Source organism: Loxodonta africana, chromosome X (genome assembly GCF_030014295.1).
Source record: "Loxodonta africana isolate mLoxAfr1 chromosome X, mLoxAfr1.hap2, whole genome shotgun sequence".
Taxonomy (NCBI): Eukaryota; Metazoa; Chordata; class Mammalia; order Proboscidea; family Elephantidae; genus Loxodonta; species Loxodonta africana.
Genome location: NC_087369.1, coordinates 55257215 through 55358895, shown reverse-complemented (window position 1 = coordinate 55358895; position 101681 = coordinate 55257215). Strand labels below are relative to the sequence as shown.

General features: G+C 38.6%; 1 protein-coding gene across 2 annotated transcripts; it reads right to left on the bottom strand.

Annotated features, from left to right (window-relative positions):
- Positions 1-6995: 6995 nt before the first annotated feature.
- Positions 6996-71865, bottom strand: RP2 (RP2 activator of ARL3 GTPase). Of its 2 annotated transcripts, XM_064278191.1 has the most exons (6): positions 71550-71606; positions 61985-62048; positions 40616-41281; positions 29011-29125; positions 21501-21586; positions 6996-19449 (listed from the first exon to the last, which is right to left on the bottom strand). In XM_064278191.1, exons 3-6 carry the CDS (start codon positions 41261-41263, stop codon positions 19366-19368), a joined length of 933 nt encoding a protein of 310 aa, XP_064134261.1. In that variant the 5' UTR covers positions 41264-41281; positions 61985-62048; positions 71550-71606; the 3' UTR covers positions 6996-19365. The 2 variants fall into 2 exon arrangements, with proteins under 2 accessions (XP_064134261.1, XP_003418016.1); XM_003417968.4 differs by lacking the exon at positions 61985-62048 and having other exon boundaries at positions 71550-71865.
- Between the last annotated feature and the right edge of the window lie 29816 nt (positions 71866-101681).

Here is a 101681-nt window from a genome sequence, read left to right as displayed (position 1 = left end):
AGTGGGTAGGAGAGAGATGCTGATGAAGAGTGAGCTAATTATATCAGGTGGACACTTGAGACTGTGTTGGCATCTCCTGTCTGGAGGGGGGATGGGAGGGTAGAGAGAGTTGGAAGCTGGCATAATTGTCACGAAAGGAGAGACTGGAAGGGCTGACTCATTAGGGGGAGAGCAAGTGGGAGTACGGAGTAAGGTGTATATAAACTTATATGTGACAGTCTGACTTGATTTGTAAACGTTCACTTGAACGTCAATAAATGTTAAAAAAATGTTTCACAGATTCATCACTGTTCTTTACTGATGCATAGTATTCCACTGTGTGACTATACCATAATTTATTTATCTATTCATCCGTTGATGGGCACCTTGGTTGCTTCCATCTTTTTGCTATTGTAAACACTGCTGCAGTGAACATAGGTGTGTATATATCTCTTCGTGTAAAGGCTCTTATTTCTCTAGGATATATTCCAAGGCGTAGGATTGCTGGATCTTATGGTAGTTCTCTTTCTAGCTTTTTTAAGGAAGAGCCAAATTGATTTCCAAAATGGTTGTACCATTTCAGATAACCACCTGCAAAGTGGGAATCTCCACTCTCCACAACCTCTCCAACATTTACTATTTTGTGTTTTTTGGATTAGTGCCAGCCTTGCTGGAGTCAGATGGAATCTCATTGCCGGTTTTTTTTTTTTAATATATAATTGAGATTTAAGAGAAAGGTTAAAAATCAAGTCAGTCTCTCACACGAAAACATATATACACCTTGCTACACACTCCCTATTACTCTGCCCCTAAGGAGACAGCCTGCTCTCTCCCTCCACTCTCTCTTTTTTTGTCCATTTCACCAGCTTCTAACCCCCTCCACCCTCTCATCTCCCCTCCAGGCAGGAGATGCCAACATAGTCTCAAGTGTCCACCTGATCCAAGAAGCTCACTCCTCACCAGCATAACTCTCCAACCAGTTGTCCAGTCCAATCCATGTCTGAAGAGTTGTCTTCGGGAATGGTCCCTGTGCTGGGGCAACAGAAGGTCTGGGGGCCATGACCACCGGGGTCCTTCTAGTCTCAGTCAGACCATTAAGTCTGGTCTTTTTATGAGAATTTGGGGTCTGCATCCCACTGATCTCCTGCTCCCTCAGGGGTTCTCTGCTGTGTTCCCTGCCAGGGCAGTCATCGGTTATAGCCGGGCACCATCTAGTTCTTCTGGTCTCAGGATGATGTAGTCTCTGGTTCATGTGGCCCTTTCTGTCTCTTGGGCTCCTAATTGCCTTGTGTCCTTGGTGTTCTTCATTCTCCATTGATCCAGGTGGGCTGAGACCAATTGATGCATCTTAGATGCCTGCTTGCTAGCGTTTAAGACCCCGGATGCCACTCTTCAAAGTGGGATGCAGAATGTTTTCATAATAGATTTTATTATGCCAATTGACTTAGATGTGCCCTAAAACCATGGTCCCCAAACCCCTGCCCCTGCTACACTGGCCTTCAAAGCATTCAGTTTATTCAGGAAAGTGCTTTGCTTTTGCTTTAGTCCAGTCGTACTGACCTCCCCCGTATAGTGTGTTGTCTTTCCCTTCACCTGAAGTAGTTCTTATCTACTATCTAATTAGTGAATAACACCTCTCCCATCCTCCCTCTTCCCCCCTCTCGTAACCATCAAAGAATGCTTTCTTCTCAGTTTAAACTATTTCTCAAGTTCTTATAATAGTGGTCTTATACAATATTTGTCCTTTTGCAACTGACTAATTTCACTCAGCATAATGCCTTCCAGGTTCCTCCATGTTATGAAATGTCTCACAGATTCCTCACTGTTCTTTATTCATGCATAGTATTCCATTGTGTGAATATACCATAATTTATTTATCCATTCATCCATTGATGGGCACCTTGGTTGCTTGATCTTTTTGCTATTGTAAGCAGTGGTGCAATAAACATGGGTGTGCATATTCGTGTAAAGGCTCTTATTTCTCTAGGATATATTCCGAGGAGTGGGATTGCTGCATCCTATGTTAGTTCTATTTCTAGCTTTTCAGGAAGCGCCAAATCGATATCCAAAGTGGCTGTACCATTTTACATTCCCACTAGCAGTGTATAAGTTTTCCAGTCTCTCCACAGCCTCTCCAACATTTATTATTTTGTATTTTTTGGATTAATGCCTTGTTGAAGCGAGATGAAATCTCATTGAAGTTTTGATCAGCATTTCTCTAATGGCTAATGATCGTGAACATTTCCTCATCTATCTGTTAGCTACCTGAATGTCTTCTTTAGTGAAGTGTCTATTCATATCTTTTGCCCGTTTTTTAATTGGGTTATTTGTCTTTTTGAGGTTGAGTTTTTGCAGGGTCATGTAGATTTTAGAGATCAGGTGCTGATTGGAAATGTCATAGCTAAAAACTTTTTCCTAGTCTGTAGGTAATCTTTTTACTCTTTTGGTGAAGTCTTTGGATGAGCATAGGTGTTTGATTTTAGGAGCTCCCAGTTACCTAGTTTTTCTTCTGCACTCATAATAATGTTTTGTATAGTGTTTATGCCATGTATCAGGGCTCCTAACATTGTCCCTATTTTTTCTTCCACGATCTTTGTCATTTTAGATTTTATATTCAGGTCTTTGATCCATTTTGAGCTCATTTTTGTGCATGGAGTGAGGAATGAGTCTTGTTTCATTTTTTTGCAGATGGATATCCAATTATGCCAACACCATTTGTTAAAAAGACTGTCTTTTCCCCATCTAACGGATTTGGGCCATTGTCAAATACCAACTGCTCATATGTGGATGGATTTATGCCTGGATTCTCAATTCTGTTCCATTCGTCTATGTATCTGTTGTTGTACCAGTACCAGGCTGTTTTGACTACTGTGGCGGTATAATAGGTTCTAAAATCAGGTAAAGTAAGGCCTCCCACTTTGTTCTTCTTTTTCAGTAATGCTTTGCTTATCCAGGGCCTCTTTCCCTTCCGTATGAAGTTGGTGATTTGTTTCTCCATCTCATTAAGGAATGTGATTGGGATTTGGATCGGAATTGCATTAAATGTATAGATCGCTTTTGGTAGAATAGATATTTTTATAATGTTAAGTCTTCCTATCCACGAGCAAGGTATGTTTTTCCACTTATGTAAGTCTCTTGGTTTCTTGCAGAAGTGTACTGTAGTTTTCTTTGTATCAGTCTTTTACATCTCAGGTAAGATTTATTCCTAAGTATTTTATGTTCTTGGGGGCTACTGTAAACGGCATTGATTTGGTGATTTCCTCTTTAATGTTCTTTTTGTTGGTGTAGAGGAATCTAACTGATTTTGTATGTTTATCTTGTATTCCGATAGTCTGCTGAACTCTTCTATTAGTTTCAGTAGTTTTCTGGAGAATTCTTTAGGGTTTTCTGTGTATGAGATCATGTCATCTGCAAATAGAGATAATTTTACTTCTTCCTTGCCAATCTGGATGCTCTTTATTTCTTTATCTAGCCTAATTGCTCTGGCTAGGACCTCCAAGTCAATGTTGACTAAGAGCAGTGATAAAGGGCATCCTTACTTGGTCCCCGATCTCAATGGGAATGCTCTCAGGCTCTATTTAGGGTGATGTTCACTGTTGGCTTTTTATAAATGTCCTTTATTATGTTGAGTAATTTTCCTTCTATTCCTATTTTGTTGAGAGTTTTTATCATGAATGGGTGTTGGACTTTGTCAAATGCCTTTTCTGCATCAATTGATAAAATCATGTGATTCTTGCCTTTTGTTTTATTTATGTGGTGGATTAAATTAATTGTTTTTCTAATGTTGAGCCATCCCTGCATAACTGGTATGAATCCCACTTGGTCATGGTGAATTATTTTTTTGATATGTCATTGAATCCCTTTGGCTAGAACTTCGTGGAGGATTTTTGCCTCTATGTTCATGAGGGATATAGGTCTATAATTTTCTTTTCTTGTGGTGTCTTTACCTGGGTTTGGTATCAGGGATATGGTGGCTTCATAGCGTGAGTTTGGTAGTATTCCGTCCTTCTCTATGCTCTGAAATACCTTTAGTAGTAGCGGTGTTAACTCTCCTCTGAAAGTTTCATAGAACTCTGCAGGGAAGCCGTCCGGACCAGGGCTTTTTTTTGTTGGGAGTTTTTTGATTACATTTTCAATCTCTTCTTTTGTTATGGGTCTATTTAGTTCTTCTGCCTCTGTTTGTGTTTGTTTAGATAGGTAGTATGTTTCTAGGAATTCATCCATTTCTTCTAGGTTTTCAAATTTGTTAGAGTACAATTTTTCATAGTAATCTGATATGATTCTTTTAATTTCAATTGGGTCTGTTCTAATATCGCCCATCTCATTTCTTATTTGCGTATATTTGCTTCCTCTCCTGTTTTTCTTTTGTCACTTTGGCCGATGGTTTATCAATTTTGTTGAGTTTTTCAAAAAAACAGCTTTTGGTCTTGTTAATTCTTTCAATTGTTTTTCTATTTCATTTAGTTCTGCTGTAATTTTTATTATTTGTTTTCTTCTGATGCCTGTGGGTTTCTTTTGTTGCTCTCTTTCTATTGGTTCAAGTTGTAGGGATAATTCTTTGATTTTGGCCCTTCTTTTCATATGTGTGCATTTATTGATATAAATTGGCCTCTGAGCACCGCTTTTTCTGTGTCCCAAAGGTTCTGATAGGAAGTGTTTTCATTCTCATTGGATTCTCTGAATTTCTTTATTCCATCCTTAATGTCTTCTATAATCCAGTCTTTTTTGAGCAGGGTATTGTTCTGTTTCCAAGTGTTTGATTTCTTTTTCCTGCTTTTCCTGTTATTGATTTCCACTTTTATGGCCCCTTGGTCAGAGAAGATGCTTTGTAATATTTCAGTACTTTTCATTCTGCTAAGGCTTGCTTTATGACCTAATATGTGGTCTATTCTAGAGAATGTTCCATGTAAAGTATACTTGGTTTCTGTTGGGTGGTGTGTTCTGTATATGTCTGTGAGGTCAAGCTGGTTGATTGTGGCATTTAGATCTTCCGTGTCTTTATTGAGCTTCTTTCTGGATGTCCTGTTCTTCACCGAAAGTGGTGTATTGAAGTCTCCTACTATTATTGTGGCGCTGGTCTATCTCACTTTTCAGTGCTGATAGAGTTTGTTTTATGTATCCTGCAGCCCTGTCATTGGGTGCATAAATTTTTAATATGCTTATGTTTTTTTTTGTGTATTCTCCCTTTAATCATTATATAGTGTCCTTCCTTATTCTTTCTCATGGATTTAACTTTAAAGTCTATTTTGTCAGGAATTAATATTGCCACTCCTGCTCTTTTTCGATTGTTGTTTGCTTGATATATTTTTTCCATTCTTTGAGTTTTTGTTTGTTTGTGTCTCCAAGTCTAAGGTGTGTCTCTTGTAGGCAGCATAGAGACGGATCTTGTTTTTTAATCCATTCTGCCACTCTCTGTCTCTTTATTGGTGCATTTAGTCCATTTACATTCAGGGTAATTATGGATAGGTATGAATTTTTTTATGAATTTAGTGCTATCATTTTGATGTCTTTTTTTGTGTGTTGGTGACAGTTTCTTTTTCCCACTTAATTATATGTGCTGAGTAAATTTTCTTTATATGTTGTCCTTTCCTCATATTTGTTGTTGTTGATTTTGTTTCTGCTGAGTCTGTATTTGTTTCTTGTATTTTATTTTGATAAGTAGGATAGTTTGTCTCCTTTGTGGTTACCTTATTATTTACCCCTGTTTTTCTATATTTAAACCTAACTTTTTATTTCTTTTTTTCGCCGTATCTTCCTCTCTATATTGAAGGTCTATGAGTATATTTCTTAGTCCCTCTTTATTATTTTAATGTTGTCTTCTTTTATATAATAACATCACTCTTACCCTGTTTTGAGTTTTTTTTTTTATAATCTTGCTTTGTTTTTTCGGATTTCCCTATCTGGGTTGACTTCTGGTTGCTGTGTCCAGTGTTCTAGTCTTGGGTGGATACCTGATATTATTTATTTTCTAGCCAACAAACTCTCTTTAGTATTTCTTGTAGTTTTGGTTTGGTTTTTACGAATTCCCTCAACTTGTGTTTATCTGGAAATGTCTTAATTTCACCTTTATATTCAAGAGACAGTTTTGCTGGATATATGATTCTTGGCAGGCAACTTTTTTCCTTCAATTTTTAAAATATGTCATCCCATTGCCTTCTTGCCTGCATGGTTTCTGCCGAGTAGTCTGAGCTTATTCTTATTGGCTCTCCCTTGCAGGTGACTTTTCGTTTATCCCTCGCTGCTCTTATAATTTTCTCTTTATCTCTGGTTTTGGGAAGTTTTGATTATAATATGTCTTGGTGACTTTCTTTTAAGATCTATCTTATGTGGAGTTCAGTGAGCGTCTTGGATAGATATCTTCTCATCTTTCACAATATCAGGGAAGTTTTCTGCCAACAAATCTTCAACAATTCTCTCTGTATTTTCTGTTATCCCTCCCTGTTCTGGTACTCCCATCACTCGTAGGTTATTTCTCTTGATAGAGTCCCACATGATTGTTAAGGTTTCTTCCTTTTTTTAAACATTTTTATCTGATTTTCCCTCAGGTATATTAGTGCCAAGTGATTTATCTTTGAGTTCAGAAATTCTAGCTTCTACTTGTTCAATTCTGCTACTCTTACTTTGTATTGAGTTTTCTACTTCTGTCATTTTATTGTTAATCTTCTGAATTTCTGATTGCTGTCTATGGATTTTTCCAGCTTATTAAACTTTTCATTATGTTCTTGAATAATCTTTCTGATTTCTTCAATTGCTTTATCTTTGTGTTCCTTGGCTTGTTCTGTGTATTGTCTCATTTCCTTCCTGATGTCTTGAAGGGTTCCGTGTATTAAACTTTTGTATTCTGGCTCTGGTAATTCCAGGAATGCACTTTCATCTAGAAGATCCCTGGATTCTTTGTTTTGAGAGCCTGTTGAGGTGATCATGGTCTGTTGCTTTACGTGACTTGATATTGACTGTTGTCTCCAAGCCATCTATAAGTTATTGTATTAGTTTATGCTCACTTACTGTGTCATAGATTCTTGCCTTTTTTTTTTTTGGTATACCCCTATGGTTTGCTTGAGTGAGCTAGCTTATTTTCGCCTTTGGAGCTCCGACATCCCATCCCCTGCTGGCTAGAGCTGTTATCAGGTGTATCAGTCTAGGAGTCCATTCAGTTTTCATGTATGAATTCAGCTCAGGTTTCCAGGTTGATGATCACCAAGTGTGTGGTATAAGCTCTGTCCTACAGTCTTAGAGGGGCAGGGGTGATTGGCGTATATACCGGTATCTGATTGCAGCAGGGGGTCACGCTCTGAACAAGGCAGGGGGCTAAGAACTGACCCCCGAGTGTCTCTGAGGAAAACACGTCCCTGTTCCCTAGAGTGGGCAGGTGGGTGGGTTCTGCAGATTGACCATGGGCACCCAGTGTTTTTGGTTGTAAGGACTGGGCGGAACCAGTTATCCTTGGACCCCTGTCGTGGGTGGCTGGGTGACCTGAGTGGAGCTACCAGTCTTTAGGTCCCTGATGTGGGTAGGTAAGGACCTTGTTTAATAGGCAATGCAATGTCAGATATCAAACACCCACGTCTCCACTGCACCACTGAAATGGCTGGAGTTTGTCAACAAGGGCCTGTTCTCCTGAAATAGGCCCACACAGGTCCATGCAGAAGGGAAAGGTGCTCAAAGACCATGGACAGTTTATGAGTGGACAGGAGCCGCTTCTGTCCTGAGCTCCCCTGGTTAGTGGAGCTAGCAAATTATTTTTTCCCCCAATTGCAAATTTTTTCCTTCCCCAAGGCTGGGAGGATGGCTCTAGATGCTCAACAGGGCCTATTTCAGGCCCAGGGAATTCAGCCGCTGAAGCCACGTTGGCGGTGGGGGCACGCAGTAAAATATACACAAGTACTTAGCTTTTGTCCAGAGTGCCGTTCTTCTCAGATTCCGGAGGTGCGAATAGGCTGTGTGGCTGGCTGCTTCTCCCTGAGGAAATTGTGGCCTAACGCTAGGACCAGCCCGCTGCTGCTGCCGCTCTGGGAATGGTACCTGAGGGCTCCCGGCGATTCAGGTCTGGTAACTCCTCTCCACTTCTGAATGGTCTCTTCCTCCCCCTGCCTTTCAGTTCATTTTCTAAGCTTGCCTTTGAAGCTCAGGGCTCCCAGCTTGTCATAAATATACTCGTTTCACTTGTTTTTTCGTGTCTTTGTTGTAAGGAGGACTCGCCAGAAGCATCTGTCTATTCCGCCATCTTTGCTCCACCTCTCTCATTGTAGTTTTGATTTGCATTTCTCTAATGGCTAATGATCTTGAGCATTTCCTCATGTATCTGTTAGCTACCTGGATATCTTCTTTAGTGAAGTGTCTGTTCATATCCTTTGCTCTTAATTACTTTGTGTCCTTGGTGTTCTTCATTCTGCTTTGCTTCAGGTGGGTTGAGACCAATTGATACATCTTAGAAGGCTGCTTTCTAGCATTTAAGACCCCAGACGCCACTCACCAAAGTGGGATGCAGAATATTTTCTTAATAGATTTTATTATGCTAATTGACCTAGATGTCCCCTGAAACCACGGTCCCCAAACCCCTGCCCCTGTTGTGGTGGTCTTCGAACCATTGAGTTTATTTCGGAAACTTCTTTGCTTTCGGTTTAGTGCAGTTGTTCTGTCCTCGCCTGTATTGTGTGTTGCCTTTCCCATCACCTAAAGTAGTTCTTATCTACTATCTAATTAGTGAATACTCCTCTCCCAGCCTCCCTCCCTTCCCTCTTTCATAACCATCAAAGAATATTTTCTTCTCTGTTTAAACTATTTCTAGATTTCTTATAATAGTGGTCTCATACAATATTTGTTCTTGAGGGACTGACTAATTTCACTCAGCATAATGCCTTCCAGATTCTTCCGTGTTTCAGGGATTCATTGTTGTTCTTAATTGTTGTGTATTATTCTATCATGTGACTATACCATAATTTATTTATCCATTCAGGCACCTTGGTTGTGTCCATCTTTTTGCTATTGGAAACAGTGCTGCAATGAACATGGGTGTGCATATATCTGTTCCTGTAAAGCCTCTTATTTCTCTAGGACACATTCCAAGGAGTGGGCTGCTGGATCATATGGTAGTTGTATGTCTAGCTTTTTAAGGAAGTGCCAAATCGATTTCCAAAGTGGTTGTACATTTTCCATTCCCAGATGGATATCCAGTTATGCCAGCACCATTTGTTAAAGAGACTGTTTTTCCCCCATTTAACTGACTTTGGGCCTTTGTCAAATATCAGCTGCTCATATGGGGATGGATTTATGTCTGGATTTTCAATTCTGTTCCATTGGTCTACATATTTGTTGTTGTACCAGTACCAGGCTGTTTTGACTACGATTGGTTGTTATAATAGGTTCTAAAGTCAGGTAATGTGAGGCCTCTCACTTTGTTGTTTTTCAGTAATGCTTTACTTATCCAGGGTCTCTTCCCCTTACATATGAAGGTGGTGATTTGTTTCTCCATGTCGTTAAAAAAATGTCACTGGAATTTGGATTGGAATTGTGTTGTATCTATAGATCACTTTGGGTAGAACAGACATTTTTACAATGTTCAGTCTTCCTGTCCATGAGTAAAGTATGGTTTTCCACTTATGTAGGTCTCTTTTCGTTTCTTGTAGTAGCGTCTTATAGTTTTCTGTGTATAGGTCTTTTACATCTCTGGTTAGATTTGTTCCCAAGTATTTTATCTTCTTAGGTGCTATTGTAAATGGTATTGATTTGGTGATTTCCTCTTCCATGTTCTTTTTGTTGTGTAGAGGAATCCAACTGATTTTTGTATGTTTATCTTGTATCCTGATACTCTCCTGAATTCTTCCAAAGGTTTCGGTAGTTTTCTTGAGGATTCTTTAGGTTTTTCTGTGTATAAGAGCATGTCATCTGCAAACAGAGATACTTTGACTTCTTCCTTACCAATATAGATGCATTTTATTTTTTTAACTAGCCTAATTGCTCAGGCTAGGTCCTCCAGCACAATGTCGAATAAGAGTGGTGATAAAGGGCATCCTTGTCTGGTTCCTTTCTCAACGGGCATGCTTTTAGACTTGCTGCATTTAGGATGATGTTGGCCGTTGGATTTGTGTAAATGCCCTTTATTATGTTGAGGAATTTCCCTTCTATTCCTATTTTGCTGAGAGTTTTTATCATGAATGCGTGCTGGACTTTGTCAAATGCCTTTTCTACATCAATTCATAAGATCATGTGTTTCTTGTCTTTTGTTTATTTATATGATGGATTACATTGATTGCTTTTCTAATGTTAAACCATTCCTGCGTACCTGATATGAATCCCACTAGGTCATGGTGAATTATTTTTTTGATGTGTTGTTGAATTCTATTGGCTATAATTTGTTGAGATTTTTTGCATCTACGTTCATGAGGGATATAGGTCTGTAATTTTTTTTGTGTGTGGTGTTTTTACCAGATTTTGGTATCAGGGATATGCTGGCTTCATAGAACGAGTTTGGAAGTATACCATCCTTTTCTATGCTCTGAAATACCTTTAGTAGTGATGTTAACTCTCCTCTGCAAGTTTGGTAGAATTCTCCAGTGAAGCTGTCAGGGCCAGGGCTTTTTTTTTTTGTTGGGAGTTTTTAAATTTCCTTTTCAATCTCTTTTGTTATGGGTTTATTTAGTTGTTCTACCTTTGTGTTAGTTTAGGTACCTACTGTGTCTATAGAAATATGTCCAGTTCCTCTAGGTTTTCAAATTTTTTAGAGTACAATTTTTCATGGTACTGTGATATGATTCTTTCAATTTCAGTTGGGTCCGTTGTGATATCGCCAATCTCATTTCTTATTTGGGTTATTTGCTTCCTCTCCTGTTTTTATTTCATCAGTTTTGCCAGCGGTTTATGGATCTTGTTGATCTTTTCAAGGAACCAGCTTTTGGTCTTGTTAACTCTTTCTATTGTTTTTCTGTCTGTATTTCATTCAATTCTGCTCTAATTTTTATTTCCTTTCTTCTGGTGCCCGAGGCTTTCTTTTGCTGCTCTCTATTTGTTCAAGTTATAGGGATAATTCTTTGATTTTGGCTCTTTCTTCTCTGAACATGTGTGCCATTATTGCTATAAATTTACCTCTGAGCGCTGCTTTACCTGTGTTCCAAAGGTTCTAGTCGGAAGTGTTTCTCATTGGATTCTATGAATTTCTTTTTTCCATCCTTAATTTCTTCTATAACCCAGTAGTTTTTGAGCAAGGTGTTGTTCTGTTTGTTTGCATGTGTTTGATTTCTTTTCCCTGCTTTTCGTTATTGATTTCTACATTTATGGCTTTATGGTCAAAGATGCTTTGTAATATTTCTATGTTTTGGATTCTGTTAACGCTTACTTTATGACCTAACATGTTGTCTATTCTGGAGAATGTACCATGCGCATTGGAAAAGAAAGTATACTTGGTTTCTATTGGGTGGAATGTTCTGTATATGTCTTTGAGGTCAAGTTGGTTGACTTTGGCATTTAGATCTCCCCTGTCTTTATTGAGCTTCTTTCTGGATGTTCCGTCCTTCACCAAAAGTGGTGTGTTGAAGTCTCCTACTATTATTGTGGAGCTATCTCGCGTTTTGATGCTGTTGGCATTTGTGTTATGTATCTTGAAGCCCTGTCGTTGGGTGCATATTTATTAGGGTTATATCCTCCTGGTATATTGACCCTGTATTCATTATATAGTGTACTTCCTTATCCTTTGTGATGGATTTAACTTTAAAGTCTATTTTGTCAGAAGTTAATATTGTCACTACCTGCTCTTTGTTGATTGTTGTTTGCTTATTTTTTTCCATCCTTTGAGTTTCAGTTTGTGTCTCTAAGGCTAAGGCGTGTCTCTTGTAGGCAGCATATAGACAGATCATTTTTTTTTATCCATTCTGCAACTCGTCTCTATTGGTGCATTTAGTCCATTTACATTCAGCATAATTATGGATAGGTATGAGTTTAGTGCTGTCATTTTGATGTCTTTTTTTATGTGTTGTTGACAGTTTCTTTCTTCCACATAATTTTTTGTGCTGGGTAGTTTTTCTTCATATGTTGTCTTTTTCTCTTTTTCATTGCTGTTGATTTTGTTTTTGCTGAGTTTTTATGTTTTTCTTGTATTTTATTCTGATGTGTAGGATTGTTAAGTCTCCTTTGTGGTTACCTTAATATTTACCCTTATTTTTCTAAGTTTAAACCAAACTTTTATGTCTTTATATCGCCTTGACTTCCTCTCCATATGAAAGATCTGTATTTTTAGTGCCTTTTTATTGATTTAATGTTATAATCTTTTATATAATGACATGTCTGTTTCTCTGATTTGAGCGTTTTTTATCTTGATTTAGTTTTGTGATTTCATTATCTGGGTTGATATCTGGTTGCTCTGCCCTGTGTTCTAGTCTTGGGTTGATATCTGATATTATTGATTTTCTAACAAAAAAAAAAAAAAAAAAGGACTCCCTTTATTCTTTTTTGTAGTTTTGGTTTGGTTTTTGCAAATTATGTTAAGTTCACATTTGAGAGACAGTTTTGCTGGATATATGATTATTGAGAGGCAATTTTTTTTCCTTCAAGGCTTTATATATGTCATCCCATTGCCTTCTTGCCTACATGGTTTCTGCTGAGTAGTCCAGGCTTATTCTTATTGACTCTCCTTTGTAGGTGACTTTTCATTTATCCCTAGCCGCTCTTAAAATTCTCTTTATCTTTGGGTTTGGGAAGTTTGATTATAATATGTCTTGGTGACTTTCTTTTGGGATCTATCCGGTGTGGGGTTCGATAAGCATCCTGGATAGGTATCTTCTCGTCTTTCATGTTATCAGGGAAGCTTTCTGCCAACAAATCTTCAACAATTCTCTCTGTATTTTCTGTTGTCCCTCCCTGTTCTGGTACTCCAATCACTTGTAGGTTATTTCTCTTGATAGAGTCCGTCACGATTCTTAGGATTTCTTCATTTTTTACAATTCGTTTGACTATATTGGTGTTCAAGTGTTTTATCCTCAATCTCAATAATTCTGACTTCCATGTTCTCAATTCTGATTTTCTGACTTTCTTTTGAGTTGTCTAATTCTGTAATTTTATTGTTAATCTTCTGAATTTCTCATGGCTGTCTGTCTATGGATTCTTGCAGCCTATTAAATTTGTCATTTTGCTCTTGAATAATCTTAATTTCCTGCACTGCTTTATTGTGTGTTCCTCAGCTTGTTCTGCAGTTTGCTTGATCTCCTTCCTGATCTCTTGAAGAGTTCTATATATTAATTTTTTGTATTCTACCTCTGGTAATTCCAGGAAGATCTTTGTGTCTGGAAGCGTCCTCGATTCTGTGTTTTGGGAGCTTGTTGAAGCGATCATGGTCTGCTTCTTTATGTGATTTAATATTGACTGTTGTCTTTGAGGCATCTATAAGTTACTGTATTATTTTATGTTTTCTTACTGTGTCCTCGCTTCTTGCTTTGTTTTGATATGCCCAGATAGGCTGCTCGAGTGAGCTAATTTGATTATTGGCGCCTTTGAAGCTCTAACTTCCTCTCATCAGATGGCTAGAGCTGTTACCAGGTATATGAGCCCAGGAGTCCACTCACTTTTCTTGTATGGATTCAGCTCAGGTGTCCAGGTAGTTGGTCACCAAATGTGTGGTTCAGGCTCTCAGCTACAGTCTTAGAGGAGCAGGGGTGATTAGTGTAGGCACCGATATCTAGCTTCAGGAGAGAGTCATGCTCTGAGCAAGCTGACAACCACCCCCGAACGTTTGTGATGAAAGCACATCCCTGTTCCCTAGAATGCACATGTGGGTGGGTTCTGCAGCTGGACCATGGTCACCCAATTCTTTTGGCTGTAAGGACTGGGAGGCACCACTTATCTTTGGACCCCTGTCGTGAGTGGCTAGGTGGCGTGGGTGGAGCCACCAGTTCTCAGGCCCCTGATTTGAGTAGGTGAGGACCTGCTTAATAGGCAGTGTCAAATGTCAAAACACGCCTTTCCAGCACACAGCTGAAACAGTTGAAGTCAGACCTGAGGCACATATGCCATCATACTATGCCAACAAGGGCCTAAGCTGCTGAAATGGGCCCACAGAGGTCCATGCCGGGTGAAAGGCATTCAAAGTCTATGGACTGCTTTTGCCTGACCCCAGGTAACAGAACCGCTTTTGCCCTGAGTTCCCAGCTTAGGGGAGCCGGCAGATCATTTTTTGCCCATTTGTTAATCTGTTCCTTCTACAAGACCGGGATGTTTACAAGGCCGGGAGTATGGCTCAGGATGTGCAGCAGGAACTATCTCAGGCCCAGGGAAAGCAACTGCCACTGAAGCTGGCTTGGAGGCTGGAGCAGAGGGAGGAAGGATCAGATAAATGGGAAGAGGGTTCTTTTGAAAGGGTTGCTTTTTGGTCCATGCGGTAAATTAGATGCAAGTACTTATCTTTTGCTGAGAGCGCTGTTCTTTGCTGATTCCGGAGACTTGAGTAGACTCTGTGCCCTTCGCTCTCACCTGCTGTGGAAAATGCATCCCAAATGCTACCGCCAGCCCCGCTGAGTCGTACCAGGGGATCAGGCCTGCAGGGTGCCGGTTCCCGCTGAGTCTGGTCTGGCAACTGCTCACTATTTCTGAACCGTTTCTCCCTTCCCCCTCTGCCCAGTCCGATTTCTTAACTTTAGCTTTGATGTTCAGGGCTCTTAGCTTGTCATATATATTATCGATTCACTTGTTGTTTTGGGTCTGTTGTAAGAGGGACCATTAGAAACATCTGACTATTCTGCCATCTTGACCCCAACTGTGTACACATTTTTTAAAGAGAAATAAACTTGTGTTGTAAACCTTCACCTAAAGCACAATAAAAATTATTTTTAAAAAGTGATTGACTCTAGACAACCCTACATTACTCCTGCCTCATTAACATAACAAAGACAACCCATTCCCAAATGGAATTATAACCACAGTCATAGAAGTTAGGATTTACAACACATATTTTTTGGGGGGCACAATTCCATCCATAACACCAATAAAGAGAATACATGAGGGAGGAATTACAGAAAAGGTTAAAATGTGAAGAGTAGAATGAAGCACTGGATTGCAAATCATTCAATTAAAAATATTCATTAAACATAGATCACATGCTTGACCCTATGCTACTGTCTAGGAATACAAAGATTTCTAAGTTTTGATTCAAGCCCTTGAGGAGCTAATTGCCTAGCATAGAGCTTCTCAAATTTTAATATGCATATGAATTCCCTGAGGATCTTGTTAAAATGCAGATGCTTATTCCACAGATCTAGAGTGGGCCTGAGATTCTAACAAGCTCCTAGATTATGCTGATGCTGCTAGCTCACAGACCACACTGCGTACTAACAGTCTAGTAAAAAAAAAAAAAACTCAATTCACTGCTGTTGATTCCAACTCATAGCGACCCTACAGGATGGAGCAGAACTGCTCCATAGGGTTTCCAAGGAGTGGCCGGTGGATTCAAAGTGCCAACATTTTGGCTTAGCAGTGGAACTCTTAACCACTGCACTACCAGGGCTCTAGTAGGCCTGCATAAATTAATAGAATAAAGTGTTACAAGTACTTGGAAATCTGTAGAGTACTGTGTGTGCACCAGGAAGGGAATGGGCCTTCTACCGGAAAAGGCTTCATGTCAGAGGAGCCAATGAGTGGAGTCTTGTTCTCCCAGTAACTGCAGGGGGAAAGTCAAGAGGCCTACATTCTAGTTCAGTGACTGATGGTGCAGGTTGAACCTCACACCATCAGCCAGTGAACTAGAACTTTCTGACCTTCAGTTTTCTCTGTACAATGAAGGACTGAAAATGTCCAGACCCCTCACAGTCCTGTAACTAATGAGATAAAAAATTTTCAATTACTTAATATAAGGTCTGTTTAGAAGTTAGGGTGAAAGAGTATTAAAGGTTCTATTAATGAGCCTAGAAACTGACCTATGCTTGGCAAATGAAAGTACATCAATCAATTAAAAAACAGCACTGAAGTTTCAACAGCCTTTTACACTTGTTTTTTCCTATTCAGCTATTTGTAACCCAGTGTACGGGCTACAAATAGAAAGCTGAATAAGAGAACACCATACTCACTTTGCTCAGAATAGTAATACTTAACATTTAAAAAGTACCTTCCATTTTTGAGGCACTTTACCAACATCGGTTAACTACCTGTCACACAATTTGAAAGTTAATTTGCATTAGTCCAATTACAAGTGGACCAGATTAAACTGAAATGGTAAAGGCAGGCCACAGAGGGAGTATCAGATCCAAGGTGAGAATGCTGGGCTCTCTGGTACCTGCGCTCTTGCTCCCTTACCATTCACTTATCGGTGAGAACTAGCTTTCACCAAGAAAGCACTGTAACACTAGAAAAGGGACAAACAGCCATTTCTGAACCTGTTGCTGAAACTTGCCACTAAGAATGTGTTTTGAAGGAGTATTCATATTCTAATTATAATCCCTTCTCTTCCTATAGAGAACAGTGTTGAATATATACCTTTTAAATGAGAAAAACAAAATTTAAGATCAGAACATCAAGAATTATCCGATAAATAAGAGGTAATTTTTGTTATTCTGTGCATTTTTTTTTCAAATTCTCTAAAATAATAAATGTTACTTAAAAAAGTAACTGAACTGCAGTTTTAGTACTTCTGAATTATGGGCTAGGAGAGGGAGAAGTTGGGTAAAAAGTGCTGATAAATTTGGTAGTAAATTTAAAATAAGGTCCATTTGTGTAAACCTGAAAGTATATCACAAATCATTATTTTCTTAAATATGAAATTCTTAAATATTTCTTAAATATGCCTAATTTAATAAGTATACAATCATATTAAAATGTATCTTTTGGCCAAGAAAGTGTTATATTGGAAATTCCTTAAGATTAAAATTGGTTTTCTACTTCCTTTGCATATTTCCAACATGCTCTGAGTGCACGCATGCACACACATGTACACACACACACAGAGCATACAGGTCACTTTTCATTAACCTAGGACACAGATTTTATTTTACTTTAAACATTAAAAAATTTGTGTCATATTGGTACATGTATGAGTAAATATATGTTATAGACATGTTCTACAAATATAAGTGTTAAGCCATTTTCATTTTAATAACGTTTATTACAAATCACATTTTATAAACACTAGATAAATTACATACAAAAGCTAGACATAAATATACAGAAGCAAAAACAGTAGCACTATTAACATAAAAGAAATAAGCTAATATAAAGGTTATATATATATAACTTAAGAAAATTACTAATTTTTCATGAAATCAAAAGGTAATCAGGAATGAAATATAGTATATTCTGATTACTATCAAATTTTAGAATTACAGAACAACTACCATAGCATTATTTTATTTTTAAAAATCCTCTTAAACATTCAGAAGCCAATTTACTGTTCTTAAAGACAAATTAAACTCATGTAAAAGCTCCTATCTAACTGAAGTATATAAAATTTTAGGCTTTGGTTAATAGATGCTAAATTTAATGGAAAAATCTTAATTAACATCTCCCTTGTGTTATATTCCTGAGTTTTTCCTAAGATGCCATAGACATAATAAAGAACTCAAGTTTCAGATTTGCATAATGTATATTTTTGCAAAACAAAAAAGTACTGTAGTTATTTTTTATGTGAATAATGGTGTTTCATAATGTAATCATAATGAGAAGGAGTATGTTTAATGGGGTCACCATGAGTCAGAATGAACTCAGCAGCAACAAACAACAACAGCTTATCTAAGGGAAAATTAATGTACTCTGACCATCATTTGCAAAGCTTATTTGTAAATTATGATCAAAATTATATTAAACCTTTCACCAATTTTTATTTGCATCTTATGATACAATTTAATCTAAAGGAGAGACTGATTTTGTAGTACAAAATGGTTTATAAAAGAATTGAAATGATGCAATGCTAATGGTTAGCACAAGGCCAGGCACAGGGTGGGTGCTCAATATTAGTAATTTAAAATGAAAAGTCTTTTAATGTATTATTTCTGAACATCAACATACAGTTCAATGTAGGAGTTATAAATTAATCTGAAAATATCCAAAAACATTTTAATTTAAACATGAAAATACATTTTTAGTAACAAACAGAAGAATTTTTACAAGTGGTTATTTTCAGTCTTTGTATTATCAAAATAGAATTAAATTTAAGGTTCCTTTTAAAAACAGGCTTGTGAAAGCTGATTTCCTATTAGCTGCTATATGTAATGTGGATGACAGGTTCAGTTCCTTCTCACAAGATCACCTATCAACATTCTCCGGACCGATTACGTTAGATTACAACATATTCCTTAAAACAGTGTGTCCCCTGGAGACTGACTTCATGCATCTGGAGATTGGGCCCAAGAATGTGTATTTTTAATAAGTAGCTCTCCCCTGCCCCCATTAAATTATTAAGATCAGGTAGAGTTGGGAAATAATGCTTCAAAGCAACCAGAATAATTTTATTGTACTTCAATATTACTTGATGTGTGTGGCATATCTAATGAAAATCAAATTTATTTAGCTTTTTAATAATCTGCATAGCTTATCACCATGCCTAAGCATTTCTTACCTGAATGTCACCAAGTTTTGTTTTAATTTTCCTGAAAGCCCACAAGAGCTGATAAAACAAAAATCATCTTTTTAAGAACTGCCAGTGATAGGGCTTCTATAGTTTTAGTCTTGCATATGTACCTTTTCTTACTAGGAAGCAGAAGAATCATCCAAAAGTTGTTAAAAAACTAAATTCAGTGTGGGATTTATTGAAATACTACTACTGACAAGGTAGTTTTTAAACAGCTATACCAACATTAGTTAGTAGAGTTACTTGCAAAGCTGGTTATCAAATGCCTATCTTTTAAAAAAATCAATTTACAAAGCATTATGTCAACTTTATGTACAAAATCTTATTTGCCATTATCATCCAACTAGGAAGCAATTATTTAACTGAATATGCATACATGAAAACAATGTGTATAGGTTTATTCTAATTGATCAACTAGTAATAAATCCCTCTAAATTAAAAAAGGTAACAAAAAAGTAATGGAATATATTCACAAACGAATAGCATGGAACACTGATGAAAGTTTAAATTATGAGAGATTTGAAAGAACATTTAATTAGAATGAAAACCACGAATAAAAAAATTAGCCACTTCTATTTCCTAATAGTAGTATCATATGTAGAGAAATAAAACTGCAAGCTTATTGGAGAAGTGTGTTAAATATTTTTAAGCTGATCGAAACTACTTAATTTAAAATGAACTATTTTTGAACCTCAAGTAAATAATGCAGTACTCAGCAATTTATTAAAAAATAATCTTTAAAAATTTTAGCACAGTAAAAACCACTGCCAATACAAAAAAGTATACTACCAAATTCTACATACACAAGTTGGAAAGGGCTTAATACCAAGTCCTTGGTTCCAAATTACACTTCACACTCCCATCTGTATATCAGCAAAGTTGTAGAAGCTGTCTACATCTCCAGCTGCTGTCTCTTTGCTTTCTGATACAAACATCTATTTTAAATATAAAAGAAACAAAAAATAAATACTAGCAATCCTAAAATGCCAAAGCCTATGTTTTCCGTAGGACAAAGTAACATCCTCATTTATAATATTTAATCTGTAGATTTCCTGTAGAATTCACGCAATATAGTTTCAATAGCTCTTTTGAGCTCTTTCAATTAAACTCTTTTAAAAGCACTTATGATATAATTAAGGTGTTTGTGCTCATAATACTTTAGCTGTATTTTATTACACTGGGAATTTTAATATTTTTTTCATATACAACAGTCAATATTATGAAAAAGCAAAAAAAAAAAAAAACCAAACCCGTTGCCGTCGAGTCGATTCTGACTCATAGCAACCCTATAAAGCTATTGAATAATTGTGAGGATGGTGCAGGGCTGGGTGATGTTTTGTTCTGTTGTACACGGGGTTGCTATGAGTAGGATGCGACTTGACAACACCTAATAACAACATTGAATAATAAGGTTATTTAAAGAGCTCATAGTTTCTTCTCTATTCTTTTATTTTACAGCTCAAGTTAGTTTCTCATACAAAAATGTACACACACATTATTACATGACCCTAGTTGCTATTCCTATAATGTGACTGTATATTCCTCCTTTCCATCCCAGATTTCCTCTGTCCTTTCAACAAGCTCCTGTCTCTTTCTGCCTTCTCATCTCGCCTCTGGACAGGAGCTGCCCATTTAGTCTCATCTATCTACTTGAACTAAGAAGCACACTTCACGAGTATCATTTTATATCTTATAGTCTATTCTTTGTCTGAAGAGTGGGCTTTGGGAATGGTTTTAGTTCTGGGTTAACAGAGAGTCCGGGGCCCATGTCTTCTGGGGTTCCTCCAGTCTTAGTCTGGTCTTTTTACTAGAATTTGAGTTCTGCACCCCACTTTTCTCCTGCACCGTCAGGGACTCTCTGTTGTGTTCCCTGTCAGGGTGGGCATTCTTCTCTATTCTAATAATAGTTTCAATGGGTTGAGAAGCAAAACTTGTGACATAATCTTTTTTAAAGCTGCTAATGATATATTACTGATTTTAAATGAACTATTTTCTAAACATCAAGTAAATAAAACAGTGCTCAGAAGAACCTTTCAAAAATAGCTTTTACAAATGTCAGCCAGGAATTAGATGAGACCTGGGTTCTAGGTAAACTAGCTCTATGATGATGTTGACAATTTAATATACCTCTTTGGGCTTACCTTTCACACCTGTAAAATGTGGAAGTTGGATTAGATAATCTCTAATCATTCAGCTCTAAAAACTCCAAATCATGTAACCATTTTATCTCTCAGTTTCCTCTTCTATTCAAGCTGATTATATTTTCCCTCTCCCTCAGTTTTGTTGTGAGGATAATATGAGACAGAAGACAAAGTCCTTCAAATTATATAAATTTGAAGAATCGGTAAACCAAACCACAGGACAAAACCAGAAATTTCCCTGAAGATATTTATCAAAGAATAATCAATTCTATATTTACTCATTTAATCCTCTTTGATATGTTTGGTTTTTAAGTTATATTAAGTTATTTAAGTTGAAATTCTTAGATACAGCAACCTCATCAACATATCTAGAAAATATCCACATGTAATGATTTCTAGACATGCCTCAAGCTCAATTTTTGGTAAAGCATTACTGAAGCAAATAAAAATGAACATTGGGCAACAGGAATGTTGGTCTAAAGCATTTGATCTTAGAAATATAGTATTTTTTTCCAGATATCACTATTCTAAAAGTGCAAGGGCTTGAATAGATATTTGCTCAGACTTTACTTTTAACTTTAGAAACTTATGTAGTATTGAAGGTTTTTAATAAATAGATCCTTATTTTGTAATTATTTTAAACAATTAAAGTTTTGGCTTTACAATGAAAGACCAAAGCTTAGTTCCCAATTATTTACCATAGATTCTAAAAATTGTGATCTGCGTTTTTTTCTTTTTTTAATTCCAAACAACATTAGAGATAAAAGTACTATTTGATTTTAAGAAAAAAGGAAATGAGATGAAAATGGTTGACTAAAATATAATTAGTCAATAAAATCTTGTACCTTTGTCCCATTGAATATCTCGTTTACAATGAGATGACATCCTTCTACGGCACCATCTCCATTAAACTCCAAGGCAATAACTGGACCTATAAACAAACCCAAGAAATATTTTTTTAAAACAGGAATACAAATATATTTTAAAATCAGTATTTTTATTCTTTCCTGTAGAATCTCCAGGATCTTCTTTGGAGATAAAAGAAAGAAGGAGGTTGTAGACAAATGGGACACATCACCTCAGCTGCTTCTTTCTATGCTAATCATAATAAAAGGAAATTAACATAGAGTCCCATCACATGAATAGTAGCTTCAGTAATATTATAGGACTAGTGTCATATTTTTAAAGTGTTATAAATAGTCTGGATTTTCTGGTTTCACTCTCCTGTAAAAAACATTAAAAAAAACTCCACCCATTAGCTGATAAGATGGCAAAATAAGATCAAAAGAAATCCAGGTTCACAAGAGTACATTTTGCCAGGCAGCCAGCCTTGCTTCCAAGTTTCCTACTTACCAGCCAATAATGGAGCCAAGTCAAATAGGAATTGAGGTCAGGCACCAAAAGTAATAACTCTGAAAAAAAATTTTTTTTGAGGGTGACTTAAAACTACATTCTAGCTCCAAAGACCAAGTTTTTATTTTTCAGTCCTCTGAATAGAGTATCTATGCCTCCGTTCCCAGATTAATCTGAATACTTTTAAATCACCTGTACTTTAAATTCTGGTGGGAAGACTTAAGATTTAATTGTATGGATTAGATGTAGCACTGGCACTATGGTGTCAAATTCTTGGTAAACATGGCCATAAGTCAGCCAAACAAAAGATGACCTTCAATTAATAATTATTCACCTATCCCTATATTCCTGATAGATTTACTTTTTATGTCTTAGAGTTACGGAGAAGTCCTGACCTCTTAGAAATGACAAATTTCTCAAAAAAAAAGAGATATAACCATTTAACAAGGAACAACATATAATAATGAAGTACTAAGTAATGAAATACTAAGTTAAATGACTAAGAAATACTAGGTTGAATGTGGAATGTGCCACAGGATAAGGCACAAGAATGACAGGAAAGATCACACTATACTGGGCATGGAAATAACTGAGGGTTTGTGATTTAACACAGACAAAAGCAGAAAAGGCAGGATATACAACAGTCAACTGTACATTTAGATACACTGAATGAATTAAAGTATGAGTTTTTCAGCATCACAGTGTATAGATCAAGGGAAGTGCTCAACAAAGAAGTTAACTGGGGAAATTTTTCTTGCTCTTATTAAGGCTTTATGGAGGAGGCAGGGGCTAAGAAAACATTAAATGAAACAAGATACAGATGAGTTGCAACAGGACATGAAAAGGTTCTTATATCAGGGTGCCTACCTCAACCCATGGACCCATTTAGAAGGTTTGATTCTGATATAAAAATATATATTGAGGAAGAATTGAAAAGAAAAATGTTTACCTGTAGGAGGAGGGAGAGGACATGGTTGAAGGGAAAGGGATGGAAATGAAACTCCTCTGAATGCACCTTGTTACATAATTTAAAAAGATTTTATTGTGGTGAAAACATATATAATGACACTGAAAAAAAATGGTGTGCTGGAGGCATCTGACCTCCTCATCTAACTTCATGGGGACGGGGGAAAGGGGGATAGAATCGTTATCAGCATAAATAGCCCAAAGCTGATTCCTATGAAGCAGAGGTCAGACATACCTCATCTTCTCCAACCTTTTTACCAATTCCTACAACACCCGTCCTTCCCACAACACTCTCTTCTACTCTGCTGGGTTAGATAATTCATTGCAATGGCCACGCACAATACTCGAAATTATGGGGTTTATTAGGGAAGTAACAGGTTATGATTCAGGATATAGTTCTTCGATCAGGACAGCCTCTTATCAGCGGTGCTCACAGGCCAGCCTCTCTCTGGCCCTTGGCCTGGCCTCTGCCCTCCTCGGGCAGGTGTTACAAAGCTCTTAAGCTCCACCAGTAAGTGCCTGGGGGCAACCTACTCTGCCTTTGAGCCTTGGAAGCTCAGCTCTCACACTCTGGGTCTGAGCCTAGCTCTGCCAAGTACAGGGAGGTACCCCACTCTGCGAGCAGCCTCCTGCCCAAAGGCTCAGCTCTCTTGCTCCATGGGTTGGCAGTAACAACTGTAAACACCTTACTCCATGGGCCAGAAAGCCTACTGTGTTGTCTTGAGCTGGTCTCCTGGTTCTGCTGCTACTGCTTCCCTGCCACTCCTTCTTGACGTCTTGAGCCATCTCAGGTGTTACAGCTCTCTATCTCTGTCTCCTGGGTCTAGGAGGTTCTCAGCACAGGGACTCCATGTCCAAAGAACACGTTGTGCTCCTGTCTCTTCTTCTTGGTGGTAGTAGATTCCCCCCTTTTCGCCTCTGGGATGGTTCATTTTAAGCCCAATGAGATGGCAAAACTGACCAATCCCCTTGTTAGGGTTCTATACACCTTACTTGCCATGATCTCATCTCCACAAGGGTGCCATGCACCTTATATGCATTATTAGCAAGCTTGGTGGGCCACAAGCACCTTATTCACATAGTCCCACTCAATCATTTGGTGGGAGTTACAAGACCATGGCTAGAAAGGCCATATAAAAGCCATCCATCGCACTGCAAAAACATACACCATCTCAACAATTTCTACATGTATAACTCAGTGACACTGATTATATTCAAGTTGTGCAACTATTCTCGTTATCCTTTTTCCAAATCATTCCATCCCCATTAACATAAACTCATAGCCCCTAAAACAAAAACTCCCCCTTCCTCTCCCTTTCTACTCCTGGTAACCATTAATACTCTTTGGTTTCTATAAACTTACTTATTTCATATAAGGGAGGTCATACAGTATTTGTCCTCTTTAAGACTGACTTATTTCACTCACATGATATTTTCAGAGTTCATCCATATTGTGGCATGCATCAGGACTTCATTTCTCTTTATGGCTGAATAGTATTCCATTGTGTGTATGTACGATATTTATCCACTCATCTATGGATGTACATTTTGGTTGTTTCCACATTCTGGCTACTGTGAAAAGTGCTGAAATGAGCGTTGGTATGCAGCTTTCTGTTTGCATTCCTGCCTTCACATTATCTGGCTATATGTGGCACAATGGTTAAAAGCTTCACTGCTAACCAAAAGGTCAGCAGTTCAAATACACCAGCCGCTCCTTGGAAACCCTATGAAGCAGTTCTGCTCTGTCCTATAGGGTCGCTATGAGTTGGAACTGACTCAATGGCTCATAACAACCACCACCACCTAGGATTGATATTGCTGAGTCATATGGTAGTTTTATCTTCAACTTTTTGTTTATCAATTTATTTGTTGAAGGGCATTTAGAATGTTTCCATCTTTTGGCTATTGTGAATAGTGCTACAATGAACACTGGTGTACAAGTATTTGTTTGAGTCTCTGCTATGAAGTCTTTTGGGTATACACCTAGGAGTGGAAATCCTGGGTCATATGGTAGCTCTTAGTTTTCTGGAACCACCACACTGTTTTCCATAGCAGCTGTGCTATTTTATATTAGCATCAGCAATGGATAAGGGTTCCAATCTCCCCAAATCCTCACCAACATGTTATTTTTTTTTTTTATCTCAGCCATCCTACTGGGAGTGAAATGGTATCTCAGTGTGGTTTTGATTTGCATCTCTTTGATGGCTAACAACGTTGAGCATCTTTTTATGTGTTTGGTGACCATATGAATGCCCTCTTTGGTGAAATGTCTATTCAAGTCCTTTGCCCATTTTATGACTACCTTTTTTGTCTTTTTGTTGTTAAGTTCTCGAAGTTATAGATATATTTTGTTAAATTCTTGTTGGAGATATATTTTCCCAGTCGGTAGCTTGTCTTTTCACTTTTTTGGTAAAGTCTATTGACGAACAAAAGTTTTTAAAATTTTTATGAGGTCCTATTTACTTATTTTTTGCTGTTTGTGTTTTTGTAATTATAATAGATAATCCATTGTTCAAAGGTAGGCCCGAGAGCTTGTCCCTGCCTTTTCTTCTAAGAATTTTATGGTTTTGGTTTTCACGTATAGGTCTTCAATCCATTTTGAATTTGTTTTTGTATATGGTATGAGGCATGGATCCTGTTTCATTTATCTGCATCTGGATATCCAATTTTCCTAACACAATTTATTGAAGAGACACTTCTTACCCCATTGGATGGACGTAACACCCTTGTCAAAAATCAACTGACCATAGATACGTGAGTTTATTTTTGAACTCTCAATTCTATTCCATTGTCTGTTTTTATACTAGTACCAGGCTGTTTTGTTTTTATACTAGTACCAGGCTATAAGTAATCAAGTAGCTATATAATATGTTTTAAAATCAGGAAGTGTGAATCTTCCTACTTTGTTCTTCTTTTTCAATATTGCTTTAGCTATTCGGGGCCTCTTGCCATTTCATATAAAGCTTAGGACTGGTTTTTTCCATTCCTGTAAGGAGGGCTGTTGGAATTCTGATCAGGACTGGGATTCATCTATAGATTGGGTAGTACTGAAGACTTAACAATATTAAGTCCTCCAATCTGTGAACATGAAACATCTTTCCATTTATTTAAGTCTTCTTTAATCACTTTCAGCAGTGTTTTGTCATTTTCCTTGTATAAGTCTTTCACATTCATGGTTAAATTTATTCCTAGGTATTTTATTCTCTTAGATGCTAAGAGATGTCCTAGGCTTTTAGGCTTAGATGTCTTAGGCTGGGTTCTATAGAGGAACAAAACCAGTTAAGCATGTATATATACATGTGGTGTCATTTAATGTGTCCCTGTATTTTCCTTTCTTTCCTACAAACTAGAAATTAAGTCTTAGCTCAATCAGATTCAGACAAGAATTTTGGCAAGAATACTTCATAGGTGACCTTGTATATTTCTTATTGCATCACTTGAGGGGAAACATAATGTCAGGTTGTCCCATCATCAGCAACGCTAAATTTGTTCACTAGGTTTGGGTGGTGATCACCAAATCTATGCTGTAAAGGTATATTTCCCCTTTGAATTAGAACATATAAATACCCTATTCCTCAGCAATCTTTTAGCATGCACTGATAATCTTTGTCTAAATTATTACACTGGGAGTTTTAAAATGGTGATTTCCAAAATCTACCATTCCTTCTACATTTATTAGCTTACAGTCTTCTAAACAGCAGAAGAGCTTTCCTTTATTCCCTCTCTCCCCTTTTTAGTTTATTATCATTATGGATGCATGGGTTTTTGTTGTTGTTAAATCTATTACCTTCATTATACTTTTTGATGCTCAAATTGTCCAAAATTTGACCAGTGGAAACTCTGTCAAGCTGGCTCCTGTGATCTTTCGACATGACCTCATTAGTCTTTGAGTACTTCCTCTGGGCATCTCTGGTTTTAAGATTTGTTTGCATGATATTTATTTGCTTAAGTCCTTGTAACTTCTGCCAGTTGGTTTTAGTTCTACTTTTTGCAGCAACAGAGCATTTTACTTCTCCTTCCATGTGGAATGTTCTGTTACTTAAACACAGATATCATATTTGGGTTGGAACAGTTCTGTGATATCACTTATAAGACCAATTTACCCAGTTGCTGTTGAGTCCATTCCGACTCATGGCAACCCCATGTGTCAGAGTAGAATGTGCTCCACAGGGTTTTCAATGGCTGATTTTTCAGACGTAGGTCACTAGGCCTTTCTTCCAAGGCACCTCTGGGTAGACTTGAACCTCCAACCTTTTGGTTAGCAGCTGACCACATTAGCCATCTGCACCACCCAGGGACTCCTACTAACATCATAAAAAAACAAAAAAAAAACAAGTACATAAATAATTTAGATCTCCTCATATGCACACTTCATACTTAATTCTCACTTTAGGATGTCCACCATTACTTGATTCAATTTCTGAAAGCTGCTGAGAGTTTAAAGGTCTGTTTTCAAGGTGTCATCAGAGTGTTCCATTGTCAAAATGGTTGCATCAATCAATCATATTACATAGATAAAATAACGTTTGTGTTAGGTGCCATCGAGTTGGTTCTGACTCATAGTGACCCTCCCAGACAAAAACCCAGGGCCCTAGGTACAACAAAACAAAACACTGCCCAGTCCTGCGCCATCCTTGTGATTGTTGTTATGCTTGAGCCCATTGTTGCAGCCACTGTGTCAATCCATCTCCTTGAGGGTCTTCCTCTTTTTTGCTGACACTCTACTTTACCAAGCATGATGTCCTTCTCCGGGACTAATCCCTCATGATAACATGTCCAAAGTATGTGAGACGAACTCTAGTCATCCTTGCTTCTAAGGAGCGTTCTGGCTGTATTTCTTCCAAGACAAATTTGTTCATTCTTCTGGCAGTCCACGGTATATTCAACATTCTTCATCAACACCACAACTCAAAGGCGCCAATTCTTCTTCGGGCTTCCTTATTCATTGTTCAGCTTTCACATGCATATAAGGCAATTGAAAACACCATGGCTTGCGTTAGGCACACCTTAGACCTCAAAGTGACATCTTTGCATTTAGCACTTTAAAGAGGTCTTTTGCAGCAGATTTGCCCTATGCAATGTGTCATCTGATTTCTTGATTGCTGCTTCCATGGGTGTTGATGGTGAATCCAAGTAAAATGAAATCCTTGACAACCTCAATCTTTTCTCCATTTATTGGTCCACTTGTGAGGATTTTTGTTTTCTTTATGTTGAGGTGCAATCCATACTGAAGGCTGTAGTCTTTGCTCTTCATCAGTAAGTGCTTCAAGTCCTCTTCACTTTCAGCAAGCAAGGTTGTGTCATCTGCATAACTCAGGTTGTTAACGAGTCTTCCCCCAATCCTGATGCTGCGTTGTTCTTCATATAGTCCACCTTCTCGGATTACTTGCTCAGCATACAAATTGAATAAATATGGTGAAAAATACAACCCTGATGCACACCTTTCCTGACTTTAAACCATGAAGTATCCCGTTGTTCTGTTGGAACAACTGCCTCTTGATCTATGTACAGGTTCCTCATGAGCACTATTAAGTGTTCTGGAATTCTTGTTCTTTGCAATGTTATCCACAATTTGTTATGATCCACACAGTTGGATGCCTTTTCATAGTCAATAAAACACAGGTAAACAAAATAACATACCATTTCATTTATAGTTCTTATTTCTTTGCCAGTATGGTTAAAGTCCACTGAAGGCAGAATAAATCTGTGCTTTGTTACTCTGGACAGGGAGTATAAAATATTGTTTACTAATATAATAATACAATAATGAAATGATAATTTTAAAATGCACAATAATAAAATGTGACTTTTAAGTATTAAGACGGTAGAATAGGAAAAAAAAAACTATTGGCTAATTTCTAGTTGGTTATATAAGGCTTCTTGAATGATGTGAAAAGTTGACATTTCTGAACAGAAATAGGAAAAAACATAAAACAAATGAGAAAGAGAAGGCCATTCAGGAGAAATGCTACAAGCAGAAGTAAATCAAATTAGCCTGTCATAGTATACCAATCACTCAGAAGGTATCCTACTTACCTTTATTTAAAAGAGGAAGAAAGTCAGGTGCTTTTTCCTGGAAAACTCTTTGAGCATCCTCAGCTTTCATCGACACTTCCTTTGTCTGAACTAGGAAAAAGCCTTTACCAACCATCTGTAGAAAATAAAATCTTCTTTAGATTTTAAAATAACTTCTGAGATTAAAACAATGTTTTTTTTATTTTAGTGGTTTTTTGTATAAAACTCAATACAGCATGCTGATTTTTGTTTATGACTCTAATTAAGGATATTTACTCTAACAGTTCTCATGTACATGGGGTTCTTTCTTCCAAATGGGTAGTTCTGGTTAAGAATTAATATTGCAATACCTACTGTTAATATTAAACCTGAATTATCTCTCTGTTATAGATTAAACCGTATCCCCCCAAAATATGTGTTGTAAATCCCAACCTGTGGCAAAGAGCCCTGGTGTGCAGTGGTTAAGTGCTTGGCTGCTAACTGGAAGATCCAAGCTTCAAACCCACCAGCTGCTCCACGGAAGAAAGATTTGACAGTCTGCTTTTGTAAAGATTTACAGCTTTGGAAGCCCTATGGGGCAGTTCTACTCTGTCCTTTAGGGTCGCTATGAGTCAGAAATCGATTCAACACCAACAGGTTTGGTTTTTGGTTTTATACCTGTGGGTTTAATCCCATTTGGGAATAGGGCTTTCTTTGTTAATGAGGTCATGTCAGTGTAGGGTATGTCTTAAGTCAATCACTTTTGAGATATGAAAGAGCAGATTAGGCTCAGAACGCAGAGGAACACTTCATTTTATTGTGCTTCACTTTACTGTGTTTCACAGATACTGTATTTTTTACAAATTTAAGGTTTGTAGCAACCCTTCATTGAGCAAGTCTATCAGCGCCATTTTTTTTAACAGCATGTGCTTATTTTATGTATCATTTTGGTATTCTCACAATATTTCAAACTTTTTCATTATTTTTATATCTGTTATGGTGATCTGTGATCAGTGACCTTTGATGTTACTATTGTAATTGTTTTGGGCTACCATGAACCGTGCCCATATAAGATGGTGAACTTAATTGATAACTGTTGTGTGTGTTCTGACTGCTTCACCGACCAGCTGTTCCCCCGTCTCTCTCCCTCTTCTTGGGCCTCCTTATTCCCTGAGAGACAATATTGAAATTAGGCCAATTAATAACCCTACAATGGCCGGTAAGTGTTCAAGTGAAAGTCACATATCTCTCACTTTAAATCAAAAGCTAGAAATGATTAAGCTTAGTGAGGAAGGCATGTTGAATGCAGACAGGCTGAAAGCTAGGCTGCTTGTGCCAAACAGCTAGCCAAGTTGTGAACATAAAGGAAAAGTTCTTTAAGGAAATTAAAAGTGTTATTTCAGTGAACACACAAATGATGAGAAAACGAAAACAGCCTTATTGTTGATACAGAGAAAGTTTTAGTGGTCTGGCTGGAAGATCGAATCAGCTACAACATTCTCTTAAGCCAAAGCCTAATCCAGAGCAAGGTCCTGACTCTCTTCAATTCTATGAAGGCTGAGAGAGGTGAGGAAGCTGCAGAAGTTTGAAGCTAGCAGAGGTTCGTACATGAAATTTAAGGAAAGAAGCCATAAAAGTGCAAGGTGAAGCAGCAAGTGCTGATGTAGAAGCTACAGCAAGTTATCCAGAAGATCTAGCTAATTGATGAAGGTGGCTACATAAAACAACAGATTTTCAATGTAGACAAAACAGTCTGATATTAGAACATGATGCCATCTAGGATTTTTATAGCTAGAGAGAAGTCAATGACTGACTTCAAAGCTTCAAAGGACAGGCTGACTCTCTTGTTAGGGGCTAATGAAGCTGGTGACTTCAAGTTGAAGCCAATGCTCATTTACCATTCTGAAAATCCTAGGGCCCTTAGGAATTATGCCAAATCTACTCTGCCTGTGCTCTACATGGAACAACAAAGCCTGGATGACAGCACATCTGTTTACAACGTGATTTACTGAATGTTTTAAGCCCATTGTTGAGACCTACTGCTCAGAAAAAAAGATTCCTTTCAAAATATTACTATTCATTAACAATGCACCTGGTGACCCAAGAACTCTGATGGAGATGTTCCTGTTGTTAGGTGCCAAGTTGGTTCCGACTCATAGTGACACTATGTACCACAGAACAAAACACTGCTCGGTCCTGCAACATGCTCACAATCATTGTTATGCTTGAGTCCACTGTTGCAGCCACTGTGTCGATCCATCTCATTGAGGGTCTTCCTCTTTTCTACTGATCCTGTATTTTACCAAGCATGATGTCCTTCTCCAGGGACTGATCCCTCCTGACAACATATCCAAAGTATGTAAGATGCAGTCTCGCCATCCTTGCTTCTAAGGAGCATCCTGGCTATACTTCTTTCAGCACAAATTTGTTCATTCTTTTGGCAGTCCATGGTATATTCAATATTCTTCGCCAACAGAATTCAAAGGCATCAATTCTTCTTTAGTCTTCCTTATTCATTGTCCAGCTTTCGCATGCATATGATGTGATTGAAAATACCATGTCTTGGATCAGGCGCACTGTCTTAGTCATCTAGTGCTGCCATAACAGAAATACCACAAGTGGATGGCTTAACAAAGAGAAATGTATTTCCTCACAGTCTAGTAGGTTACAAGTCCAAATTCAGGGTGTCAGCTCTGGAGGAAGGCTTCCTCTGGTAGAGGAACTCAGGCACAGGGACCCCGTGTCCGAAGGATGTGCTCTGCTCCTGGTGCTGCTTTCTTGGTGGTATGAGGTCCCCAACTCTCTCCTTGCTTCCCTTTCATCTCTTGAGATAAAAGGTGGTGCAGGCTACACCCCAGGGAAACTCCCTTTACCTTGGATCAGGGAGGTGACCTGACTAAGGGTGGTGTTACAATACCACCCTAATCCTCTTTAACATAAAATTACAATCACAAAATGGAGGACAACCATAGAATACTGGAAATCATGGCCAGCCAAACTGATACACATTTTAGGGGGGGGACATAATTCAATCCATGACATTCCACCCTTTGGCCCCCAAGAAATCACTTCCATGTATCATGCAAAACATATTCATCCCATCATATCATAGCAAAAGTCTTAACTCCAAATCCAAAATCCCAAAATTCCTCTTCATCTGTGAAATCTAGAACACAAGTTTCCAAGGGTACAATGACAGAATAGGCACAAGCTAGACACTTCTATCACAAATGGGAGAAACTGGGAGGAGAAGAAGGCATAACAGGCACCAAGCAAGTCAGCAGAACACATTACATTAGCCCTCAAAGCTTTGAAAATAATCCTTTGTTCTCTGAGACAGTTTACACAGATTCAGATTCTGAGTGGAGGTCCCTCAGCCCTGGGCTTCGGCTCTGCCTTCCAGGCCCACTGGGACAGCAACTCTGCCCCCTCGGCTTTAGGCGCACAATTCTCCTAGTCCACCCTTAGAAACACCAGAGGCCATGACTCCACCACCTTTTGAAACCCCTGAGGTCATGGCCATACCTTTGAGACTGAGGCATGCACCTTAGTCTTCAAGGTGACATCTTTGCTTTTCAACACTTAAAAGAGGTCCTTTGCAGCAGATCTGCCTGATGCAATGCGTCTTTTGATTTCTTGACTGCTGCTTCCATGGATGTCAAATGTGGATCCAAGTAAAATGAAATCCTTGACAACTTCAGTATTTTCTCCGTCTATCACGATGTTGCTCATTGGTCCAGTTGTGAGGATTTTTGTTTTATGTTGACGTATAATCCATACTGAAGGCTGTGGTCTTCGATCTTCATCAGTGCGTGCTTCAAGTCCTCTTCACTTTCAGCAAGCAAGGTTGTGTCATCTGTGTAATGCAGGTTGTTAATGAGTCTTCCTCCAATCCTGATGCCCTGTTCTTCTTCATACAGTCCAGCTTCTCAGATTTGCTCAGCATACAGATTGAATAGGTATGGTGAAAGGATACAACCCTGACAATGGAGATGTACAAGGAGATTAATGTTGTTTTCATGCTTGCTAACACAACATTCATTCTGCAGTCTGTGGATCAAGAAGTAATTTTGACTTTCAAGTCTTATTATTTAAGAAATACATTTCATAAGGCTATGGTTGCCAGAGATAGTGATTCCTCTGATGGATCTGGGCAAAGTAAATTGAAAACTTTCTGGAAAGGATTCACCACTCTAGATGCTGTTAAGAACATTAGTGATTCAAGGAGGAGGTCAAAATATCATCGTTAACAGGAGTTTGGAAGAAGTTGATTCCAACCCTCATGGATGACTTTCAGGGGTTCAGACTTCAGTGGATGAAGTAACTGCAGATGTGGTGGAAATAGCAAGAGAACTAGAAGTGGAGCCTGAAAATGTGGCTGAATTGCTGCAATCTCCTGATAAAACTGTAACGGATGAGGAGTTGCCTTCTTATGGATGAGCAAAGAAAGTGGTTTCTTGAGATGGAATCTACTCCTGGTAAAGATGCTGTAAACATTGTTGAAATGACAACAAAGGATTTAGACTATTACATCAGCTTAGTTGATAAAGCAGTAGCAAGGTTTGAGAGCACTGACTGCAATTTTGAAAGAAGTTCTACTGTGGGTAAAATGTTATCAAACAGCATCGCATGCTACAGAGAAGTCTTTCGTGAAAGAAGAGTCAATCAATGCGGCAAACTTCGTTGTCTTATTTTACAGCCACCCTAACCCTCAGCAACCACCACCCTGATCAGTCAGCAGCCGTCAAAATCAAGGCAAGACCCTCCACGAGCAAAAAGATTAGGACTCGCTGAAGGCTCAGATGATGGTTAGCATTTTTTTAGCAGTATTTTTAATTAAGGTATTTACATTTTTTTAGACATAATGCTATTGTACACTTAATAGACTACAGTACGGTATAAACATAACCTTTATATACACTGGGAAACCAAAAATTCATGTGACTCACTTTTATTGCGATATTCACTTTATTGCAGTGGTCTGGAATGGAACCAGCAATATGTACAGGTCTGCCTGTACACACAAGGGGAAAACCAACACTATCTGAAGGCAGCCTAGTCTATACAAGCCCAGGAACCTCAAGGATGGTGGGCTAGAGAAGCTGAAACAAGGATTTTCCCTCAAAGCCTACAAAGAGAGCCTTCCCCCAGAACTGGTGCCCTGAATTCGGACTTCTAGCCCCCAAAACTGTGAGAAAATAAATTTCTGTTCATTAAAGCCACCTGCTTGAGGTATTGCTGTTATGAAAGCACTAAGAAACTAAGATACCTTCAAAATTTAAAACATAATTTTAAAAAATTTGACTGAAATGAACCAGATGGAAGGTTTAGTTTGATGATACGTCAATCCAAATGTCCAATGAGAGAAGAATGGTTAAGTAAATTACAGTACATTAACACAATGAAATACCATATTTCAATAAATATTATGTTTACAAAGAAATAAGATGGAGAAAGCTCATATAATAATGTTAATTGTAAAAAGCATGATACACATTTATACAGTATAACATGATAATGCTAGATCACATTTACGGAGCACTTAGTATATGCTAGGTAGTTTTATGTATTTTACATGAATTAACACATTTAACCTTCTCGTGAGGTAGTACTTTTATTACCCTCACTTTACAGATGAGAAAACTAAGGCACAATGTGGTTAAGAAACTTGGCCAAGGTCACACAACTATTATGTAACAGAGGTGTGATTTGAACCCAATTCATCTGATTACAGACTAAATACATTGAAAAATTATTCCTAAAAAGATTATTCATGCTACAGTACAACTATGGATGAGTTTTAAAAGTTATTCCTACCTTTCTTTATTTTAAAATTCTCTACAATGAGTATTAATTTTTTAAATAATTATGGCAATAGTTTTAAAAAAATACAAGTCATTCAACCACTTAATTTTTTCAACACAGCTTATTGAGTTATTATAAAAAGTAACAAATATGCTCAACATAGAATATAGGAAAAATAAACAGAAACAAAGAAATATCAACCAAGGTGCTACCACTCAAAGACACCGCTGACATATAGGGATGCTTCCTTTTACATTCCCAGTTTTCTTTTTCCCCCATTAACCAAAAAAAAGAAAAAGAAAAAATCCATACAACTACACAAAAGAAAAGAAAGCTTCGTTCTTAATCTACTTCCTAAGAATAACTAAAACTGTTAACATTTTGGTGTATATAACTTTCCAGACTTATCTACTTAAAAAAATCAGATACATAAAATTCTAAAAATTTTCACATACTTGATGTAAACATTTTCCACTATTCTACTACAAAAACAGTTTTACTGGGATGACAGTGTTTCATTCTATGGCTACATTATTCCAAACCATTCCATCAAATTGGATTCAAATTCAAATCCTGTTTCAGGATGCACTTCTGTCTCGGAACAAGGAAACACACATAAAAAAGTAGCAGAAAATTACATGGACATCACTGCCAGATCATGACTGTAAAGTTTCTTAAAATATCAGGAACAATCCTACCTGTTTCTTATTTTCTAGGCTGCTCATCATCTCTCCTTCTAGTTACACACATAAACTGACAAAATTAAGGTGATTATTTCAAAAATACAAAAAAAAAAAAACCTTCTAGTTACACACATAATCTGACAAAATTAAGGTGATTATTTCAAAATACAGTTACCTTAAAACAAACAACAAAACCATGAAACTCTATTTTGATGTTTCACTGCAGATAACTGAAAAGAACTACTCTTTTCCATAAAAATACTTTTTAAAATATTTTATTGTGCTTTAAAGTAAAAGCTTGCAAGTCCAGTCAGTCTCTCAATCAAAAATTTATATACACCTTGCTATATACTCCTAGTTGTTCTCCCCCTAATGAAAGCACACTCCTCCTCTCCAGTCTCTATTTTTGTGTCCATTCAGCCAGCTTCTGACCCCCTCTGCCTGCTCATCTCCCCTCCAGACAGGAGCTGCTCACAGAGTCTCATGTGTCTACTTGATCCAAGAAGCTCACTCACCAGTATCATTTTCTATCCCATAGTCCAGTCCAATCCCTGTCTGAAGAGTTGGCTTTGGGAATGGTTCCTGTCTTGGGCTAACAGAAGGTCTGGGGACCATGACCTCTGGGGTCCTTCTAGTCTCAGTCAGACCATTAAGTCTGGTCTTTTTACCAGAATTTGAGGTCTGCGTCCCACTGTTCTGCTCCCTCAGGGGTTCTCTGTTGTGTTACCTGTCAGGGCAGTCATTGGTTGTAGTTGGGCACCATCTAGTTCTTCTGGTTTCAGGATGATATAGTCTCTGGTTTATGTGGCCCTTTCTATCTCTTGGGTTCATATTTATGTTGTATATTTGGTGTTCTTCATTCTCCTTTGCTCCAGGTAGGTTGAGACCAACTGATGCATCTCAGCATTTAAGACCCCAGACACCACTCTCCAAAGTGGGATGCAGAATGTTTCTTTAATAGATTTTATTATGCCAATTGACCTAGATATCCCCTGAAACCATGGTCCCCAAACCCCCAACCCTGCTACACTGGTCTTCCAAGGGTTCAGTTTATTTAGTAAACTTCTTTGCTTTTGGTTTAGTCCAGTTGGGCTGACCTCTCCTGTATTGTGTGTTGTCTTTTCCTTCACCTAAAATAGTTCTTGTCTACTAATTTGGAAACCCTGGTGGCATATTGGTTAAGTGCTATGGCTGCTAACCAAAAGGTTGGCAATTCAAATCCGCCAGGTGCTCCTTGGAAACTCTATGGGGCAGTTCTACTCTGTCCTATAGGGTCGCTATGAGTTGGAATTGACTCAACAGCAGTGGGTTTGGTTGTTTTTTGGTTACTGTCTAACTAGTGAATACTCTTTCCCTCCCCACTCTTGTAACCATCAAAGAATATTTTCTTCTCTGTTTAAAGTATTTCTTGACTTCTTATAAAAAAATTCTTCTACTTTTAAAGACTTGAAAATAGTAGTATCTAACTACCCAACTTAAATTATGCATTACTTTATTTCCAAACAACTCAAACTTACTTTTACTCTAATTTATCCTGTGCATGTCTATAATACAGGTCAAAGCAAGCATGAAATATGATTTTTAGATGAGAAAACTGAGGCCTAGCAATTTCTATTAATTCTCTAAGGAATGTGCTTTCTGCTTTACCAGCCTTTCTAGACTTCCTACCCTTTCGAGTTTTATAATACTTCCTATCTCAACTATATCACAAACTATTTAACTTATAAAAACAATGTGAAATGAAATTATGTGATGCCCCTGGAGTTTAACAAAACTAGAGTTCACAGTTCCACTCTAAGCTGTCCTAAGATATTTGTCATGACATGAGAGACTCAAGTTTTATTTTTTAAATCTCAGAATTAACTAGCTTCTACACATATTTCCCTGGGAGCTTGAGCTTCATTTTTTAATATATAAGTCACTGCCTTTCAGCACATTTTTTGACACCTTCTTCACATGTACTTTGCATTTTCTTCTTTTTGTTCTCTTTGATTCCCTAATTCTATGTTTTCAGAGTTAGATAGAGTAACTGTAACCAATGAGTCCCAGGGTCTCCTTTTGGGCTGGAGGCTAGTAACTGCTTTAAGTCCACACTCTTTTAGTCACATTCACAGTCTACTAGGCAATCATCAATTTTGCTTTACCAATGATGCAGCTAACAGCATAATGCTTAAGACTGTGGCTATAGAGCTAGACTGCCTGGCTACGAATCATGGCTCTGCTGTTTACCATCTGAGTGACCTTTTGCAAGTTACTTATCCTTTCTGTCACTCATTTTCCTTATCTGTAATAAGGGGAATAATGGTACCTATTTCACAGCGTTGTTTTTTTTTGGGGGAGGGGGGTTTCACTCTTTTTTTCTTTTTCTTTATTTATTGTGCTTTAAGTGAAAGTTTACAAATCAAGTTAGTCTCTCATACAAAAATTTATACACACCTTGCTATGTACCCTAGCTGCTCTCCCCCTAATGAGAGAGCACACTCCTCCTCTCCACCCTGTATTCCCCATATCCATTCAACCAGCTCCTGTCTCCCTCTGCCTTCTCATCTCACCTCAAGAGAGGGGTTGCCCTCACAGTCTCGTGTCAACTTGAGCCAAGAAGCCCACTCCTCACCAGTATCATTTTCTGTCTTATAGTCTAGTCCAATCTATGTCTGAAGAGTTGGCTTCAGGAATGGTTCCAGTCTTGGGCTAACAAAGGGTCCAGGGACCATGACCTCCGGGGTCCCTGTAGTCTCAGTCAGACCATTAAGTCTGGTGTTTTTATGAGAATTTGAGATCTGCTTCCCAGTGCTCTCCTGCTCCATCAGGGATTCTTTGTTGCGTTCCCTGTCAGGGCAGTCATTGGTTGTAGCCGGGTACCATCTAGTTCTTCCAGTCTCAGGCTGATGTAGTCTCTGGTTTATGCGGCCCTTTCTGTCTCTTGCGCTCATAATTACCTTATGTCTTTGGTGTTCTTCATTCTCCTTTACTCCAGGTGGGATGAGACCAATTGACACATCTTAGATGGCCGTCTGCTAGCGTTTAAGACCCCAGATGCCACTCACCAAAGTGGGATGCAAACGTTTTCTTATGCCAATTGACCATAGGGTTGTTTTGAGTGTTAAGTGAATTAATTCATTTATATCCCTTACAATAGCATCTGATATGTAAACCCAACCAAACCTGTTGCTACTGAGTCTATTCCAACTCATGGAGACTTCATGTGTTACAGAGTAGAACTGCTCCATAGGGTTTTCTTGGCTGTAGTCTTTTTGGAAGTAGATCGCCAGGCCTTTCTCCCATGGCATTGCTGGGTGGATCTGAACCATAAACCTTTTGGTTAGCAGCTAATCACAAACCGCTTGTGCTACCCAGGGGCCTCCTGGCATATAAAACAAAACAAAACAAAAAAACCTGTTGCCACTGAGTCAATTCTGACTCACAGCAACCCTACAGGACAGAGTAGAACTGCCCCACAGGGTTTCCAAGGAGCAGCTGGTGGATTCAAACTGCCGACCTTTTGGTTAGCAGCTGAGCTCTTAACCCCTGCGCCACCAAGGTTCCCAATAATAAGCCCTATATAAGTGTTAGCTATTATTATTACTACTGTGGGGTTTTTGTTTTAACTTATTTTGTATTCCAGAAGGACATTTAAAGAACATCACTCTTCCTGGTCATTTCAAGGGAACACACCATTGCCATTTCACGTATCAGGTACCAAAGATTAAAATGTTAAGAACATGTGGTGACTCATAAATACAGAGTTTATTTTGATGGCTTTTTTCTTTAAACATAAATATTCTTTACGTCCACTCTGAATTATCTACCGAAAAGGAGTTTAACCTGAATAACTTCTTTTGAAAATTGTATACAGGTTAAAAAAATCACCATACAGTATATAATGAAAATATTTATCTCTTAGATGTTGGAATAACATGACTAGATAGCTCAAAGACCAGAAACACGTTTTTCTATATCTTACCAGATTCACATCATGTTTTTATCAGATTGGCAAAATCCAAAAAGAAAATATCAAAGTCCTAAAATTACACTCTGGCTTCTATTGGTTTTGAAAATTATACCTCATATATACTTTGTAGATTTCACGCATGGGTTTTCTACATTGTGGACTGCATAATTATAGAGAAGTAGTCACTTTTAGTTTGTTTCCTAAAAATCATTCCTTTGGACACATTCCAACTTTTTAAAAATTCATTCAAAAAGAGATTTGATGAGTTTTCCATTCACTTCTCCATTTCTGGAAGTTTAATTTTTAAATTCAAATAGACTCCTACTGAAGAAACAACTGATTGATGAATAATCAATACATCCTACTGTTGTATCCCTACTGGAGCACCTGCCAACACAGAAACTGTTTTTAGAGCCCTTAACCTCTATGTCCCCAATTATTTTTCAAGTGGAAGCTGCTACCCAAAAAATCCCTTCTTTATTGAAGAATTCACCAAGAGCCCCTGCTCATAAGCCTACAACCTTTGCCATCACAGCTCCCACCTCACTCTTCCTCACCAACCTCCCCTTCACGGCAATAAGGCAAAGGAAAATAAGGAAAGTAATGTGGAGGTTGTGCTCATAGTCACAACAGGGCTCAAAATTTGTATTCCTAAATGTCTTTCCCACCCCCTAACCAATTAAAAATTGAAAGAAATTTCTCCACTACATAGTTAAAAAGGTCATGTTTTACTACACACTACTACTTTTATGAGCTTCCCTGGAAATTATTTATTCTAAAGAATGGAAATTCTTTGGGGGCATAGAATTTCATCTATGTATCGCCCTCCCCAGCATATGTTTTATCAAATATAAGTTGCCACCAATTGCAAGATGCGTTTCAGAGAGGTTAAAATGTAGAAAACAAACATGCATCCTATAATCAATGAAATATGGTAACAGAGTAATGTACATACCAGATACTTAATAAATGCTTACAGAATTGAAATTATATTTTTAAAAAGTTTCTTTGGGAAAATGTATTTTGAGGTCCAGGCAATCAGCCTGCAGACAAATCTGTGGCGGGGGGGTGGGGACGGGACACAGACAGACTTATTTTGAGGATTGCCTGTATTTCCAAATACCCAATTTGAAAAGAATGGAAGTTCCCTGGAAAGGGGTATATGTCTACCTAGGTATATGTCTGTGTCTCTTCTTTTTCTCCTTACCTCATCAATTAGTTTCCTGGCATTTGCAATAGTATAATCACCAGCAAATAATACCACTAAGCATGATTCATCACTTTTCTTCTGTCTCTGACCCCGGGATACTGGAATGATACTTCTACTGGCTTCTGTGGAAACTCGAACAGCTTTGAGCTCTTCAGTAGTAGGTACAGGAACATAGTCCTGAACAACAGCATCTTCTGGAAGAAGGCTCCAGTTGAATTCTCCTGATACAGGTGTAAAGTCATGAATGTTACTCCATGTATTATTGAAGATACTTAGCCCTGCATCTTTGAACTGGAAAGCTAATTCAGGGTAGTACCACTGAAAGCAGCCAAACTTGATACTTGCAGAAGACTCAATGATAGGTTGAGTGGCACAGCACAAAAAGACTTCCAGTTTTCTACAATCCCGCATGCGAAACTGCTGGCAGGCTAACGTGCACTTGCAATCTCTGCAATTGCGGAAAAACACACTGCCTTTCACGGGTCCCAGAAAAAATATGCAGTTAGTACAGTCATCAATAGTAACTGTAGCAGAGTAATCGAAAATATAGATGTTACAGTTCTCACAGTCTTGAATGACAAACTGTTGTCCTGCCACTTTTCCAGGTAAGCGACCTACAGTTTCATCCTTCAGTCCACTAAACATGTAGTCTTTTGGATCAACCTGCAGGGACAAAACATAGACCTTGAGTATTATTAACTTTCAACAAATATTGTCTATTAGGTGCCAGGCACATTTCTTATTCCTAAAATATAAGCCCCAACCCCCACTGACTTTGCAATGCAGTAAGATAGGAAACAAGTAAACAAGACCGCGTATAGTAATAAGAGTTATGAAGGAAATAAAATAGGGCTAACGAGATAGAAAATGACTGGTTGAATAAACTATAACACATACACAACTGAATACTATGCAGCTGTAAAAAGGAACAAGGAAGATCTCTTATACTGAAATGAGTGATCTCCAGGATAAATTTAGAGGAAAAAAGCAAGGTACAAAACAGTATTTATAGTATGCTACCTTATAAATAAGAAGGGGAATGGGGGAAACAAGTGTGTGTGTATGTTTGTTTGCTAATCTTTTCAAAAAGAAACAATGGAAGGATAAAGCAAAAACTAATAAAAATGGTTATCTATGGATCAGCAAAGGAATGAGGTAAAGGAGATAGAAGTAGAGCCAGAATTTTCTGAATGTACTTTGTTTTAAAGATTTAATTTAGAATCATGTAAATATTTTACATAAACAAAATCAAGGCAAAAAACAAACAAAAAACACCAAGAACAACAAAACAAAAAAACCCCAAAAAATGTAATCCCTAAATATTGAAAGCACACTAAAAGATATGAACTTAACTATATATCAAATTCTTGGCATTCTACAAGAAGAAAACAATTGTTTCAATGACCTTAAACACAGAAATTTTACTGTTCATCTGTATAAAAAGAACCATAAAGAAATCTTAAATTACATTTAGTAGCATTACAAATAATGATAAAATCAGCAATGTTATGTGGCAGACATACCCTAATGTTTTCCACAATGAGTCATGCCCTTGTATATTTCCCTCTCCTTGAGTGTGGGTGAAATCTGTGATGTGCTTCTGACCAAAAGAATATGGCAAAAGTGACAGGATATCGCTCCCGTGGATACGATGCATTGTATGGCAAACATTAAGGTATTTTACAGATGTGATTAAGGTCACAAATTAGTTGATTCTGAGCTAATCATGCAGAAGATTATCCTGGGGCAGACTGGCTTAATCACGTCAAAGTCCTTCAAAGAGAGACTGGGCTATCTCGTGAAGAGAGACTCCCTTTGCTGGCTTTGAGGAAGCTATGGAAAGAACCACATGGCAAGGAACTGCAGGTGGCCTCCTGCCCAGCAAGGAAACAGAGACCTCAGTCCTACAACCACAAGGAGCTGAATTCTGCCAACAACCTGAATGACTTTGGAAGTAGATTCTTCTCCAGCTGAGCCTCTAGATGAGAACTGGAGCCCAGACAACACCACGACTGCAGCCTGGGGGACCCTGAGCAGAAGATCTAGCTAAGCTATACCTGGATTTCTGACCCATAGAAATATGTGATAATAAATATGTATGTTGTTTTAAACTACTAAATTTGTGGTAATTTGTTGAGTGAGAATAGAAAACGAATACAGTTACTTTGAAACTATTATATGTACATTATAGGGTAAAGCATATATATATAATTTATATGATAAAGCACCCCCACATGCCTGTCACTTTGTCGTACTATGGGGTTTGTGTGTTGCTGTGATGCTGGAAGCTATGCCACCGGTATTCAGATATCAGCAGGGTCACCCATGGAGGACAGGTTTCAGCTGAGCTTCCAGACTAAGACAGACTAGGAAGAAGGACCAGGCAGTCTACTTCTGAAAAGCGTTAGCCAGTGAAAACCTTAAGAATAGCACCGGAACACTGTCTGATATAGTGCTGGAAGATAAGCCCCCCAGGTTGGAAGGCACTCAAAGGATGACTGGGGAAGAGCTGCCTCCTCAAAGTAGAGTCGACCTTAATGACATGGATGGAGTAAACTTTCGGGACCTTCATTTGCTGATGTGGCACGACTCAAAATGAGAAGAAACAGCTGCAAACATCCATTAGTAATCGGAACCCGGAATGTAAGAAGTATGAATCTAGGAAAATTGGAAATCATCAAAAATGAAATGGAACACATAAACATCGATATCCTAGGCATTAGTGAGCTGAAATGGACTGGTATTGGCCATTTTGAATTGGATGATCATATAGTCTACTATGCTGGGAGTGACAACTCGAAGAGGAATGGTATTGCATTCATCATCAAAAAGAACATTTCAAATCTATCCTGATGTACAATGCTGTCTATGATAGGATAATATCCATATGCTTACAAGGAAGACCAGTTGATATGAGTATTATTCAAATTTATGCACTAACCGCTAAGGCCAAAGATGAAGAGATAGAAAATTTTTATCAGCTGCTTCAGTCTGAAATTGATCAAACATGCAATCAAGATGCATTGATAATTACTAGTGATTGGAATGCGAAAGTTGGAAACGAAGAAGGATCGGTAGTTGGAAACAAAGAAGAAGGATCGGTAGTTGGAAAATACGGCCTTGGTGATAGAAACAATGCTGGAGATCAAATGATAGAATTTTACAAGACCAACAACTTCTTCATTGCAAATACCTTCTTTCACCACCATAAACAGTGACTATACACATGGACCTCACTAGATGGAACACACAGGAATCAAACTGACTACATCTGTGGAAAAAGACATTGGAAAAGCTCAATATCATCAGTCAGAACAAGGCTGGGGCTGACTGTGGAACAGACCATCAATTGCTCATATGCAAGTTCATGTTGAAACTGAAGAAAATCAAAGCAAGTCCATGAGAACCAAAATATGACCTCGAATATATCCCACCTGAATTTAGGGACCATCTGAAGAATAGATTTGACACACTGAACACTAGTCCCCAAAGACCAGATGAGTTGCAGAAAGACATCATAAATGAAGAAAGCAAGAGGTCATTGAAAAGACAGGAAAGAAAGAAAAGACCAAGATGGATGTCAGAGGAGACTCTGAAACTTGCTCACGAACGTCGAGCAGCTAAAGCAAAAGAAGAAATAATGAAGTAAAAGAGCTGAACAGAAGATTTCAAAGGGCAGCTTGAGAAGACAAAGTATTATGACATGTACAAAGAGCTGGAGATAGAAAACCAAAAGGGAAGAACACGCTCGGTGTTTCTCAAGCTGAAATAACTGAAGAAAAAATTCAAGCCTCAAGTTGCAATAGTGAAGGATTCTAAAGGGAAAATATTAAACGGCACAGGAAGCATCAAAAGAAGATGGAAGGAATACGCAGAGTCATTATACCAAAAAGAATTAGTCAAGGTTCAACCATTTCAAGAGGTGGCATATGATCAGGAACCGATGGTACTGAAGGAAGAAGTCCAAGCTGTTCTGAAGGCATTGGCAAAAAGCAAGGCTCCAGGAATTGATGGAATATCAATTGATATGTTTCAACAAATGGATACAGTGCTGGAGGCACTCACTTGTCTACGCCGAGAAATATGGACGACAGCTTCCTGGCCACCTGAGTGGACGAGATCCATATTTATGCCTATTCCCAAGAAAGGTGATCCAACCGAATGTGGAAATTGTACAACAATATAAAATACCCAGGCAAAATTTTGCTGAAGATCATTCAAAAACAGCTACAGCAGTATATCGATAGGGAACGTCCAGAAATTCAGCCTGGTTTCAGAAGAGGACGTGAAACCAGAGATATCATTGCTGATGTCAGATGGATCCTGGCTGAAAGCAGGGAATACCAGAAGGATGTTCACCTGTGTTTTATTGACTATGCAAAAGCATTCGACTGTGTGGATCACAACAAATTATGGATAACATTGCGAAGAATGGGAATTCCAGAACACTTAATTGTGCTCATGAGGAACCTTTACATAGATCAAGAGGCAGTTGTTCAGACAGAACAAGGGGATATCAATTGGTTTCAAGTCAGGAAAGGTGTACGTCAGGGTTGTATCCTTTCACCATACCTAGTCAATCTGTATGCTGAGCAAATAATTCAAGAAGCTGGACTATATGAAGAACAGGGCATCAGGATTGGAGGAAGACTCATTAACAACCCGCGTTATGTGGATGACACAACCTTGCTTTCTGAAAGTGAAGAGGACTTGAAGCACTTACTGATGAAGATCAAAGACCACAGCCTTCAGTATGGATTACACCTCAACATAAAGAAAACAAAAATCTTCACAACTGGACCAATGAGCAACATCATGATAAACAGAGAAAAGACTGAAGTTGTCAAAGATTTCATTTTACTTGCATCCACAATCAACACCAATGGAAGCAGCAGTTGAGAAATCAAACAATGCATTGCATTGGGTATATCTGCTGCAAAGGACCTCTTTAAAGTGTTGAAAAGCAAAGATGTCACCTTGAAGACTAAGGTGTGTCTGACCCAAGCCATGGTATTTTTAATCGCACCATATGCATGTGAAAGCTGGACAATGAATAAGGATGACAGAAGAAGAACTGATGCCTTTGAACTGCGGTGTTGGTGAAGAATATCGAATATACTGTGGACTGCCAAAAGAATGAACAAATCTGTCTTGGAAGACGTACAACCAGAATGTTCCTTAGAAGCAAGAATGCAGAGATTATGTGTCACGTACTTCGGATATGTTATCAGAAGAGATCAGCTCCTGGAGAAGGACATCATGCTTGGTAAAATAGAGGGTCAGCAAAAAAGAGGAAGACCCTCAATGAGATGGACTGACACAGTGGCTACAACAACGGGCTCAAGCATAACAACAATTGTGAGGAAGGCGCAGGACTGGGCAGTGTTTCGTTCTGTTGTATACAGGGTCACTAGGAGTCGGAACAGACTCGATGGCATCTAACAACAACAACATAATCTAGTATAGGAACTGACTCTATGGCAACAAGTTTGGTTTGGTTTTTTATAATCTAGCAGCAATGAGCACCTCCTAAGTGCCTTTGGGTACACGGCTCATTTCAGATCAAGGACCGCACACAAAAAAATTACAAGTTGTGCTTAACACATCTTAACAAGAGAACAAGAAGGAAGCTGTCAAAAACTACTGAGGCCATGTCACAGGAGTTAACTTGAAGTGGCTTCCACTGGTCCAAGATAGAACAATTAGAATATGAAATCAAATAGAATAGTGATGACAATGGTGTGAAACACATAGATATATAAAAATCCAGGAGTTCAAATGATAATTAAAAAAAAAAAATCTTTGTTTTCCTTTGGATACTGCCAAGGCACCAAAACTCAGTATTCTGAAAACTGATAACGAAAAATTCTCAAGCATTTTTCCTGCCTTGCCTGAACAAAATGTATTTCAGGGTAACCAAACAGTTGATGAGGAAAAATTCTTCTAGAAGAATCACAGTTTATGAATGTGGAAGGAATGACAGAACTAGAAAGTCACCATTTTGCAAACCTTAGTGAAAAATACAGATCTAGGCAATGCTCTTAAATGGCTGCTAAAACAATTAGAGGTTGATGGGAACTTCAAATGAACAGATCAGGCTGACAATACCTGAACCCAATGATCAATCTTAGCATTACTAGAAGTGGATCAACAGACATTATGTCCATCATATTACTATCTGATGTGATAGGAAGTACACAATACCACCTATGAAATATTTTTGTCAAGAAATAAAAATGAAGCAGAATCTAATTGTAATGGATTGAACTGTGTTCCCCAAAAATGTGTGTATTAACTTGGTTAGGCCATGTGTTGTTGTCCTCCATTTTGTGATTTCCCTATGTGTTATAAATCATAATCTCTGCCTGTGGTTAAAGGGGATTAGGGTGGGATGTAACACTCTTGCTCAGGTCACCTCCCTGATCCAATGTAAAGGGAGTTTCCCTGGGGTGTGGCCTGCACCATCTTACAAGAGATAAAAGGAAAGGGAGGCAAGCAGAGAGTTGGGGGCCTCATACCACCAAGAAAGCAGTGGTGGGAACAGAGCATGTCCTTTGGACCTGAGGTTCCTGCATTGAGATGCTCCCAGATGAAGGGAAAACTGATGACAAGGACCTTCCTCTACAGCCCACAGAGAGAAAGCCTTCCCCTGGAGCTGGCACCCTGAATTTGGACTTCTAGCTTACTGGACTGTGAGAGAAAAAACTTATGTTTGTTAAAGCCATTCACCTGTGGTATTTCTGTTACAGCAGCACTAGATAACTAAGACATTAATCAAGTCTACAGATCTAATTACCTGTTTACAGAAAACATGGGAGATAGAAAAACAAGTTAGCACCGCAAAGAAGTAAAGAGACAAATCTTTTATGAGGGGAATTCTACAGGACAAATTGTTTCTTTTTTTCCATAAATAAAAGGCACAAAGAGGAAATGACTATAGATAAAGAAAGTCTCAAGAGAGATATCAACCAAATGCAGTGTGTAGATGTTTGGAAACGCTGGTGGTGTAGTGGTTAACTGCTACAGATGGTAACCGAAAGGTCGGCAGTTCAAATCCACCAGGCACTCCTTGGAAGCTCTATGGGGCAGTTCTACTCTGTCCCATAGGGTCGCTATGAGTCAGAACTGACTTGACTGCAACAGGTTTAGACATTGTTTGTATCCTGTTTCAAACATACCAGACATGTTGCTGTCAAGTCGACTCATGGCAATCCCATTTGTGTCTGAGCAGAACTGTGCTCCATAGGGTTTCAATGGCTGATGTTTTAGAAGTAGATTATCAGGCCTTTCTTACGAGGCACCTCTGGGTGGACGCCAACCTCCAACCTTTAGGTTACCAGTTGAGTGTGTTAATTGTTAACATCACCCAGGAACTCTGTTTCAAAAACAGCAATTGTAAAAACATGTTTTTTTGAGACAACTGGGGAAATTCTCACACACAGAGCCTATTAACCAAAAAACCAAACCCCATTGCCATCGACTCGATTCCAACTCATAGCAACCCTATAGGACAGAGAACTGCCCCTTAGGGTTTCCAAGGAGCGCCTGGTGGATTTGAACTGCCAACCTTTTGGTTAGTAGCCATAGCATTTAACTACTACGCCACCAGGGTTTCCAGAGATAGCAGCAGTAGCACTTAACCACTACGCCACCAGGGTCTCCACAGAGCATATCAGATGATATTAAATAATTTTTCACTTTGTTATTATGATAATGGCATTGTGGTTATGTGGGGGGAAGATCTTAACAATTAAAAAATTAAACTGTTTAAAAATTATTATCCTAGTATATGGGGAATAATGAGAATTTTCATGCATTGGAAAGAATGTAACCAATGTCACTGAACAACTTGTATAGAAATTGCTGAATGGAAACTTAGAACTGCTGTGTAAACCTTCACCAAAAATTAAAAAAAAATCATGTACTAGACCATAAAGAAAGCCTTTAACAAACTTTAAATAATAGATAATTTACAGACTATAATTTGGGACTAACATGCAATTAAGTTAAAAATTAATAACAAAAGATTCTTTTCAAAGTCTCTCCCTATTTGAAAACGTAAAAACCACACTGCTAAATAACTCATGGATTAAAGAAGAAATCATAATAAACACTTAAAATACTTAACTAAATGTTAAGACACCACATATGGGATGCAGCAAAAATAGTGCTTCCAGGGAAATCTATAACCTTAAATAGTTACATTAAAAAGTCTCAAAATCAATGAGTTAAATGCCCATCTTAAGAAATTAGGCAATAATCAATTAGAATAAACCTACAGAATGTAGAAGAAAAAAAAATAAAAACAATAGCAGAGATTAGTGATTTAGAAATCAAATATATAATAGAGAACATCAGCAAAGCAATAAATAGGTTCTTTGGAAGAAGAATAGGTTCTGGTGAGAATGATCATGAAAAGCAGAGAGAAAACATAAACAATACTATGAATAGAAAGGGGGATATAAGTAAAAACCAAAAAACCAAACCCAGTGCCGTTGAGTTGATTCTGACTCACAGCGACCCTACAGGACAGAGTAGAACTGCCCTACTGGGTTTCCAAGGAGCAGCTGCTGATTCGAACTGCCAACCTTTCGGTTAGCAGCCCTAGCTCTTAACCACTGTGCCACCAAGGATCCCTGGTGGTACAAACAGTTAAGCTTTCAGCTGTTAACCTAAAGGTTGGTGGCTCAAATCTACCCAGCAGCTCCTCAGGAGAAAGACCTGGTGATCTGCTTCCATAAAGATTACAGTCAAGAAAACCCTACGGGGCAGTTCTACTCTGTCACATGGGTCACTATGAGTCAGAATCGACTTGACAGCACCTAACACAACAACAGAGGTTAAAAAGAGAACAATATCACAAAATAATATGTGTATTAATTGTTTAATGAGAAACTAAGATGCTCTGTAAACCTTCATCTAAAGCACAATAAAAAAGTGTTAACAAAAAAAAAGGAGAGAAAACAATATCAACAATTATATACCAACAATTTTGAAAACAGTTTGTCCATGCAAAAAACAAATCCCTTAAAAAATAACATACCACAACTGGCTAGAGAAGAAATTTAAAGCATAAATAAAAAGCTATTACAAATTAAAGAAATACAAACAGTGGCTAAAAGTCTTCCCACAAAGAAAATACCAGGCCCTGATGGTTTTGCAAACAAGTTCCAATTTTATTCATCCCAGTTTTATGCAAACCCTTAAAGACAACAGAAAAAGAACAATCCTAACTTATGCTACTAGCCCACCCAGCATAATAATATAAGAAAACCAGACCAAGATATAATAAGAAAATTTCAGGCCCATTTCACTCATGCTTATAGATGCAAACAAACAAAACATGTAAGCAAAAATATTAGCAAATTAAACCAAGAATATAAAAAAGAGAATACACCACAACCAAGTTGGATTTATCCCAAAAGCAAAACCAAACCCGTTGCCATCGAGTTGGTTTCGACTCACAGCGACCACCAGGATATGCAAAAATAGTTAAGTATCAGAAAATTCTTAAATCGAAGTCAACGCTTTGTGACACCAGTTTACATTTCAGACTTATTTCCTATCACTCTCCTATGTGAACTTTATTCGTTAGTATATCTACATACTTGCTGTGACTTGTACATGCCCTGATTCCCCTTTATCCAGAATGCTCTCTCCCAGTTTTGACTTGCCCATTGGTCAAACCTATTCTGTGAAGCTTTCCAGAAGCATGTTCTCCCTTTTCTGAGTGCCTATATTACACTGAAGAAATGGGAAGAAAAGACCAAAATGGATGTCAGAAGAGACTCTGAAACTTGCTTTTGGACCTAGAGTAGCTAAAACGAACAGAAGAAATGAGGAAGTAAAGGAGCTGAACAGAACATTTCAAAGGGCGGCTCAAGAAGACAAAATAAAGTATTATAATGAAATGTGCAAAGACCTGGAGTTAGAAAACCAAAATGGAAGAACACACTCAGCATTTCTCAAGTTGAAAAAACTGAAGAAAAAATGTAAGCCTCAAGTTGCAATACTGAAGGATTCCACAGGGAAAATACTGAAGAATGCAGGAAGCATCAAAACGAGACAGAAGGAATACACACAATCACTGTGCCAAAAGGAACTGGTTGACATTCAACCCCCCATTTTAGGAGGTAGCATATGATCAAGACCCGACGGTACTGAAGGAAGAAGTCCAAGCTGCACTGAAGGCATTGGCAAAAAATAAGGCTGCAGGAGTCGACAGAATACCAATTGAGATGTTTCAACAGATTCAGCTCTGGAAGCACTCACTTGTCTATCCCAAGAAATATGGAAGACAGCTACCTGGTCAATCGAATGGAAGAGATCCGTGTTTGTGCTCATTCCAAAGAAAGGTGACCCAACCAAATGTGGAAATTATCGAACAATATCATTAATATCACATGCAAGTAAAATTTTGCTGAACATCATTCAAAAGCAGTTGCAGCAGCACATTCACAGGTAACTGCCAGAAATTCAAGCTGGATTCAGGAGAGGACATGGAAGAAGGGATATCATTGCTGGTGTCAGATGGATCCTGGCTGAAAGCAGAGAATACCAAAAGATGTCTACCTGTGTTTTACTGACTACGCAAAGGCATTCGACTGTGTGGATCATACATACTGTATGATTCTATTTATAAGACACCCTCACAAAGATAAAACTATAGAGATAGAAAACTGATCAGGGGATGGGGAATGTGGTTGACTATGAAGGAGTATGAGGGGATTTTTTAGGATGGTGGAATTGTTCTATACATTCATTGTGGTGACAGTTACATGACTGTATTTATCAAAATTCATAGAACTGTTCACCTAAAAAGGGTAAATTTTAGTGTGTGGAAATCACACCTTGATTAAAATAAATACATATATACATGCATCCATATGTACATACAAGCCTATACCTCATTAAATCAGTTTCAGGATTATGTATCTATACAGCTGAACAGTTAGTACATGAATGAAAATGGCAGCACCACATAATTAAAGAACTAATACCAGTACCACGAGCTTACCATATATACATTGATGGTGAGAGAAACTGAAGAACTATATATTAGCTTACCATGTTCTTAAATATATAATCACAAAATAGAATTATGATATCTAAGGGTTAGAAAGGATTTTCCATTTTTTCTAATGTAATCTTCTTTTTTCATATTTTATTTTCTTTATTATGTGATCAATACATTTTTTTAAATTAATTTTTATTAAGCTTCAAGTGAACATTTACCATTCCAATCAGTCTGTCACATGTAGGTTTACATACATCATACTCCCTTCTCCCACTTGCTCTCCCCCTATTGAGTCAGCCCTTTCAGTCTCTCGTTTCATGCCAATTTTGCCATCTTCCCTCTCTCTCTATCTTCCCATCCCCCCTCCAGTCAAGAGTTGCCAACACACTCTCCAGTGTCCACCTAATTTCATTGGCTCACTCTTCATCAGCATCTCTCTCCCCCCGCACTGACCAGTCCTTTTCATGCCTGATGATTTGTCTTCGGGGATGGTTCCTGTCCTGTGCCATCAGAAGTTCTGGGGAGCATTATCTCTGGGATTCCTCTACTCGCATTCATATCATTAGGTATGGTCTTTTCATGAGGATTTGGGGTCTGTATCCCATTGGCCTCCTGCTCCCTCAGGAGTTGTCTGTTGTGCTCCCTAGCAGGGCAGACATCGATTGTGGCCAGGCACCAACTAGTTCTCCTGGTCTCAGGATAATGTAGGTCTCTGGTTCATGTGGCCCTTTCTGTCTCTTGGGTTCTTAGTTGTCGTGTGGCCTTGGTGTTCTTCCTTTGCCTTTGCTCCAGGTGGGTTGAGACCAATTGATGTATCTTAGATGGCCGATTGTTGGCATTTAGGACCCCAGGTGCCACAATTCAAAGTGGGATGCAGAATGTTTCCATAATAGAATTATTTTGCCCGTTGACTTAGAAGTCTCCTCAAACCATGTTCCCCAGACCCCAGCCCCTGCTCCGCTGACCTTTGAAGCTTTCATTTTATCCCGGAAACCTCTTTGCTTTTAGTCCAGTCCAATTAGGCTGACCTTCCTTGTATTGAGTGTTGTCTTTCCCTTCACCCAAAGCAGTTCTTATCTACTGATCGATCAATAAAAAACGCTCTCCCTCCCTCCCTCCCTCCCCCCCTCGTAACCACAAAAGTATGTGTTCTTCTCTGTTTTTTCTATTTCTCAAGATCTTATAATAGTGGTCTTATACAATATTTGTCCTTTTGCCTCTGACTCATTTCGCTCAGCATAATGTCTTCCAGATTCCTCCATGTTATGAAATGTTTCAGAGATTCGTCACTGTTCTTTATCGATGCATAGTATTCCATTGTGTGAATATACCACAATTTATTTACCCATTCATCCGTTGACGGACATCTTGGTTGCTTCCAGCTTTTTGCTATTGTAAACAGAGCTGCAATAAACAGGGGTGTGCATATGTCTGTTTGTGTGAAGGCTCTTGTATCTCTAGGGTATATTCCAAGGAGTGGGATTTCTGGGTTGTATGGTAGTTCTATTTCTAACTGTTTAAGATAACGCCAGATGGATTTCCAAGGTGGTTGTACCATTTTAGAATCCCACCAGCAGTGTATGAGAGTTCCAGTCTCTCCGCAGCCTCTCCAACATTTATTATTTTGTGTTTTTTGGATTAATGCCAGTCTAGTTGGTGTGAGATAGAATCTCATTGTAGTTTTAATTTGCATTTCTCTAACGGCTAATGACCGGGAGCATTTTCTCATGTATCTGTTGGCTGCCTGAATATCTTCTTTAGTGAAATGTGTGTTCATATCCTTTGCCCACTTCTTGATTGGGTTGCTTGTCTTTTTGTGGTTGAGTTTTGACAGAATCATGTAGATTTTAGAGATCAGGCGCGGGTCGGAGATGTCATAGCTGAATATTCTTTCCCAGTCTGTAGGTGGTCTTTTTACTCTTTTGGTGAAGTCTTTAGATGAGCATAGGTGTTTGATTTTTAGGAGCTCCCAGTTATCTGGTTTCTCTTCATCATTTTTGGTAATGTTTTGTATTCTGTTTATGCCCTGTATTAGGGCTCCTAGGGTTGTCCCTATTTTTTCTTCCATGATCTTTATCGTTTTAGTCTTTATGTTTAGGTCTTTGATCCACTTGGAGTTAGTTTTTGTGCATGGTGGGAGGTATGGGTCCTGTTTCATTCTTTTGCAAATGGATATCCAGTTATGCCAGCACCATTTGTTAAAAAGGCTATCATTTCCCCAATTGACTGACACTGGTCCTTTGTCAAATATCAGCTGCTCATACATGGATGGATTTATATCTGGGTTCTCAATTCTGCTCCATTGGTCTATGTGCCTGTTGTACCAGTACCAGGCTGTTTTGACTACTGTGGCTGTATAATAGGTTCTGAAATCAGGTAGAGTGAGGCCTCCCACTTTCTTCTTCTTTTTCAGTAATGCTTTGCTTATCCGGGGGTTCTTTTCCTTCCATATGAAATTAGTGATTTGTTTCTCTATCCCCTTAAAATATGACATTGGTATTTGGATTGGAAGTGCGTTATATGTATAGATGGCTTTTGGTAGAATAGACATTTTTACTATGTTAAGTCTTCCTATCCATGAGCAGGGTATGTTCTTCCACTTAAGTATGTCCTTTTGAATTTCTTGTAGCAGAGTTTTATAGTTTTCTTTGTATAGGTCTTTTACATCCTTGGTAAGATTTATTCCTAAGTATTTTATCTTCTTGGGGGCTACTGTGAATGGTATTGATTTGGTTATTTCCTATTCGGTGTTCTTTTTGTTGATGTAGAGGAATCCAAGTGATTTTTGTATGTTTATTTTATAACCCGAGACTCTTCCAAACTCTTCTATTAGTTTCAGTAGTTTTCTGGAGGATTCCTTAGGGTTTTCCATGTATACGATCATGTCGTCTGCAAATAGTGATAGCTTTACTTCCTCCTTGCCAATCTGGATACCCTTTATTTCTTTGTCTAGCCTTATTGCCCTTGCTAGGACTTCAAGTACGATGTTGAATAAGAGTGGTGATAAAGGGCATCCTTGTCTGGTTCCCGTTCTCAGGGGAAATGCTTTCAGGTTCTCTCCATTTAGAGTGATATTGGCTGTTGGCTTTGTTAGATGCCCTTTATTATGTTCAGGAATTTTCCTTCAATTCCTATTTTGGTAAGAGTTTTTATCATAAATGGGTGTTGAACTTTGTCAAATGCCGTTTCTGCATCTATTGATAAGATCATGTGGTTTTTATCTTTTGTTTTATTTATGTGATGGATTACATTAATGGTTTTTCTGATATTAAACCAGCCTTGCATACTTGGTATAAATCCCACTTGATCAGGGTGAATTATTTTTTTGATGTGTTGTTGGATTCTATTGGCTAGAATTTTGTTGAGGATTTTTGCATCTATGTTCATGAGGGATATAGGTCTATAATTTTCTTTTTTTGTAATGTCTTTACCTGATTTGGGTATCAGGGAGATGGTAGCTTCATAGAATGAGTTGGGTAGTATTCCGTCTTATTCTATGCTTTGAAATACCTTCAGTAGTAGTGGTGTTAAGTCTTCTCTGAAGGTTTGGTAGAACTCTGCAGTGAAGCCGTCGGGGCCAGGGCTTTTTTTTTGTTGGAATTTTTTTGATTACCGTTTCAATCTCTTTTTTTGTTATGGGTCTATTTAGTTGTTCTACTTCTGAATGTGTTAGTTTAGGTAGGTAGTGTTTTTCCAAGAATGTATCCATTTCTTCTAGGTTTTCAAATTTGTTAGAGTACAATTTTTCGTAGTAATCTGAAATGATTCTTTTAATTTCATTTGGCTCTGTTGTGATGTGGTCCTTCTCGTTTCTTATTCGGGTTATTTGTTTCCTTTCCGGTTTTTCTTTAGTCAGTCTAGCTAATGGTTTATCAATTTTGTTAATTTTTTCAAAGAACCAGCTTTTGACTTTGTTAATTCTTTCAATTGTTTTTCTGTTCTCTAATTCATTTAGTTCAGCTCTAATTTTTAGTATTTGTTTTCTTCTGGTGCCTGATGGGTTCTTTTGTTGCTCACTTTCTATTTGTTCAAGTTGTAGGGACAGTTCTCTGCTTTTGGCTCTTTCTTCTTTTTGTATGTGTGCATTTATCGATATAAATGGGCCTCTGAGCACTGCTTTTGCTGTGTCCCAGAGGTTTTGATAGGAAGTATTTTCATTCTCGTTGCTTTCTAAGAATTTCCTTATTCCCTCCTTGATGTCTTCTATAACCCAGTCTTTTTTCAGGAGGGTATTGTTCATTTTCCAAGTATTTGATTTCTTTTCCCTAGTTTTTCTGTTATTGATTTCTAGCTTCATTGCCTTGTGGTCTGAGAAGATGCTTTGTAATATTTCGATGTTTTGGATTCTACCAAGGTTTGTTTTGTGACCTAATATGTGGTCTATTCTAGAGAATGTTCCATGTGCACTAGAAAAAAAAGTATATTTTGTAGCAGTTGGGTGGAGAGTTCTGTATAAGTCAATGAGGTCAAGTTGGTTGATTGTTGTAAGTAAGTCTTCCGTGTCTCTATTGAGCTTCTTACTGGATGTCCTGTCCTTCTCTGAAAGTGGTGTGTTGAAGTCCCCTACTATAAATGTGGAGGTGTCTATCTCGCTTTTCAATTCTGTTAAAATTTGATTTATGTATCTTGCAGCCCTGTCATTGGCTGCATAAATATTTAATATGGTTATATCTTCCTGATCAATTGTCCCTTTTATCATTATATAGTGTCCTTCTTTATCCTTTGTGGTGGATTTAAGTCTAAAGTCTGTTTTGTCAGAAATTAATATTGCTACTCCTCTTCTTTTTTGCTTATTATTTGCTTGATATATTTTTTTCCATCCTTTGAGTTTTAGTTTGTTTGTGTCTCTAAGTCTAAGGTGTGTCTCTTGTAGGCAGCATATAGATGGATCGTGTTTCTTTATCCAGTCCGTGACTCTCTGTCTCTTTATTGGTGCATTTAGTCCATTTCCATTCAGCGTAATTATAGATAAATAAGTTTTTAGTGCTGTCATTTTGATGCCTTTTCATGTGTGTTGTTGGCCTTTTCATTTTTCCACATACTTTTTTGTGCTGAGACGTTTTTCTTAGTAGGTTGTGAGATCCTCATTTTCATAATGTTTAACTTTATGTTTGTTGAGTCGTTACGTTTTTCTTGAGTTATGGAATTGATATTCCTTTTTGTGGTTACCTTATTATTTACCCCTATTTTTCTAAGTAAAAACCTAACTTGTATCCTTCTATATCGCCTTGTATCACTCTCCATCTGGCAGTTCAATGCCTCCTATATTTAGTCCCTCTTTTTTATTATTGTGATCGTTTATCTATTGATTTCCATGATTTCCTGTTATGTGTATTATTTTGTTTATTTATTTATTTATTAGAATTAATCTTACTTTGTTTGTTTTTGTGCTTTCCCTATTTGAGTTGCGTTGATATCAGGACGTTCTGTTTTGTGACCTTGTATTGTGCTGGTACCTGATATTATTGGTCATCAGGCCAAACAATCTCCTTAAGCATTTCTTGCAGTCTTGGTTTAGTTTTTGCAAATTCTCTAAACTTGTGTTTATCTGTAAATATCTTAATTTCTCCTTCATATTTCAGAGAGAGTTTTGCTGGATATATGATCCTTGGTTGGCAGTTTTTCTCCTTCAGTGCTCTGTATACATCGTCCCATTCCCTTCTTGCTTGCATGGTTTCTGCTGAGTAGTCTGAACTTATTCTTATTGATTCTCCCTTGAAGGAAACCTTTCTTTTCTCCCTGGCTGCTTTTAAAATTTTCTGTTTGTCTTTGGTTTTGGCAAGTTTGATGATAATATGTCTTGGGGTGTTTTTCTTTTTGGATCAACCTTAAATGGGGTTCGATGAGCATCTTGGATAGATATCCTTTCGTCTTTCATGATGTCAGGGAAGTTTTCTGTCAGGAGTTCTTCAACTATTTTCTCTGTGTTTTCTGTCCCCCCTCCCTGTTCTGGGACTCCAATCACTCGCAAGTTATCCTTCTTGATAGAGTCCCACATGATTCTTAGGGTTTCTTCATTTTTTTAAATTCTTTTATCTGATTTTTTTTCAGCTATGTTGATGTTGTTTCCCTGGTGCTCCAGAAGTCCCAGTCTACATTCTAATTGCTCGAGTCTGCTCCTCTGACTTTCTATTGCGTTGTCTAATTCTGTAATTTTATTGTTAATCTTTTGGATTTCTACATGCTGTCTCTCTATGGATTCTTGCACCTTATTAATTTTTCCACTATGTTCTTGAATAATCTTTTTGAGTTCTTCAACAGTTTTATCAGTGTGTTCCTTGGCTTTTTCTGCAGTTATCCTAATTTCATTTGTGATATCTTTAAGCATTCTGTAAATTAGTTTTTTATATTCTGTATCTGATAATTCCAGGATTGTATCTTCATTTGGGAAAGATTTTGATTCTTTTGTTTGGGGGGTTGGAGAAGCTGTCATGGTCTGTTTCTTTATGTGGTTTGACATGGACTGCTGTCTCCGAGCCATCACTGGGAAACTAGATTTTCCAGGTAATCAGCTGGTACGCTGGCTCTTAGTTCTGAAAATGATCGCTGTCTGCCCGTATTTGTTCGATCTCCGTCTCTAAGTCTGTGTTTGTTGTTCAGAGTTCGTAGATTGTTATATATGTGATCGATTCACTTGTTTTTCCAAGTCTTTGTTGCAAGAGGGATCCGCGGTAGCGTCCACCTAGTCCGCCATCTTGGCCCCGCCTCCTATAATGTAATCTTTTTAATCCCATCACATTCCTTTTGTTTGGGTGTGCCCGAATGCCTCTAACAATGATTACCTGCCCTTATGAACTGCTCATGTAATTAGAGAACTGGAAGCGATCTTAGGAAACTGAGGGCTAGAAAAGATAAATGACTTTACCAGTTAGGCGCAGTTAGGTACAGAATACAAATTAAAACCCCAGTCCACTCTCTATGCTTTTCCCTTTATCAAAATTCTATGTGAATGAAAAAACTGAATACATTACTGATGGGAATGTAAAATGGTATTCCTGATTTGGAAAACTGTTTGGCGGTTCGTTGAAAAAGTTAAACATATGATTCTGCAGTTCCAATCCTGGGTTTATGCCCGAGAGAAATGAAAACATATTTCCACATAAAAAGTTGTACATGAGTGCTTACAGCATTGGCAATAGCCAAAATGTGGAAACACCCCAAATGTCTTCAACTGATGAATGGATAAACACAACATGATATATCCACACAATGGGATATTACTTAGGCATAAAGAGAAATAAGTACTGATACATGCTACAACATGAATGAACCTTGAAAACATGCTAAGTGAAATAAGTCAGACACAAAAGACCACATATTGTATGATTCAATTTATATGAAATGCCCAGAATAGGCAAATCTATAGAGGCAGAAAGTAAATTTGAGGTTTCCAGAGGGGCTGGAGACAGGGGTAAATGGGGAGTGATTGCTAATGTGTACAGGGTTTCTTTCAGAGGGGATGAAAATGTTCTAAAATTAGATTGTGGTCATGGTAGAACAACCATGTAAACTTACTAAAAATATTCAATTATATACTTTAAATGGATGAACTGTATGGTACATGAATTATATTTCAATCAAGCTGTTTGAAAAAAGAACTATTTCCTCAAAAAAAAAACTTTATATGGAAGTTTTAAAATATATTCACAAATTCTTTGCACTCTTTCCTCCCATCAAAAGATAGAAGCTGTGTCCTGAACCTGTGTCCCCTTCCCCTTGAATTTGGGTGGGCCTTTGTGACTGCCTCAATGAACAGAATGTGGCAGAAGTGAAACTGTGTCACTTAAAAGACTGACTAGAAAAAGCCATGCATCTTCTACCAATCTCTCTTAGGATGCTTGCCCTTGGAACTCAGCCATCATGCTGTGAGGAAGTCCAGGCTAAACTGAGAGGCCCCTGGTTCTCAGCCCCAGCTGGGCTCCCAGCTTAAAGCCAGCATCAACCTGCCAGCCAGCTATGTGATTAAGCTACCTTGGAAGCAGATCCTCTAGCCTCCAGTCAAGCTGCTACAGCTGATGCCACATGCAGCAGAAAGCCAAGCCTGCTAAGCCTCACACGATTGCAGAGTGGTGAGCAAAAGAAATACTTGCTGTCATTTTAACTACTAAGTTACAGGGTGGTTTAGTATGCAACAATAGATAACCAGAACACCTTACATACTAAAATAGGATCTAGCTAAAAATAGCATCTAGCCTTCCACTCAATGCAGACATCTTTTTTCTAATACTTTTTTCTAACCTCTGCCTGAATGTTTTGACTAGCATGAGATCAGTTCCTCACAAAGCTACCCCTTCCACTGAGAAACAACTCTGAAAATGATGATGTGTCATATATTAAGACCACTTCTGTCCTACCCAACTTCTGTTCCTAGTTCTGTCCCTTGAGGTAACCACTATACTGTCTAATCCCTCTTCCTCAGGATAGGTCTTTACATTATTAAACACTATAGGTAGAGATATCTTCAGCACTTTCCTATTTTATAGCCAAGAAACTTGAAATGTGCAAATTGGCTCTTTACCCAAAGTTACACAACAGAACACAGACACTGAATAAAACAGAGTTATTTGCATTTCTGGTATAAGGCTTTTTGTTTAGTATTCTATCAAATATGAGACAAACATAACAGATTCAAGATGTGTTGTCTGTAGGTATTCCAATGGCAATTTTCATATTTATGCAATCATTACTTAAAGAACTAATTCTCATTTCTATCATCTAGGACAGAGGAGCATTGGTATGAATAACTGGAAAATGAAAACTGCTTTTCTGTACCTCTCATCCTCATCTTATTTGTACTTAAATGTTTTTTTATGTTTTAATTCCAAAAAGCTAGCAAGCTCTTCGAGGGCAGAGATAATTCTGAGTCTTCCTTGGTGCTGTATACTGTACATATATATTGAATAATTTGTCTAGCTATAGGAGGCAAAGGAGCCCTGATGGCACAGTGGTTAAAGTGCTCGGCTGCTAACCAAAAGGTTGGCAGTTCGAACCCACCAGCCACTCTAGAGAAAGATGAATTGACTCGACAGCAGTGGGTTTAGATTTGGTATAAAAAACAGCATACTGGAGGCGGGGCCCAGATGGTGGAGTAGTCAGATGCTTCTGGTGATTCTTCTTACAACAAATACCCCAAAAAACAAGTAAAATGATTATATATGAGAAAAGCTAGGAGCCCTGAACATCAAAGGCAAAGTTAGGAAATTGGACTGAGCAGCAGGAGGAGGAAGAGATGGTTCAGAAGCGGCAAAGAGTTGCTGGACCTGACTCGGTGGGAAACAGCACCCCTAAGGCACAATCCATGGGGGGACTGCAGTGGGACAGGTGGTAGCATTCGGGACGTGGTTTCCTCAGGAACAGACTGCAAGCCGCACAGCCTACTCACACCTCTGGAACCAGAGAAGAACAGCGCTCTTGGCAAAAGCTAAGTAATTGCACTTGTTTTACATGCCCTCAGCCCTCAAGCCAGCGTCAGTGGTGGTCGATTTCCCTGGCTTGAGACAGGTCCTGCAGTGTGTCCTGAGCCATTCTCTCAGCCTTGGAGAAGGAATAAATTAACAACTGGGGTAAAAGATACTCTGCCAGCTCCACTAAGCTGGGGAGCTCAGGGCAGAAGCGGCTCCTGTCCAGGTACAAACGGGCCACAGACATTGAATACCCTTCACCCCTGCATGGACCTGTGTGGGCCCACTGCAGGAGATTAGGCCCTTGCTGGCAGATCACAACGTGTTTCACTGTAAGGAGGAGAGGTGGGTTTTTGACGTTTGACACTGCTTTGCCTATTAAACAGGGTCCTCCTCACCTACCCACATCAGGGGCCTGAGGACTGGTGGCTCCACCCATGTCACCTACCCACCCGCAACAGGGGTCCAAGGATAAGTGGAGCCTCCCAGTCCTTACAGTTAAAAGCACTGGGTGCCTGTGGTCCCGCTGCAGAACTCACCCACCTGTGCGCTCTGGGGAACAGGGACATGCTTTCCCCACAGATACTTGGGGATGATTTCAGCCCCGTGCCTTGTTCAGAGCGTGACCCCTTACTGCAACCAGATACCTGTGCCTACACCAATCACCTCTGCCCCTCTAAGACTGTAGAACAGAGCCTGTACCACACACTTGATGACCAACTACCTGGATACCTGAACTGAATCCATAAAAGAACGTATATGGACTCCTAGGCTCATATACTGGTAATAACAAATTTAGCCATCTGGTGACATGATGTTAAGAGTTTCAAAGGAACAAATAATCAAGCTAGCTCACTCAAGCAATCTATCTGGGCATATCAAAACAAAACAAAGCAAGAAGCTAGGATACAGTGAGCAAACATAAAATAAATTAATATAACAACTTACAGATGGCTTGGAGACAACGGCCAATATCAAATCACATGAAGCAGACCATGATTACTTCAACAAGCTGTCAAAAGAAAGAATCAAGGAATCTTCCAGATGAAGATGTTTTCCTAGAATTACCAGATACATAATGCATAAGATTAATATACAGAACTCTTCAAGAGGTCAGGAAGGAGATCACGCAAAACGCAGAATAAGCCAAGGAAACACACAGATAAAGCAGTTGAAGAAATTAAAAAGGTTATTTAAGAACATAATGAAAATTTTAATAGGCTGCAAGAATTCACAGAAAAACAGCAAACAGAAATTCAGAAGATTAACAATAAAATTACAGAATTAGACAACTCAATAGAAAATCAGAGAAGTAAAACTGAGGAACTGCAAGGCAGAATTAGTGAGATTGACGATAAAACACTTGGCAACAATTTATTCAAAGAAAAATCAGATAAAAGAATTAAAAAAAATGAAAGAAACCTAAAAATCATGTGGGACTCTATCAAGAAAAATAACCTACGAGTGACTGGAGTACCGGAACAGGAAGGGATAACAGAAAATACAGAGAGAACTGTTGAAGATTTGTTGGCAGAAAACTTCCCTTATATTGCGAAAGATGAAAAGATATCTATCCAAGATGTTCATCAAACCCCACATAAGGCAGATCTGAAAAGAAAGTCACCAAGACATATTATAATCAAACTTGCCAAAACCAAAGATAAAGAGAATTTTAAGAGTGGCTAGGGACAAACGAAAAGTCACCTACAAAGGAGAGTCAACAAGAATAAGCTCAGACTACCTGGCGGAAACCACGCAGGAAAGAAGGCAATGGTATGACTTATATAAAGCACTGAAGGAAAAAAAATTGCCAGCCAAGAATCATATATCCAGCAAAACTGTCTCTCAAATATAAAGGTGAAATTAGGACATTTCCAGATAAACAGAAGTTTAGGGAATTTGTAAAAACCAAACCAAAACTACAAGAAATACTAAAGGGATTTCTCTGGTTAGAAAATCAATAATATCAGATATCAACCCAAGACTAGAACACAAGAAGAGCAACCAGATATCAACCCAGACAGGGAAATCACAAAAATAAATCAAGATAAAAAAATGCTCAAAACAGGGAAATAGTGATGTGATGTCATTATGTAAAAGATGACAACATTAGAACAATAAAGAGGGACTAAAAATGTAGTCATAAATCTTTCATATGGACAGGAAGTCAAAGCAATATAAAGAAATATAAATTTGGTTTAAACTTAGAAAAATAAGGATAAATATTAAGGTAACCACAAAGGAGAGTAACAATCCTACACATCAAAATAAAATACAAGAAAAACATAAAGACTTAGCAAAAACAAAACTAACAATGAATAAGAGGAAAGGGCAATAAAGCTAAACTACTCAGCACAAAACATTAAGTGGAAAAAAAACTGTCAACAACACACATAAAAAGACATCAAAATGACAGTACTAAACTCATAAGTACCTATAACTACACTGAATGTAAAAGGACTAAATGCACCAATAAAGAGACAGGGAGTGGCAGAATGGATTAAAAAACACAATCTGTCTATATGCTGCCTACAAGAGACACACCTTAGACTTAAAGACACAAACTAAAACTCAAAGGATGGAAAAAAATACATCAAGCAAACAACAATCAAAAAAGTGCAGGAGTGGCAATATTAATTTCTGACAAAACAGACTTTAAAGTTAAATCCACCACAAAGGAAAAGGAAGGACACTATATAATGACTACAGTGACAATATACCACGAAGATATTACCATATTAAATACTTATGCACCCAATGACAGGGCTTCAAGATACATAAAACAAACTCTACCAGCACTGAAAAGTGAGATAGCTCCACAATAATAGTAGGAGACATCAACACACCACTTTCAATGAAGGACAGAACATCCAGAAAGAAGCTCAACAAAGACACCGAAGATCTAAATGCCACAATCAACCAACTAGACCTCATAGACATATACAGAACACTCCACCCAACAGCAGCCAAGTTTACTTTCTTTTCTACTGCACATGGAACAGTCTCTAGAATTCACGAAATATTAGGTCATAAAGTGAGGCTTAAGGGAATCCAAAACATCGATACGTTGCAAAGTATCTTCTCTGACCATAAAGCCATGAAACTAGAAATGACTAACAGAAAAAGCAGGCAAAAGAAATGAAACACTTGGAAACTGAACCCTGCTCAAAAACAACTGGGTTATAGAAGACATTAAGGATGGAATAAAGAAATTCATAGCATCCAGTAAGAATGAAAATACTTCCTGTCAGAACCTTTGGAACACAGCTAAAGCACTAACAGAGGTCAATTTATAGCAATAAATGCACACATACCAAAAGAAGAGAGGGACAAAATCAAAGAATTACCCCTACAACTTGAACAAATAGAAAGAGCAATAAAAGAAACCCTCAGGCACCAGAAGAAAGCAAATGATAAAAATTAGAGCAGAATTAAATGAAATAAAGAACAGAAAAAAAATTGAAAGAGTTAAGACCGATAGCTGGTTCTCTTAAAAATTAATAAAATTGATAAACCACTGGCCATACTGACGGAAGAAAAACAGAAGAGTAAGCAAATAACACTAATAAGAAATGAGCTGGGCGATATCACAACAGATCCAACTGAAATTAAAATAATAATATCAGATTACTACAAAAAATTGTACTCTAACACATTTGAAAACCCTGAAGAAATGGATGAATTTCTAGAAACACACTACCTTATCTAAACACAAACAGAGGCAGAATAACTAAATAAACCCATAACAAGAGATTGAAAAGGTAATTTAAAAACTCCCAACAACAACAACAAAAAAGCCCTGGCCCTGAAGGCTTCACTGGAGAGTTCTACCAAACTTTCAGAGGAGAGTTAACACTGCTAGGGCTAAAGGTATTTCAGAGCATAGAAAAGGATGCAGTACTCCCAAACTTATTCTATGAAGCCAGCATATTCCTGATACCAAAACCAGGTAAAGACAGCACAAAAAAAAAGAAAATTACAGACCTGTATCCCTCATGAACTTAGGTGCAAAAATCCTCAACAAAATTCTAGCCAATAGACTTCAACGACATATGAAAAAAATAATTCACCATGACCAAGTGGGATTCATAAGAGGTATGCAAGGATGGGAAACTGTGGTGGCATAGTAGATAAGTGCTGTGGCTGCTAACCAAAAGGTTGGCAGTTCGAATCCACCCGGTGCTCCTTGGAAACTCTATGGGGCAGCTCTACTCTGTCCTATAGGGGCGCTATGAGTCGGAATCGACTTGACGGCAATGGGTTCTTTACGCAGGGATGGTTCGACATTAGAAAAACAACCAATGTACTCCATCATATAAATAAAACAAAAGACAAGAACCACACGATCTTATCAATTGATGCAGAAAAGGCTTCTGACAAAGTCCAACACCCATTCCTGATAAAAACACTTAGCAAAATAGGAATAGAAGCAAAATTCCTCAACATAATAAATGGCATTTATACAAAGCCAACAGCCAACATCATCCTAAATGGAGAGAGTCTGAAAGCATTCCCCTTGAGAACCGGAACCAGACAAGGATGCCCTTCATCACCACTCTTATTCAACATTGTGCTGGAGGTCCTAGCCAGAGCAATTAGGCTAGATAAAAAAATAAAGGGCACCGAGACTGGTAAAGAAGAAGTAAAAGTATCTCTATTTGCAGATGACATAATCTTATACACAGAAAACCCTAAAGAATTCTCAAGAAAACTTCTGAAACTAACAGAAGAGTTCAGCAGAGTATCAGGATACAAGATAAACATACAAAAATCAGTTGGATTCCTCTATACCAACAAAGAGAATGTCGAAGAAGAAATCACCAAACCGATACCATTTCCAGTAGCCTGCAAGAATATAAAATACTTAGGAATAAATCTTACCAGAGACGTAAAAGACATATACAAAGAAAACTACAAGACCCTACTGCAAGAAACCAAAAGAGGCCTATATAAATGGAAAGACATACCTTGCTCATGGATAGGAAGACTTAACATTGTAAAAATGTCTATTCTCCTCAATATTCTGCTTAATTCCGATCCAAATTCCAATGACATTTTTTAATGAGATGCAGAAACAAATCACCAACTTCATATGGAAGGGAAAGAGAGACCCGGATAACTAAAGCATTACTGAAAAAAAAGAACAAAGTGATAGGCCTTTTGCCATCTGATTTTATAAACTATTATAAGGCCACAGTAGTCAAAACAGCCTGGTACTGGTACAACAACAGATACATAGACCAATGGAACAGAATTGAGAATCCAGGCATAAATCCATCCACATATGAGCAGGTGATATTTGAGAAAGCCCCAAAGTCCATTAAATGGGGAAAAGACAAGTGTCTTTAACAAATGGTGCTGGCATAACTGGGTATCCATCTGTTAAAAAATGAAATAAGACCCATACCTCACACCATGGACAAAAACTAACTCAAAATCAATCAAAGACCTAAATATAGAATCTCAAACGATAATGATTACAGAAGAAAAATAGGGACAATGCTAGGAGCCCTAATACATTGCATAAACAGTATACAAAACATTAATAACAAACACTATAAGAGAAACTAGATAACGGGAAACTCCTAAAAATCAAACACCTAAGCTCATAGAAAGACTTCACAAAAAGAGTAAAAAGATTACCTACAGATAGGGAAAAAATTTTTAGCAATGACATTTCCGATCAGTGTCTGATCTCTAAAATCTACATGATACCGCAAAAACTCAACAACAAAAAGATAAATACCTCAATTAAAAAATGGGCAAAGGACATGAACAGGCACTTTACCAAAGAAGACATTCAGGCAGCTAACAGATACATGAGGACATGCTCAGGATCATTAGCCATTATAGAAATGCAAATCAAAACTACAATGAGATACCATCTCACTCCAACAAGGCTGGCATTAATAAAAAAAAAACACAAAATAATAAATGTTGGAGAGGTTGTGGAGGGACTGGAACACTTATACACTGCTGGTGGGAATGTAAAATGGCACATCCACTTTGGAAACAATTTGGCACTTCCTTAAAAAGCTAGAAATAGAACTACCATAGGATCCAGCAATCCCATTCCTAGGAATATATCCTAGAGAAGAGCCTTTATGCAAAGAGATATATGCACACCCATGTTCACTGCAGCACTGTTTACAATAGCAAAAAGATGGAAGCAACCAAGGTGCCCATCAATGGATGAATGGATAAATAAATTATGGTATATTCACACGATGGAATACTATGCATCAATAAAGAACAATGATGAATCCGTGAAACATTTCATAACATGGAGAAATCTGGAAGGCATTATGCTGAGTAAAATTAGTTGCAAAAGGACAAATATTTTATGATACCACTATTATAAGAACTCAAGAAATAGTTTAAATAGAGAAGAAAATATTCTTTGATGGTTACAAGGGTGGGGAGGAAGAGAAGGAGAGTGGTATACACTAATTAGATAGTAGACAAGAACTATTTTAGGTGAAGGGAAAGACAGCACACAATACAGGAGAGGTCAGCACAACTGGACTAAACTAAAAAAACAAAGAAGTTTCCTGAATTAACTGAGTGCTTCAAAAAAAATTTTTTTTTCGAAGGTTACAGTAGCAGGCAGGGGTTTGGGGACCATGGTTTCAGGGGACATCTAGGTCAACTGGCATAGTAAAATCTATTAAGAAAACATTCTGCATCCCACTTTGGAGAGTGGCGTCTGAGGTCTTAAACACTAGCAAGTGGCCATCTAAGATGCATCAATTGGTCTCAACTCACCTGGAGCAAAGGAGAATGAAGAACACCAAAGACACAATGTAATTATGAGCCCAAAAGACAGAAAGGGCCACATAAATTGGAGACTACATCAGTCTGACACCAGAAGAACTAGATGGTGCCCAGCTATAACTTATGACTGCCGTGACAGGGAACAGAACAGAATCTCTGATGGAACAGGAGAGCAGTGGGGTACAGACCTCAAATTCTCATAAAAAGACCAGACTTAATGGTCTGACTGAGACTAGAAGGACCCTGGAGGTCAAGGTCCCCGGACCTTCTGTTAATCCAAGATTAGAACCATTCCCAAAGCCAACTCTTCAGACAGGGATTAGACTTGACTATAAGATAAAAAATGATACTGCTGAGGAGTAAGCTTCTTGGCTCAAGCAGACACATGAGTCTATGTGGGCAGCTCCAGTGTGGAGGGGAGATGAGAAGGCAGAGGGGAACAGAAGCTGGCTGAATGGACACATGGAATACAGGGTGGAGAGAAGGAATTTGCTGTCTCATTACAGAGACAGTAACCGGGCGTACATAGCAAGGTGAATATAAATTTTTGTATGAGAGACTGACTTGATTTGTAAACTTTCACTTAAAGCACAAAAAAAGCAGAATACTTATTAACAAAGATAAAAGCATACACATTATCTTACCAAATGATTTAAACATGAATCTTACAATCCAATAATATTTCTCATTGTATTAATGTAGTAACTGTACCAAAAACACCAAACCCAGTGCCATCGAGCCGATTCCGACTCATGGCAACCCTATAAGACAGAGTAGAACTGCCCCATAGAGTTTCCAAGAAGCGCCTGGTGGATTCGAACTGCCGACCCTTTGGTTAGGAGCTGTAGCACTTATCTACTACACTACCAGGGTTTCCAGTAACTGTACAGTGTTTATTTTCTTTTTCAAAGTCAGCTGCCATAGAAACTGAGCTTCATACCCTGTTGATTACAGTATGTCAATTGACATAATGACACTTAGTATCCAAACATTCTAATTGAGACAATTTCTCCTAGATTCAGTCCCTTAAGACTGACCTAATCACACAACTCAAAACCGAAAACCCAGGGGGTGCCCCTCAATAAAGATACACTGATTATACAACCTAAGGAAAACTTTAAACACTACTTTTCCAAGTTGCAAGGAATGTTTTCAGGCAATGCATTTTGTTTTTACACCTAAAGTCTTACAAGTTGAATGGTTAATTATCTTATATAACTTTAAAACTGTATATATTCCATGACCACATTACAGAAACTTAAAGCTTTAATACAAACTATTTCTGTTAATATACATGTAACATATTCATTTATGTTCTGTAGGCTGTATTTGCATTCTACTCCTTTTAAGGTAAAATTAAAAATCTTTTAGGAGAAAACAAGGCAATGCTAAATCAGAAAAAGTATCACTAACCTAATACAGGTATTTGTAGACTAGTCCAATTTGGCAATCATCGGAGATAAGGAACTAGAAAATAAATTTTGATCAATAAAAATTTGTCAGGCTATCCCAAATGAGGCACCCTAGAGTGAATCCCTAGGAGTCCTTGGGTGGTGCAAACAGTTAAGCGCTTAACTGCAAACTGGAAGGTTGGCAGTTTGAACACACCCAGAGGCGCCTCAGAAGACAGGTCTGGTGATCTGTTTCTGAAAGGTCATAGCCTTGAAAACCCTATGGATCAGGTCTACTCTGCACCAATGGGGTTGCCATGAGTCAGAAATGACTCAACAGCAATTAACAACAACAGACTGAATCCTTAGTAATTGCAAAAAGAAAAAGCAATGTTGGGAAATGTAGTATCTTCATTGCTTCAATATGTAAGCTGGTAATTCCCTTTCTCTAACAATCCAAAATATTTTAAAATTGGATTGGTTTCATGGGAGTTTTTGCTTAAGGGACAGTGAGTTTATGTTAATGGTGACAGAGTAATTTGGAAAGGGATAGCAAGAATGGATACACAACTTGAAGAATGTAATCAATGTCACTGAATTTATACACATAGAAATTGTTGGAAAAAACTGGATTTTTTTCAGAGTATAACGCTCATTTAGTTAGAAAAATTTTAGTTGAGTTGATCAAGATTTTAACTTTTATTGTACACATATCCAGAAGCATGAGCTTATTTTACATATCGAGTAACATCCTTTTACACCTCTGCAACTACAGTACTTAGTGGTGTTCCTAAAAAAATTCCCTGTAAGTGCCAAAACAATGCCTATCCTATAATTGAAACGTTTACTAAACATTCATTTTAGGGAAAAAAGCTTGGATGTTGCTGTCCACTATTCTATTTTTCAGTGTGTTTACTTAGCCAGAAAGGAAAAGAAAAAAATCATAGAACCCACTCATTTATCTAAAAAAAAGGATTAACATGAGAGATTTTAATTGAAATTTTAACATTTTAACACAAAACACTGTTAATATAGGTTAACTATGAGACAATGTATTACGAAGTAATGAGTCAGAGAACAACTAAGACCAAAAAAAAAGCATTTTAGTCTAGTTTTAGCCTATAGTTTCAAAACAAATATCTTATGTGACAGCACATTCCTTTCCTACAATGTAAAATGCTGCTATCAAGTATGAATAAGAGAGAATGAATATACCATTCGACTCAAGAAGGGTAATAAATTCTAAAAAAAAGCTTACAATTTCTGAAATCTGACACTTGGAGAGCCGAGTTTACATGAATAAACTTTGCTGGGGATTGAAAATCACACAAAAATGTCTATGGTACTAAAAACGTTAATAAGAAATTCATTATATTTTTGAGTAAAGATGTATTCTATCAAATGCCCCATAAGATATTAATCACCTGTTCATAACACTCATTATTTTAAAAATCTCTCAGTTTGTTTGGAAGAGAAAAATAATTGATAAGTCTATCAAAGTATGTTACTAAGTTCAAATGAAGAACTACGTAGAAAAAAGAAAAAGGAAGTATGAAATTTATGACTAAGTGTGTTTTGTGCAACAACTACTGGACGTTTTCAAACTTTAGGTTTCTGGCTATATATATACATATATATATATTTATATATATATCAAACTAAAGGGCGTTTTCATTCATTTAAAGCAACAGTAAAATATTGCCTGATTTACGCTCTTTATTTTCACCTTACAGTCTTAACACACATCCCAAGGCTGATTCGATTTTCATTCTTTTCGGATAACTGGAAGAGGAGGGAAAACGAAGCCATACATTACACAGTCCAGTTAGTAACTGAGAAAAATCAGTAGTGGAATATATCATGAAGTACCAGAAAAATTAACGGGGCGGGGGGGTGGGCAGACAAAAGAAAAAACAGCCATAGAACGTAAGCCGAGGAAGAGATGAGAATCAGTCCCGTGTGTAACTCGAGGACTGGACAAAACCCCGCTCGGCACAGCCGGTGAAATGAGCTGATTTGAGATTCGGGGCATTCTCTGCTCTCCTTTCTTCCCTGAGCCCAGCCTCGCAAGGGCGGTCAGCGCAAGCCAAGGTGCTGAGCCGAGGGAAAGCCTCCGGGGGTCCACCTACCTGGAAAACGCTGTAAGGCCTCTTTCAGCACTTCACAACCATCCGGGGCGCCCCCCTCCCCCTAAAAATTCAGGCACCCCGACTTTAGCTACATGCGTTCCAGAGAGAGAGAGAGATGCAGCAGACGTTCATCGGGCCCTTCGGCCCTCCCAGGCAGTATGGGACCCTGGCGGGAAGGTTCCGGAGGGCCGAGGCCGGGGGCTACGAGGCATTCATTACCTTCTCGCGCTGATCCCAGCTGTACTGTTTCGGCCCCTCCTCCTCGCCCTCGGGCCGCGACTCCTTCTCAGCCTTCCGTCTCTTGGAGAAGAAGCAGCCCATGGTCCCGGCTCGCGGGTCTTGCTGGCCGCAACTCCTCGCCTGCTGACTAGCTCAGACACCTCCTGGAGTGTGACGAAACCCGGGCGCCCCAGACCCGCTGCTCTTCCGACACCGCCCCACAGAACCGCCCAGCTGTCCGCAGAGTCCGTTCGCCCTCTGGGCCCAGCACCCTTTCTCTTTTTCCCTTCAATCTCCCTGACGACCCACCGCAGCCAATGGCCGCTTAGCGCTGGTGAGCCAACCAATGCCCCTCGAGCAGCCTTGCGCCCGCCTAAGAAGAGAGGCCGACGTTTGCACACGCCAATCCACGCGCAGCTCCGCCGCGGGCCCCCAGCGGCTGGCCGGCTGCTCTTGCCCAAGCAAGGCCGCTCCCGCCTCTTCCTTTCCCTCCTACTCTCCTTTTCTCTCTTCCCGTTTCCCTCGGACTCCAGTCCAGACTGTCTGCTTGGCGTTTCGAGGGGACCTCTAAGCCAGGGAGAAGGCGGGCTCGGCGGTCCCTTCTTTCTGGCCCTGGTTCTCAGTTTCCAAGTTCCAGGCGTGGGTGGGATCCCTAGTCGACCCTTAGACTTCAGTTTTATGAAGCAAGAGGTGAGAGAACAGGAATTCCTGCTGACACGGGAAGGGCCATGAAATTCTTATTGCTCACTCCTTTTCTCCCCTTCTCTGTTCTCTCCAGGCAAAAACACGGCTTTGTGTTCCACTATTGGCTAGTAGTACCCCACGCTTAAGAAAGAGTTCCCCTCACAGTCCAAGTCATTTCTTACCTCTGGACCTTCTCGAGGACTGCGGCTTCAGGGTCGTCCCATCAGGAAACTTCCCTAACAACGTTTCCATTCTCTTAGCCCCCTCTTCTGTGCTTTCTTAATACTTCCAGGTGCCCATCTAAAGTTGAATAAGTACTTAGTAAAATAATTATATGTACATTGTCTCCCTATTGAACTATGAATTTCTTGAAATCAAAGGATATGTCTTATTCACCTTTGAGTTCCCTAGGTCTGGCCCAAGTCCATACTAGATGCTCAGTTAAATGTCAAATGAATGCCTGAATGAAATACATGCATGCTAGTGAAGGAGGCATTTATAACCTTTCCTCTTTCTCTTCCCAAAGAAAATGACCGAAATTGTGTGTGTGTGTGTGTGTGTGTGTGTGTGTTGGGGGCAGGGGATGGTTATGATGGAGTTATGGTACAGGCATTCTCATGGAGCTTATAGCCTAGTTGAGGACATAAGCATTGCCATATAAACAATCAGATCTGTTCAAATGGTATAGGGTTTACCTGAAGATACTTTAAAAAATACACCAAATATTAGCATTTGTTCTATTTGGGTCAAATTTTACTACAATACTTATGCTTATGTAATAGAAAAGGCAAGTTGTTAGTTTAATTCTCTGAGACACAGTGTTCTGACATCTTGGTGGCACATCACATGCAGATCAGCTCAGATTCAAATTTGGTTATCTTTTTACTTTCCTACATTTATTCACATCTAGTGTGTGTTTTTTTTTTTAGTGTGTATCCTAAATGAGTCTCTGACTTTTTATTCACATCTAGTGTGTATCCTAAATGAGTCTCTGACTTTACTCAAGCATTAAGAATGTTCTCCTTTTCACTTCCCGTCCTTTATTGCACAATCAGGAAGAAAACTTCATGTGCTTAGGTTTTAGAAATTGCTACAAATTTAAGTTCCAGATCTTAGGCAATAGGGTCTTTGCCCAGTGCACACTTTTCTTCTGCAGAATGAGATGTTTTTGATGAGGATATTTTTTCACAAGACCTTCATTGTTGTTGTTGTTAGGTGCCCTTGAATCAGTTCTGACTCACAGTTACCCTATGTACAACAGAATGAAACATGGCCCAGTCCTGCACCACCCTCATAATCATTATGCTTGAGCCCATTGTTGTAGCCACTGTGTCAGTCCATCTCCTTGAGGGTCTTCCTCTTTTTTGCTGACCCTCTACCAAGCATAATGTCCTTCTCCAGGTACTGATCCCTCCTGACAACACGTCCAAAGTATGTGAGACACAGTCTCGCCATCCATGCTTCTAAGGAGCATTCTGGCTGTACTTCTTCCAAGACAGATTTGTTCATTCTTTTGGTATATTCAAATACCAAAAATATTACATAGTATATTCAATATTTTATTCAATATTCTTTACCAGTATCATAATTCAAAAGTGTTAGTTCTTCTCCAGCCTTCCTTATTCATTGTCCAGTTTTCACGTGCATATGAGGTGATTGAAAACACCATGGGTTGAGTCAGGTGCACCTTAGTCTTCAAGGTGCCATCTTTGCTTTTTAACCCTTTAAAGAGGTCCTTTGCAGCAGATTTGCCCAATGCAACATGTTGTTTGATTTCTTGACTGCAGCTTCCATGGATGTTGATTGTGGATCCAAGTAAAATGAAACCCTTGACATCTTCAATCTTTTCTCCATTTACCGTGATGTTGCTTATTGGTCCAGTTGACCCTCATTAGGTATTTTATATTCATGGAATGTTAAAGCTGTGACCATCGAGTAGTGCAGTGAAGGGAACAGAGGTCCAGAGAGGGGAAGGAAGTAATCTATGACAGTGGTTGAACCCAGAATAGAAAAACCCAGAGCCTGTGATTTTCCAGTGCTCCCTCCTGCCCTAAATTTGTTTCTCTCTGATTCATCTGAAATAAAGAAGTGTCTGCTTAAACCTTCTGATGCCTATGCGAGCTCTTTCTCACAGTGATGCTGTTCCTCTTAATGAACAAACAACACAATCAAACTAATTTTAGAGAAACAATCCCTAAAACTCTCATTGTTTTGAAGCATTCATTAATGAGAAACTCAAAACTAAAACAAAACCTACCAACAGTGATCTTTTAAGGGACCCTTAAAGAAAAGTTAATAAAATTTCTCCTTTCTGTTAATTTCCATCCTACCACCACCCCTGACCTAAATGAAATGAAATTTACAAACATGGGGACTGGAAAGTCAATGAACAGAGCTACTGTTAGCTTTCTCTCACTTTCTTTCTCTCTCTCTTCCTTTTCTCCCTCTCTTTTACTCCCCCCCCCATGAATTCTTACTACTACTTCTTTCAGCAAACCAGCTCTCTACTTACTCATCAACGTATACATGGTTGAGAACAGCCATCGCACTCTGATTCCTTCATGGGCTTTGTGTCCAAGTGCATGCTACAGTCTCTTTATGTCTTAGTTCAGATTCTCAAGGTAGATAACTGGATAAATTGTTGGCCAGTCGATAATAGATTGGCTACCCATCGATCAGGTGTACACCCTGGACTAATTATTGCAGCCTTGGGAATACAAACGCGGGTGGAGAGCAGGACCTGAAAATGACACAAGTTGGCAGCTCTAACTCTGCAGAGTCTGGGCAGAACCAGGCAGAAAGTGGTTGCTCCTTCTGCCTGTGCCCCAACAGCTGTTTATATTATTTTTGACTCCTTTTCTACTCTATAGAAGGCTGCTTGCCCTTCATGTTCAATTTAATATTTATTTGTCTACATTAAAATGTTTGGTTGTGAGTTTGCACCTGGCCCTAGGCTCCAGACATCGTTCTAGGTCCCCTGTATCTTGACCATAAAAGTGACAGAGTTACCTCTCAGAAGACAGTCCTGAAGTGGTATATCTCCATGGCATAAATAAGTGAATTGCCTTAGCAATAACAGCTGGAAAAGTCCCTATGCTTGCATTGACCTGACACATTCATTGTTCACTCTTCACTCACCCAAGGACACACTTCATATCAAGTAAAGGAAATGGAAGAGGATGAGTGTTTCAGAAATCTCTTGCTGCATAGCTAACTCCAAAGCATAATGGCTTAAAACAACAACAATTATTTATTTTGCTCATGGATCTGCAATTTAGTCAGGGCTTGGTGGGGACTACTCAACTTTATTCCATCATACGTGTAAAGCCTGAGCTGGGATGACTCCAGCTGCTAACGCCTGGCCAAGAATCTCTCTAAATAAAATCTAAAGGTGTCTCCATGTGGTCTCTCCAGAACATGGTGGCTTTAGGGTAGTCAGACTTCATATAGGGTGGCTCAGGGCTCCAAGAGTGCGTGTTCCAAGAGACTGGGGTGGAAGCTGCAAAACCTCTTAAGGCATAGCCTCAGAAGTAATGCAACATCACTTCCATTGTATTCTACTGTTCACATAGAGCTGGACTGGTTCACCATGGAAGGGGACTAAACAAGGGAATGAATACTAGAAGACTTACTCTTTGAGTGCCATCTCAGAGGCTAACTACCACAGTGGAAGTAAATTTTGTCAATATTACTACCTATGTACTGAAGAAGAGGATTGACAGGTTAAAACAATTGTATAGGCAGATAACTTTTTTTTTCTTTTAATAGATTTTTGACCCAATATGTCTTCTTGAGCTTTCAACTCATGGTTATCCCATGTGTTTCAGAGTAAAACTGTGTTCCATAGTGTTTTCAATGGCTGTGATATTGCAGAAGTAAATTGCCAGGCCTTTTTTTTTTATTCCAAGGCACCTCTGGGTGGATACAAACTGCCAACCTTTCAGTCAGTAGCTGAGCACTTAACCATTTGTACCACCAAAGACTGTATATTTTTCTGACTGCACTTAGCATAGGCTATCTTATTCACTGTTGTTGTTAAAAGTCTTAAGTTATGCCAAGTAAAAAATATTTGCCCACCCATGACTTCCTAGTTGGCTTTTGGAGTATGTGAGTTTTACCTTTATTGGATCTTGTGTGTATTTCCCTTCTTCCTTCTATTAGTAATTGGTGAATCTATCCTCTCATGATCCAACTGAATATGGAAATTGTCAAAAAATACCACACAAGAGTAAAATTTTGCTGAAGATCATTCAAAAGTGGCTGCAGCAGCATATCAACACAGAACTGCCAGAAATTCAAGCCAGATTCAGAAGAGGACATGGAACAAGGAACATCATTGCTGATGTCAGGTGGATCCTGGCTAAAAGCAGAGAATACCAGAAAGATGTTTAACTGTGTTTTATTGACTATGCAAAGGCATTCGACTGTGTGGATCATAACAAATTATGGATAACATTGGGAAGAATGGGAATTCCAGAACACTTAATTGTGCTCATGAGGAACCTGAACATAGATTAAGAGGCAGTCATTCAAACAAAACAAGGGGATATTGCATGGTTTAAAGTCAGGAAAGGTGTGCATCAGGGTTATATCCTTTCACCATGTTTATTCTTCCTGTATGCTGAACAAAAAAATCTGAGAAGCTGGACTATATGAAGAAGAATGGGGCATCAGGATTGGAGGAAGACTCATTAACAACCTGCATTTTGCAGATGATACAACCCTGCTTGCTGAAAGTGAAGAGGATTTGAAGCACTTACTGATGAAGATCAAAGACCACAGCCTTAGGTATGAATTACATCTCAACACAAAGAAAACAAAAATCCTCACAACAATAAGCAACATCATGATAAACGGAGAAAATATTGAAATTATCAAGGATTTTATTTTACTTGGATCCACAAACAACGCCCATGAAAGCAGCAGTCAAGAAATAAAAAGACGCATTGCATTGGGCAAATCTGCTGCAAGAGACCTCCTTAAAGTGTTAAAAAGCAAAGATGTCACATTGAAGACTAAGGTGCGCCTGACCTAAGCCATGGAGTTTTCAATTGCCTCATATGCATGGGAAAGCTGAACAATGAATAAGGGAGACCAAAGAAGAATTAACATCTTTCAGATGTGTTGGCGGAGAATACTGAATATACCACGGACTGCCAAAGAACGAACAAATCTGTTTTGGAAGAAGTACAGCCAGAATGTTCCTTAGAAGCAAGGATGGCGAGACTGTGTCTTACATGCTTTGGATGTGTTATCAGGAGAGATCAGTCCCTGGAGAAGGACATCATGGTTGGTAAAGGACAGGGTCAGCAAAAAAGAGAAAGTCCTTCAATGAGATGGCTTGACACAGTGGTTCCAACAATGGGCTCAAGCATAACAATGATTGTGAGGATAGTGCAGGACCGGGCAGTGTTTCGTTGTGTTGTACATAGGGTCACTATGAGTCGGAACCAACTCGTTGCGTGACGGCATCTAATAACAACAACGACATCCTTTCATGTACAAGTCGACTTTCCACATAGCTGTGATATACTAGGCTGTCTCACAACACTATCACTTATTCTTATAAAAAAACTCATAATTACACATCTATGCCAGGCACTTACTAGGTGCTGAGATGAAAATGGGTTAAATTCTCAGTTTATTGGAAAAAACAGACCAGAAAATCAGTGATTACAACACAGTGTTATGGTAAAGATAAACCAGCGTCGGAAGTTAGTATAGAGGATGAATAACGGGAAACAGACTTCTACCTCAAATGCGAGTGGGGAAGGTGGAAGAATCAAGACAGGCTTCTCAGAAGTGAATGGTTTATTAAGATAAAATAAAAATAATCCTAGTATCTTTTTACATCAAAACAATTCCAATGGAAATTATCCAAAAAAAGATAATTTCTGGACTAAAGTCTTTTTCTAGTAGAATTTCAATTTCCCAAACATTCATTTCAATACTTTTTAGGAACGGGACAAACTGATAAAACTAAAACCACAGAGCTAATCAGAGTGTGTTAGTTAATAAAATATTTCCCCCCTAGGATTTTATTAATAAAAGCACTACTTCCCATTTCACTCAATCTGAATCGAGAGATCATTTATTTTCTAGTTTTCTCATCCGATGTATATAAAAAATAATTTTCAATCTGATATGTCAAAAAAAAACCCCATTGCCATCGAGTCGATTACAACTCGTAGAAGATCCCAATTCATATAATCGCCACTTGTCAACATCTATGTACAGGTAGTCCTCGCCTTAAAACGGTTCTGTTCCCACGACTCCATATTAAGTCAGTTCTGGCGTAGGTTGAATAACTCGTTTTTTTTTTTTTTTTTTTAGTTTTCTTTATTATCAGTATCTTTATAAATTTGATCTTTATTCTTCTTTTGGGGTTGGAAACATTACATATAAACTTACAGGTGTATTTTAATGCATAGATACATCAAAAATACACAAGTCATAAAAATTTTCTCTGACGATGAAGAAGAGTTGGAAGATGTTGGCATTTTGTCAGTTGTAATAACTCCACTTGTGAAAGGTTCTGGATCATCTGGATTATCCTTGGGAATGGGGATGGCGTTACTAGTCAGAAAATTAGTGAGAGTTGTCTGAATGGTCCTTTTCTTTTTTTCTTCATATATTTTGTGGTAATATCTCGCTGCTTCCTGAATCTGCCTATCGACTTTAGCAAAGCGATCAGTGTTTGGGTCCATGTTTTCAAGCAATGGAAGCCTCTAATTTAGTTTTTAAAAAATTCCAGCTAATCCTTTCACTGTAAATTTTTTTGACGACTTCTCTCCTTCCTCTTTCTCCTTATTTCTTTCTTCTTTAGCATTTCTTTCCTCTTCAAAATCCATTAAGTCCTGATCTGTCAATTCCCCTTCTTTGTGATCTATGAGCTGTTCTGCATTGGCGGTATCAAGTTCTAAACTGAGCATTCTTGCCATAGGGATGATTTTTCCATCGATATCTCCCATAATAATAGTATCCTGATCAAATGCTTTGAGCATGTTCACATAACTCAGCAATTTTTTCCATATCCTCTGCATGCATTTTTCCATAACTTCCTCTCAGGAAGGTGTAATGTTTCAGATACACTGAAGAATATTATAATTTTTCTAGAAATTGTGTAATGTTGCCATACCTCCATCTGATGCAGCTATTGCCTGAGCAAATGTAGTCCGTAGGTAATATGCCTTGAAGGTGGTAATCGCACCTTGATCTATAGGCTGAATCACAGCTGTCATATCGGGAGGTAGATACAAAAGTTTTACATCTTTATTTAGATCATCTACGTGAGGAGGATGTCTGGGGCCTTATTGAATAGCAGCAGAATCATGAAAGGAATGCTCTTTTCAAGGCAGTAGGCACACACTTCTGGGATGAAATAATTTAAAAACCAGTCTTCGAATAACACAATCGTCATCCAGGCCTTGCAGTTACTTCTGTAGTAGACTGGCAGCTTATTTTTGTCAATGTTTTCTAATGCTCAGGAGTTTTCAGAATAAAAAAAAAAAAAGAAAAAGTTTTAAATCCAGCAGCATTTCCTCCAAGTTATAGTGTGAGTCAGTCTTTAAATGTCTTGAAACCAGGCATTGACTTCTGTGAATATAGGTCCATTCTGGCATCCTTTTCCAAAACAAGCATATTTTGTCCACGTTGAAAATTTGCTCTGGTAGATATTCTTCATCTTGTATCATCTTGTCCAGCCCATCTTTGAATTTTTCAGCAGCTCCAACATCGGCACTTCCTATTTCTCCAGTCATACACACGTTATGTAAGCCAAATCTGTGTTTGAAGCAATAAAATCAGTCCTTGCTGGCATTAAAGTAATTGAGGTAGTCTTCTCCCTGCTATTCCTTCAAGTTTTCAAAAAGGCCGTGTGTTTTTACTTGAATCATCAGTAAACTCAGAGGAATCCTCTTTTATATTTGGTCTTGTATCCAAATCATCAAAAGCTTCTCCATTTCATGGATTGGCCCTTACCTCTTCTTTGTTAAAATTGTTGATTTTATGCCAATTGCCTCCAAAGTCTTATTCTTATTCTTATCCCTAATGATTGTCAAAATGGTCAAATGAGAAGTCCTTCCTCAGATGCTGTTTTGTTGACTTTCTTTCCATTATCAGAAGCCTTAATGATCTTCATCTTTATATTCACGTCTAGAACCTTCCTCACCTTCTTTTTGTGTGTGTGTGTGTGTGTGTGTAACATTATAAACATTTCTTAACAGGATTTTTTTAATCGTGTTTTAGGTGAAATTTTACAGCTCAAGTGAATTTCTCATACAAAAATTTATACACATATTGTTTTGTGACATTTGTTACAATCCTTGCAATGTGACAGCACACTCTCCCTTTCTACCTCTGGTTCCCTGTGTCCATTCAACCAGTTCCTGTCCCTTTCTGTCTTCTCATCCTGCCTCTTGACAGGAGCCGCCCATTTGATCTCATGTGTATTTGATTGAACTAAGACGCACACTCCTCAAGTATACTATGTTTTATTTTATAGCCTTGACTAATCTTTGTCTAAAGAGTGGGCTTCCAGAATGTTTTCAGCTCTGGGTTAACAGAGCATCCGGGGGCCATAGTTTCGGGGGTTCCTCCAGTCTCTGTCAGGCCATTAAATCTGGTCTTTTTACATGAATTTGAGTTCTGCTCCACAGTTTTCTCCCGCTCTATCCGGGACTCTCTGTTGTGTTCCTGTCAGGGGGGTCATTGGTGATAGCCAGGCACCTCACCTTCTTTTTGGATTACAACTTTCAGTGGCATGACTTCTTTTGCTAGACGTATTTTTGGAGGTATAAACAATGCAGGTGTTACAGTTAGAGAAACTTGAGCAACTCGGCTTCAAGTTAACAGCTGATGCTTTTCATGGCAGGAAATGCTGAATGAGATCACATCATAGGCCTGGTTTACAATGAAGTTGGCATCAGTGTCATAACAATGAAGTACGCGTCATAACGGCTATCAGGCAGGTGAGCAGTCCAATTGTGTGTCATTAGAGGTGCACATTGCCCAACTTTCTATCCCTTATGACATCCGACACCGACTTCATTTTAGACCGGGCCATAGCCTGCTATATGGCAGTGTTTTGAACAGTAAATCAAAAATTGAACATCTTCGAGTCAACATCTGAGGATGGTAATATTAGCAAATTATGAACTGCAACATTGTATGTAATACATATTACTAATGATGTCAAAAACAAAACAATAAACTCATGGTTTTAAATGTGGTTTGTCATAACTCGAATATGTTGCAAGTTGGGCAATACCTGTAGTTTAAAAGTTACTCCAAAATAGTGAAAAAAAAAAAAGATTCAGGCAAGATAACTGATGCCACAAGGCAAAGTTTTAGTAAGAGGATATTTAATAAAATTTCATAAATCAAAAGAAAAATGTCAATATCTGACAGTCCTTGGGACTTATAAAAGTAGGGTCTCTTTCCTATTCTCCATATCCTTCCACCCCTGCTCCAGTTTCTGATAAAAGTGAACAAAAGTCAGGGCTTACCCTGGACAAAATCTTCCTTTAGAGCTGCTCTGCTAGGTTTTGTATAATTCCCACCTCCTCACCTCCCACCCCAAAGACCCAGCTCCACATCACACTCAGAAAGTGAATCAGGGAGGAAATATCTCCTTACCACTTCTTTCACGCATTCATTAATTCTCATGGCTCTAAGAATGGCATCTAATAAGAAATAATTCACTCTAAGGCAAGGAGAAATCCCCAGTTGGAGTTTATACCATATGAACACAAAATTGTGAGGGCCTCCCCTGGAGTTTGTACAGGACCCTGCAAGTGAATGGCCCTAAAGTTTACACTTCATTAGCTATACTATAAAACTACCTGTGAGAAGGCATATGGGGATATTATTTCTTGAATTTCAGAATCTAAATTCACACATATTACATGTTTTCTCATATATTAATTGGCTTCAGACTGTATACATGACAGCACATATGAACAAAGGACTAAAAAGACCATATTCTCCTGGCAGTACAGCAGATCTGCCACAACTTACAAAAACCTCAAATGGGACCAGAGAAATAGTAGGCAGGCTAATAAAAGTCAATCAAAAATTAGATACTGGAGTCAGATGTATAAAGAGCAAAATTTCTAATGTTAATTGTACTGACCTGCTAATCGGCAGAGACAACTACACAACCAGGCATTCAGACAACTGGAGGCAAAAACTTGGTCTTACTAATCAAAACTCTTAAAATCTGTAGTGAGAAAGATAAGTTAGGATCTTGAAATTTACATGTAGGCCTCGTATTTCAATTCTAAATTAGTATGACGGCAAATCTTTCTTTTCTGAAATTGTTTCTAAAACTGATGCTTACACTTCCTGTTGAGATGGTGTAAGTTCTTATCAAAACTATCACACTGTTCTTCCTTGCTACCAGAAATAAACTCAGTGCCTATATTTCTTGTCTAGCTTTTTGTTTTAACAATAACATTTTATTTCATAGTTACTGACCCTAGTGACTCCTAGTTGATAAGAAACCTTTGCTTGGAAAGGGGTACTACCAAAGAATAATTTTCAAAATATTACATACATAAATTTCATACAAATTGACAGTGAGTCAGAGTCAAATTTTGATTTAATTCATTAATCAGGTATACAAAGGTCAACAAAGCTGGTTCAAGAGGATACGAGAACTGGGGCTTTATATAGTCAGTGAAGAAAAAGGAATGGTGAAATAAGATTGCTACCAGGGATACAAAACTGGTAATGTCCTGTTGTGTGCCATTGAGTTGATTCTGACTCATACTGACCCTATGACAGAATAGTACTACCCCACAGGGTTTTCTGGGCTGTAATCTTTATGGGAGCAGATCACAGGTCTTTTCCCCTCGTGGAGTCTCGGGGTGGATTCAAAGAACCAACCTTTGGGTTAGCAGCCGAACACTTAACAATTGCACCTCAAGAGCTCCTTGGTAATGTCCTAAAAGGCACCTTTGTGGTCACATTTTCTACTGGGAGGAAAAGAAAATCATTACACTTTATCAGTTTTCTATAAGTTAACTTTATAAAATATCTTGGTTCTGGTCAATAGTAAATTGTGTGTCAAACAAGTTACATTCCCTTATAGAGTCAGATGAACTTTAGTCAGGTTTGTTTGACAGTGCTTTAGAATCGAGTTAAAAGGTCATGTAATCATCTTGCTTATTTCCAAGTTTTGGATAACTTTTCTTAACATTACCCTAGAGCAATGTGATTGCTGCTCTTTTCCACTAATCTACAACTAAATCACAAGATTTGAAGTTTGGCATTACAGTGTTACTCAAGAATTTTGATCTGGAATTTGAAGCCATGTTAGTTCTCTTCTTTGGGTTTCAGAGTCCTAAAAATGTCTTGCTTCGAAAAACATAACGACTCAGCAAACTTTAATTCAAACTATGAAAATGAGGAACACACAATTTACAATGAAAAACATCTCAGCACAAAAAAGCAAGTGGAAAATGAAATTGTCAACAACACACACAAAAAGGCATCAAAATGACAGCACTAAACACATACTTATCTATAATTACGCTGAATGTAAATGGACTAAATGCACCAATAAAGAGACAGAGAGTCTCAGACTGGATAAAGAAACACGATCCGTCTATATGCTGCCTACAAGAGACACACCTTAGACTTAGAGACACAAACAAACTAAAACTGAAAAGATGGGAAAAAAATATACCAAGCAAACAACAACCAAAAAAGAGCAGGGGTAGCAATATTAATTTCTGACAAAATAGACTTTAAAGTTAAATCCACCACAAAGGATAAAGAAGGACACTACATAATGATTAAAGGGAATAGACCAGGAAGATATAACCATAGTAAATATTTATGCACCCAATGACAGGGCTGCAAGATACATAAAACAAACTTTAACAGAACTGAAAAGTGAGATAGACACCTCCACAATTATAGTAGGAGACTTCAACACACCACTTTCAGAGAAGGACAGGACTTCCAGTAAGAAGCTAAATAGAGACACGGAAGACCTAATTGCTACAATCAACAAACTTGACCTCAAAGACTTATACAGAACATTCCACCCAACAGCTGCAAAGTATACTTTTTTTTCTAGTGCACATGGAACATTCTCTAGAATAGACCACATATTAGGTCATAAAACAAACCTTTGCAGAATCCAAAACATCGAAATATTACAAAGCATCTTCTCAGACCATAAGGCCATAAAAGTAGAAATCAATAGCAGAAAAATTAGGGAAAAGAAATCAAATACTTGGAAACTGAACAATACCCTGCTCAAAAAAGACTGGGTTATGGAAGACATTAAGGAGGGAATAAAGAAATTCATAGAATGCAATGAGAATGAAAACACTTCCTATCAAAACCTCTGGGACACAGCAAAAGCAGTGCTCAGAGGTCAATTTATATCGATAAATGCACACATACATAAAGAAGAAAGAGCCAAAATCAGAGAACTGTCCCGACAACTTGAACAAATAGAAAGTGAGCAACAAAAGAATCCATCAGGCACCAAGAGAAAACAAATAATAAAAATTAGAGCTGAACTAAATGAATTAGAGAACAGAAAAACAATTGAAAGAATTAACAAAGCCAAAAGCTGGTTCTTTGAAAAAACTAACAAAATTGATAAACCACTGGCCAGACTGACTAAAGAAATACAGGAAAGGAAACAAATAACCCGAATAAGAAACGAGATGGGCCACATCACAACAGACCCAACTGAAATTAAAAGAATCATATCAGATTATTACGAAGAATTGTACTTTAACAAATTTGCAAACCTAGAAGAAATGGATGAATTCCTGGAAAAACACTACCTACCTAAACTAACACAATCAGAAGTAGAACAACTAAATAGACCCATAACAAAAGAAGAGATTGAAAAGGTAATCAAAAAACTCCCCACAAAAAAAAGCCCTGGCCCGGATGGCTTCACTGCAGAGTTTTACCAAACTTTCAGAGAAGAGTTAACACCACTACTACTAAAGGTATTTCAGAACATAGAAAAGGATGGAATACTACCTAACTCATTCTATGAAGCCACCATATCCCTGATACCAAAACCAGGTAAAGAAATTACAAAAAAAGAAAATTATAGACCTATATCCCTCATGAACATAGATGCAAAAATCCTCAACAAAATTCTAGCCAATAGAATTCAACAACATATCAAAAAAATAATCTACCACGACCAAGTGGGATTTATACCAGGTATGCAAGGCTGGTTTAATATTAGAAAAACCATTAATGTAATCCACCACATAAATAAAACAAAAGACAAAAACCACATGATCTTATCAATTGATGCAGAAAAGGCATTTGACAAAGTCCAATACCCATTCATGATAAAAACTCTCAGCAAAATAGGAATTGAAGAAAAATTCCTCAACATAATAAAGGGCATCTTTATACAAAGCCAACAGCCAACATTACCCTAAATGGAGAGATCCTGAAAGCATTTCCCTTGAGAACGGGAACCAGACAAGGATGCCCTTTATCACTGCTCTTATTCAGCATTGTGCTAGAGGTCCTAGCCAGAGCTATTAGGCTAGACAAAGAAATAAAGGGCATCCGGATTGGCAAGGAGGAAGTAAAATTATCTGTATTTGCAGATGACATGATCTTATACACAGAAAACCCTAAGGAATCCTCCAGAAAACTACTGAAACTAATAGAAGAGTTTGGCAGAGTCTCAGGTTACAAGATAAACATACAAAAATCACTTGGATTCCTCTACATTAACAAAAAGAACATCGAAGAGGAAATCACCAAATCAATACCATTCACAGTAGCCCCCAAGAAGATAAAATACTTAGGAATAAATCTTACCAAAGATATAAAAGACCTATACAAAGAAAACTACAAAGTACTACTGCAAGAAACTAAAAAGGACCTACTTAAGTGGATAGGAAGACTTAACATAGTAAAAATGTCTATTCTACCAAAAGCCATCTATACATACAGTACACTTCCGACCCAAATTCCAATAACATTTTTTAATGTGATGGAGACACAAATCACCAACTTCATATGGAAGGGAAAGAAGTAAAGCATTACTGAAAAAGAAGAAGAAAGTGGGAGGCCTCACTCTACCTGATTTTAGAACATATTATACAGCCACAGTAATCAAAACAACCTGGTACTGGTACAACAACAGACACATAGACCAATGGAGAGAAAAAAAAATTTTTTTAATATAAATCCATCCACATATGAGCAGCTGATATTTGACAAAGGCCCAGTGTCAGTTAATTGGGGAAAAGATAGTCTTTTTAACAAATGGTGCTGGCATAACTGGATATCCATCTGCAAAAAAAAATGAAACAGGACCCATACCTCACGCCATGCACAAAAAGTAACTCCAAGTGGATCAAAGACCTAAACATAAAGACTAAAACGATAAAGATCATGGAAGAAAAAATAGGGACAACGTTAGGAGCCCTAATACAAGGCATAAACAGAATACAAAAGATTACCAAAAATGACGAAGAGAAACCAGATAACTGGGAGCTCCTAAAAATCAAACACCTATGCTCATCTAAAGACTTCACCAAAAGAGCAAAAAGACCACCTACAGATTGGGAAAGAATTTTCAGCTATGACATCTCCGACCAGCGCCTGATCTCTAAAATCTACATGATTCTGTTAAAACTCAACCACACAAAGACAAACAACCCAATCAAAAAGTGGGCAAAGGATATGAACACACATTTCACTAAAGAAGATATTCAAGCAGCTAACAGATACATGAGAAACTGCTCTCGATCATTAGCCATTAGAGAAATGCAAATTAAAACGACGATGAGATTCCATCTCACTCCAACAAGGCTGGCATGAATCCAAAAAACACAAAATAATAAATGTTGGAGAGGCTGCGGAGAGATTGGAACTCTTATACACTGCTGGTGGGAATGTAAAATGGTACAACCACTTTGGAAATCTATCTGGCGTTTTCTTAAAAAGTTAGAAATAGAACTACCATACAACCCAGAAATCCCACTCCTCGGAATATACCCTAAAGATATAAGAGCCTTCACACAAACAGATATATGCACACCCATGTTTATTGCAGCTCTGTTTACAATAGCAAAAAGCTGGAAGCAACCAAGGTGTCCATAAAGGATGAATGGTTAAATAAATTATGGTATATTCACACAATGGAATACTACGCATCGATAAGGAACAGTGAGGAATCTGTGAAACATTTCATAACATGGAGGAACCTGGAAGGCATTATGCTGAGTGAAATTAGTCAGAGGCAAAAGGACAAATATTGTATAAGACCACTATTATAAGATCTTGAGAAATAGTGTAAACTGAGAAGAACACATACTTTTGTGGTTACGAGGGGGGGAGGGAGGGAGGGTGGGAGAGGGTTATTTACTGATTAGTTAGTAGATAAGAACTACTTTAGGTGAAGGGAAGGACAATACTCAATACACGGAAGGTCAGCTCAACTGGCTGGACCAAAAGCAAAGTTTCCGGGATAAACGGAATGCGTCAAAGGTCAGCGGAGCAAGGGCGGGGGTTTGGGGACCGTGGCTTAAGGGGACTTCTAAGTCAATTGGGAAAATAATTCTATTATGAAAACATTCTCCATCCCACTTTGAAATGTGGCGTCTGGGGTCTTAAATGCTGACAAGCGGCCATCTAAGATGCATCAATTAGTCTCAACCCACCTGGATCAAAGGAGAATGAAGAACACCAAGGTCACACGATCACTATGAGCCCAAGAGACAGAAAGGGCCAGATGAACCAGAGACTTACATCATCCTGAGACCAGAAGAACTAGATGGTGCCTGGCCACAACCGTTGACTACTCTGACAGGGAGCACAACAGAGAACCCCTGAGGGAACAGGAGATCAGTGGGATGCAGACCCCAAATTCTCATAAAAGGACCAGACTTAATGGTCTGAGACTAGAGGAATCCTGGCGGTCATGGTCCCCAAACCTTCTGTTGGCCTAGGACAGGAACCATTCCCGAAGACAACTCATCAGACATGGAAGGGACTGGACAATGGGTTGGAGAGAGATGCTCACGAAGAGTGAGCTACTTGTATCAGGTGGACACTTGAGACTGTGTTGGCATCTCCTGTCTGGAGGGGAGATAGGAGGGTAGAGAGGGTTAGAAACTGGCAAAATCGTCACGAAAGGAGAGACTGGAAGGAGGGAGCGGGCTGTCTCATTAGGGGGAGAGTAAGTGGGAGTATGGAGTAAGGTGTATATAAGCTTATATGTGACAGACTGACTTGATTTGTAAACTTTCACTTAAAGCACAATAAAAATTATGTAAAAAAAATGTCTTGCTTCATGATTTATTCTTCCAGCCTCTTGGTCTAAGAGTGTACTCCCAAGTTAGCAAAACTGAGCAAAGGCACCGGGTGATAGAACAAGCGGGAAAATCTTAGGCTGCGTGTGTTTCCTTTCTACAGTCATGTGGGATGATGACTTGGTTTTTCTCAGGCTTATGATCAGAACGCAACATATTCCTGTGTGAGAAGTTTAGTACACAGTCATCAACAAAAGAGCTACAAGACTTTTTAGACTACCCTACTGGAGCCCTCGTGGTGCAGGAGTTAAGAGCTATGGCTGCTAACCTAAAGACTGGTTGTTTGAATCCGTGAGCTACTCCTTGGAAACCCTATGGGGTAGTTCTACTCTGTCCTATAGGGTTGCAATGAGTTGAAATCAACTCGACAACAACGGTTTTTTTTTTTTTTTTGGTTACTGGGTTTAAAGAGTACTCCAAAGGACAAGAAACATATTTTAACACTGCCTTTTAGTTTTGAAGAAATAGGACTGTAAAAAAAACACGTCTAATGAGGATTGTGCTTCAAATGTTAAGGTCCTATTTCACTTCATTAGTAATGAATAACATTTCAGTTAGCACATTAACCATGTTAATCTGTATGCACCATCCCCCTTCAAGACAAGTCCCAAGATCCTCAATGAGCACTCCAAACCAAACCCACTGCTGTCGAACCAATTCTGACCCATAGTGACCCTATAGGACAGAGTAGAACTGCCCCATGGGGTTTCCAAGGAGAGGCTGGTAGATTTGAACTACTGAACCTTTTGGTTAGCAGCCAATCTCTTAACCACTGCACAACCAGGGGTCCCAATTAACACTAAGACCCAGCAAAGGTGCTGAGAATGTCAGAGGTCTTTGTGAGGCCGAATATGGTGCCATAATCTTTGTGTAGCTTTGTGCACCTGCCCTCTGCGTCATATTAGGGCTCAAAGCCACAGAAGGATCTGAGGGTATAGTATTAACCAGGTCCAGCAGCTGCTGATCCACACAATTAGGATCTCCCCAGCAATAGAATAATTGCTGCAGGTGTAAGGTTTTCATTGTTCTTGTATAGCATATTTGAAACTAATGAAGTTTTCTCAAAACTCTGTGTAAGCTGAAAAAAGGCCTAGATGGACTTCGAAGACTCCTAACCTGCACACTGTAGAGGAGTGGCTCCACCATGGTGCCCAGGTGACCTTGTATGGAGCCACACAGGACACGTAGACAAGACTGAATCTAAGTCATGGGGCAGTGCCTAGTGATCCTTGCAGAACAGGAGAGCGTGGGAGGCTCGTGAGGAGATGCCTCAGGGCCATTTCCCATTCACCTCCCTATCTCCCCTGGGGAGCTATCATAAGATAGTTTCTTATTACCTCCTGGGTTCCAGTGAGGTAAGAGGCTTTCTGCTTCACTCCCTTAGGGCATAGCTGCAGGCCATAATATTACTTAGCTGCAGACAGCAACAGGTGTCCTATCATTTGTGTTACAGTAATTTGGCCTTTCCTTTCAGTGCTGTCCTGATCAAAAAGAGTCCTGGTGGTGCAGTGGTTAAAGCACTCAGCTGCTAACCGGAACATTGGCAGTTCGAACCCAGCAGCTGCTCCATGGGAGAAAGATGTGGCAGTCTGCTTCTGTAAAGATTTACAGGCTTGGAAACCCTATGGGGCAGTTCTACTCTGTCCTATAGGGTCCCTATGAGTCGGAATTGACTCAACAGCTATGGGTTTGGTTTGGTTTGGGTCCTGCTCAAGGGCCGTGAGAAGCCCGTACCTTTGGCTACTATTCCCTTTGCTGTCTAAATAAGTATGTCTGAATCTAAAAAGGGCCTGTTGTTTCTATACCAGCAGAACCTGTCAGGCCTGGCAGCCTATGCCTGGGTTGCCTCAAAAACCTCCTTTTCCTTAGCTTCCTACTTTCCTGGGTCTCAGAAGTGGGAGGAGGCAATGGGAGCCCTGTGATAATTGCTTCAACTTGAGTTACTCTAGAGATGCCTTTCCCTCACAGTGGTTATGTAGAGTTTGTGTGTGTGTGTGTGTGTGTGTGTGTGTGTCTATACTTGCAGACACACTTGAAATGGAAAGAAATACAAGGAGAAACAGGCAAATCCACAGTCATAGTGGGAGATTTTAATATACCTCTTCAGTAACTGATAGGATAAGCAATCAGTACAGGTATAGAAGATCTTAGCAATATGGCTAATAGTCTTGACCTAATAGATGCAAATAGAACTCTCTCCTCATTAACTTCAAAGTTCATAAATTTTAAAAAGTACATGCAGAAGATTCACATAAATTGACCATATACTGGATCATAAAACAACTCTACAAATCTCAAAAGATTGAAATCATATAAAGTATGTTCTCTAATCACAGTGCAATTAGAAATATTTTTAAAGGTTTCCAAGAAAATTCCTTATGTTTGCAAATTAAGAAATATACTTCTAAATGATACATTTGTCAAAGAAGAAGTCATAATGGGAATTGGAAAATATTTTGAATTGAATGATAATATAAATACTGCATGTAAAAACTTGTGGGATTTGCCATTAAGGCAGTGGTAAATTCATCGCAGTAAACACATGTGTTAGAAAAAGAGAAAGGCTGGAAGAATAAGCTGAATAAGAGAACAAAGTCTATGTAAAAAAAAAAAAGTCACCATTCTTACTGTACGGGATGATGGGTGGATTTGGCAGACCCCTGGATTTCATCAATGGGCTGCCTTGACCTCTGGCTCCTGGTTGTGTTTAACCAATAAAGAGTACTGGCATATTAGACAGAGGGAGGAGAGTAAGGTGAGTATTTATGTTCTTGGCTCCCTCTTTGTGGGGTTGCCAAGGGCTGGTTGCCTCCCTCGACTGAAGGTCACAGCTTCTGTGAGGAGGTTTCCTTCGTATAACTTCTCTGTCTCCAGGTTCCAGGAAATATTCCCTCTCCTTGCTCACTCAGGACTAGGGGTGATAATCCTTCTAACACATACTGTCTAAACCTAGGATTGTACACATTCCTTTGTGGTTTTCTTACACCTTGCCCACACCCTTATAGATATTTTTACCCAGCTCTACTATAAAACCAAAAAACCAAACCCGTTGCCATCGAGTTGATTCCAACTCATAGCCACCCTATAGGACAGAGTAGAACTGCCCCCATAGAGTTTCCAAGGAGCGCCTGGTGGATTCGAACTGCTGACCTTTTGGTCAGCAGCCCATCTATTAACCACTGTGCCACCAGGGCTCCTCTTATGGCATAGGACCACCAGAATAGATACTATAGTTCTGTTATTAAACTCTCTTCAAATTATTCAATTTGCCTGTGCCATCTATTTACTGCCATGACCTTGACTTCTATGACTTGTTTTACTGTAAAATAATAAAGCTTAAAAAAAACAGAGAAATATACTGATGACCTCAGAAAGTAGGGAAAGATTTTGTAAACAGAATACGAAAAGCACTTAACATAAAAGAAACAACTGATAAGGTGTACTACATTAAGAACTTCTGAGGATTCTGGGAAGATGGCAGCATAAACAAACCATCGTCCTGACCCTCCCAGACAAATACAACAAAAATACAAGGAAATGGTGCTTGGCTTTGAGGGACTCTGAATCGGGAGCAGAGGAAAGCAGACAGGCAAGAATCAACAGATCAACAATGAGTCGCATACGATAGAAAAATCACTTCTCTCACCGTCCCTGCCCCTACTCCAGCCACGCAGGCCAATGGCTGCTATAAACTGGGGTAGTGGCCCCAGGAAAAGAGCCTGCTTCTGTAACCACCGCAGGTACGCCTGTACAAAGAGACAGGTCCTCAAGCTTCTGACCTAAAATCAAAAAGGCAGACTTCCCTGGGGGTCCATTTGGAGTGTGCCAACACCTCCCTCACCCAGACACTGTCAGTTGCAAGTCTACTGAGAATTGCTACAGAATAAGAGTGGAGTCTGCTCTCATAGTCAACAATCTCCCTGCCTCCCTGCATACTCCATAGCTCAGGCCTCTAAAACCAACGTGACAGACCTCCCGGGGATTCAGTTCTGATCTGTTTGTTCCCCTTTTCAGTTGGTGCTGAGGACTGCTGACTGAGGCTGCTATGTGCTAAGAAGCAGGCATCTTTAGTGGAGGCCACACTCACAGCCAACATACTACAGGGAGGGCTCTGATAGCAACAAGGACAGACCTCCCTAGAGGTCCATTTGGAGCGTGACAGCCCCTTCCCCACCCAGACACTGTCACCTGCAAGCTTGCTGTGAATTGCTACAGAAGGGCCCTGCAGTGGAGTCTGCTCCCATAGTCGGCACTCTAGCTACCTCCCTGTATGCTCCATACCTCTGGCCTCTGAAACCAATAGGATAAACCTCCCTGGGGGTCAGTTAGGGTTACTTTGCCCCACTTCCAGTTGGCACGGAGGACTGCTGACTGAGGCTGCTGTGTGTTAGGAAGCAGGAGTCTTGAGTGGAGGCTGCACTCACAGCCAAACATCTATCAGGGGGACTCTGATAGCAATCAAGGCAGACCTCCATGGGGATTTGACCAGAATGTGACAGCACCTCCTTCACCTGGTAATTGTTGGTTGTGAGGCTGTTACAAACTGCTACAGAAGGCCCCTGCAGTGAGTCTGCTCTCATAGTCAGCACTCTACCTGCCTCTTTGTACACCCCATAGCTCAGACCTCTGAAATCAGCAAGACAAACCTCCCTGGGGATCAGTTTGTGTCTCTCCCCCTTATACTCAGTGCTGAGGACTGCTGACTTAGGCTGCTGTGTGCTAGGAAGCAGGCATCTTGAGTGGAGGCTACACTCACAGCCAATATACTATGGGGTGAGCTCTGATAGCAACAAGGCAGACCTCCCTAGGGGTCTGCTTGACATGCGACTATAGGCCCCCCAACTGTCGGCTCCTGGACTGATATGAACTCCTATAGAAGTTTCCCTAAAGTGGAGTTAGGAGGTGGGCTGCCTAAGTGGAGACTGCTGCCCAACTACCACACGGACATTGGGGCTCCGAAACCAACAAGACAGATCTCTCAAAGGTCCTTCTGGGGGAATGCCAGCTCCTCCTCCTCCTGAAACAGAGGAAAATCAGCCTGTGTTCTCCCGAATGCCAACTCAGATATAAGCAGCTCCCACAGAGCAGGCAAACCTTGGGCAAAACTGGAAGGCAACACCAAGCCCTGAAGGGGGTTTGCTGGGTGTGAATTTCCTGATTAAAAATATGATTGCAGAAATTGAGAAGGGAGACAGTAATAACCAGAGAGAGGGGACTGTGCTCCGTGTTGGACAGATTGATTAGTACACAATATCTTGCCTGAGTAGCAGTACCCTCTGGTGAACAGACTGATCACAGTGTGCTCTCTGGTGTGTTTGGGAAAGACTGAAAGTTGAAAAATGAGATCTAAAACTTTCAAATCCCAATTAAACCACGGAGGGAGAAGGAGCTATCACAGAAAGGGAGAAGAAATGGCAAGCAAAGGTTGAAGGCTCTACCCAGCTAAGAGTTTCTTGCAGAAACTAATGTGGGCAAAAACACCAAACACTGGGGGAAACTGAGAAAGTCAACACCCTTGAAAATTCCAATGCCCAACAAAAAAATCACAAGACACGCAAAGAACAGAGAAACAATGGCTCATCCAAATGAACATGACGAAGGCAGTGAAAGCACATCTAGGGATGACCAAATAATGAAAAAAAAAAAAAGAAGGGTATAACACAACAACATTAAATATAATTAAAGAACTGAGGGAAAGCATAGATCAAAAAAAAAAAAAAGGAAAACAATGAAAGAACAAAACGAGGATCTAAAAAAAATAGATATTGCAACTGAATTGAAAAGGACAATAACTGAAATGAAAAACACAATAGAAGGACTTATCAGCATATTTAATCACGCAGAAGAAGGAATCAGCAATTTGGAAGATAAGATAGATAAAATTACAGACACTGAAGAGAAACAAGAAGAGAGGCTCAAGAAGGCTGAGAACAGATTAATGGAATTATGGGACAACAACAAGAGACCTAATATATGCACCAGGGGAATTCCAGAAGGACACGAGAGAGAGAAAGGGACAGAAAGAATATTGAAGAAATAATGACAGAAAATTTTCCTAATCTAACGAAGGGCATGAATCTACAAATCCGAGTTCAAAGAACCCTAAGCAGGATAAACACAAAGAGATCTACACCAAAGACATATCATAGTTAGGCTCTAAAAAATTAAAGATAAAGAGAGAATCCTGAAACCAGTGAGAGAGAATCAAACAGCCACATACAAAGGATCCCCAATAAAACTGAGTGCCGATTTTTCCTCAGAAACACTGGAGACCAGAAAGCAATGGAATGATATATTTGAAGTCCTGGGGGCGGGGGAGAACTGTCAACCAAGAATGCTATACCCAGCGAAACTACCCTTCAAGAATGAGGGTGAAATTAAACCATTCCCAGACAAACAGAAGCTGAGAGATTTCATATCCACCAGACTGGCCCTATAAAAAAAAATACTAGTGGGAGTTCTGTAGATGGAAAGGAAAAGACACAAGAAAATAATTCAAAGTTATACATAAAAAGAAAGATCCCTAATAAAGAGAAACGCATGAACAAGTATAAGGGCTACTAATAAGGTATTCAGGCTTGATAATTCTAAATGTTTTGTCTTAATAACAAATACATAAAAGGCAAGGATAAAATTCTGTTATAGGGTACGTGAAATATAAACATGTACTTAATGATAACAACAAAGTCAGAGAGAGGAATGGCATAAGTATAGAATTTCTTGTATGTTACTGAAGTTAAGTTCGTACCAGCTTACCCTAGAATGTTATAAATCCAAGCTCTTAAATGTAACATTCATGATAACCACTAAGAAAATATATAAAAAACGTATACAAAAAGAAAGGAGAAGGGAACTGAAAAGGCTCACTACAATAAACCAACTAAACACAAGAGCAAGCAGTGGTAAGGGACAAAGACAAAGAAAGCTTAAGACACACAAAAAAACAGACAACAAAATGACAGAAGAAAGTCACTTCTTATCAGTAATTACAATGAATGTAAATGGACTAAATGCTTCAATCAAAAGGCAGAGAGTGGCAGGCTGGATTAAAAAAAAAACAGGGAAAAAAAACCCCACAACCCAGCTATATGCTATTTACAAGAGACACACCTTAAACCCAAGGGCACAAATAGGTTGAAAGTGAAAGGGTGGGGAAAAAAAATTCCACGAATGCAATAACCAAAAGAAAGCTGGGGTAGCAATCTTAACATCAGACAAAGTAGACTTTAAGACAAAATCTGTCAGAAGATATAAAGTTGGGCATTATATAGTAATAAAAGGGTCAATTAATCAAGAAGATTTAACAATCATAAATATATATGCACCCAACATTCGGGCACCAAAATGTATAAAGAAAACACTGACAGAATTGAAGGGAGAAACAGATAGTACTACAATAATAGTTGGAGACTTCAATACAACACTATCAATATTGGACAGAACATCTAGAAAGAAGATCAACAAGGAAACAGAGGACCTAAATGACACTATAAACTAACTAGACTTAATAGACATATATAGAATACTCCATTCTAAAACAGCATAATATATATTTTACCCCAGTGCACATGAATCATCCTCCAGAATAGACCATATTTTAGGTCATAAAGCAAGTCTTGGTAAATTTTCAAAGATTGAAATCATACAAAGTATTTCCTCTGACCACAACAGAGAGAAGCTAGAAATCAATAACAGAAAAAAAAAAAAAAGAAAAACCCTGGAAAATACACAAACATATGGAAATTAAACAACACACTATTAAACTACAAATAGGTCAAGGAAGAAATCAAAAGACAAACCACAAATTTCTTAGAGTCAAATGAAAAAGAAAGCACAACATGCCAAAACTTACAGAATGCTGTGAAGGCAGTACTCAGAGGGTAACTTATAGCAATAAATGCCTACAGAAAAAAAGAAGAAAGGTCTCAAATTAACAGCCTAACTCAACAACTCCAGAAACTAAGAGAAGAGCAAACTAAGCCTAAACCTACTAACCACAACCTATTAGAAGAAAGGAAACAACAAAGATCAGAGAAGAAATAATAAATTTAAAAACAGAAAACAATAGAGAGAATCAGTAAAACCAGCAGTTGGTTCTTTGAAAGATCAATAAAATCGACAAACCTTTAGCTAGATTGGCAAAAGATGAGAAAAGTTGCAAGTAACCAAAATAAAAAAAGAAAGAGGAAACATTACAACTGACCTGATAGAAATAAAGAGAATTATGACAGAATATTATGAACAACTTTATTGCAAAAACTGGATAACAAAGAAAATGGACAAGTTCTTAGTAGCACACAACATACCCAAACTGACTAAAGAGGAAATAGAAAGTCTTAACAGACTCACGACAGGTGAAGAGATAGACTCAGTCATGAAAAAACCTCTCAACGACAACAACAACAACAAAGGTTCTGGACCAGATGGTTTCACTGGGGAATTCTACCTTACGTTTAGAGAAAAATTGACACTAATACTGTTTAAATTCTTCCAAAAGATAGAGAGAATGAAGGAATACTCCCTAATTCATTCTATGAAGCAAACATAACCCTGATATCCAAGCCAGACAAAGACACTGCAAGAAAAGAAAACTACAGGCCAATATCTCTTATGAATATAGATGTAAAAATCCTCAACAAAACACTAACAAACAGAATCCAACAGCATATTAAAAGAGTCATACATCATGACTGTCATGGACTGAATTGTGTCCCCTCAAAAATGTGTGTATCATTTTGGCTGGGTCATGATTCCTGGTATTGTGTGATTTTCCTACATGTTGTAAATCCTGCCTCTGTGATGTTAATGAGGGAGGATGGGCGGCAATTATGTTAGTGAGGCAGGACTCAATCTACAAGATGGATTGTGTCTTGAGGCAATCTCTTGAGATATAAAAGAAAGAAGCCAGCGGAGAGACAAGGGGACCGCATACCACCAAGAAAACAGTGCCAGGAGCAGAGTGCAGCCTTTGGACCTGGGGTTCCTGCACAGAGAAGCTCCTAGTCCAGGGGGAAGATCGATGAGAAGGCCAACAGAGAGAAGAAAGCCTTCCCCTGGAGCTGACACCCTGAATTTGGACTTTTAGCCTACTTCTTCGAAGAAATAAATTTCTCTCTGTTAAAACCATTCACTTGTGGTATTTCTGTTATAGCAGCCTAGATGCCTAAGTCAATGACAAAGTGAGTTTTATTCCAGGAACGCAGGGACGGTTCAACATTAAATAATCAATCAATGTAATATAATACAACAATAGAACAAAGAACCACATGATCACCCCTGTGAATACAGAAAAAGTATTGGATCAAGTCCAACATCCTTTCTTGATGAAAATACTAAAGAGATTGGAATAGAAGGGAAATTCTTTAATATAATTCAGGGCATATATGAAAAGCCAACCCACCCACTGCCATCAAGTTGATTCCAATTCATAGCAACCCCATAGGACAGAGTAGAGCTGCCCCATCAGGTTTCCAAGGCTGTAAATCTTTATGGAAGCAGACTGCCACATCTTCCTCCTGCAGAGCAGCTGGTGGATTTGAACTGCTGACCTATTGATTAGCAGCTGACAGCTTTAAATGCTGTGCCACCAGGGCACCTTGAAAAGCCAACAGCTAACATTATACTTAATGGAGAAAGGCTGAAAGCTTTACCTTTGAAATCATGAACAACACAATGGTGCCTGCTCTTACACATCTATTTAATATTGAATTAGCAGTCCTAGCCAGAGCAATAAGACAAGAAAAAGAAATAAAAGGTATCTGCATTGGAAAAGTAGAAGTAAAATTATCTCTATTTATGGATGACATGATCCTATATGTAGAAAATCCCAAAAAGTCCACAAGAAAACTTTTAGAGCTAATAGAGGAATTTAGCAAAGTTGCAGGATATGAGACCAACAAACAGAAATCAGTTGGGTTTCTATACACCAGCAATGAGGAATCTGAAAGAAAAGTTAGGGAAACAATTTACGATAGTATCTAAGAGAATAAAACACCGAGGAATAAATCTAACCTGGGACGTGAAGGACTTATACAATGAAAAGTATAATGCACTGCTGACAGAGATTAAAGAAGACTTAAATAAATGGAAAGATATTCCATGTTCATGCATTGGAAGACTTAATATTGTTAAGATGTCAATACTACCCAAAGCAATCTACATGTTCAATGCAACTCTGATGAAAATTTCAACAGCCTTCTTTACAGAAATGGAAAAACCAATCCTCAACTTTATATGGAATGGTAAGAGGCCCCAAATAGCTAAAACAGTGCTGAAAGAGAAGAACAAAGTAGGAGGACTCACACTTCCTGGTTGTAAATATACTATACAGGTATAGTAATCAAAAGAGCCTGATACTGGTATAACAATAGACACATAGACCAATGGAATAGAACTGAGAGTCTGGAAATAAACCCACACATCTATGGTCAACTGATTTTTGACAAGGGTGCTAAGTCCTTTTGATGGGAAGAGTCTCTTCAATAAATGGTGCTGGGAAAATTGGATTTCCACGTGCAGAAAAATGAAACAGGATCCATGTCTCAAAACCATACACAAAAACAAATTCAAAACGGATTAAGGACCTAAATATGCAAACTAAAACCATAAAAGTCTTAGAAGAATAAGCAGGGGCAAGGTGTCAGGCCTAGCCTTCAACAATGGATTATCTAATATAATAACAAAAGCATAAACAGCAAAGCCAAAATAAATAAATGGGACCTCATAAAAATTAAAAACTTTTGTTTATCAAAAGACTTTACCAAAGGAAAGTGAAAAGACAAGCTGCCAACTGGGAGAGTATCTTCAGAAACCATATATTCAACAAGAATCTAGTAATAAAAAATTCATCAAACTTTGACAACTTAGCAACAAAAAGACAAATAAGGGAATCATAAAATGGGCAAAGGACTTGAATAGAAATTTCATCAAAGAGGACATTCAAATGGCCATCAAACACTTGAAAAGATACTCAGCATCATTAGCCATCCAACCAAAAAACCAGACATGATGCCATCGAGTTTATTGCGACTCATAGTGATCCTGCCAATCAAAACCACAACGAGATACCATTTCACTCCCACTAGGATGGCTAAGATAAAAAACAAAAAAACCAAAAACAAACAAATGAAAAAACCCAGAAAATAACAAAAGATGGTAAGGATGTGGGGAAATTGGAACTCTTGCCCATTGCTGGTGGGAATGCAAAATGATACAGCCATTGTGGAAAAACTAAAAATAGAACTATCATATGACCCAGCAATTCCACTAGTAGGTATATACCCAAAAACTTGAAAGTAGAGGCTGAAAAAGAGGCTTTCTCATTAAACAATACACACATTGTTTTGTTACATTGTTTGCCAACCCCACAACAAGTCAACACTCTCTCTCCCCTTACTGACCTGTGGTTCCCCATTACCAGCTTTCCTGCCTCTTCTTGCCTTCTCGATCTTGTCCCTGGGCTGGTGTGCCCATTTAGTCTCGTTTTGTTTAAAGGGCCTGTCTAATCTCTGGGTGCAGGGTGAAATTTAGGAGTGACTTAGTCCTGAGTTAACAGGGTGTCCAGGGGCCATACCCTTGGGGTTTCTCCAGTCTCTGTCGGACCAGTAAGTGTGGCCTATTTTTGTGAGTTAGAATTTTGTTCTACATTTTTTCTCTAGCTCTGTCCAGGACCTTCTATTGTAATCCCTGTCAGAGCAGTTGGTGGTGGTAGCTGGGCACCATCTAGTTGTGCTAGACTCAGTCTGGTGGAGGCTGTGGTTGGTAATTGTGGTCCAAAAAAAAAAAAAGTTCTTCGGACTAACCTTTCCCTTGTGTCTTTGGTTTTCTTCATTCTCCCTTGCTCCAGATGGGGTGGGACCAGTGGAGTATCTTAGATGGCTGTTCACAAACTTTTAAGGCCCCAGATGCTACTCACCGAAGTAGGATGTAGACCATTTTCTTTATAAAATATGTTACACCAGTTGAACTAGATGTCCCCTGAGAACATGGTCCCCAGGCCTCAGCCCAGTAATTTGGTCCCTCAGGGAGTTTGGATGCGTCTATGACGATTCCACGACCTTGCCTTGGTCAAGTTGTGCTGACTTACCCAGGATTGTGTACTGTCTTACACTTCACATTAAACCCAGTGCTGTCGAGTTGATTCCGACTCATAGCGACCCTATAAGGACGGAGTAGAACTGCTGCATAGAGTTTCCGAGGAGCACCTGGCAGATTCGAACTGCCAACCCTTTGGTTAGCAGCCGTAGCACTTAACCACTATGCCACCAGGGTTTCCAACACATTAGTTACCACTTATCTATTGTCTAGTTAGTGTTTTTCCCTTCCCACCCCTCCCCTCCTTTGTAACTATCGAAGATTGTTTCTTTCTGTGTGGAAGCCTTTTCATGATTTTTTATAATAGTAGTCTCATACAATATTTGTCCTTTTGTAATTGACTTACTTCACTCAGCATAATGCCATCCAGATTCATCCATTTTGTGAGATGTTTCACGGATCCATCACTGTTTTTTATCGTTGGGCAGTATTCCATTGTGTGTATGTACCATAGTTTGTTTATCCATTCATCTGTTGTTGGGCACTTAGGTTGCTTCCGTTGTTTTGCTATTGTGAATAATGCTGCAATGAAAATGGGTGTGCATATGTCTATTCATGTGACGGCTCTTATTTCGCTAGGATATATTCCTAGGAGCTGGGCTCTCAATTCTGTTCCATTGGTCAGTACATCTGTCACTGTACCAGTACCAGGCTGTTTTGACTACTGTGGCTGTATAATACGTTCTGAGATCAGGTAATGTGAGTTCTCCTACTTTATTCTTCTTCAATAATGCTTTACTTATGCAAGGCCTTTTTCCTTTTCATGTAAAGTTAATGATTAGCTTTTCCATCTCGGAAAAAATACTGTTGGTATTTGGATCAAGATTGCATTGTATCTATAGAACGCTTTGGGTAGAATTGACATTTTCACAAAGTTCAGTCCTCCTATCCATGAGCATTTATGTACGTCTCTTTTTGTTTCTTGCAGTGGTGTTTTGTAGTTTTCTTTTACATCCCTGGTTAGATTTATTCCTAAGTATTTTATTTTTTTAGGGGCTATTATAAATGGTATCCCTTTCCTGATTTCCTTTTC

Bases quoted from the DNA above. Each gene is read 5' to 3' on its own strand.
- RP2 (XM_003417968.4), bottom strand. From the start codon at position 71,651: ATGGGCTGCTTCTTCTCCAAGAGACGGAAGGCTGAGAAGGAGTCGCGG. The intron at 41,282-71,549 runs GTAATGAATGCC...TTGTCCCTGCAG, and splicing joins GCTGGGATCAGCGCGAGAAG to GTTGATCCAAAAGACTACAT. The intron at 21,587-29,010 runs GTAAGTAGGATA...GTTTGTTTATAG, and splicing joins TCTTCCTCTTTTAAATAAAG to GTCCAGTTATTGCCTTGGAG.